The sequence below is a fragment of the Vicia villosa genome, linkage group LG3, assembly GCF_029867415.1.
Source record: "Vicia villosa cultivar HV-30 ecotype Madison, WI linkage group LG3, Vvil1.0, whole genome shotgun sequence".
Classification (NCBI taxonomy): Eukaryota; Viridiplantae; Streptophyta; class Magnoliopsida; order Fabales; family Fabaceae; genus Vicia; species Vicia villosa.
The window spans coordinates 67432005-67576183 of NC_081182.1; the positions used below are offsets into that span (position 1 = coordinate 67432005).

Below are 144179 nucleotides of genomic sequence, written 5' to 3' on the forward strand. Positions count from 1 at the left end.
AAGATAATCAACAATATCAAGCCTATTAAATAAATGATATCTAATTTTAAATGAGTGTTATACTTAGAAATAATTATGTACATTCCAACTTATTTTATTTATTATAATCTCAAGCATTAGTTAAGTCTAACGATTGATATTAATAGTTCTCATTTCTCATATAAGATATCAGTTCTCACCGGATATATATATATATATATATATATATATATATATATATATATATATATATATATATATGTTGAAGATTAGCACATATCAAATCATAATCATTTGATTCTGATTTGTCAAGCTGTTACAAAACAGTGGTGTAAATAGATTTATTATATTATTGTCATTTCCTTATTTAGGTAGCAGCAATTATAGGAAATTATTTCTCTGTTTAATAGCATATTAGTGTACTGTATTCTATATATACCTCACAATGTAACAATTCCAAAATCAATGAAATATACAACATATTTCTATATGGTATCAGAGCACAAGATCTGAACCATCTCTAAGCCTTGAGCACCACCCATGGCAGATACTAAAGCAGAAAATTCAGCCAACAGTTTGGCTGAAGGACATGCTCTTCCTATCACTGGTCACAAATTGGATGGCCAGAATTATAATCAATGGGTGCGCTCAGTCAAAATCTACCTTCAAGGAAAAGGGAAGGAAGGTTATATCACAGGAGACTCCAAGTGTCCAAAAAAGGGGGATTCCAACCTTGAAAAATGGCAACTAGAAAACAGTCTAGTAATGTCATGGCTGCTAAACACCATGACAAATGAAATTGGAGAAAATTTCTTGTACTATGACACTGCCAAAGAGATGTGGGATGCCGTAAAGGAAACCTACTCTAATGTCGACAATACATCTGCAATTTTTGAAATCAAGAGCATACTCCATGACTTGCGCCAAGATGACCGCTCAGTCACAGAGTATTTTAATACTCTCAATCGTCACTGGCAGCAACTGGATGTATATGATGAAGTTGAATGGAGCTGCACAGAGGATAAAAAGAAGTACAAAGAATTGGTGGAGAAAGATAGAGTCTACAAATTTCTATTAGGTTTGAACACAGAACTTGATGAAGTTCGTGGGAGAATCCTTGGAACCAAACCTCTTCCAAAAATTCGAGAAGCATTCTCGGAAATACGAAGAGAGGAGAGCAGGAGAAAAGTGATGCTTGGAAAATCCAATGCAGCCCCATCTATAGAAGGATCTGCAATGGCAGCAAGGGGAGATCAACGATCTTTCCAAAAGAAAACTCGCCCTTGGTGTGACCACTGCAAGAAACCGGGTCATACCAAGGACACATGCTGGATCATTCATGGAAAGCCATCAGAGCTAAAATGGACCAAAAACCGGGACAGCAGAGGGAACACAGCTGAGGTAAATTCTCACTCATCACCATTCAACAAGGAGCAAATGGAAGCCTTACAAAAAATGCTTCAACAAACAATTGGTACAGCTACTGTGGCACAAAAAGGTAATTTTTTGCATGCTCTAAACACTAGCAGAGGAAAACAAAAATCATGGATTATTGACTCAGGAGCATCTGATCACATGACTGGAGATTTGACTGTCTTTGATAGCTATTCTCCATGTCAAAATAATTCGACTGTTCGAATTGCTGATGGTACCCTTTCTAAGGTCATGGGTAAAGGTTCAGTCATTATTTCGCAAAATATTACTCTTAGTTCAGTACTGTATGTGCCTAAACTTGATTGTAACTTGCTGTCCATCAGTAAACTTACAAAGGATTTGAAGTGTATCACTAAATTCTTTCCTAACCTGTGTGAATTTCAGATTTTGGAGTCGGGGAGGACGATTGGCAATGCTAAAGAATGTGCTGGACTCTATATCCTTCAGGCTGAAGCATCTAAACCAGAATCCGAGGCAACCTCTTGCGCTGTAGTTTCTGCATGTAGTGAAAATTCTGCAATGTTGTGGCACTATAGACTAGGCCACCCAAATTTTATGTACTTGGAAAAAATGTTTCCTAAACTATTCAATAAAAATCAGAAGTTGTTTCAATGTGAAATTTGTCAATTGTCCAAACATACACGCAACCCCCACCCTCCTCAACCCTATAAACCTTCCCAACCTTTTTATGTTATTCATAGTGATGTATGGGGACCATCGCGGGTCAGAAATGTAACTGGATCAAGATGGTTTGTAACCTTTATTGATGACCACACACGGATCACTTGGGTCTACCTTATGAAAGACAAATCGGAAGTTGGTAGGATATTTGAATGTTTCCATACCATGGTGCAAACACAATTTCAAAGCAAAATTAGAGTGCTTAGGAGTGATAATGGTCGTGAGTACTATAATTCTACACTAAGCTCATACTTTACGCAACATGGAATAATACACCAAACCTCATGTGTGGATACACCTCAGCAGAACGGGGTTGCCGAGAGAAAGAATAGACACCTCCTAGAAGTAACCCGATCTCTCATGCTAGCTACAAATGTACCTAACCAGTTTTGGGGAGAAGCTGTCCTCTCTGCAACTTATCTAATAAACAGAATGCCTTCCCGGATCCTTAACTTTCATACGCCCTACTCCACTCTCCAAACCTTATACCCAACCAATCGTATCCTTACATCTATTCCTTTGAAAATATTTGGATGCACAACCTTTGTCCATAATCTTGATCCCCAACGCAGTAAACTTGACCCGAAATCCATTAAATGCATATTCCTCGGCTACTCTCCTCACCAAAAGGGATACAAATGTTATTCACCTCAAAACAAAAAATTCTACCACACCATGGATGTAACCTTTTTTGAGAATCAGCCATATTACCCCAAAGTTGGCATTCAGGGGGAGAACACCTATCCAATTGAAGTGGTAGAATCCCAACTTTTGGAACTTGAGCTAACTGAACCCAAACTCACTGCAGAAGCATCAAAACCTACACCTGAACAAAATAAAAATGCAACAGAAACTGCAGAACCTACATGTGAACCACAAGAAACTACGTCAGAAAATATAGAGGAAATTGCAGTAGAAACTGCAGCCCCTACAACAGAAACAGCACTAGGAAACAATGTGAAAGTGTACTCTAGGAAGAGCAAGAAGGGAATAGAGTCCGGCACAGCTCCAAGGCAGAACCAAGAAACCTCTAAGACTCTAGAAAATGGCGTTCCCTCAGGTAATACTGCTCCTAACTCTGTGAATGTTGATGATATTGATATTCCTATTGCTTTGAGAAAAAATGTAAGATCCTGTACCAAACATCCCATTGAAAGATTTGTATCTTATGGAAAATTGTCCCAAAGTTACAAGACTTTTGTAACAGCTCTTGACAATACACATATTCCAAGCAACATCCACGAGGCACTCCAAAATTCTGAATGGGCAGCAGCCGTAACGGAAGAAGTTCAGGCCTTAATTAAGAATGGCACTTGGGAGATCACAAGCCTACCTGCAGGGAAGAAGCCGGTAGGATGCAAATGGATATTCTCCATGAAGTATAATGCAGATGGGAGTGTAAATCGGTACAAAGCTCGACTTGTAGCAAAGGGATTTACTCAATCATATGGAGTAGATTATGAAGAGACGTTTGCACCGGTGGCAAAACTAAACTCCGTTAGAGTTATTCTCTCTTTGGCTGCAAATTTAGATTGGCCACTTCATCAACTAGACATCAAGAATGCCTTCTTAAATGGTGACCTAGAAGAGGAAGTTTATATGCATATTCCTCCTGGACTTGAATCATCCAGCACCGCAAATATGGTGTGCAGGCTCCGAAAATCCCTTTATGGCCTCAAGCAGTCTCCAAGGGCGTGGTTTGATAGATTGACTCAAGTTGTCAAGAAAGACGGGTTCAACCAATGCCAATCAGATCACACTATGTTTGTTAAACACTCCATGGAAGGAAAGGTAGCTTTGTTTATTGTTTATGTTGATGATATTGTTATTACAGGAAATGATTATGATCAAATTGATCATTTAAAGGGACTCTTGGCAAAGGAATTTGAAGTTAAGGACTTGGGACAACTTAAGTATTTTTTAGGGATGGAAGTTGCTCGAACAAAGGATGGTATCTATGTATCACAAAGGAAATACACCCTTGACTTACTTCGAGAAACTGGAATGCTTGGGTGCAAGGCAGCTAATACACCAATAGAACAAATAAAAGGAAGAGAAGATGAAAGTCCACCAGCCGACAAAGATAGATATCAAAGTCTAGTTGGGAAACTAATCTACCTATCTCACACTAGGCCCGACATTGGGTTCGCTGTAAGCTTGGCTAGTCGCTACATGTCAAATCCAACCGAGTCTAACATGAAAATGGCGAATAGAATCCTCCAATACCTCAAAGGCACACCAGGCCGAGGCCTCCACTTCAAGAAGAATTTAAACAGGGACGTTGAAGTTTATACAGATTCAGATTGGGCAGGATGCTCCACAGACAGAAAATCAACTACAGGTTATTGTTCATTTGTGTGGGGGAACTTAGTAACTTGGCGAAGCAAGAAACAATCTGTAGTGGCGAGGAGTAGTGCAGAAGCTGAATTTAGAGCTATGGCCCTAGGTATCTGTGAAGGAATGTGGCTTAAGAGCATGCTAGATGAAATCAAAATTCAAGTGAACCATACTGTGAGGTTACTATGTGATAACAAAGCTGCTATAAGCATTGCAAAGAACCCAGTCCAACATGATAGAACAAAACATGTGGAAATTGACCGACACTTCATTAAAGAAAAAATTGATAATAAGATTATAAGTATTGATCATGTCCCATCATGCAAGCAAACTGCAGATATCTTAACCAAGGCTCTTCCAAGGAATACTTATGAAAATATCAAATCCAATCTGGGTATGATAGACATCTACCACCCAGATTGAGGGGGAGTGTTGAAGATTAGCACATATCAAATCATAATCATTTGATTCTGATTTGTCAAGCTGTTACAAAACAGTGGTGTAAATAGATTTATTATATTATTGTCATTTCCTTATATAGGTAGCAGCAATTATAGGAAATTATTTCTCTGTTTAATAGCATATTAGTGTACTGTATTCTATATATACCTCATAATGTAACAGTTCCAAAATCAATGAAATATACAACATATTTCTATATATATATATATATATATATATATATATATATATATATATATATATATATATATATATATATATATATATATATATATATATATATATATAGGGCATATCATATGAGAATGACATATTTATATGAGAATGTGAGAATGAATCTGAACCATTGAATTTTAAAATAAATGGTGGAGATTATGGGTGAATCTTTTTTTCTCTCTCCTACTTCATTTATTTCAAGATGCAGGTGAGAGAAAAAAAAGATTCACCCATAATCTCCACCATTCATTTTAAAATCCAATGGTTCAGATTCATTCTCACATTCTCATATAAAAAAGGCATTCTCATATGATATGCCCTATATATATATATATATATATATATATATATATATATATATATATATATATATATATATATAGGGAGCATATCAAGTGAGTGCATTTTAAAATTAGAGATAAGAGGAATAAATATCAACCATTGGATTCATCAAGTGAGAGAAATTAATTGCCACATTAATGCATTAACCTTCTCTCTTGATGAATCCAATGTTTGATATTTATTCCTTTCATCTCTCATTTTAAAATGCTCTAACTTGATATGCTATATATATATATATATATATATATATATATATATATATATATATATATATATATATATATATATATATATATATATATATATGATAAACAACTAAAATAAATAATATATAAAAAAAAGGGTGAATTCTAGGGTGAGGGACCAACTAAATCCTTCACCCATGTACCATTATTAGCCACAATAGAATTAAATAATTGTATTAAATTTTATTATAGAGCTTCTACCCCCAATAACTTTTTTTTAAGCTTCATTTATCTTTCCTGCATCTACTCCGTTTCAATCTTTCTATGTCAGCCATTTGTCAAAAACAAAACAAATCAAATAATTTGAAATTAAAAGGATAAACATAAGTGAATAAAAATAAACATCCATAATAATAACCATTATTCTTCTTCCATTTCTCTCCGTCTTTGTGGCGATCCATCGACCTGAATAATGTTTTTACTGTATTAATAAGGCGGCTAAGATGAAAACCGGTTGCCTGTAATTACAATTATGTTTATTAGTTTATGTATTCAATTATTCTTTTGATTGATGTTTTCAAAAATAAAAAATCCTAATTTTTGATTAAATGAAGAAATAGAATTTTTAATACTTTGTATTTGATGTTGAATATAAATGGGAGGAAGAAATTTTGTTTTAAACATATTTTGCTTTAAACAGTTTCTAGTTTGAAATTTTTAATGCAAAAGAGAATTGCTAGAATGCTGATTACAGAGCCATAACTATAAGGTTCAACTATGACAGCAGGATTTCTAAGTTGAGAAAATAGATATTTTTTAGCGACGGTAACCGAAGGTGGTGACATTAAATAAAAATAGAGGTTTTTGTTTTTTATTCACTTAAATGTATCCTTTCAAAAGATTAATGAAATTTAAAAAAAAAATTATTGGGTATGAAAGCTCTATAATAAGTTTTAATAAAAGTTATTTAATCTATGGCAGATAATAATGGTACATGGGTGAAGTATTTAGTTGGACCTTCACCCTAGAATTCACCATAAAAAAAGTAAAATAGTATAAAATAAATTTAGCAAGAAAAATTATAATCACTTGTTATCTTAAAAAATATGGCATAACATTATTTCAATGCCCAAATATTTGTTTGCATAAATACATAAGGACATGTGTTTTTAAAGAAAGAAATTATAAAAGGGTAATTTTGTATTTATGGTGGTAATTGATTCTCGTAAGTTTATATAGTGATATAGTGATAATATGGTTAATACATTGCATACAAGGTTAATCTTACATACATCGTATGATGACTTTTACAATTCACACAAACTAAACTACATGTTAGTAGTTTCGTTTCATTTCTCTTTGCATTATTAACAAGAAAGAAAACTAAAGGGAATACTAAGAAAGAAAACTGTCAATTATTTATGCAACAAATTCAATTTTAGCATATAATTTCCTCTTCCATTGATGAAGGCAACAGATGGCTCGGAGACATTGATAAGGGAGTAAACTAGGTATTTAGGGCTGAGCGTGAAGGGTTAAAGAATGGATGAGACGGAACCACCAAAAATACACAATAAAGAGGAAAATACTAAAATAAAATTAAAATAAATTAAACTTTGATATCTTAGTCCTAAATGCAACTATATTATAGTTAGTAATAATTTCACAAATGCAGGGCTTTTCTGGAAAAGCCAACTGTACAAACTGATGACCAGCGCATAATACATCTATGTATACCTACAAATGTGACATACTATTACTTTCACATCCTTTAACATCGCCGTATAATCGATTAACAATAAAAACACAAGAAACAATTGAAGATTAGAAAGAGAAGCTGATTTTACAATTCAAGGGGAAAAAAAAATACCAATGAGAGTATATACAAGCCGCCTGTACAAGATCACTCAAGGTGTGACGGAAAAAAGGGCTTTTCATAACCAAGCTCCCCAACCAGGAAACATTTGGCACAATCGCTCAGAATCTATTGCATCTTGGATGAGTTGCTGTACCTGCAAATGGAATACCACAGTTAGATTTTTCATGAGATATTTGAACACGTTAAATTATATTTCATTTTATCGCTTAGTTAACACCCATGGTATAGGATGGTTATTATAAATTTGTGACAATTGATCAAACTTTATTCCCCAGTGCGATGGGAATACGTCGTCTAGCCATACATACAAGCTTATGTTTCCAATTTTTAATTTACCTGTTACATGATAGGGAAATGCTAATGCATAATATCTGAATTTCTGACCTACTTTATCAGCTTATCAACGGTATAGATGATAAAGGAAAAGAAAACAAAATGCATAATCATACACTAATTTGGCAGGGATGTATTGATAAAATACCTGCCCATGGATACTTCGCATTTCACCATCTTCATACCCATCCAGCTTTTGCTTTACACGCAAAAGTGCACGTGCAGCATCTTTATTTCCTTCATACTCGTTTTGAGGTTCCTCCAAACTCGTATCCAAATCAACATCCATTTCCTGTGGAGAAAAATGGAAAAAAGCCACTGCAGATAAATCAAATCATGCAAGATGAACAAACTTCACGGAATGGGGTTGCCAACAATTTCCATAAGATATGCCGGACACAGGATTCTTTTTGTTCCAAAGGTTAAATAAAGAATAATATTTGATATTCAGAATACCTTTTGACGCTGCAAAGCTTTCAGAGGAGATAGAGCCCACTTATAAAGAGGATCATGGATAAACACCTACAGAAGACACATTTGTTATGAAAATAAAAAGAATAAGCTCAATTCATTCAATACAAGTTTGAGTGAAATATGATTACCTCCACAATTGTAAGTAATGCCTCTTTGTTTGTCCGCATAACAGAAAGTGTTTTCTCACAACATCTTCTGAAAACCCCCTCTACACCAGTTACACCCATTCCATCAATTACATCTCTTGTGAGCCTATATGGAACCTGCCGGCAGTTAATGAAGACAACAAAAATCCAGATTAAGAATGCAAGTGAGATCACGATGAAGGATGCAAGGGAAGTTCAAATTGTCGCATCCATGTTGGATGAGTGTTCAAGTTACACATTGGATACTCCTAGCTTCATCTTAGAACTTCTATACCAAACAAACGTACCTTTTCATGCTTGGGTCTAAACCAAACCAATCAAAGCCAACCTTTATTGGTTAAGGTATCAATTTCATTAATGAAGAGCTCAGTCGAACCAAGTTTAATTCATTAAATGTACACTCAAAATCATATGCTTCAATGGTTTTAAATTTAAACAATTGACTTGGTGTTTTGGAGGATTGTAATGGTAACTTAAAAAGTACTAAGAGTTACCAAGTAGTATTTTGTTGATATTGGATAGTTGACATCCTAGTTGTGATTGAGGCTGCAAAGTCCTCCATGGTCACAACTTAGTCTACTGCAATTGAGCAGAGGCACAAGCCCAGATCAGACTTGAGGGAACTTAGGGTTTTATCTCTAGCTACATCTATTTCCCTTATCAGTGTCCCATCTCAAGGTTGTTTATTATTCTATCAATGCTGACAATTGAAGGTTTATGGTGAAACATATCCTATCCTGTCTTAATTCTATGACAATTTTATGAGTTGTTTGTAGCTGTTGTGTTCTCAAATTTTAAAGTTCTGTAATCTCATATATATGTATTCACACTTGCATGCTTTCAAGATCATTAATGAAGGTTTATCAACGACATACCCGTTCTGGGGTCTTAAGCATCAAGCCTTGTTCGAAAGCAACACCGAGATCAATGTGAACAACCTCTGCAGTAGTCTGATCAATTAAAATGTTCATTGAATGCCGATCTCCAAGGCCAACAATATAACCAACCTGAATGTCAATAAGCTAATAAATATACCAAGGTTGTGAATGACAGATATATTGAGTGACGCAGATCATATATTTCTGACGTTTCTTCAAATAATCATATTTCAGACAGAAAATCAATCAAAACTATTTTGAGATAAAATAGTACTAATAATGTATGTGATAGATTTGGATCACAAAATGGGCAATATGGTCAAAGCTGTATTCATTGCAACACAGAAGGCTAGATTCTGTGTAGCTGCAAAATTCGGAAAACAAAAAAGAATATAAAAACTTCAAACGAGTGCACTGGAAAATAACTTAAATTGAATTATGTTAGAATTGTTGAATGGTCCATCTATACTGGACAAACACCCCACTTTAATTTGATACTGAGTGGATCCAGTTATTGAAAAAACAAGTCTGCATGGAAAAGTAGAAGGCACTTGCCATAGAACTGGTAGCAACACTTCGGGTATATGCCAGTCTCTTTTCAAACCACTCAGCTGGGTGTAAAAACCTCTCCAAGAAAAAGAAATGCATGACAGGCCTGCAGAAAACAATATGATCAAACTAAGTTGACTATGACTTCAAAGTCCTTTAAAAGAGAGTGATGGAAGAAGGAGAGACATCAGAAGATTGCAAGACATGTTGGCCAATCCCATATACTCCATAAAAAATTCAAATGACTAATTATAATAACTCTTCACGGGAAATAAACCTGAAATTCCTGCAAACTTCCTGAAATGCTTTGCGCTTGTCCCTTTCCTATAAAAATATCATCACTGTATTACTAATCTATTTGGTATATCAGAAAATGAACGATAATATAAGCTGTGCCTGTCTTTTCAATTTGTTTTGTAATCTCTTTCTAAGGCATAGTGTAAGAGTTGAATAAGTAAAAAAATTGTACAATGTACAGTACTTAATAGTGAATTTTATATAAGGGTTTCCCAGCAATTATCTCCCAACATTAATGATCCTGTTATAGGAACTAAGAACAGTAAGAATGGAAATATAGAGTAATCTAATTATAGCCACCCAGATCCACTAGGTTTCTCATGGATCATGACAGATTTCAACATGAGTTTACTAATGCTTTTCTGATAAATATGATAGATTAGGAGATTCAAATTCTTCATATGTTGCCTTTATTAGCTTTCGCTGGAGAAAGTCTTATCCACACCTCTAAAGATTTTGTTTTGAAAAAAATACTAAAAAAAACTCAAACCATGAACATACATTTTGGCCATTTTTAGATTAATATTGCAGAGTTTCTAGGTCTTAGTTTTCTTTTTCTCTATTCTTATTGTATAAAAACTGAAACAAACTACCAAATAAGCAATATACTAAGATAAAACACGCGAGATATTTTTTGATATCATGTTGACACAAATACTTAAACATTATTTGCTTACATTTGCCATGTGCTCTCGACATTTAAAGAATGGCCAATCCCCTACTCCATAGCGACCATGTGCACCACCATTTCTCATGCTGAAGTTCAAGAAGATTTGTTAGATATAGGACTGTACAGGTGCTTTACTCAACAACGTAAGCTGGTGGGTATTTGGTTCATGAGATCGTTTCTAAAGCTCAATAATCATGGGTTCTTGAGTTCAACATTATTGCACTCATTATTCTAAGAAGTTAAATTTGAGCACAAGATAAGGACAGTAAGTGAATTGTTCAAGTATAAAGGCCAAAGAGATCTTGCTTGACTGGGCAATTTAAATATAAAACCAATCATGTATTAGACAGGGCAAATTAACTATAAAACCATTCAGGTGCCTTCACCCAACAGCTTAAGTTACAATTGAATCATGACATGGACCAGTCATTTTGAAGTTGAACAAAACATTAAATTTTATAGTAAAATAGGTCTCTTTTTGACTAACCTCCCTATAAGATATTCACCGAGAGGAAGAGTTCCATTAACCCATTCAAGAACACCAGCACTTGGAGTAAAAGGAACAACCTGAACCATAAAAAAACTAGTCTCAATCAATTTGATAATTCAAGTTTTTTCGGCCAGTACTTTAATAATCAATACACAATCTAAGGCAAACAACAAGGGCATTTTCAGCCACATTACATATAAGATGTTTTGGGGTGCTGAGAGTATACAACAAAGAAATGCATGGATTAAGGTTCAAGATGAACAATTTGTACCATAAATCAGAAAGCAAAAGTAAGACAAGAAAGGAGAGAATATGTACTAAAAAAAATGTACAATTCAAAATAAACAAATGATATATAACCCTCGAGTATATCCCTCTTATGCAAATAAATTTTATAAATGCTTCCAACCAGCAAAGAAAAAAAAAAAGTCTTTGTGCAGACTGTATCATTTTTCAGGAATTAAATTCCCTTATATCCTACGTATTCTAAAGCTTATCACGGACTATCATGAAGCAAATTTCTAGTCCGAGGAGAAAGAGATAAGATGAAGCAACCCTGGGAACAGGACCCAGTTGCAAAAGCATATTCTATGGCAAGTTAACATTTCTTAGCCCCACTTTATTAGAGTAAGAAAAACAGAGAAAAGGTAAAAGAAAAATTTGATATGAATTTTTTATTTGAGAGATCAATATACAAGAGGTTATCTACTTGCTTAACATGCACTCCCAGCGGTGCCGACCTACACCGACTGATAACTAACACTGAGGCAGTTCCAAAAAGTTAATGCTGATGTGGCATACTCCCCTAACTAACCTTTGAACCTTGTGAAATGTGTTACAGCTAAGCCAAACTTTTGACACAAACTTTACAAGCTGATTAACAGCTAAGCTAGAACTAAAACTAGTATACTCACATTTCCATTTTCCCTTATTTAGACACTCCTTAGCTGGAAATTCCCTAAATCTATTTACTTATAGCTTCTTCTCTACAAGACAGTGTAACAACATACCAGTTAATCACCAACACTAGAGGCAAAGAACAATAAAAAGCAAAAGATACCTTGTAAGTCCGAACACCTAGCCTTCTTCTCCATGTATCTTGATGGTTCCTTAGGAATGTGTTAACTAAACCAAAGAATTGTTCCATTACCTATACAGAATTCAGAAGGTTATCCATCAAAGTAAATAACAAATTCAGGGGCATCTTTCTTAAGCTAAATTTTTTGTGACGGCACCAATATTTAGCACAAGGAATGCCAAATATTAGAAAACAGAGAATCAAATTGTGAAATAGAACAAAACCTGTAACCCAGCAAAAGATAAAAAAAAAAACAGCACCCACACAACCAAAGCAGACCCAGGAAACAGAATCATTAACAAAATCAGCTCATATGATGAACCAACATGCTAGACAAATCAGCAACCCCCACACATCCTATGGGGTTAACAAACTGAGATGATACCGGGTAAATAAACCCAATCAATTTGTGCTTATCCATTAATCATGTTAAGATCCCATTAATCACTTAAGTGTACGGTTTCCCTGATCCGTCAAAAACACACTGGACATCTAAAAGGATGAGAAAATCTGTTTTGCTATGCCTAATCTATACTAAAAGATTTCCGTGGACTAATCAGGCCGACTAGATGGAAGGTGTCATTTTTCTAAAACAGGCCGACTACTCAAACCAGAAGGCAAAAAATACAAATAGTAAAATTAAATGATAGTTTGATTGAAATAGAAAAGTAGGTTTGAAAAACATATTTGTAATAAATGCTTGCTTGGGGACTTAGTTTTTCTAAAATATGGATATTTAATATAACGTCAAAGGATGCCAAAACGATTAGAAAACATAAGCTGTTAGAATTCATACAGCATCCTGTCTTAAGTCATCATTTCCAGATTTTGCAAGTTGCCGATATCTGCAGCCATCAGAACCCAAGCATTCAACCACTTTAGGAGCATTTATACCATTCATTATCCTGAATGTTAAACCAACATAAAGCAGATTTAAGAGTTAATATTGAATGCTAGAAGAAAATTATCTCTGAATCTATAAATGATCAATACATACATAACAGAATCTGCTAATCCTTTGAAGTAAGGAAAAGAGCCTTCGTGATATTGACAACTACGATCAACTGAAATGGTAGCTGTCACTACAGGTACCTGAATGGCCAAAAGAAATATCTTAGCACGTAAATAGCTTGAAAAAGATTTAACATAGGCATAGCAGACCTAATCTTGACAATATACAAATAATGCTGTCATAAATGTTTCTTTTAGAGTTTATCACATTACATGTTACCTTTAATTCATCACATGTTTATATTCTTAGCTGTACAAAATCAGTGATTAGGAGTAGATTTAGCAATCACATCAATTTAGCATTCTTTTTATTTATTGTAATTACATTATTATAAACAATGTAGTCAAGCACAAGATTTTAAGTAGGATATGTCGGCTTGTGAAAGATCGTAAAACTTGGATCGTTAGCACGCCAGATAAACAGACTGATTTGGTGTGAAAGGCATAGGGCACTAAAGACCCCGTTGATTCTATGGTGAAACAAAATTTGGTGAAAGTGGAAGCAAAGGCCTACTGCGCTATTTACCCACACAGGTCTATAGTAAACTAGAATTCTGAATGAAAGGCCAAGGGCACTATAGACTTAACCCCCGTGTTCTTTGCCTTCTCAACTTCCACATTTTAAGTTCATTTCTTCACTTTCGTTTTGCCAACACCAAGCAACTTGTTATTAGACTTTATCATCTTATATATTTTTAAACCAATCACTTGTGAACTTCTTTTTCCTCAATTCTTGGATATGATCTCTTGCACTTGCTTCTGCCATCTTTTTAGTTCTTGCATCTATGGTGCTATTCCGTTGATGAAAGGGTCTCTACTAATTCTCTGCAAGTATATGCCCTTTCATCGGTGTGTCTATATGAAGCTACTAAATCTCTAAGCAAACTCCAATGACCGAGATAGCCGAGCTGCCGACTTCAAAACAGATATCGGGATAGCAGAGTACATGATGGTCGCTTTATAAAGTAATTAATGCCATATAATCCTTGCAGTGGGAGATTAATTAAACATAAAATAATTGCCTCATCCTGAAAGCTTCATCATCATAAATAAATTTAGCAATTGACTTACAAGTTCTAGCACTGGGAGATTACGTAAATCCCTTGGTAGTGTCACTCTTTTATTGGTATCCTACATAAAGAACTCAATTAGAAGTTTGTTTAAAATAAATAATTTCACTCTCCTTGCAAGCCACTAATAGAAACTAATCTTCAAATAAATTCACGGTCACAAAAAAGAATGGTCACCTCTCTCTTTGTCTCCATCTCAGCAAGTTTGATATAAATATCCACCATTTGCTTCATCTACATATAATCAGAGTTTAGTGATAATTCTTTGATTATTAAAATTAAGAGAGGAAAATATATAGAAAAACTGATGTTACTTGTCGTATGATTGCTCCATGATAAGATGACAACTCATTTAGCAGGTTTTCTGCCGCATGTTTCTTGTCCATATCAACCACAAATGAACTTCTACTACGCTGTTTATCCTTGATACGGTCACCATTTGCCAGGGCCAAAAGCTAAGTAAACATATAATGACTTTTTAAAAATATTTGATAAATAATAGACACAAATATATAAAATTAATTCAACTATTGAAAAGAAAAAGAAAACAAGCGAAAATATCATTTCAAATTGGAAAATCAATATATGGTTAAAAAAGAAAAAGTTTGGTTTACGTTTCCCTTAATCATACATGTGTTAGAAATTTCACTTCTGGAAAAAATATATTTGTAAAGGCATTCAAAATATTTGCTTGATGTTAGATAACATGCACGTACTTGAAGTACTGTATGGTACGGATGATCAATAGCCATTTTCTTCACAAGAGAAACCAAAGCAAACTGCATGGTACAAGTTCATGTTACATTACATAAAGGAAAAAAAATATGAAAAACATTTGAAGTGTACAGTACAGGGGAAACCATAACCTGGAAATTAAGAGGTCCTTGACCATCCTTGGAGCTACCCATTCTAGAAGCAATTTGGTATACTAACGGTATAAATTTGAAGGATTGAACCTACAAACAGACTCAATGCAGTGAACATATGAAACCCTTAAATACAAGTTTTGAAAAGGGGGGATTGCCAATGTTTTATACTACAAACCTCATCAATTGTGCTAAGCATGCTATTTACAACATGTTTTCTAGAAGAAAGACTGAACCACAAGGAAACAATTCGAAACACCTGAAAGCAAATAAACTTGATAAATGAAACTATAATCCCTTGCAACACATGCAATATTTAAATGAAGTGTATGTGCATTGTGCATGAATCTATCAATAGCAAAACAAAGTAAGAGCAACTTCATACCACTCGCACATCATACTTGTCACCTATGACTAAACAATGTTTATATCCCTCCAATGCCAGATTAAGAAAATTGTCTCGATCATCCTGGGATGTTAAAAGACAGGGGAAATGGTACATATTATAAACTAGGAATTAAAGAATATACTCATTCGATTTTGAGATTTTGCTGCAGACAGAATTATAAAAAATTCTTCCTAACAGCTGAAACAAAATAGATACCTGTAATTTTTGTTCTTCTTCCTTATCCATGGCTACTTGCTTTTGTAGTTCTTGGATTTTCATGGTGTAGTCAGTTTTCTCCCCCTATGTTATGTACTACACGTGTTAGAGCACCAAAGAATATAAGCACGAAAGAAAATTTAGAAACTACCTTTGTTGAACTCCTTAACCTTTTAATGAGTGCTTCCAACTCTACAGTCTGTAAAATACATGGTTATAATAAGCAACATCAATAAAACTCGCTTATAATTTCACTATCTTTCAATCAACCCCAGTCTTTTTATTTCAATCAGTAAATGTACCTTATGCTTTCTTAAGCGCATTGCTGATTGCCATTCATTAGAGTTAAGTCTTTCTTCATGGCTCCTAAATAGAGCATCCGTATAATGTGCAAGATGAAAATGAGTCTGACATCTCCGCCCCATGGCCTTTTTATCCGCAGTTTTCACATCCTCGGTAATAGAGACTGCCGGTTTCAAATACTTCTCCAAAATTGTTCTTGAGCTACACGTTTAAATAAAAACAAGAGAATACAATAATTCATAGCCAAGCATAAAAACAGAGTATATATTATTTAAACATTGAACACAATTAAGCTTGTCCACTAACTTGCTAGATCTGGTCTCTGCCAGCCACTTCCCAATCAACCGATATACATCTGAAGCCACTTCATTACTTTGATAATTTTGGGATATGTACATTCCAAGGTTGATAGCCATCTCATTTTGACCTTGAGCGCGAAAAAGCTTTGCTTCTTCAATCTGCCATTCAGAAGCAGAGAAAACAATAATATTAGCAACAATTCCTAATAAGAAATAATACTGCTGATTTCTTTTTAAGCAATGTCTCAGCAAGATAAAGCTTGGATAAACCCACATTGGTTAGTCTAGGAATTTGGATTGGGCCTAACCCATCTCTACAAAAGCGACTTGTAGGGTGAGGATTGTCTCCGCTTATAAACACAACACAGGCTATATATTTTAGCAATGTGGGACTAAATCCACCTCTTCAAACCCAACACAATGAAGGTGTTGGAGGCTGCAATGAAGACAAGTCAAATGCCGCAACTTAGGCGACTATGGGTGTACCGCAATGAAGACAGAAATTCCAACAGTTAGAGATAGAGCTTGGAAAGACTTTATATAGAGTGACAACCCTCCTCTTAAAAGCCGGTTTTGTAAGATTGAGTTAGGTCAAACTCTAATTCTCTTAGGCCAAGCTTTATAAACACTGCACATGTCATATCAATGTGAGACTAAATCTACCCTTTCCAACCCAACACAATGATTGTGCTAGGGGCTGCAATGAAGGCAAGCCGAATACAGCAATTAGGCAACTAGGGGAGGACCACAATAAAGGCAGAATTTCCAACAAATATTTTTTACACCAACTTGACTAGGGTGTTGAAATATTTTATTATTATTAGCCTCGATACTATTTGATTTTATACTTATTGTAATTCCTTTGGAAAAAATATGATCATATTTCAAACTTGTCTTCATTTCAATGTGTTCTGCTATAAACATGAGTTATTGTCTATCACCAGACACACACACAATCGTGTCAGCTCTCTTACCCTTCCAAGCCAATATAAAGATGAGTGCTGCTCTTTGGTTCCAACGCAAAGGGTCTTAAACTCATGCAAAGCACCAGCTGCTTGAGAAAACCTAGATCCCTGCAAAAATGGTGAATAGAAAATAAGAAAAATAATTTGGGACTGAATGACATCATGATAGTACCATGGACCAGTTCACGTAAAAGCTTGAGTTGTTAGCTACAGACCCACCAATCCAATAATGATATTAAATCTATAACTCCCCCGCTTGATGAAGCCCTTAAGCAGGAACAATGGACAAACAATACAAAGGCCTACCTTATGAGTATAAATTTCATTTTAATCCGAATGAAAAAGGCATGCATAGAATTCTTCACCAATTGGTCAAACTGGTTCTAATAAAACCATGTTAAAGCTCAAGTAGCTTAATCAGAGGCTCAAAAATGATTTTTTTTTTTTTTTTAATTCCAACAATGATTATAAACCTAAGGAGGTATGGTGCAGACTACGTAAGATATTGCAAAACACAATCCCCATAACAAAGCTAAACAATGATTTTATACCTTCCGGAGTGTGGTAGCAGACTGTAGAAGATGTTGCAACATATTATCTCTACAACTCAAAGTTTGAAGTAGAACTCGTCGAAATGGTATAAATGGTTCTAGCAAATTCATATGCAGCTGCGTCCGTTGCAAAATTGAGCACCAATCCATATCCAGCCATGATAACTACTTGACAACATAAACAGTGCAAGGCATCAAAATCTATGATAAGTAGTCTGAAAATTGATTGTCTAATTCTTGCCTGAATACCATAGCAACAATAACCAAGTATTTTCTAAATAGGTGGGGTTAGTTACATGGATCAAATTTAGGTATATAATCCATCCATATACTTTACATATTAGAAAAAGAAAAAAAATGATATTGCCACGAAATGCTCAGATACAAAAATACCTGTTCAATGGAAGGAATCACAAGCTCAAGAGACACATTTCGCTTCTGAACAGAGAACTTTCTACTATCATCTTGGCAAGTTCTCCAGCGCAAATCCCAAGCCATGCCAAGATGATAAAGCATCTGTCAAATGATCATATGGAAGACAGAAGGAAAATAGCCTCATCTATTTTATTTGTTTTAATAAGTGTAAGGATCAAATATGCTTTTTTAAAATTAAAATGTTTTTTTTAGATTAAAATTCTACACATTTCTAGTACTTATGAAGTTAATCATCAATTTAAGTTACTTCACGTTCTCGAGCAATTCTACCAATCATTTTGTTAGGTTATAAAATAAAAAAGAAACAAGAAATACATTTCCATATGAAGAAAGCTGCTGCAAATAGGAGGGGTAAAATGATGGGATAAGGGAGAAATGCAGGACGTAAATGTGCTTTCACAAAGCATGAAGGTTTACGAAAGAAGAAAGAAACATGTTGCAAGTGAGGGGAAAATGAGAAGGGAGTGGGAAGAGGAATGAGAAGAATCGCGACATGGCAGTTGGAGAGTGGAGGAAAGGGATGCAGGAATCATACCGGGAAAGAGAAAGAATGGTGACATAGAGGAAGGATGTGATATATTTTCAAAAGCTATTCTAGAGGTTTAGCTGAGCAGGGGAGCTGTTTGTCTATCAGCAGGATTAGTGTCCATAAAATATTTGCTTCCGTCTTGTAAGAAGTTGTGCTCCATTCCAATCCCCTAATACTTTCTCTTTTAAGCATTCATACTATAATGTAGTTTTTAACTGAGGAATTCACTACTTCTCTGTCCTTAAAATCTGTCTTGTTTATACCTGGTACTCCTTTCAATTTGAATTCTCTCAAGTAACTTACTCGTTCTCACAATTGTTCACTAACCTTTGATGCTGACTTGTTTGTTATACAAGAGTGTGGTACAAGTTGGACGATTGGCGTAGGACATGAATCTCATGGTCTTTACTATCTCTAGTCTGATTCTTCTTGGATTTGCAGTGTCGCGCCTCACCGAAACTTATTCATGAACGACTAGGACATCCTTACTTGTCCAAATTGAAAATTATGGTTCCAAGTCTTAAAAAAGTAAAAACCTTGTCATGCAAGTCAAGTCAATTAGAAAACATGTTCAATCCCTTTTTGTTAGACAAGTTGAAAGCCGTGTGATTCACTGTTTCAGTTATTCATGCAGATATATGGAGCCCTATTCAGATATATGGGGCCCTAGTCGTTTGTACCTGCTACGGGTTATATATATGTTGTTACTTATATTGATGAATTTTATAGATGTACTTGGGTTTTCTTAATGAAAGAATGAACTGAAATTCTCCCCATCTTCACTTCTTTTGTTTATGAAATTAAGGCCTAATTTGGTTAGACAATTTTTATTCTTAGAAGTGACAATGCAAAGGAATACTTCTCTTTAACTATTACTTCCTTTTTGACATCACAGGGAATTCTCATTCTCCATCAATCTTCCAGCCTTCATCTCCCTCAACAAAATGGCATAGTTGAAAAGAAAAACAGACACCTTGTTAAGAATGCTCGAACATTGTTGCATCATAGAAACTTACATGTCCGTCATTGGGGTAAGGCAATTTTAAAAGCTTGTATTTTGATTAATCAGATGCCCACTTCCTCTCTATATAACAAAAGTATCTCACTCCATCTTATTTCTAAAAGAACCTTTGTTTCATGCCGCTCACGTGTTTTCTGAAAGTTTAGATAAGTTGTCTACCCGAGCCATTTAATGGGTTTTTCTTGGATACTCTAAATTGCATAAAGGATGTCTTTGTTACTCTCCAATTCACAGTTGTTATTATGAAAAACCATATTTTCTACCATCCTCAATTGAATCCAATACCATTCAAAAAGTTTTTCTTATTCCCTACTTTGGTCCATCATTCTCTCCTCTGCAGGAATTAATTTCAACTATAGATTCCACTCCAAATAATCCTTCGCCCACGCCATCTCAAAGATCACTCATTACATACTAGTGGCGCCCACATGTTCCTAATAGTGGACTGGAAGGCACTGAAAGACAAAGTGAATCATGTCCAAATCAGAAATTTCTACCCAACCGGTGAGAGCGTTAATCTGGTCATAAAAGATCCGAAGATTGGTTAGAAAACTCATCTACCTTACTGTTGGAATTTCCTTACCTTACAAATCAGTTTTGTAAAGATGAGTTAGGTCCAACCCACGCATTCTGAAATGGTATCATAACTATTATTGTAGTTAGTAAATAGCTCAGCTTTCTTATGTACTGTAACTGACACCTGTCAATCTCTAGAGAAATACTACCTACATTAGCAAGTCACCATGTTACCACTATAAGTAACAAGGTGCCACCTCACATGTAACTACTTTCTATAGTAACAGAATTGAGATTTCAGTTAGAGAAATGAAGATCTCATCACCTACTCTAGCTTCTAACAATAATAACCTATCCAAGATCATTTGTTGGGCTTCCCACATCGTCTACACTTCGACCTCATTGAGGTCCAAGCGTGAGGAGGGTGTTGGAATTTCCGCCTTCATTGCAGTCCGCCCCTAGTCGACTAAATTGTGGCATTTGGATTGTCTTCGTTGCAGCCTCTAACACTTTCATTGTGTTGGATTTGAATGGGAGGATTTAGTCTCACATTGTTTAGAAATATGGTTTGTGTTGTTTTTAGAAGTGGGGGCAATCCTCACCAAACAAGCTAGTTTTGTAGGGATGAGTTAGGCCCAATCCAAATTCTAAGACTTACTATTACAAGGCCGGATATTTTGTTTGCAGTTGGAGTGGTAATTCAATTTATGCAATCTCCTCGTAAGAATCACTAGGATGGAGTAACTTGAATTCAGAGAGGTACATTAAAAGAAACCCGAGACAAGGATGGTTTTATGAAGATAACAGAAGCAGAAGCACTCATATAGTCGGATTTTGCAATGCAGATGGGCAAGTTCACCTACTGATAGGCGTTCTACTTCAAGGTATTGTGTTTATGGGAGGAAATCTCATATCATGGAAGAGAAAGAAGCCAAATATGGTTGCAACTTGCAAGGTCTAGGGCAGAGGCGGGCTGAATATAAAGCTATGGATTTAGCCACATGTAAACATTTGGATTAAACAACTTCATGACTTGAAACTTCGAGATACTCAGCAAATGAAACTTTGTTGATAACAAGGCAGCACTACACATAACCTCAAATTCAGTGTTTTATAAGTGAACTAACATATTGAGATTGATTGTCATTTCATTCGGGAGAAAGTCATTTCTAAAGAAGTTGTCACTGAATTTGTTAGTTCCAACGATCAACTGGCAAACATCTTCCCAAAATACTTAAAAGGGGGTCGCGGATTCAAAAGGTTGGATAGGAATAAGGATGTACATTCAAGGTTGTCGTCTTTTCCGTTCCATTGTGTTTTTGGTGCTTAGCCTATCGTTGTATCAAGATTCAAAAGTTTTTTATTACTGACAAACATAGAGGTTGAACAATTGAGTTGCATTTTGTCAGCCACTTTGAGATCAATTACACAGATTATTGCTTTAAGGATAACACAACATAAATCCACTTGATACAGGAAATTAATTAAAATCAGTCGTGCTTAGAACATCTCTTGAAAGTTGGCTAATCTTATCTTAAAGTATATTAGATCATCGCAGGAGTTAGTTATGATCATAATTGACCCTTTGTTAATTAGGATTAAAAGTCAGGTTTTGGTATAAATAAAGGTGTGTGATTACTGTTTAGTCTTTCTAGAACATCAAAATAAAACCAAAACCAATTCAAAGTTCACTCCTTTCTTATGTAAACCCGATAACTTCAATTAACACTCGTGTTAAGGACTTACAATTTGGATAAACAGTGGTTAAAGATATCATGTTAAGGATCTACAATTAGAATAAACGGTGGAAAAAGATATCATGTTAAGGATCTACAATTAGGATAAATGGGTACCTGGAGTCTGATGATAGTCAAATAAATGTACTCAGTGCTCTCTTCACTTGCATGAGAAACAGACCACACAAGCTCCTAGAACACACAACATCTTCAATTGCCTGAAGTCCTCAAGCACATCAACACAACAGAAAAAACAAATATTACCTGCTTTGAATCTCTCAGTTTTCTCTGGAAATCACTTAAATCACCTTCCTGGAGTGCCCTTAAACAACTGAATATTAAAATAATTAGACAATGCACATTCATGGCCAACAACCGACATAATCAAATGCTAGTGCCATTATGTATTAGTTTGGGAATGCAATCTGAGGTTTGTGTTCAAATAAAAACAAAGGGGTTTGAGTTCACACAAAAACAGTATTTGGTCTCCCGACCCAAGGCTCCACTACAGCATAATTAACAGATAATTAATTACTTAGTAAATTAACGGAATCATATTTACCCTACGAATGAGGGAATTATTCACACTTTTTTCAAGGTTTAACAAAACAAAAAACACCATGCCTTGTTAATGGATTTGAATAAATACCAGTTATCATGGTACTGTATAAATTAATTAATGAGCAAGAATTTTCAACTTCAACTCAATAAAAGAAAAAAGCTAACCATAATACCTGTGCAAATTTTCATTGAATTGGTGACGTTTAATATTTTGAGTTGGAGGAAAACTAGTTCCTACACATGGTAAAGAGAACTCCCAGTTCCCAGCACGCCAGGCTGACTCATACTGCAATTCAGCAAATTCTTTGTCATGCTGAAGCTCTTCTTTGCTTGATGTCAACCCTTGACAATACATGTCAAGCACATGTGTGCAACCAATTTGTTGCAATGATCTAATCAACCCTTTGTAAGCTCTTCCCTGCTTCATCTCAACCTCTGAGGCAAAATATGAAGATTTTTCTGTTCCAGCTTGCTCCAGTGATAAACTTATTGAACTGCTGTCCTTTGGTAATAAGACACCTGATTGAACTTGCAAATCATAATACTCAAGAGCCTTTCCCCAGTTTCCTTCATGCTCGAACGTGATTACTTGAGAAGTCAACTATTATTGGCAATATAAAATAAATTAAAAAACATATAAGGCTAAAACCAAAACAAATAGCATTGAAATATGAAGAAAAAAACTGCCTAAATCTACAAAGAAGCAAAAACAAATAGCATTGAAATATGAAGAAAAAAAAACTGCCTAAATCTACAAAAAAGCTAGGAAAATTATACTCATTGTAAAATTGAGTACACCAATTAGTCAAACTATCTCCTCACATTGAACGTTAATGGGTCTGCACCTAAAAATGAGCTTAAGCTTTTAGGTTGACTTGGCTCCGGTCAACATTTTACTCCACCATTTAGTTATGAGATGATAAAACAAGGAGAGATCATGCTCACTAACCTTGTGGCACTGAAGAATTCCATATAAGCTATCAGGTTCGTTGATTCTAGTGACGGCTGAAACAAGTATTTCAATATGAGCAGGCAACTGGTATAATAGAAGCCAACAAAGAGAAAAGATGTCATTAGTTACAGACATGAACATGAACCAAGGCAATCTTCAATAACAGTTTACAAATGTATATCTATCCCAAGCACCTAGTTACCTATATAAAACAAAACAGCTAAATAAATTATAGTCTAAGTCAATAAAAGGAAAAACATCACATCAAAATATTTAGTACAGCTTACCATTTCGTTGTGAGAGAAATCTGGACCTCCAACAGTCAAAGCTTTGAATTCCTCTTCGCACCAGTGTTCCACATACATCACTGATGTAAAATATGACCCACAGCTCTAATAGGACAAGAGGCACGTGTAGTGAAAATTTTATAACAAATTTATAGAATAAGAAAGGATAATATACGAAACTAAAGTGAAAAGGAGAGAAAAAGAGTGCAGACAATCTGACACTTACAACTGCTGCCTTGGCAACAAGTAGATAATCAATTGAAAGCCAATAAACCTTGAAAAAATAAGAAAAAATAATGTGTTAAATTAAATTAGAAACAAATATATTGCACTCTCTATATTCAAATTCTTCATGAAACAATGAACTCTTAGAAAGCAAACTGCAAAGATGACAATACTTTCTCCCATGAAGATGGTGATTCTGCCAAGCCACTAGAAACAACAGCAGATTGTCTCTGTCTCGCCTTTGCAGGAGTGGACCGAGATTTTGAGCTATAATTTGGAGCTCTTGAATTCTGCAAAACCAAACCACAGTTACCAACAAAGCGACAGTAAAAAAAGTGAACACAACAATTACTTCATGAGGTTAAGTTTTGGGAAGATTAGAGTGATAATCGTGTTGTATTGGACATGTCTCAAATCAACTTTTTTTAAGAAACAAACAAACAAACACATCAAGACAGATTGTAAAAATTCACTAGAGCAGACTTATCTATAGATATCATATCACCACTCGTTTTCTTAATTCCAATGACCAGTACATATATGTTTTAACTAAGATCTTAAAAAGTTCTTGAATAACTTATACATATGTACCAAAAATGCTTCTGGTGGGACCTTGCTATTAATAATTGTCACAGTATAATTCAGTCTCCACTATGTTTTAACACATAGATTTCATCATATGTCTCTCACTTTCTTTTACTTTAAAATACTTTGGACGAAATGAATTTCAATAAATAATTATGAATACTCTCAGAATTTGGGTTGAACTTAAGGTGAGTACTACCCTCCATTTATAAACACGTGTTTAGGTCATATCTCATGCACTGCAGGATTGTATTGAGTAATACTTACATAGTGCATAAAACACCTAAGACCCTCAGCTATCAGAACAAAGGTATTGGGCCTCTCGGGTCACGCTATAGTGTTAATAACTGGGAATAACCTGACATTTTGACAATGTGATTATAAGTGGGAGATAATCTTCACCTTATAAGTCGGTTTTGTAAGATTGAATTAAGTCCAACACAAATCCTAATAAGCACAAACCTGAAAAAGTTCTACACTGTAGAAATAATAACAATCAATCAAAAATATCTACATGTTTACGTAATTCTAAAGATTATTGTAGAAATTTAATTTAAAATGATCTCGGTGCAAGGTGAGTGTGGGTTTTAATGTTTATAACTTTATGTTATATGTAGGGTGTAGGTTTATCTGTTCGAGTTTGAGCCACAGTTCGGTAAAGCTAATCCACCTCTACCCACCTGAATGCCAACCTATATAACACCATCAGACTGCTCAGATATAGTGTCCTAGAAACCCTTAATTACTAAATAATTGGCATCTAACTATAGATGACAAAATTATCACAACATAATTTAAAGATAAGAAAATCTTATTAGGTTTTTGACCTGAGTTTACAACTCCATTACCTTTGGAAACAATCAATAGCACTTATATTTTTTATGTGAATTTAGCCTTTTGAAAAGAAAAAAAAAATGGATTAATGAAGTATATTAGGCTCAGAAAAAATAAAAAAAGCCAAGCAACTTTAAGAACTACTCAAGAAAAATAAAATAGTACTATTTCTAGCATTGTAAAATTCTCAAACTTACCAACAAAAAGGATAAAATATCATAAGATTAAAATAGGGCATGCAAATTATATTCACCTTGGACACTTCATGCCTTGATGGCACAAGTGAAGATCGCTCCATGACATAACAAACACGAAGTTCATTAAGGCAATTCAAAATCACTTGAATTGATTTGATCATCTTATTTGACTTAACAAATATATGCTCCTTCAACTGCAAAGTTCAACAACAAACACATCATGTCAACTAGCAGAAAACAAAATAAACTTGAATTTATTTTTAAAGTACATGTTGAAGTTGGCTTAAGATAAGGAGGAAGAGAAAGAACAGTTACTTTGAGGCATGATTCTAGTTTTATTATTATGAAACAAAAGACTAAGCTTTGACCCTTATCTAAATTAAATAAAGAAACTAATCATTTTTTTTTCTTTTTGATGCAGTAAGGAAACTAATCATGATAATAGCTCCAAAGATATATGCTTTGAAGGGACACACCTATCAATGCCTCTAATTGTCATGGCTGAATTACCCAACCCTGTTTTTCGCAATTAGATTGTTATAGCTTGCTCTGCAGTCTCTTTCTCAGCCACTATTCCCACACCAGTAAATCTATAGTTGGTATTTCTCATACTACATATGTAGGATCTTGGACTTTGGATTCTATTACATGATATCACATAAATGGCAATCCCTGTCAATTATTGACATCTTCACCAAATCCTTTCAAGGTCCTACAGTATTCAATATGTGCAACAAACCGGATACATATAACTTATATGCTCTGGCTTTAAGAAAGCGTTGATTGTATTGATTTCTTTCCTCGTGTTTTCATTGATATGATTATTTTCCTCATAGTAGATTCATAGCTACGTACGACTTATCTCTATCCCTGTATTTTGGCGACTTAGTATCAAGATATATTTATATTGTATTTTCACACCATCTAGAAAGAAATGCATTTGCAGAGGCAAAAACAATAAACTTAATAACTTTGTCCCACAATTCAGGCAGTAGACCGGTGGTGCCAGATTTATATCATCGTCATTTTCAAAATTACTAAAAGACAGAATCAATAGCTCTATAAAAATAATTAAAACAAATAAAGGAGAAGGAGCAGAGTTTCCATCTATAGAATATGACCTGCAAAGAAATTAATTTGTGAAGATCAATCTCCATATCCTTCCTCGCAGCAATGTTGACAAATATACTAGGCAAAAGAAGCTCGGCAGCTTCAGCTTTCAACAGTACCATATCTTGGCATAATCTGGAAGCAGTGTCCTAAGAAGATGAGTGATGAAAAGGGGAGAGAGCAAGATAAAGGCCAGCTACTTGCTAAAAGCTAGTGGATCTTAACATTCAACATTTATTTAGTAATGTCCCACCATAATACCTTAGTACCACGTCATTGCAGTAGACAATAAGTGAATACACCAAAGGGCAAACCCACGTCTCAAAAGATTTACCATCTGTCGACCAAACAGTAGACTTCTCCAATGAAGTTTTTTCAACTGAAAAATAAAGGATAATTGTTGCAAATGTTAAATTTTAATCCCACATTGAAAAGACGTAAAGCTTAAATATAATTTAGAAAGAGTAGCATCTCTCACTTTACAAGTCGGTTTTGTAAAGATGAGTTAGGCCCAATAAAAAAATCTATTACAAGCCTATCCGTTTGGGCCACCCACAAAATTATCCACACACCAAGCCCATTAGTATTGAGTGTAAATGGTTGTATTAGGAAAACAACTACATATTTAAAAGAGATAAAGTTTGTAAAGTGTTTATAAAGTATGTCACCACTCATCTTACAAGGCAGTTTTGTAAGAGTGAGTTAGGCCCAATATAAAAATATAAAGAACCCCTTATTACTTGTCAAGTTTCTGTGGTATAGATTTTAGCTAAATGAGTTCTAAACTCATCAAAATTGTAGTCATAAAGTTTACATAACAAAATGGAGAGGTAGTTTGTGATTTCGCTCTACTTATTTGATTGGGGTCACCTTTGTCCTTCGGACATGTAGGTTAGACTTAGTTGTTAATTAAACATAGCTTCAGATTTATAATTTGGCAAACTATTACTTCAATTAAATATAACTATTGATGATCTGAATAGTCCAATTGGATTTTTCTTCTGAAATAGCAAAGTAATAGATGGTGAAATAAATGAACTGAGGCCTGTAGCAGTTCAGAAAATTCATATAAAATACATGCATGTTTTATTTTTTAATGCATTTTGAGTAGATAATAAATCTGCACCTAATTGCTATTTTATGTTTCTGTTTTTATTGTTAATAGATTTGTGGCTTGAAGACTTCAGCAATAGTACATAAGTTGTGATTGTTGTTGGGTTATGTGAGCTACAATTCTGTAAGGACAAGATAGATCAAGGTTGAGGGTTGAAACAAGAGAAAGGTTATTGGAAGATGTGTAAGTTGATCAGTTTGCATTGTGAAGCTGTGAAAAGACTCAGAAGGTTGCATCGGTTTCATCCTGTACCCCCTAAATAGGAATTGAAGAAAAGTCTAAGTAATGGAAATAATAATTAAATGAAATCCATTGATTCCATCTTGTTGCATTCAATTCCATCCTACTTTAAACATTCCAAGCAATGAAATCTAGTATCATGCCACTCCATTCCATCCCTTTTCATCAATCCCGGCATAACACTGAAGTTATTAATAGCACCTTGAACTCTTAGGATTGATTCCGAAGTTTCTTTATGTTTCATGATTTGTATTAGTGTATGAGAATTAGTACTACTAATTTTGTATAACAACATATTACTGGGGAGAATTAGTACCATAAAAATTGTCATGCAAGTGATTGCTTACAGTTCATGGAACTGCCGAACTTGCAGCCAGAATTTAGGTAAAACTAACTGGCCTTCACTTCAGTTCACCCTCCTATGAGCCTAAAGCTACATCGTCAAAATGCAAAATATGTCATTTCCAGCCATTTGTTGTGCTAAAGATTACATTAAGGTTGGAAAAGAAACACGACGGGGATGATAAGTGTTGATATAGTGTAAAGAATATTTGTATATAGAATAGTCCCACATCAACTATATCATGTACTTAGTTGTAATCTCTCTATATATAATAAAGTTTCTGTGGTGCTTTAAAAAACACACGGTTTATTCAAATGTCTCTCGTATTTCAACATGGTATCAGAGCCTTGTTTAAGATCCGGTGGGCCACCTATTATGGTTTCCGCTATCGGGCCACCCACCATTTATTTCCACGCTCCAGTTGTCTAGTCCTGGGCGTGATGGGGTGTGTTAAGAGTCTCACTTCGAACAATATATGGCCTGAACATGTGCTTATAAGTGGAGGCAATCCTCACCCTACAAGCCGGTTTTGTAGGGTTGAGTTAGGCTCAACCACATTTCTTAACATGGTATTTCAACCAAAACAAATGTCTACTTAAACCATAAGATTACAAGCGTAATGTCATTCCAAGCCAGTTCTACAAGCATTCCTAAAACATATTAAGATTCATGTAATAGATGAACAGAAACAGGTTATTTTACCTTTTGACTTCCTATCCAAATCCAAAAGGAAATTTTCCACAAGTTCGATATTAACGCCTTTGGAATGTATCTGCAATAATAAAAATTATCATATGATAGGTACTGAAAGCAAAACAGAAATGGTACGAGAATTCAAAAAACCAAGCCTGATAACAAGGAATAAGTGCAGAAAATATGGATGCAGAAATGTGAACACCAAAAAGAGACGCAGTGCCTTCTCTGGCTGGTGAAATCAGCCACTCCCAATAATTTCAAAACGAGAAGCTTATTTTAAAATAATATTAGGTGTTGAGCAGTTTGGTTTTGGGTGCCAACTTCAGTTGGGATGTCCGTGCCTTCAAGTTTTGTTTCACTTTAACTTTTTGCTTGAAGAAAAAAAACTCCTTCTAAAGGTTAAGTTTAGGAAAGTGGTATAATGAGAAGGTAATCCTCCTTTCATGGTCGGTAACTTTTAAGAAAAGGTTGTGATTTCTGCAAATTCCAAATCTCCTACCCACTTCCATGTCCCAACTTGCGCCCCACCACAATCATAGACACTTTCAACTTATTCAAGTCTTGAAAATTCAAAAAGAAAATAAAAATAAAGTTGATGAGTTTTTTGTGTGAACTAAAATATTACCTCGACGAGAGACTTTTGGTAAGAATCAAATGACTGTAAAGCTTTTTGGCCTCTTTCAGTCGAAAGAATTCCCTGTAAATCCAAACACATGATGCAATTAATCATTATAGAAGCAATAAATCATGTGCAATTAATTCATCACACGTACAAAGCACATAAAATAATAAACATTTAATATATTATCAGAAGTAGTTTACAAATAAGACACAACAAATTACAAATGAATTACAACACTGAAGTTATACAAATAAGACACAAAATGTAAAAATACTTCGTAAACAGTTTGCCAAAAATCACAGCTATAACCAACATATATTGGTTATAACCAACATATGTTGGTCCAGGGGACAAAACGCTTGATTCTTGTTGCCCAAATTATTAGGTTTGCGTCTTGGGAATTGAAAAATTAAGCACCGAAAGAGCTTTGTTTTCTTAAGTGGTTCCAACTATCACAACTTTGCCTTGTCGGGGGTCTGATGCAGCTTCCAAATAATACCAAAGGTCTCGAAATAAACAAGCATACAGCCATATCCATAACTATATCTCGTTTAATTTTACGTTCAAGTACAAAAATAGAATCAAGAAAATAGATGAGTTTCTTCAAAGGTTAATTACTAGTGAAATACACTTACACGGAGAGTTTGTGATGCCATATCAACAATTTTCACTGAATCATCCATCAGATACTTCATTAGTAATTTCATAAGGACAACTAGAAGTTCTTCAGATATGCACACATCTACGTTGTAACCGGTTTCCCCTACACTGCAGTTATCAATTGACTTGCTTGGATGTATATGAGTACTCTTTCCTGGAAGATGGAAAACAACAGAGTGTGGGTCTCCACCACCAACCTGCAGCAGTGCAGCCTCAATGAAATTTCTTTACGAGAAGGGATATAATCAATTTGACAAGCACACAGTTTAACATGATAATTTAGTTACTCAAAGTAAATTAATCAATGATAGCTTCATTACATTTATTTTAAAATATAAGCAGTATTTAATATATTGTTATTTCTCTTCATCTAATAATTATGTGGAAACTAGAACTATAAAAGTTAAATGATAACTTGATTCCAAATAAGGAGTGATGCTAGTCAGCAAGCTACGAGATAAATAGCTGTCTTTCAAATCATAGCCACCAAAAAGGGAGTGGAACTTTCGTAGATCCTACGAGAATTTCTACCAGTAGTAAAGAATGCATTAGACAATCCCAGCATTTGTCAAAAGTTAATTATTGAGGAACCCAAATAGAATGCTGCAAGTGGTAGCGGCCTCCGTCTCCTAGGGAAAGGAGGGAAAGGTTCCCTGCTCAATCGCTGGTATAAAATATTTCGGGAGGAAGGGATGTACCCATTGAGCTATGGGAGCCCCGGGGTAGGCCATGCTCACCCATGACTTGCCATTTACCACCCCAAAGTCCCATACACCATTTCGTTGCGAGACATATATACATAAAAAATAATTGAGGAAATAAAAGACACAAAGAGTAAACATGTGAAACGCAAGTGTGATGTATAAGTGAAAAGACAAGGAGAGCATGAAGGTCCTATTAAAGCCTCGCTCTGTCATACCCTAGAAATGAAATCTGAAACCAATTCTCTGACACCATTTGCATCATCCGAGCCACACATGTGAACAAGTGTCCAAACTGCATGCACTATTTCATGGTCACCATACCAATACTTGTCCTTAAAGTGACCTTCTGATCCCCCTCTTTTTTGAAAGGTTTCTTCAACCAGTAACTTCTTATGCAATGCCTGGAGACTGAAGATAAGCCGTATTCAAAAATCACAAATCACAAATCACGGAAACTTCAACACAACATAACCAAAATGCAAGTCATACTGTCTTTCATCTAATATTTATTATGTAAATACTTGTCCTCCTATTCTCTGTCTCTCTCTAGAAAAACTCATTTACACAGTATAACTTTCACGAGATCAAGACTAATTTAGTTATATTTGAATATCAGAAAGCAATTTCAGGCTATAGTCATAGAAAAAACGAAAAATAAAAAATAGAAAAGACTATTGAGAAAGGAAATTACCTTGACAAAAGTAACCTTGGTGGAAGGTAGCAAGACCTCTTTACAAACTGAAAATGAACAGTGTGACAGATAATAAGTTAAAAGAGAATAAGCAAACCTCATGCTCAAGATTTTTTTCTTTAAAAAACATAACATTAAAATATCCTTTTAATGTTTTAAAAATCTTTCTTAAGGCTTTAAAAAAAATCAGACTTTGAAAACAAAGACATATTTCTAATTAATTTAAAAAGCTACTTTGGGTAGCTTCTAAAAAATCTATATTGCTTGTATTTGTTAAATGTCTGATTGTTGTGTCTAGATCATACCATACTCACTTCTATTTATCCTAGCAAGTACAAGAAATATAATGAATGTAAATGAATATGATTTGCTAATTCAAAACTTAATAAATATATGGATTTGATTTTTTTTTTTATTCTAACACTCCCTCAAAGGGTGTAACTTCGGTACAGCCATATAAGATTGTAGAAAAGGAAATTAAGAAAAGCACCAACAGGAAAAAGTATCAGTAGCTGGATGAAGAACAAACCATGAGCACAATAGGACAGAACATCAACCAACTAAGAGCTAATAATAGATTACATTGAAACCAAACGAGCACAAATCCTTGTCGGGCAGAGAGAAAATGTAAAGGAGAAAAGCTGTTTGCACAAGAAACAGTGGTGTCACTGTTACAAAACAAGAAAATAAGGCTGGATTACGAACCAAACTGTAGAAGCTAGGTGCACAAGTACAAAAAAGGGTGCCAGAAAGCTTACTTTAGGTGCTCGCTCGCATAACTAAAGGGAGCAGTGGGAAATGGGAAGTTAAATCATTAGAATTTATATAGAAAAGGTTGCCAGATAGACCGCCACACGTGGGGGAGGTATCAAAACTTGAGAATCTCTCGAAGCTCCGAAGAGACGAATGTTGAGACGACATAGATGGCACATCACGGTTTGAATAGTGGTAGTTTTGTTGGTTAACGTTGGCAGAATGTGCTCCAGCACTGTAGAGGACAGTGATGGAAGCCAAAAATGGTGAAGTGTGGTTGGGCCTAACTCAACCCTACAAAACCGACTTATAGGGTGAGGATTGCCCCCACTTATAAGGACATGTTCAGGCCATATATTGTCCGATGTGGGACTCTTAACACACTCCCTCACGCCCAGGACTAGACAACTGGAGCGTGGAAATAAATGGTGGGTGGCCCGATAGCGGAAACCATAGAAGGTGGCCCACCGGATCTTAAACCAGGCTCTAATACCATGTTAAAGTTTGACCTAACTCATCCTTACAAGCCGGTTTTGTAGGATTGAGTTAGGTCCAAGCCACATTTCTTAACATGGTATCAAGAGCCTCGTTTAAGATCCGGTGGGCCACCTTCTATGGTTTCCGCTATCGGGCCACCCACCGTTTATTTCCATGCTCCAGTTGTCTAGTCCTGGGCGTGAGGGGGTGTGTTAAGAGTCCCACATCGGACAATATATGGCCTGAACATGTCCTTATAAGTGGGGGCAATCTTCACCCTACAAACCGGTTTTGTAAGGATAAGTTAGGTCAAACTTTAACACAAACTATAGGTTGTTTCGCTGGCTCCCAGGGAGATGCAGAAGCACTTGAAAAGTATAGAAACTTGCAGGAAAACTTAGCTGGCAGGATCAAATGGAAAACAGTTTTAGCTTTGCATAAAATTGTGAATAGGAATTAGTTTAAATGTAATTATTTAGTGTAATTACCGATATAGCCCTGTAACCTTTATATATACGAGAAATAATAATGAGAAAAATATCAAGCCAAGAATTATTGACATGGTATCAGTAGGTTTTCGATCAAACCTGTGAGTTTTAGGTTAATCTTGGCTTTATTCAGCGTCACCCCACTGGGTCGCTCTTGAAATCGTCTCGGTAGATCTCGTTTCTCGGTAATTGAAATCATCTCGGTTCTCGGTAATCTCTTCCAGGATTGCGATTCTAATCTCGGGTGCTTACAAATCGTGTTTGCTTTGATCGTGTTATCGTATCGGTGTCGGCAAGTATTCTGAATTAGGGTTTTGACTCGGTGTCGGCAAGTATTCTGAATTAGGGTTTTGACTTGGTGTCGGTGAGTATCCTGAATTGGGGTGTTGATTTGGTGTCGGCAAGTATTTTCTTCAGTGTTCCGTTGGTGTTTCTTGTTTCACGTTAACAAAATTGTTACGTTAACAAAATTGTTCTTAAGTCATCTCTGATATTATGGCTTCCGAAGAAGAGATAGATCATATTTGTGTTCGTTTTACCGGAAAGAATTATCTTGTTTGGGAATTTCAGTTTCGGATGTATGTCAAAGGGAAAGGATTATGGAGTCACTTGGACGATGTCTCTTTGGCACCGTTAGAGACAACTGACTTAGATGCATGGGAAATAGAAGATGCTCAGATTATCACTTGGATTCTCGGTACTATTGATCCTCACATGATTAATAATTTGCGATCTTTTTCCACTGCCCAAGAAATGTGGAACTACTTGAAGCGTATCTATAACCTAGACAACGCGGCCAAACATTTTCAGTTGGAGCTAGACATTGCCAATTACAAACAAGGCAATTTGTCTGTTCAAGAATATTATTCTGGTTTTTTGAATTTGTGGACAGAACACTCTGCGATTATACATGTTGATGTTCCCAAGAGTTCTCTCGCGGATGCCCAAGAGGTCTACAATACTAGTAGGCGAGATCAATTTCTCATGAAGCTTCGTGCAGAATTTGAGGTTGTCAAAGGTGCTTTGCTGAATAGGAATCCTGTTCCTTCTTTAGATACATGTGTTGGTGAACTTCTCAGAGAGGAACAACGTCTTGCTACTCAAGGATCCATGTCTCACGATGTTGTCATTTCTGAGTCTGCTATGTTTGCATATGCTCCTCAGAGTAGAGGTAAAGGTCGTGATATTCGACATGTCCAATGTTTCTCTTGCAAACAATTTGGACATTTTGCTCAGAGTTGCAGTAAGAAGTTTTGTAATTATTGCAAGCAGCGGGGCCATATTATCTCTGATTGTCCCACCCGTCCTCCACGATCAGCACAACGCTCGGTGCAAGCATTTCCTGCTAGTACAAGCTCTGCAGTTGGTTCTTCCATCACCAATCCATCTAATGGTGGTGCTCTCCAACCTGAAATAATCCAACAGATGGTACTTTCCGCTCTTTCAACCTTGGGAATTCAGGGTAAGTCTTCGAATGTTTCCTGCCCGTGGTTTCTTGATTCTGGTGCATCCAATCACATGACAGCCTCTTCTGAATACTTGCACAATTTACATTCTTACCATGGTAATCAGAAAATTCAAATTGCGGATGGTAATGCTCTCTCTATCACGAATGTTGGTGACCTCAACTCTGATTTTCGAGATGTGTTTGTAGCACCTGGACTTGCTTCCAATTTATTATCTGTTGGTCAATTGGTTGATAATAATTGTAATGTAAATTTTTCTCGTGATGGTTGCCTTGTGCAGGAACAGGTGTCGGGGAAGGTGGTTGCGAAGGGGCCTAAAGTGGGAAGACTGTTTCCACTTCAGTTTATTTCTAGTCATTTATCTCTTGTTTGTAATAATGTCTTGAATTCTTATGAGGATTGGCATAGAAAACTGGGTCATCCTAACTCTGCTGTTTTATCTCATTTATTTAAAACTGGTTTATTGGGAAATAAAAATGTTGTTTCTAATGCCTCTCTTTCATGTTCTGTTTGCAAATTAGCTAAAAGTAAAACACTTCCTTTTCCGTCTGGTGCTTCTCGGGCTTCCTCTTGTTTTGAAATGATTCATAGTGATGTATGGGGTATGTCTCCTGTAGTTTCTCATGCTCGCTATAAATATTTTGTCACATTTATTGATGATTATAGTCGTTTTACTTGGATATATTTTCTTCGGTCTAAATCTGAAGTGTTTTCTATGTTTAAGAAATTTCTGACATATGTTGAAACTCAATTTCATGAAAATGTTAAAAAATTTCGCTCTGATTCTGGTGGTGAGTACATGTCTCGCGAGTTTCAAGAATTTCTTCAACAAAAAGGCATTTTGTCTCAACGATCTTGTCCCAATACCCCCCAACAAAATGGGATGGCAGAACGCAAGAATCGTCATTTGCTTGATGTGACCCGCACTTTACTTCTTCAAGCTTCTGTACCACCCCGATTTTGGGTGGAGGCTCTTTCCACAACTGTCTTCTTGATCAATCGTCTTCCTTCTACGGTTATTGATCTCGATTCTCCTTTTTTTCGTCTTTTTAAAATTCAGCCTAATTATAATGATTTACATACTTTTGGATGTGTTTGTTTTGTTCACTTACCTCCATTTGAAAGGCATAAGCTTGGAGCGCAGTCTGTTCAATGTGCGTTTATGGGGTATAGTCACTCTCATAAGGGATTTGTGTGTTATGATATCACTAACCATCGTTTTCGCATTTCTAGGAATGTGACATTTTTTGATAATCAGTTTATGTTTCCATGTGTTTCTCCTGTCATGAATGATATTGTTACTCTTCCTAAGTTTTCTATTATGCCTCAATCTATAGAACGCTATAAACCAGGTCATGTATATGTCAGAAAACACAAACAGCAGGTTCCCACACCCCTTCCCGACGCTGAACCGCCACCTGCTCCTGTAACGGTTGAACCACGACGTTCTGGTCGAATATCTCGAGCACCAGATAGATATTCACCAGACAGGTATGATTCCTCACATACTTCTCTGACTGCCACACTCTCTAGCATATCTATTCCTACTTGCTATTCACAGGCTGTTAAAGATGTACGTTGGATAAAAGCAATGAATGAGGAACTTCAAGCTCTTCAAGAGAATTTCACATGGGATATTGTCTCTTGTCCTCCTAATGTTAAACCCATTGGCTGCAAATGGGTGTATTCTGTGAAATTGAATTCTGATGGGTCCCTCAACCGTTTCAAGGCTCGCTTGGTTGCCTTAGGAAACAAGCAGGAATATGGAATTGATTATGATGAGACATTTGCACCGGTTGCCAAAATGACATCTGTTCGTACGGTACTCTCTATAGCTGCTTCTAACGGGTGGGCTCTTCATCAATTAGATGTGAAAAATGCTTTTCTTCATGGTGACCTGACGGAAGATATTTATATGACTCCTCCTCAAGGTTTATTTCCGTCATCTAAGGGTGTGTGCAAGCTCAAACGCTCCTTATATGGTTTGAAACAAGCACCTAGAGCATGGTATGAAAAATTTCGCTCCACTCTACTTGGGTTTTCCTTTACTCAGAGTCAGTACGATTCTTCTCTATTTATTCATAGAACATCTACTGGAATTGTCCTACTTCTTCTGTATGTTGATGATATGATTATTACTGGTTCTGATCATGCTTCCATTCATAGCCTCAAACAGCAGTTACAAGCAGCGTTTCATATGAAAGATCTTGGTAATTTGCATTATTTTCTTGGTCTTGAGGTTCATTCTACATCCAAGGGCATATTCCTCCATCAACACAAGTATGCCACAGATTTAATTTCTATGGCTGGTCTGCAATCGGCTAATCCAGTGGATACTCCTCTTGAGGTTAATGTTAAATATCATCGTGATGATGGTGATCTGTTGCATGATCCCTTATTGTATCGTCAACTCGTGGGTAGCCTTAATTACCTGACTATTACTCGCCCTGACATATCATTTGCTGTTCAACAAGTAAGTCAATTCATGCACTCTCCTCGCCACCTTCACTTGGCAGCAGTTCGTCGTATAATTCGTTACTTGAAGGGAAGCTCTCATCGTGGTTTATTCTTTCCTACTGGAGTTCCTCCTAAATTGAGTGCTTATAGTGATGCCGATTGGGCAGGGTGCCCTGATACTCGACGATCTGTCACTGGTTGGTGCATGTTTCTTGGCTCTTCATTGATCTCATGGAAAAGTAAGAAACAAGCGAGAGTCTCTAAATCTTCTACTGAATCTGAGTATCGTGTCATGTCTGCTGCTTGTTCTGAAATAATTTGGCTTCGTGGTCTTTTGGCTGAACTTGGATTTCCTCAAATAGAGCCAACTTCACTTTATGCTGACAATACAAGTGCCATCCAAATTGTTGCGAATCCTGTTTTTCATGAACGCACCAAACATATTGAAGTTGATTGTCACTCAATCCGTGACGCTTATGATGACAGAATAATATCACTTCCTCATGTCAGTACTCAGTTGCAGATTGCAGATATTCTTACCAAGGCTGTTCCGCGTCCACGTCATCAGTTTCTTGTTAGCAAATTGATGCTCATTGACAAGCAGCATCAATTTGAGGGGGGATGTGAATAGGAATTAGTTTAAATGTAATTATTTAGTGTAATTACCGATGTAGCCCTGTAACCTTTATATATACGAGAAATAATAATGAGAAAAATATCAAGCCAACAATTATTGACAAAAATATGTAAAAAAATAGATGATAGGGACTTGGGTATTATGAGGTGCCCAAGTCCCACAAGGAGTAGTATTGGATGGTGGAATATTTAAGTGGCTTGGTTCTTCCCCTTGATAGCTAGCTTTTAAGGGAGGATTCTCCAAGTGTCAGGATACTTATCAATTTGTATCAGGGCATGGTTGTCGGTAGCTCAGAAAGGGCTGACAGGAAAGACCAAGTGTCGTAGAGTGCAGCCACTAGAACATCAACTCTCATGGGAGTGTCCAAACCAAGTCTTATATTAAGTGGTATAGGATGCTCGATAGAGTATTTAAGTGGCTTGGTTCTTTCCCTAGATAGCATGCTATTAAATGAGGTTTCTCCTAGTGCTTGAGTAGATTAGAAGAATGGCTTGTAAGCATGTGCCTTTGCAAGTTCATAAATATGCAAGTATATTATAATTCTTTACCTTTAATATATGGTCACGAATAGAGTAAGTTTGGCATAATTCTTCGTGAAACTTCCGTATCTCATCAAATATTTTTAATTCAGGAAATGGCTCCAATTCCTGCAAGAAATTTTTTTTATGCATCCATAAAGCATAACAAGACCAGATCCTAAAAACAACAGAGAGAAGTCGAATAGAAGAAACTAACTTTGACATAATCATGCAAAGTTGGATCAGAATCCAAAGTAAGCATATGGAGCAGAGATAAAGCACTTGATACAGAGTTATCAAGTGATTCTTTCCTTTCGGCAGGAACGCAACATGCCACTAACTTTGAAACAAGGAACTGAACAGAACAAAAATTGTAATTAATGGAATAAAATAAAAAATCAAATGAATTGAAAACATTGTAAATATGAAACAATATAAACCTGGAGCTGTTCCCCAAGCATACTAGTGATATCTGCTGATAAATTCTTCTTTAAAGATAGCAACAATGCAGAAAGTATACGACAGCATTGGTCTTGTAAAGCAGGACATTCAACCAATGGTCCAATCAAGTTGAAAAGATAACTGCATTCATTCAAAATTTAAGAAAAAGTGAACGAAATATAAACAGATCAAAACTTAACTTCAAATTTGATACTGAAGCATGTGAGAAATGATCAAATGGAAATTGGACGGATTCGTAAATAGCATATATGCATACATAAAGGTGTATATATAGACACGCACACACACAGGATTAGGTTAAAACAACCAATCTGCCACAACTAAGGAATGTACAAAGAAATAAATTAACGGGAGGATCTTGTCCCAATTCAAACTAGTTAATCATTTAGACCTTATTCTACTCCATCTATACTACGATAAATCTGATATGATAGAGGATCCCAACAAAGTCTATAGGATGGGTCCAATAATGCTCATGGGCCAAAGCCTAATTAAAAGCTTAACTTTACTCAGGAGGGAAACGTGTAGAAGGAGGTGGAGAAGTTAATTATAGATTATAAATATGACAATATTGTTTGCTGTAGGCAAGTAATGATAATGTTTCTTAAATAGTCTTAGGAATAGTGACAAAGGATATATCAAAAACAAAGGCATAAAAGGGAAGTAAATAGTCAATGATAACTCAAGATTATAAATATGATACAGATTAGAAGTTCTGGAAAGGAGAAAGCCAACATCTGTGGTAGAATCTAGTGATGCAGAGGGGTAGCCTTAGAGAAAGTGACATCAGTAAAAACATGAAAAGGACGTGTGTGTGTGTGTGTGTATAGAGAATAACAATACCCCTTTTGGACTTTGGAATACCCAAAAAAGATATAATAAACAACCCGAGTAGGCAATTAGTAACTACTAGGAGAAATATCATGAGCAAAAAAGTGAAACCAAACATTCGAGGGAGAACTATTAGGGGTCCTTCAGAAATAATAAAGTGATGAAGCTTATTCCCCAATATTCAGGATGACACGAGAAAGAGAAATGAAAGAGAGATATGTCAAAGATGTAGAGAGACGAGACAAAGAGAGAGGGAGAGAGAGAATAAGAGACAGAAAATTGCTGGACAGTGCGAGAGACTTGGGGAAATATGGGAGAGAAACACAAAAACAAGCCCTAAAATATGCAAAGTTTTTACGGCGGGTTTTAAGAAGGAAACCCCTCAAACACCCCGATAAAAATTCCCATAGCGTTTAATTTCTCAGGGCTTTTTCAGTTATTCAGCTGGCAACCATGCAGTTGCGGGATAGTGCGACAATTCCTGCTATTTTTGCCACAAAAGCAGCTGCATCGCTTGTTACACTGAAACATGATGCAACAGAGGGTGCTATAGCAGTCACCTCTGGCTCCTCTGCTATAGCATGCTATTCATTACACTGACTAAAGGCAATTGTATCAAAGAAAATCTAGCACAAACATAAGCTGACACTTCTTAGACTGTTTTAACAAATGCGCTACAATTGAATTGATCTACTCAAGGATGCACATTAGACTTCTAGTTTACAATATCTTAAAAAATGAGAAACATGCTCTGTCCAACAAACTTACTTGGATGTGCTTAAAGCGGTAACTCTTTGACCAAGAACACTAATAAGCACTTCAATTCCAGATAATCGGTGGCACTTATGCCTGAAATGAGACGCTGCTGTAATTTTATAATGAGTTTCTACCAAAAACTGGCAGTTACAAAACAATTGAGTTCATTAGAATCACCAAAGAAGGAATCAAAGAAAAAGGGAAAAGGATATCAGAATGGGTTCATCAAGTTATATAAAATATAAAGTACCATAAAAACTCTATCAGGGCGAAAAATGTTGATCTTGTCAGCAACAGCAGCGGTTGTGTGACTTCCATCCCTACATCTCAATAAATATTATATATAAAGATTCAAGATACAACTAGTAATTGGATTAAATATAAGCACAAAGGTAGAGAAGATAACTCACAAGTCCAGAAATCCATCAACAATTGTTTGAATTTCAAGTGACACTATATCCTTGGAAAAGAAAGGGACTACAGGGTCGGAAGAACAAGAGCACAGAGATAAAATACAGCTGACAATAGAGACCTAAGTGTACACATGATAAAAATAATATGTTAAAACTTACGACAAAAATATCTCCACAAGAAACTCCAGTAATTAATGATAAAGAATATTATTATTGCATATGTCAACGGGTGCTATAAAACTATAAGCAGTATAACTTTATATTAATTTCAAACAAATATGATTAAAATGGATCCACCTCACAAGATATTGGGAATAATAATGCTTAATAGATACCAGCCCCCACACTTAAAGCCACAGCATATGAAAAACATATATATAAATGCAAAAGATACGAGTGTGAACTGGACAAAAACCATCAAATTTACAGTCCACTTGTTTTCACAGAAAACAACTAAGCAAAAATGTTGAGGTGTGAGCAATTGTTATGAAAATATGTTTTGAGCAGAAAATAACAAAAAATTGTAAGTAGATATTATTATCAGAGATTCTACCTTGACTAGTGATATAGCCAAAATAGCGATTATAACTTATAAGTGGGGGGCTATCCTCTCTCCCTGAGGTAGTTTTAAGGACTGAATTAAGCGCGGGCTAAAACTCTAAGAACATATTATCGAGCCACCCTCACATATACACTCCCCGCATAGAGAAAGAGTTATAAGTTTGGGACAGCCCTCACCATCATGAGTTAGCTTTTGGGATAGATTTAGGCCCAAAAGTAGAAATTATATCTCAATATTTTCAAGAACAAACATTTTCCTGAAAAATATTTTGATCTAAACACTATTTATATAAAATGATGAATTTTCTAAAAATATTTTATCATTCAAGAAGTTAAGGAAGAAAAGTTATTTTCTCCTCATTTAATGAATTCATATAAAAACGATAATTGTCAGCTTAAAATGTTACAATAAACAGAGAAGACTGTCATCCATAAATATTATTTTATGTAAAACAAGCCAGCCCTAAATAGCAGAGATGCAGACCATATGTCTCTTTATGAGTTTGTCCCGTTCATTCTCAGATATCTGACCAAACTGAAGAATAGAACTCTGAAGCACAAGAGTTCCCCTCTCTGCTCCTGGTTTCTTACTGCAATGCAAAGCCATAGAAATTGAAAATATTGAAGCAAAGTGGTGTTTTATAAGAACTGTCATAGGTTGACAAGTGACCTGCAAAAAGGAACTTAGTTAGAGAAAAAAACATACAGACACTGCACATAAAAATCTGTGATCCAGGAAGGGCAATGAAAGAGATGGTGCAAAGTTTTAAATCAATGGCTATTTTGAGAGCATAACATCATCTAATTGAAGCCTTTATAAGTTTTATTTCCTACAGAATGAAATCCAAAAGCTTCCATTTTATATATTAATATGAAATATAGCATCAGCTATGGAAACTGCTCACACCTTGGTAACCCAATCAAGATCAGAACTATTTTGATGAAGAAGCAGAGCAGGAAGAAGCCATGGACAACAATACTGAAGGAAATGACCCGGTTCTGCATCTGGTACAAAAAGATGCCTAGTCTGTAGAGCAAGAAATAAATTATTAATTACCAATGAAAATTTTCATCAGAATACAGCAAATGAAAGCCGTTATCAAAATAAAAATTTCACCATGGAAAATGTTTTACATATTATCATACTAATCAAGAAAAAGACTACCGTGGTGAATGTATAAGGAAGTCTTGAAAAAATATGCTTTCTATGAGATGAAATAGCACAAAAACAGTATTAAATTAAACGTAGTGGAATCAAATGATGAAATAGCACAAGAACCGTATTAAATCAAATGTAGTTGGACAAAACATACTGTTAGAATTAAGTAAGCCTGTAGACAGTCTATGTTGTTACTATTCCTAGAATATACAACTTCCTAGGTGAGTGCTTCTTCATTAACATTCAATGTATTTATCATAACACCATTATAATTACAAATACTATGATAAGAGTATACAAAAAATTTACAGATTTCTATATCAGTAGTAATTCATCCTAGTGCTGCTCGGCATTTTTCTTCTTTTATGTATCATCTGTCTAGCCACTGCTTTATACACTTTCAAGCTTGCTATAGCTAGTTGGGCCCTTATCCACTGCGACCCACCACCATGAAATCTCCCGGCAAGCATGCCGATCATTTTTCTGCAGCCGTGGTCCTAGCCACGCGCTGCTGCAGCCACCAGCTTCCAGCACCGACCACCGCAGGGCCCCCCCTCTGCCACAGTCTGAGGAGTTTTTCATTTTTGGTGACTTTTTAGCAATCTTTCGTCTCTAACCGCGCGTAGATCGTCATGTATGGATCCGAATCTGTTGCTGCCTCTTCTTCCACTTTCAATTTCACTACGCTCCCTCTGATTCCTTGCGAAAATTGGTAGGCGGTGTCAATAATGCAGGTTGGGCAACCACCACGATTCACTGTTAGTGGTGGTGCTTCTCACCTTGTATGTCAACTTCGTTGATCTATTTATGACTTGAAACAACCTCCATGTGTTTGGTTTGGCGGGTGTAGCATTATGCTCTAAGAGTATGGCATGACTAGATGTGAAGTCCATTCATGTTTTCTTTTTGCATTCTTCACCAACCACTTGCTTCTACCTGCTAGTTTGTGTCAATGACATCATCATCACTGCTAATGATAAGGCTTGCATTCGGAGGTTGAAAAAACATTTCTCTCTACACTTCCATACTAAAGATTTGGGGTCACTAAAATATTTTTTGGATATTAAAGTTGCTCAATCCAAGACAGGAGTGGCTATTAGTCAGCAAAAATATGCTCTTGATATACTAGAAGAAATTGGTTTGCTTGATTACCGACCTAGTGACACACCTATGCAACATTGTGATTTGCATTCTTAAGCATATAAAGAGTGCATCGGGTAAAGGATTACTTTATGAAAACAAGGATAATACCCAAGTCATTGGCTATTCTGGTGATGATTGGGCAGGATCACCAGTAGATAGAAGGTCCACTTCAGAGTATTGTATCCTCATTGGAGAAATTTTGATCTAATGGTGAAGCTATTGAAAGGAATGGTAAAAAAGCTGTTATATTTTATTCCTCAGCTCTAGGCTGGTATATATAATGGTGGCTGATATATATAATGGTAATACAATAATGACATTAATTCTTTCCTTAATGGAAAATGATAGAAACCCAAGAAATTGATATAATAAATGGGATAGTTTTTGATTGAATTGAAGAAATGGAAAAAGAAATACAATTGTAACCACCAGAGCAAACTGCTCCTACCAGAGTAATAACTCCTAATTGAAATAAAACACTTCTCTGCCCCTCAATACCACTACCCATGTGCATATATATAGCACTCCCTAAGTAACTGCTTGTCCCCACTAACCTTTCTCCTAGACTAAACTTCCCAATTAGTGGGCCTACATGGACCCAGCCCAACATCAATATTATGGATTCTATCACTATCCTCTCCTACAAAATGAGCCTTGTCCTCAAGGCTATCATAAGGACAATGATTCAGCAACTGATTTTCACTTCCCCAGCTGATAATTTCTTTGCTTCCCTCCCACCTTGTGACTTTTCTTGGCTGCACAATACTCATGGTGGCTATGTTAAGTTGTGGCTGCATAATAAGGCTTTCCTCCAGTCTTTTTCCTGCATATTCTTTTGTTTGCATACTGTTGTACAGAGGGTTGATAATAGCCTTGTCCATTTGCATCTCCCTTTCAAGTTGCTTATTTTTAAATGCAGTTTCCTGCAATTTTTTTACTTCATTTTTCCAAGAAAAGCTAATGGCTCTTTCTTTCCAATCAAAGTTCACCTTACCTAATCCTTGCAGCCAATTCACTCCCAAAACAATATCAATGTCTTCTAATTCTAAGACATAAGCTTCCACCTTAGTAGAAAATTTCTCAAACTGAATTTCCATTCCTTCACTTTTTCCCACAGCAGTAGTACGATTACCATTCCCCAATTTAACACACGCTCCCTTACTTTTATCTACATATAGTTGTAACAATGTTGTCATTTGAGGAGAGATGAAATTATGACTAGCTCCGGTATCAATCATAACCGTTACAACCACCCCCTTCACCATTCCGACAAGTTGCAATGGAGCAGAAAAAGGAACTTGAACTCTACCTCCCAGTTCGGGATTGCACACTGCCATCATCTTACAGTCCACTGCTGCTTGCACTTCTCCTTCTTGCAGTTCGATTGCCATAACTTCGCCGTTGTCGTTTACAGCTTCATCATCACCCATGATCACCAACCTCAATTGTTTTTCCGCACATTGATGGAGAGGAGTATAGCGCTCTCCACAACGGAAACAAAGTCCTTTTGCCTTGCGATCCATTAATTCAGAATATGGTAGATGCTTGACACCTCTGTTCCGATCACCATGGTTGTCTCGTCGTGTACCCTCTCTGCTCGTTCGCATTGCAGAATTCTGATTAAGATTCAAATTGGATTGACCCGTTTGCAATTGGGTTCTCAGCAATGGATCATATCCAAATTTATCTTTTGTAGGGCCTGCGTCATCATTTGACCCCTGTTGAGTTTTAAACTTAAGCCCATTATCCATTTCTCTTCCTGCTTTCGCAAAACGACCTTTGCTGTTTCGAGGCAGCAACTTCCCACGTAATTCATCTTCCACATCACGCGCTAATTTCATCGCCTGCAACCGTGAATGGGGGTTGAAAGTTCTTACCTTCAATCGAAGCTCTGGTTTGAGTCCTCCAAGAAAATACCCCAGGTATTGCTCCTCCGGCAACCTTCTCACTTGAGAAGAAATATACTCGAATGCACTGATGTAGTCCTCGACGCTTCCTTCTTGCTGCAAATCCTTTAGTTCCTCAAATGGATTATCACTCTGTCTCCCTCCGTACCTATCAATCAATGCTTGTTTCAGTTTCTCCCATGTCAGATTTTCCTCTGTTTCTCGCAAGAGATTGTACCAGTGGATTGTTGCTCCTTCCATGCTTATCTTAGCCAATCGAACCTTCACTTCCTCCGCCGTTCCTTGTACATCGAAATACGTTTCTGCACGCGTTATCCATCCAACAGGATCCTCACCGTCAAATGAAGGTAACTCCACCTTCTTCACCGCCATCCGATACTCCGACACCGTTTCCCCCACAACAGGTTGTGGTTTTTCAGGCTCCCGTCGAATCTTCGCGAATTCTTCCACCAAAGTGAGACGAAAATCAGCAAGCGTTTGGCGAAACGTTTCCTCCAATGTCGACACTCTCGCGTCAAACGCTTCTTCCATTGACGCAACTCGATCCTCCAATTCATCCACTCTCTCAGACATTTTTGGTGGCATTAATCACAAATTCACTGGCTCCTCTCGATGAATCCGGTAGGTCGGACCAATGATAGAAACCCAAGAAATTGATATAATAAATGGGATAGTTTTTGATTGAATTGAAGAAATGGAAAAAGAAATACAATTGTAACCACCAGAGCAAACTGCTCCTACCAGAGTAATAACTCCTAATTGAAATAAAACACTTCTCTGCCCCTCAATACCACTACCCATGTGCATATATATAGCACTCCCTAAGTAACTGCTTGTCCCCACTAACCTTTCTCCTAGACTAAACTTCCCAATTAGTGGGCCTACATGGACCCAGCCCAACATCAATATTATGGATTCTATCAGAAAATAAAGAGAAATAATACAAATAGAAATAATATATTCCAACACCCCCCCCCCCCCCCCCCCCCCCCCCTCAAGTTGGTGCATAGATATCTATCATGCCCAACTTGTCAATCAAATGCTCAAAGGTTGGTCTTGCCAAACTTTTGGTAAGGATATCTGCAGTTTGCTGATTTGAAGTCACAAAAGGGAGACATATGATTCCAGCATCTAACTTCTCTTTTATGAAGTGTCGATCAATCTCAATATGTTTGGTTCTGTCATGTTGAACTGGGTTATAAGCTATGCTAATGGCAGCTTTACTGTCAGAGTATAATTTTAATGGAAGCTAAATTTTCATCTTAAGTTCTTCTAGGACTCTAAGGATCTATAACCCTTCACAAATACCTTGAGACATAGCTCTAAACTCAGCTTCTGCACTACTTCTTGCTACAACTCCTTGTTTCTTGCTCCTCCATGTCACAAGATTACCCCAAACATAAGTACAATATCCAGAGGTTGATCTTCTATCAGTGACTGAGCCTGCCCAATCAGCATCCGTGAAGATAGACACATTTCTTTCACTAGTTTTCTTAAAATGTAAGCGTTTACCAGGCTTTCCCTTCAAATATCTCAGTATCCGGTAGACTGCCTCAAGATGTTCCTCGTAAGGAGAATGCATAAATTGACTTACTACACTAACTGAGAAAGCAATATCAGGTCGGGTGTGTGACAAATAAATCAGTTTTCCAACCAACCTCTGATATCTTCCAGTGTCAACAGGAACACTACCTTCTCCCCAAAATTTAGCATTAGGATCCATAGGGGTATCTGCAGGACGACATCCACTCATTCATGTTTCTTTCAATAAGTCTAGAATGTATTTCTGCTGTGAAACCACAATACCCTTCTTTGACCGAGCAACCTCCATACCAAGAAAATATCGCATGGATCCTAAGTCCTTGATTTCAAAGTCTACTGCTAATTTCTCTTTTACTCTTGCCATTTCAACTGTATCGTCTCCAGTAAGGACAATATCATCAACATATACAATCAGGGCAGCCAATTTCCCATCATGGGAGAACTTTGTGAATAAGGTGTGATCAGCCTGTCCTTGAATGTACCCTTGTTTCTTCATGGACTGAGTGAATTTTTCAAACCAAGCTCTAGGAGACTGTTTTAATCCATACAAAGACTTATTTAATTTGCATACATTTGATCCAAATTTGTCTTCAAAGCCAGGAGGACTGTCCATGTATACTTCTTCTTCTAGATCGCCATTAAGAAAGGCATTTTTAACATCTAACTGATGTAGGGGCCAATCCAGGTTAGCAGCAAGAGATAAAAGAATTCTTACAGTGTTCAGTTTTGCAACAGGAGCAAATGTCTCTGAGTAGTCTATACCATAGGTCTGAGTAAATCCTTTAGCCACCAAGCGAGCCTTGTACCTTTCAATGGACCCATCTGAATTATACTTCACAGTAAACACCCATTTGCATCCAACTGTCTTCTTGTCATTCGGTAGTGTCATAACACTCCAAGTTTTGTTCTTTTCTAGAGCTTTCATCTCCTCAAGTACAGCTTCCCTCCACTTTGGAATTTCTAGAGCAACCTGTACATTTTTTGGAATTTCTACACTAGACAATTTTGAGGTGAAGGCAGACAGAGATGAAGACAAATTTGAATATGATATAAAATTGGACATGGGGTGTTTAGTACACGATCTAACAGGTTTTCTAATGGCAACAGGATCATCTATATCAGGATACAAAATACGACTTTCAGAAACAGATATGGACTTACCTTTCCTATTCTTAGGAGGTTGATCATTCCCCGGTTCAGATTCCTGACAGTGTGGAGATGTGGACTCATTCATTCCTTTGTGGTTCTTTTTTACAAATACCTTCCCTTTTCAAATCCCGTTTCCTAATTCAAATCTGTTTTCCTGAAGTGACTCATTATTCTGTGGCATTTCAATTAGATCATCACTATCATCGTTTTCAGGAATTTCATTGTTTTCTACATGAGAAAATGTAGGCTTATATTCGCAAGGATCGTTACTCATAACAGGAGTAGGATTAAATAAAGAATCATGGCCATTTTCTGTTGGTGCAGAAGTATAAGTCTTAGAACTTTGTGATACAGGCAAAGATAAATTATTTAAAAAACTCATGTTCTCAATTTGAAACAAGTCTTCCTTTATATCCCCCCCTTGATGAGTGTCATCAAAAAAAGGTTTATTTTCAAAAAATGTAAATCCATAGTGACAAACATTTTTTTGGTTTTTGGATCAAAACATTTATATCCTTTTTGGGTTGGGGAGTATCCAACAAAAACACACTTTATAGCACGTGGTTCAAGTTTTCCAACATTCTTATGTTCATGAACAAAAGCTGTGCAACCAAAGATTTTTAATGTCAGATCAGTTAAAACACGAGAACTAGGAAAACATTCTTTGAAAGTATTAATCGGAGTTTGAAAATTAAGAACTTTGGAGGGCATTCTATTAATTAAATATGCAGCTGTTAAAACGGCTTCGCCCCACAAATATTTTGGTACTTTATTTGTGAAAAGTAAAGCTCTAGCAACCTCCAATAAATGTCTATTTTTCCTTTCGGCAACTCCATTTTGTTGAGGAGTATTAGGACATGAACTTTGATGTACAATCCCATTTTTTTGAAAAAAATCATCCAGGATAGTGTTAAAATATTCTTTGCCATTATCACTTCTAAAGACTTGGATATTTGTTTGAAATTGATTCTGCACCATTGTAAAAAAATTCTTTACAGCCTGACAAACATCTGATTTCCCCTTTAACAAGTACACCCAACATACTCTTGTATGGTCATCTATAAATGTGATAAACCATTTTTTGAGAGAGAGTGTACTTGTACGGTTAGGGCCCCAAACATCACAGTGAATAATAGAAAAAGGTTTTGATGGTTTATAAGGCTGTATTGAAAATTGGGAACGATGATGTTTTGCAAACTCACATGCTTCACATTTAAACGAAGAAAAGTTCTTATTATGAAATAACTTAGGAAACAAGTGTTTTAAGTAACGAAAACTAGGATGACCTAATCTTAAATGCCATGTCATAATGTTTTCATCTTTATTATTCAAAACAGAAAAAGACTCAAAACAGGAACTTATTGTTTTTGAAGGTAGTTGTGATGCAGATCCAATGTCAAGGTAGTAGAGTCCTCCACTCTCCTTAGCACTGCCAATCATCTTCCCCGAGTTCAAATCCTGAAAGACACTGTGAGATCGGAAAAAATTAGTTTGACAATTTATATCTTGGGCTAATTTACTGACGGACATTAAATTACATGATAAATTTGGAACATGAAGGACATTTTTCAGAGTTAACATTGGAGACAAGACAACTGACCCTTTACCTGCAATGGCTGAAAAAGAGCCATCTGCAATTTTTATTTTTTGGTTACCTGCACATGGACTATATGAAGAGAAAAAAATAGATTCACCTGTCATGTGATCAGAGGCACCTGAATCTACTATCCAAGTATGACTGGGACTGACACTAATAAATGCAGAATTACCTTTTGTTGTTATAGAGCAAGAAGGAGTTGGAGACTCGAGAAGTTTGTACAGTCTGTCTAGTTGTTCTGTAGTGAGTGGAAGCTGCGTTGAAGAAATTTGCTGCTCTTGATCAGAATTACTAGCCTGAAATGCACGACCACCTTTCTTCTTCCAGTTAGGAGGTTTCCCTTTGAGCTTCCAACAGGTTTCACGCGTATGCCATTCACGCTTACAGTGGTCACACCAAGGAACTTTGTCTACCCTTTTTTCCTCGTCAAGGTTCCTAGTAGCCAAGGTTGAGCCTTCAGATTCAGAGCTTCGTGGTGTTTTGCCCATCATAATACCTTGTCGTGCCTCCTCCCTTCTTATTTCTGCAAAAGTTTCACGAAGAGTTGGCAATGGTATTTTTCCTAAAACTCTACCTCTTACCTCATCAAGGTCTTTATTGAGCCCAGCGAGAAACATGAAGACACGATCATTTTCTTGTCTTTTGAGAAACAAAACACTATCTTCTGTACACATCTAATTGTCATCATAACATAGATCCAACTCTTGCCAAAGGGTCAACAACTCATTGTAATAAGCAGTAACATTCATGTCCCCTTGTTTCGCATGCCATAACTTTGATTTTAAACCAAAAATTTGAGAAGAGTTTTGAATATCAGAGTATGTTTCCTTAACAGCTTCCCATACATCCTTTGCAGAAGGCAAAAACATATAAGGCTTACCTATTCCAGTTTCCATAGAGCTTACCAACCACGCAATAATCAAGGAGTTTTCAGATTTCCATTGTTGGTAAAGAGGGTCTCCTACTGTCGGTTCAGCTACTGCTCCAGTTAAAAAACCCAACTTCCCTTTGCTATCCAATACCAAGCGAACTGTCTGGACCCATTCATTATAGTTATTCACATTCATCTTAGGAATATTGACCTTGAGGGAGTATGAGGAACCCTCTTGGTCATTGCCGCCTATATTGAAATAACTGCCATTGTTTGTGACACCCGATGTTTCGTCGCCGTTTCTGCCACCATTGCCATTTCCGCGGCCACCACCGTTACCGCGGCCGCCGCCATCACCGCGGCCACCAACGTTACCACGGCCGCCGCCATCACCGCGGCCACCGCCATCACCGCGGCCACCGCCACCGCCATTATTGGATCCGGTGTAGGCAAAACCTAGAGCGGGCCAATTCGTGCCGTGATTCGCCATAGGGGATTAAACGGGTATGTCAATCAGAAGCTGTTGTGGAAGTTTTACAGTAAACCCTAACCCAGAGCTCTGATACCATATTGAAAGGAATGGTAAAAAAGCTGTTATATTTTATTCCTCAGCTCTAGGCTGGTATATATAATGGTGGTTGATATATATAATGGTAATACAATAATGACATTAATTATTTCCTTAATGGAGAATAAAGGGAAATAATACAAATAGGGAAATAATACAAATAGAAATAATATATTCCAACATAAGCAAAAATCAGAACATAGTTGCAAGGTCTAGTGCAGTAGCGGAATATCGTGCTATGGCAGCAACAGTTTGTGAACTCATGTGGATAAAACAATTACTTCAACAATTCAAACTAGGAGACTTCAAGACAAAAAAAAATAATTTGTGACAATCAAACTGCACAACATATTGCCTCCAACCTGATTTTTCATGAAAGAACTTAAGTACATAGAGATCGATTGTCACTTTGTAAGAAATAAGGTTCTTTTAGAAAATATCATAACTGATTTTCTGGATTTCAAATTATCAATTAGCTGACATATTTACTAAATTGGAATGAATCTATTTGTAACAAAATTGGTGCATATGACATATATGTTCCAGCTTCCGGAGGAGTGTTAGAATACAATAAACCTATATGTATTGGGAGAAACCCAAATTCCACAATGGTTAAAGATAGAGTCTAAAAAGAGTTTATATATAGAGGCACCCCTCACCTTACAAACCAATTTTATAGGGATGAGTTACGCCAAACTCTAAATTTAACATGGTATCAAGAGCCTATCGATTCGAGCAATGCACCGTTTATATATGCGCATCAATCCCAATCTTGTTGGGCGTAAGCGGGTGTATGGAAAATCCAAATCTCATATATTGACTATTTGGGTCACCTACAGTTTAATTCCACAGCACCCATGTCCACCAACCGCCGCTATGCGAGGACATGGCCCCTATCTACGCGACCACCAACCGCCGCTATGTGAGGACATGACCCCTATCTAAGCGACCACCATTCTCCTTACTGTCTTAACACACGTACAAGGCACTATACCCCGTGACCAAATGATCAAACGCCCTGGAGTGTGTTTCACCCTTCGATGGTAGCATGGCATTTCTCTTTTTCCAACTGCGTCCCCACACTGGCAGACACTCAAATGGCCTTTATGGTACACTAAAGACATTTTCGATTGCCTTCACCCTCACAAAATCATTTCTCCCTTTCCAACTGCAGTCGCCAACTCACATCCACGTAAATAGCTTTTGTTATACACCAAAGTCATTTCCGGTCGCCCTAATATCACTATTTCCTCAATCGCTGGTTTGAAAAGGGTGTTTAGAATATACGAAACATATTTGTCCCCTGCTTCCGTAGATGCACATCCGGAAGCACCCTTATTATGCAAAAAAAATTGTCTCCTTCTATAGATAAACTACGGAAGCGTTAAAAACATAGTGAAACTTGAGATTTTCCCAATTAGTTAAAAACATAGTGAAACTTGAGATTTTCCCATTTAATTGGGAAAATCCCAAGTTTCATAGATGCATCTACAGAAGGGTTTGAAAATAGAGTGTTATGTAGATGCACCTACGGAATATTCTGTTATCTTATGGATTTTCCCAATTAATTGGAAAATTAATTTGGGATTTTACCAATTAATTTGGGACTTTTCCAACTTAATTGGGAAATTAATTTGGGATTTTACCAATTAATTGGAAAAATACAAGTTTCACTATGTTTTAACGCTTCTGTTGCATCTAGTTAATTAATTTGGAATTTTTCCAGTTAATTGAGAAATTAATTTGGGATTTTCCCCATTAATTGGGAAAATTCTAAGTTTTTCACTATGTTTTAACGCTTCTGTTGCATATAGTTAATTAATTTGGGATTTTTCCAATCAATTGAGAAATTAATTTGAGATTTTCCCAATTAATATGGAAAATCCCATGTTTTAACGCTTCCGTAGATGCATCTACGGAACAAAACAACGTTAAACAAAAAAATGGATGATTTTGGAGATGCATCTACGGAAGCACGACGACATAAAACCATTGCGTGAGAGACCATGGGGTCTAATGAGAAATCTTCAAGAAATAAAACCACTGCTCAACTTGTCAATTAGGAAACATAGAATTTGTTATCAAATTTCAAATGGAATTTAAAATATCACCCGATGTCCTATATATAAGAAACATGTATTGCATTCACAACTGACAGGCTATGTAGAGCGGTACCAAAGGCAAAACTATGTGGGAAAAATTTGCAATATCGGCCGATATTTACCATTATGGCGAAGCCACTATTTGATAACACTGCTCAATACTTTGTAAAATATATAATGAACAAATTACCTCAACAAGTGCAGCCAAGCTTACACCACAAGCTACCCAACAAAAGAGAAGTGATCCCAAAAGTTCCTCTAAATACTGCATAAAAGAAAGTTGAAGTCAAAAGAAACCATTGAGTATTCATAAGCTTTTTGAAGCTCCAATGAAATAATTTTTGTAAGCCCCAATCTAAGGTCTAGAATGCAGATGCAGCTTAAAAGCAAAATGGGTTCTATAAAAAAATAAATTACATTTGCATCTAACTAAAAAAAATTCTTTTCAGAAAAGTAAAAAGTCAAACTTTTAAATCAAGTTTAAACATTTTTCAACCTAATGCCACAAACATAAATTTGGTAACACCAAACTACAGAAACAGGAAAGGCAATTACAATCAAATAGTCATTGCACATGGTCAAACTAAAACAAAAACATCAAAAACAACTACCTTCATTCTACTCAAATATTGAAGCTCGTTAGAAAGATTGTCAAGTACAGCGCTGACCAATTCCCTGGAACAAATAACGGAAGATAAGAAAAAGTGAAGGTTTTAAAATGACGGGGAAATATTTTGTGTACCTTTGACAAGGATCAACAGCAGAAACCACACATATCATAAAAACAGCCTGAAAAAAGTAATCAAGGATCAGAAAGGAAACAAATAGCACTGCTAAATAAAAAAGAAAAGTTAACTAGTTTGTATCATACACTAGAATAACATTAGACAGCAGCACAAGAATGGATCAAAAAACTTTAAAAGTAAGCAAAAAAGAAATGTGACATCAATATGATTACCTCTAACTCCACCTTCTCACTATGCAGTGCAACATGCATCAGAGTAATCAAAACTGTTTCTATTATAGGTTGAGGCTGAGGACCAGCAGCTAGCACTTCCTTCGCACTGATAGTTTTTCCTTTGGAAAAGACCACCAAAGGAACACCAAAATTGGAACTGGGAAAACAACCAAAGCCAAAGAATGATCATGGATATCCTTATATGAATATTTTCTTGGGGAATTGGGAACTAATTGATGATTCACTGAGTGGCCACTAGAACCTAAGGATACCTGGTTTTAGAATTCTGAATTCATTGAATTTAGAAAACCTAAGGAGAATAAATTTGAATATTTTTCATTTAGAATCTAAAGAGATTCAAGAGCGGCATTTACACAAATGTCTTCGAAAGTGTGGATTGGGCTCCATCCCAACAAAACCGACTTGTAAGGTGAGGAGTGTCACTTTGTATAAACTCTTATTAAGCTCTATCTTTAACCAATGTGGGACATGGGTTTCACCCAATACACCCTCTCACGCCCAAAACTATTAGTTAAAGATAGAGCCTAATATGGGCTTATATAAAGTGGTACCCCTCAACTTACAAGTCAGTTTTGTAGGGATGAGTTAGGTCCAACCCACACATTCTAAGATAGTATGGGAGCCCGATTTAAGACCCGTTCGGTCACCTGCTATTGGTTTTCTGCTATCGAATCACCCACCCTTTATATCCACACACCTCGACGTGAGGGAGTGTGTTAAGAGTTTCAACGGACAATATGTGACCAGAGCATATTTTATAAGTGGGGGAAATTCTCACTTTACAAGCCAGTTTTGCATGATTGAGTTAGACCCAAATCACAATTCTTAAGAAATATGATCGATAATTGTAATTGTAACCGTAACTGCATAAAGAAGATACAGCTAGCACTAACAGAAAACTGCCTGAGGCAGTTGCAGTCGTACTAATAGAGCTAAGCTAGAAGCCTATGGCTCAGATACAACAAATACTACAATAACATTAGTATCCTAACACATGGAAATGCAAATAAATGTTTACTATTGTAGGATAATAATAAATAAAACAAAAATTACAACCCTAAACTCCAAAAACTTACTCAAATAAGGTCTACTCGTAAAACAATAAATATGAGCATCATGTTGTGAAAAACTCAGTTCAATTGAAGGATAGTAATAAATAAAACAAAAATTACAACCCTAAATTCCAAAAACTTCCCCAAATAAGGTCTAATTGTAAAACAATAAATATGAACATCATGTTGTGAAAAACTCATTTCAATTGAAGTATTGCGGTGTCGTGATCATTTGAAGTGAAACTTACCACAAGTCCTGAAAAAGCTCTTCATGACCATCCCATGTTTGGAAAAGAACACCAGCCTTTCTTGCAAATGATAAACGAACTCGATAATCCATATCATTGAGCATCATAAGTAATCTTTCTATCATTGTCTGTCAAAACAGAAAAAACAAAGGATAACCAGATAAGTATTAAAGTTACAACTAATACAAAGTGTCACTATGTAGTGATTAGCGAGTAAATCAGTGCTGTTATTTTTCTATTACCAACACTTGCTATAGTAAGATTATGATTAGGCAGTAGCATCTGAAATTGTAACTTTTAATAGGTTCGGGTAAGTCTAATGAAATCTTGATAGATACTGATATAATAACTGAAATAAGACAGCAAAAAACATTTTCACCATAAACATATCAAAATTCTCTCTCATCTCTAGGACATTCTCACGGTATCTAGAAAATCAAAAAAAAAAACAGGCCATGAAAATTATAAAAATCACCTGACCAAATTGAGGATGGAGTGAAATAAGATGACAGATGCAATCAATAAGCTTAACCCGCCCAAACCAATCAAGATCAACTTTTGAAAGGCTATGCACCAAGTTTCGCAGTGACTGAAAGCACTGCATGATTAAATCAATAAATTCTTAAATCGATAATAATAACCTCACCATATAACAACAAACCACCTTTGTTCCAAAATAATGTCTGAACAGAAGCTTCATGCTAAGATATGAAACAGAGTACAAAGATAGAATTACGGCATAATGAAAATATGTACTATTATAAAAAAAAAAATCGCCATTAAGTATGTACAAGTTGATAACCAGGTGAAAAAGATTGTTTGTGTTGTAAATAACATGTGATATTTATAATAATTGTATTTGGTCCATTAAACAGGCCCATTAGGTTTAGAATAGCCTATTTTAACAAATTAGTGCATGTACGCTATTCATAACTTCGAAATATATCAGATATATTTTCTGCATGGCAATACGACCTCCCGATATTAAGGGCCTTGCTTCAGCTAAGACTCTAACCATCGCCTTTGTGGTTTCTTTTATTTTTTTCCTCCATTGCAGCAATGCAGCTTTCTACGCAGCTTCTTTGAACTTTTTGCTCGTGTTTTTGTCGATGGATGTCACCCACTGCCTTCGCCTTGTTTGGGTCTTGGGACTTTCCTATTTTTACCCACATCAACACTGTTCCGTACAGATCACTTTCTTTCACGGATCAAGCATCACCACCCCTGTCATCAAGACTGTCGGACAAAAATCAGCTATACCCTCAAAACGCTTCACCGAAGACACACTCGTGTACCACCGCACGCATCTCCTCTCCAGTGAATTCACTGGCCCGTGAAGGACACGTGCCGCCCTGCCCGGTAATGTTTGTCTCCAATCTTCAGTCACAGGTAGAACAGACGTACCTCTTTTTATTGTGGCGATTCATTCTCAAATTTGAGCATTTTGGTTTGTGGTTCATTTAAAACCAGTGTATTTTGTTTTCTTGCTCGTTTTTATTGTTTTTTCAGACTTTCAGCATTGTTAATGCGATTCAGACTATTTTTTATTCTCTTGAGCAAGACACAGTCGCATTCCCTTCCCTAACGTAAATCAATAAGTCAGAAGAAGATCTAGAGGTTTCAAGTTCAACGTTGAATGTTGTATACACTAGCTCATGGAGAACTTGGATTCTTGATTTTGGTGCCACTCATCATATGATATTTGATTCTCAATCTTTTTAACTAATAACTCTCCTTCCAGAATTACTTATTTTATCATTGCAGATGGTTCGCATACTCGTGCTGATGATTGTAGAGACGTTGACCTTCAATACGTCAGAAGAAGATCTAGAGAACATCATTAACTCGGAGTTTGAGTCTAAGTTTCTGGTTCTTGGCCCTAGCATCGTTGATACACTCAGTCCATGTTCCTGCTTTTGTTCTTTCTCCTAGTCGTGTTTCTTAATATGAGTCGCCAGTTTTGAGTCATGATTCGGACTCAACTTCTAAACCTGAGTTTATATCTGTTACGGTTCCTCCTTTTTCTTTAGTTTTGCAGAAATCAACACCTTCAACACCAGCAAAGAATAAGGCTAGTGAGCCAACACAAGTGTATCAAAGAATATGTTAAGTCGACATGCTCCAAAAACAACTTCAATCACCTGAGCCGTACGTAAGTACTAAAATGATTCCTCTATTGGTGATTCTCTGATTCTGATACTTGTGATACCGATTCAAATGATTTACCCATGGCTTTGAGAGATGATAAAATGTCATGCAAAATATAAATATCTTATTACTCAATCTGTCTCTTCTAAACATCTTTTTCCGCACTATAAGAGTTTTATTGCAGTTGTGGACTATGAAAATCCCATCATTTGTTCAAAAAGCATTAAAATATAAAAATTGGGTTCAAACTATGAATGAGAAAATGAAAGCATTTGAAGAAAAAATAATGAAACTTGGGAGATTGTTAAAAGGATGCAAGGAGGCAAGAAACCCGTTGGATGCAAGTAAACCATCTATACATTCAAACACATACTAGATGCACCCTTGATTGATTTAGGGTCATACTAATGGCAAGAGGATACTCTCAAACATATGGCATCGATTATAATGAGACATTTGTCGGGGGTGGCTATTATTGGTAAAAAGGTAATCAATCATGAGAATGAACTAACCGACTAATAAAGAGTAAATTAAAGGGAAATCTAGGTACATCATAACATAATCAACTGATAGTCTACAGAGGGGATAAGTAATCTCAACCCTAGGGGATTGGGTTGGAGACCATTTGCAAGCATAATGATGGGTTCCCACGTCCTAAAACAAGAAAGTAAGGTCAGAACTAGGACTAGTATGGTCTGACAGAGGAAGAATCTAATAGAGTAGTTTACTAATATGCCCTTCATTTTATCTTTCTATTCTGTTATGCTGAGCTGTCAGGTTTGTTAGTGGTGTGCTGTTAGCTTGTTATGCGCCTCACACCTTTTCTGTTTTGTATCACATGGCTATATATAGTAGCCTCTTGTATTACTGTTCATCACATAATACAATGAGAGTTTCTTTTCATTCTCTCTCTTTACCTAATTCTATCATGGTATACAGAGCTTAAATTTTTTTTCCGATCCATGGAACCTTTATTCCCTTCCTCTCAGGTGAAACTTTCTCACCTAATTTCTGTTAAGCTTGACGACAAGAACTTCAAACAGTGGAAGCAGCAGATTGATGGCGTCGTCCGTGGTCATCGTCTTCAACGCTTTGTCACTGTTCCGGTGATTCCGCCACCGTCTCCCTCAGATCCTGCATCTCACAGTGCGTTTCTTGAGTGGGAACAGCAGGATGCTCTCATCTGCACCTGGCTTCTCTCTACCATCTCCGATGCTCTCCTTCCTAAGCTCGTTGACTGCAAGCATGCGTGGCAGGTGTGGACAGAAGTTCATCGCTACTTTGATGTTCTTCTCTCCACCAAGGCTCGTCAACTTCGTTCAGAACTCCGGCGTCTTACGAAGGGTTCACTAACGATTACTGAGCTTATGACGCGTTCACGTGACATCAGTGAGTCGCTAACCTCCATCGGTGATCCCGTTCCTCTTCGTAACCTAATTGAGATTGTTCTCGATTCGTTACCTGAGGATTATGATTCTATTGTCGCCGCCGTTAACAGCAAAGATGACGTTAGCTCCTTGGAAGAGTTGGAGTCTTCCTTGCTTGCTCATGAGTCGCGATTGGAGAAGCATCGCAAAGCTGCGATTACAGAACCGGCGACGGCGACGGTCAATCTCACTCAAGCAACACCTTCTCCTACTCCAGTCGCTTCTGATCAAGTCGTCTCCGAGGCGTTTCCTCAAGGAACGAGTCACGTCACCGCTAATGCTGAAAATCATTCCTATGGTGCACGTGGTGGTCGTTCTGGTCGCGGTGGTGGTCGTTTTGGTCGTGGAGGAGGTCGTTTTGGGAAATCACCGTGTCAGATTTGTCACAAACCTGGTCATGATGCTTCAGTATGCTACTATCGTTATGCCTATTCCAGTGGTGCTAGTTATCCACATCATCGAGCTCCCTTCAATCCTTTTCACGTGGCTCCTCGTGCTGTTTATCCTGTGCAGCTTGCTTATGCTTCTCCCAGAGCTGCACCTCCCAGATCTTCTGCACCACAAGCCTTTTATGCAGGTACTGAAGCTAGCAGTGCAAACCAGTGGTGGTATCCTGACTCAGGAGCTTCTCATCATGTTACTCCTGATGCCTCTAATGTGTCTGACTCTGCCTCCGTGCCTGGAACTGAACAAGTTTTCATAGGTAACGGCCAAGGTTTGTCCATCAACTCTGTAGGTTCTATGTCTTTTCCCTTACCTCACAAACCTCATCTATCTCTCACTCTTAACAATCTCTTACATGTCCCTCACATCACCAAAAACCTTATGAGTGTGAGCAAATTTGCTCAAGATAATTCTGTATTTTTTGAATTTCATCCTAAGTTTTGTGTTGTCAAATCTCAGGCTACTTCTGAAGTCTTACTCAGTGGTCTTGTTGGTGCTGATGGCCTCTATAAATTCTCCAATCCAGCTGCTCCTCCGTTGTCCAAGTCTTCTTCCTCTTATAGTTCTAGTCATAGTTATCCTGCAGCATACAATTGTAATACTTCCTATAGGACAGATGTTATAGATTCTATATCTCAGTGTACTGAATCTGTTGCAAATCATACTATAAATCCTTTGTCTTCTTGTAATGAATCTTGCAATTATAATGTTACAAGTACCTTTTTCAATCCTTCTCTAAACTCTGTCAGTACTGTTTTACCTTCCTCACACTTTAATGCTGCAAATTCTATTGCATCCAATAAATATGTGCTTTGGCATACTAGGCTGGGACACCCCAATCATCATGCCCTCACTGAAATCTTCAAACTGTGTAATCAGTCCTTTCCATCTAAACCCCCTGCTGAGTTATGTCATGCTTGCTGCATTGGCAAGTCTCATAGACTTCCTTCTTCTTTATCTACCACAGTTTACTCTCATCCTTTTGAGCTGGTTGTATGTGATCTCTGGGGTCCTGCCCCTATGCAATCTTCCAGTGGTTATACCTATTTCCTAACCTGTATTGATGCCTTCTCTAGGTTTGTTTGGGTTTTTCCTCTCAAACTTAAGTCTGACACCATGGTTCAGTTTCTTCAGTTTAAGAAAATGGTTGAACTTCAGTTCAACTGTCCCATTAAATGTGTCCAAACTGATGGGGGAGGTGAGTTTAGGCCTCTTACCAAATATCTCACAGATTTAGGGATTGTTCACAGATTCACTTGTCCCCATACACATCACCAAAATGGCCTTGTTGAACGTAAGCACAGGCACATTGTTGAGACTGGTCTCACACTCCTTGCTCAGTCCACCCTTCCCTTAAAATTCTGGGATCATGCCTTTGTCACAGCTGCATATCTCATTAACAGACTTCCTACACCTATACTTGACAATGTCTCACCTTATTTTAAATTACTTCACAAAAACCCTGACTATACTACCCTTAAAGTCTTTGGCTGTGCATGTTATCCTTTTCTTCGTCCCTATAATTCTCATAAACTTGATTTTAGATCTCAACTGTGCATTTTCCTTGGATACTCTACCTCTCACAAAGGCTATAAATGCCTTGCTTCAGATGGTCGCATTTTTATTTCCAAGGATGTTGTTTTTAATGAAGCAAATTTTCCTTATTCCACCTTGGTTTCTTCTTCAAAATCTGTCTCTCTTCCTAACACTCCATCCTCTTCCTCTCCCTCTCTCAGTTTTCCTCCTGTTCCCTCTGCTCCCTCTACTTCTAATCTGTCTTCTATGCCTTCTTCTTCCTCAAATTCTGCTTTTCCTCAACTTAGCAGTCCCACTATTCCTAATTTTTCTCCAATCTCTTCTTCCTCTTCCTCTGCTGCTCCCTCTAACAACTCTTATTCTTCTGGTCAGCAACCTATTCCTCAACCTCTCACTGCCATTCCCATTACCTCTTCTCCTTCTTCCTCTCCTGCCCTCATTCTCTCTGATCCAGCTGAAGCTAGCACTCTTTCTCCCTCCTCTTCATATTCCTCTCCTTCAGTTGGTCCCTCCCCTGGCCCTAGTCTTATTTCCCACCCTGCTGCCACAGCTTTACCTTCCATTCACCCTCAAAACATCCACCCTATGCAAACTAGAGCCAAAAGAGGAATCACCCTTCCTAGACTTCACCCTACTCTATTAATAGCCCACCTTGAACCTACATCTGTTGAGCAAGCCTTGGCTGCTCCTAACTGGTTTCAGGCCATGAAGGAAGAACATCAGGCACAGCTGAGAAATCAGACCTGGACTTTGGTGAAAGCTCCTGCTGGAAGGAAGCCTATTGGATGTAAGTGGGTGTTCAGGACTAAGGAGAATCCTGATGGTTCCATAAACAGGTATAAAGCCAGATTAGTGGCTAAAGGGTTCCATCAAAAGGCTCGTAATGATTTTCAAGAGACTTTTTCTCCTGTCATTAAACCTGTCACTGTGAGAATTGTTCTTTCTATTGCTGTTACAAACAGGTGGCCATTGCAGCAGATTGATGTTAACAATGCCTTCCTCAATGGCACTCTTGAAGAAGAAGTCTTTATGCAACAGCCCCCTGGCTTTGAAGTTGCTGACAGAACTCTTGTTTGCAAGTTAAATAAGGCTATTTATGGTTTAAAACAGGCTCCTAGGGCCTGGTTTGATAAGCTAAAGTGTGCCATGGTTCAATTCGGGTTTAAGGCTAGTAGATGTGATCCTAGCTTGTTTTTGTTGCATCAAGGTAAACTTCAGATTCTAATTCTGGTCTATGTTGATGATATAATCATCACGGGTAGTTCTGCTCCTTTTATAGCTTCCTTGATCAAGCATCTCAATAATTCATTCTCTCTCAAACAGCTGGGACAACTTGATTATTTTCTAGGGATTCAAGTGACTCATCTCCCTAATGGTTCTCTTCTCTTATCTCAGACTAAGTACATCACAGATTTGCTTTCAAGGCTTAATATGTTGAATGCCAATGGCATGCCTACTCCCATGATCTCTAGCAGCAAATTGTCCAAGGTTGGGTCTGCTGCGGTTGATGACCCTACTCAGTTTCGGTCTGTGGTTGGTGCCCTTCAATATGCTACCTTAACTAGGCCAGAGATCTCTTTTTCAGTCAACAAAGTCTGTCAGTTTTTGTCCAATCCTTTAGAGGATCATTGGAAGGCTGTTAAAAGAATCTTAAGGTACCTAAGTGGTACTCTGCACCATGGTCTTCTCCTTCAGCCTGCTCCTATTCAGCAACCAATGCAGTTGCTAGGGTTCTGTGATGCAGACTGGGCATCAGACCCTGATGACCGGAGATCTACTTCAGGGGCCTGCATATATCTTGGGCCTAATGTTGTTTCCTGGTGGTCCAAGAAGCAACAGCTTGTTGCAAGGTCCAGTGCTGAAGCGGAATATCGCAGTATGGCTCAGCTAGCTGCTGAACTCATTTGGATTCAGTCCTTGCTTAAGGAACTCCATTATTCCTCTCAAGTTCCTAAGATCTTGTGTGATAACTTGAGCACTGTTACTTTGGCTCACAATCCTATTCTTCACAGCAGGACTAAGCATATGGAGCTTGATATTTTCTTTCTGCGAGAGAAAGTACTCAGCAAAAGTCTGACTGTTGTTCATGTACCAGCTCAAGATCAATGGGCTGACATTCTCACTAAGCCCCTCTCTGCTGCCAAGTTTGTTCCTCTTCGTTCCAAGTTGCGTGTGTATGATAAGGCTGCTTTGACAAGTCTGCCATCAGCTTCTAAGGGGGACTAATAGAGTAGTTTACTAATATGCCCTTCATTTTATCTTTCTATTCTGTTATGCTGAGCTGTCAGGTTTGTTAGTGGTCTGCTGTTAGCTTGTTATGCGCCTCACACCTTTTCTGTTTTGTATCACATGGCTATATATAGTAGCCTCTTGTATTACTGTTCATCACATAATACAATGAGAGTTTCTTTTCATTCTCTCTCTTTACCTAATTCTATCAGAATCCGTTGGCAAACTCTCAAGGTGCGCCGTCATGCGTGGCAGAGGCAAAGACTGAGCTTTAAAACATGCAAGTGAGTTTCAGCATGTAAATGGGCTTGTATACTTTCAACTTCAGGGTTACATAGACCAGCAGAATATTACTCTCTTGATTGTGGTGCTCACACAGAAAATCCTCTAGCGCCATTGGACAGCATAGGGAACACGCAAGAAAGGTGTAACATGGCAGCAAGAGGCTAAAATCAAAAAGGAAACATGGTTGCCGGAAGCATTTGTCCCCAGAGGACAGTGAGTATATAGATATACATCGGATGTTGAAACGAAACTTTGTTTCAACTACACAATAGAGTTTGTTTTATATGGACTTAAGGTAATAAATACAAAATAAATAAAAAAACGAGATTATATTCCTATTTAGACGAAGATAGGCTTATAGTAAATTTTGTAGATTTCGTTTAACAAATTTGGTACTTCGGATTTTGATTTACTTACTCTCTTTCATTTTTTTTCATTTTCTCCCATTTTCTACCTAAGTTGCAGCCTTATGTAATTTTTTTAGAAAGCTCTAATTATCTATAGAGCAGTCTTATCCAAAAATCCAAATATATTGAAATTAAAAGATACCTGTTCAGTTTCCACTTCACTGGAATACAGGCCACAGTTCTCCTTACCAACAGCATCGAGGGAAGATAAGTTAGATAGTAAAGCATGGGTAGAAGTTAAAACATTTCCGCAAGCAAGCTTAAGTCCAATTTGCTCAGTAATGATATTGCTCATTACATTAACCTATAAAACACATGGCAAACTGTGATAGATGTTCACATACAAATAGTTTATTGAAATCTAAACCCGGTTATTTTCATACCAAATCTATTAATCTTGAGGAAGAGGACCAATGAGGATGTTCACAAAGATGATGCAATATTTTTCCACGCACCTGAATTTAGAAAGAATGAAAATCACATAAATGTTAGGTGCAAAAAATATATAGAAATGTCTTATAACAAATTAATCATGTCTTAAGAGTAATTGAGAATATGTTTGTTTGATTCTTAGGACTGATTTCCTTATATCTGCACTTTTTGATTACAATAAAGAATTTTGTAATTGTTATTAGTAGAGAGTTAGATTTGGAAGAATAGTGTATATTTCATTGTGATGATCCTAATAGTACAATAAAGTATTTATAGACAGTTAGATGTAACTAACTCCTAACAGAATTCTGACATAGAGAAATAGGAGAAGATTGGGTCAAAGCCCAATTTCTCGGTACAAGATAGCAGCCCACTATGTATCTCTAGTACTCCCCCTTCAACTCTAGGGTGGTTGACCAAGTGAACTTGTCAACGATCCTTAGCTTGTCTACTACTGGATTTCCTAAAATTTTGAGTTTTATAAATCAATGTTATCATCGCCATTATTCATTTGTTCGCATTGGCCATGCACAAATTCAGGTTACTCTTTCTCTGAGGCTCTCTTTATCAGTGAATTTTTCCCTTCTCTTAACAATTTCCACAACCTGTCAAGAGCTTAAGATTAGTCCGTTGAACTATCGTGTCCTTCTTCTTGTTACCTCCAGCTATACCAAATGCAGTTTGAACCCAGCTATTCAAGATGAACTCCAGCCCCAGCTATCCCATACTAAGTTTGTCTCAGTCTATCGTAACAACATTCTAACCCTCAACATCCTAGATTCAATTTGTCCCCTACCATCCCAAACACAATTGAGCATGGTGGCGAAATTGTGATGTATTAGTGTTGTAAATAAGTTATTTTTATTATTAGTAGTAGTTTTTATTCAGGCTTTTAGTCCATTAGTTAGGCCCATTAAATTTGAATAGTCTGATATTAAGAGATTAGTGCTTGTATTTTAAGATACTTGAAATATATTTTCAATTACAAACATGGTATCACGAGCTCTCGTTCGAGAGGGTTTCGTTTCCGCATAAAAAAATCCTAACCGCCTTAATTGCGGTTCTTTTTCAAAAGCCTTGCCGCCTTATTTGCGGGTTTAAGGTTTAGGATCACTGTTCACCACATGGTCACTGTTCATCTGTGGTACTGTTCATTTGTCTGCAGTACTGTTCCATACACAAATAATGTTCATCCGTGGTACTGTTCACCGACACAAACACTGTTTATTTGTGTCACTGTTCATCATGGAGGCACTATTCACTTTTAAAAAAATAAGCAATTGAAGGTTGCAGGACTCTTTACAACTAGTTTGCTGATTCTTTTTTTTCTATTGAGTGAGACACATTCGCATGACATTCATCAATATGTCAGAAAGAGAATTGATTCAACTCAACAAAGACGAAGAAGAGAGGTTGAGATCCCTACTTAGTAAGTTAGAGAAACCAATAGATACTTCTATGTTGGTACATTCAGGTATGTTTCTTTTTTCACTTCTTCTTTTTAAGTCTCAATTTTCTTTTGAATTTAATGCCTCAGATAAACCCTTTAACCAACATTGGATACTGGATTCGGGAACCACTGACCACATGACACCTTTACCCACACACTTTTCTACTTATTCACCATGTCCTAGCAACAAAAAAATATCCACTGCAAATGTTAACCTTATAACTGTAGCTGGGCAAAGAGATATCCAAATAAACACGTCTATAATCCTTTGAAACGTTCTTCGTATTCTCAAATTGTCCACTAGCCTAATTTTCATACAAAAACTCACAACTGATCTATCATGTAATGTTTTTCATAACAATGCTTGTGTTTTCCAAGACAAGAATTTAGGGAGGACAATTGGAAATGCTAGAGAATGGAATAGCCTGTATTACTTGGATAACCAAAATATCCCTCTAAATCTATTCAGCAACAACAAAGCATTTTATTCATAATCAATTAAAATCAACAGAGAAGGTCTATTTGTATCATTGTCGCCTTGGTCATCCATCATTTAGAGTCATAAAACAATTATTTTCTTCACTATTTAAAAGTTTGGATGTGGAGAGTCTTTGTTGTGAGGTGTGTCGACTTGCTAAACACAAGTGTGTCTCTTTTCAAGTCAGTAGTAAAATGAGTACTTTTCTGTTTTATTTAACTCATACTGATGTTTGGGGTCCGTCTAATGTTTCAAATATATCAGGTGCTCGTTTGTTTGTAACACTTATTGATGATTGCCCTCGGAAAACTTGGGTCTACTTGTTAAAACAAAAACCTTAAGTTTGTTTTGTGTTTCTTCACTTCTTCTCTAAGGTTAAAAATCAGTTTGTTGTGAGTATTAAGAGAATTAGGTCCGATAATGCCAAATATTACTTTAACCACGGTCTTAATTCTTTGTGTCAAAAAGAAGGTATTATTCATTAGTCTTCTTGTGTTAAAACCCCTCAACAAAAATGGGATTGCTGAGAGAAAGAACGGTCACTTGTTAGACCAAACACGTGCTATGATACTCCAAAATAAAGTCCCTAAGAAGTATTGGGACAAGGCTGTCTTAACTGCATCGTATCTCATTAATCGTTTACCCTCTATTGTCTTTTCCTCCAAAACTCCTATGGAAGTCTTATCCTCATTCTATTCTGATGTGTCTACTTCAAATAATCTGACCCCTAGAATATTTGGGTGTACGTCGTTTGTCCAAATCCATAGTGATGGTAGAGGGAACTTGATCCTAGAGCGTTAAAATGTGTCTTTATAGGATACTCGTTTGTCCAATTCCTATTTATTTGGAGAATAAAAACTAACTAACTGAGCTACTCCTAATTATTTGGGGAATAAAAACTAACTAATTGAGCCAACTCCTATTTATTTGGTTTGGACTAAGGCCCAAACCAATATCCTAACAATACCGACAACCTGAAATACAACCTTGTCCTCAAGGTTGAAATGAGAAAATGTCCTTCAACATATAACAATGACATGCCAACACTTCCCTTGCAAGGTAATGGTGGGTCTAAAACAAGACCAAATTTGCACTTCAGCAAACCACAAAACCATACTTGGAGTTCATTTTCTTGAAACACAACAACACTACTATAGCTTTTGCATCTCCCTGGATCCCATTGTTGAGAACTTGATAGACCGACTTCAAACAATCGAACCTGTCGCACATCTTCATTCTTACTATCTCTAGATGATGGTCTGCAACTTTTCTCTTTAAAACCCCTTTGAAATTGTCGCTTTTGCCTCAACCTTTTTGGATCCTTCCCTCCTTCAGCAACCATGATGCACGCTAAACTGATATTGTAACCTGCATATGGCGGATCTGGCGGCGGCAGCCGCATGCACATGCGACGCCTCATCTTTTTCATCTTTCCTCTCTTCTCTACTCTCTCTTTGACCACGGATTCGCTGAGATCTGGCGGCTTGGCCGACGGTTTTTGCTTTAGAAGGTGCTTCACGAATGAACCAATGTCTGGTGGTTTCGGCGGCAGTGTGAGAGCCACCGATATATGATTTTCGTGCTTCTCCTTGGCTTGCGTCAGATGTAGAAACTCCATCCATGATTTCCACGAATATGATGATTTGGAATGGGGAGGGACCCTCTTCCAACAATATCTAACCGGTGACGACGCGGTCAAAGTCTTCTGAGATGGAGGTGATATTAGTGACTCTAAACTCTCTGACTTCATCGGTCCCTTCTCTGGCTTCTCAGCCACAAGGATCACATCTTTGCTCACCCCATTGGTTTCCTTCTTCTCCATTGCATCTCCCTTTTCCGACTTTGCATCTGTATGAAACTCTGTTCCACAGTTCTCTTTCATAACATTTGGTATCGGCAACACACTCCAATCAGAGCTAAGATTCTCTGAGGGAATATGCCCCACATGCTTAGCCAGCTCTGTCCTTAGCAATTGACGAAACTCCAACTTAAAGGATTTAATCGATTCTTCCAATCTTCCCATTCTCAATTCAATTGCGTCAATTCTCTCAACCATTCCTTCTTCTAACACTTCTTCTTCTGCAATCATCTTTGAATGACACAAATGCTGGCACCTCGACGATCCGGTAGGTCGGACCAATTGATAGAGCAGAGGAAAGGTAGAATATAATGGAGAAAATTATTTTATTACTAAATATGAAAATAAAAAAGAATTCCAGAGCTGCTGCTCCTCAGTCAGAGAAACAATTCTCTCACTGCCTAAACCCTAATAAGGAAAACAGAAAATAATAATCCTACTAGCTACTGCCCCATACACTCCTATTTATATGGGGAATACTAACTAAGCCAATTCCTATTTATTTGGAGAATAAAAACTAACTAACTGAGCTACTCCTAATTATTTGGGGAATAAAAACTAACTAATTGAGCCAACTCCTATTTATTTGGTTTGGACTAAGGCCCAAACCAATATCCTAACAATACTCTTCTACCCAAGAGGGTGACAAATGTTATTATTAGAGTTTGACCTAACTCATCCTTACAAAACCGGTTGGTAAGGTGAGGAGTGTCCCTCTATATATACTCTTTCAATGCTCTATCTCCAACCAATGTAGGACTTTAGGATCCTCCTAATACACCCCCTCACGCTCAGCACTCTTTTTGGGCTTGGTGCGTGGATATTAATGGTGGGCGGCCCATGGTCCGATCGATAGGCTCTGATACCATATTAGAGTTTGACCTAACTCATCCTTACAAAACCGGTTGGTAAGGTGAGGAGTGTCCCTCTATATATACTCTTTCAATGCTCTATCTCTAACCAATGTGGGACTTTAGGATCTTCCTAATAGTTATCATCCATCATCTCATAAATATTGTCTCACAAAATGTCATCTTTCATGCATAAGAAAGTTACTTTCTTCAAACTCATCTTCAGGGGGAGAATATAAATAAGGAAGATGAGTCTTCTCTACTTCCTGACCTTACTTTCGAACCGGAAGTTGAGACTGAAACTAGTGATGACAATGTTGAGACTGAACTTGATTTTGGATAAAATGGAAATGTTGAAACTGATGTGAGATTTGGAAAGAATTTAGTATATACAAGAAAGAAGAACATTCCTGAATCTACTCATATCCAAGAATCCAATCCGACATTACATGAGGTAACTTCTCCCGACCCTTCAAGCACTAGCGATTCAATTTTTGAATTTTCTCATAAACAAGAAACAGAATCCAACTCAGTACTACCACCACACTACAAAGATTTAGATCTTCCAATTGCCCTTAGAAAAGATACCAGAAATGTACTAAAAAGTCACTTTACCCTATATCTAATTACTTAAGTTTTGAACATTTTTTCATCCACCCATAAGGCCTTCCTCACAAGTTTAAACACTATAACGATACCTAACTTTTTATCTGAGGCATTGTCTGATAAGAAATAGAAACAACACATGGACTTGGAGATGGAGGCACTGAATAAAAGCAATACTTGAGAAACCTGTGGAAAGAGATGGGTATACAGTATAAAATACAAGGCTGGTGGATCTATTAAGAGGTACAAGGCAAGATTGGTGGCCAAAGGATTCACCCAAACTTATGGAGTAGATTACTTAGAGACAGTTGCTTCAGTTGCTAAAATGAATACCGTAAGGGTGATATTATCTTTAGCAGCTAGCTAATTACAATTGGAATTTACATCAATTTGATGTGAAAAAAGTTTTCCTTCATGGAGAATTTGATGAAGAGATCTAAATGGATGTACCCCTTGGATACTGTGAACTTACTACCACCAACATTGTGTGCAAATTAAAAAAGGTTTTATATGGGTTAAAGCAATCACCACGAGCATGGTTTGGAAGATTCACCAAAGTTATGATAAGTTTGGGCTTTAAACAAAGTCAAAGAAATCATACTCTATTTATCAAACATTCCGAGACAAGGGGAGTAACTGTTTTATTAGTGTATGTGGATGACATTATAGTAACAGGTGATGATGAGAAGAGCAACAATTGTTAGGCGAACATTTGGCCAAAGAGTTTGAGATTAAGACCTTGGAAAAATTGAAGTACTTTCTGGGAATTGAAGTTGCCCACTCTAAGAAAGAAATCTTCATATCTCAACAAAAATACATTACTGATCTTCTAAAAGAGACGGGTAAGACAGCATACAAGCCTGCAAGTCTAAGAAAGAAATCTTCATATCTCAACAAAAATACATTACTGATCTTCTAAAAGAGACGGGTAAGACAGCATACAAGCCTGCAAGTACACCAATTGATCCAAGTGTAAAGTTGGGGAATGCAGAAGAAAATATTTCAGTTGATAAGGGAAGGTATCAAAGATTAGTCGAAAAACTTATATACCTATCACATACTAGACCAGGTGTTGCTTTTGTTGTAAGCTTAGTTAGCCAATTTATGCACCAACCAAAGGAGATTCATTTACAAGCTACGCTCCAAATTGTGCAATATTTAAAAGAAACTTCAGGTAGAGGAATTTTGTTTGAATGAAATGGAAGTGAGAGTCTTGAAGCATATAGTGATGTTGACTATGCAGAGTCAGTTGTAGATACAAGATCAACTAGAGGATATTGTACTTTTTTAGGTGGGAATCTTGTGACCTTTAAGAGTAAAAAACAAAGAGTTGTATCTAGATCTAGTGCTAAAGCAGAATTCAGAGCAATGGCACAAAGGATATGTGAATTACTTTGGCTGAAAATGATATTAGAGGACTTGAAGATAAAGAGTGATGAACCAACGAGACTTTATTGTGATAATAAATCTGCTATTAGCATAGCCCAAAATCCAGTGCAGCATGATAGAACCAAACATATTGGGTATCCTAAATATTTGTTTGGTATAAAGCTTCTGATAATGGTTCGTGGAGGATTTGAAGAAATTTAAGTTCTTGTTGTGTATGACTAGTTGCCAAGAAATTTAAGCTGATGATTCCAATAAGACTGGTTTCAATTTGGAATGTCTTGCATTATTTCTTAGGACTGGTTTCAATATTTTTTATATTACATTATTTGTTTCCTTATTTAACTAGGACTAGGATTGAGGAGTTGAACAATTATACAAATTAGTTTTGCTTTAAGTAGAATTAGGAATCAAGTATGTACCTAAACAATTCTCTTTGTTAAATCACTCTTTTATCTTATATCACAATTAGAAAGCCGTAATTATCTCTCTTCACCTGTCCATGAGATGTCAACTTAGTGATAAGACATTGTCTTGTAACCTCGAGAGACGAAGTTCAAACTCCCTTGGGGACAGTTGTAAAATAGCTATAGTGTCACTTAAGTAAATAATAATTTCAATTTCAACAATATAAAATAATTTTAAAAAATCCCTCCATCCATATCTAAGAACTTTGTAAATAGATAGAAACTGTTCAATAACAAAGAAAATGTTAGCATTGAAACAAGAAATTTGCAAATGTTAAGCAAATATGACTGTGTCAAGAGTATACCTTGGGGTCATACTCTTTTTCCATTAGTTTAAAGAGTGCATCCCACGTCAGAACAGGTGAAGCAGAGAAAAAACAGGAAATAAGTGATATCATGCCAACTTTCCACTTCTCTGCAGAAGATGACACACCACTGCCAATTTGTTTGACAAGTAAACTATCCGCGTCTCTTGAATCGTCATTAACATCCAACTCCATATCTACAATCCTGCTTTTACTTATGTCATGTGAGCAAGAGCTTTGCATGCTGTCAGTAGAAGCTGTATCTTGCATAATCATATCAGATCGAAGACTTGCCAAGTGCTGAGAATAACCATCATATAGATTAACAAATGCTTTCAAAAGTCTCTCCACAGATTGGATGACCTCGTTAAATGGAACAAAATCCAGATTTTGATCCCTCCATTCACAAAATATAGGTGATGAAAGAAAACAATGAACCATAGCGGCGAGAGAACCCGTATCCTCACATGTAGGAACATAACTTAAGCCACTGGCCAGGTGACCACTGTCTTCTTGAATGATTCTGACAGCATTATTAAGCATCACTTGCAAGTATTGGCTTAACTTCGAACAGAATGGAACATTTATTTTCCTGAAAGAACATAAAAGCATCTATAGAAACTAAATACAAACATGCAAATAATGGTGAAAATTAGGTGACAGGAGTCTCACGACTAAAAGCTATTAAACAGGAGATTTTAACTATGGAATTGAAAATATTAGAATAAATAGGCTGGTTTGAGAGAGACCTGTTAATTATAAGACAAGTTACCACTAAAAGTTCTCCCATTTCAAATGTGATAACATTACTTGTAATAAATTAATGTAAAAACAACACTTGTTCAGCAGTGAAACTAAAAGTCCTAGATCAATTAAATATATTTCTTGGAATTAAGGTTACCGCAATAAAAGCTAGTTTTGTGATCTCCTAGGGAGAATGCTATAGACATATTTGAAGAAAGAAACAAAAATGCTTGACTGAAACCAAACAGCCATGTTGACTAAATGACGAACCCTGTTGACTAAATCCCGTGAATTAACAAAGGTGAATGTTGAGAATGATATTGATTGTATTTTATTTTGAATAAAAGTGATCCTTTTATAGGAGAAAGTACAACCAATCAACTCCTAATTTCAAGAGATATAAGGCAAAATAAACACAAACTTAAAAATAGAATATTAAGAAAAGAAAATAATATATTATATTTCAACATTCCTCTGAAATTGGTGCATAGATATCAATCATGTCCAACTTACTCATCAAATATTCAAATGTTGTCCTTGTCAAACTCTTAGTTAAGATATCAGTTGTGTGTTGATAAGAGGGAACAAATGGTAAGCAGAGAGTGTCAGAATCTATCTTATCTTTGATGAAATGACGATCAGTCTCAATATGCTTTGTTCGATTATGTTGAACAAAATTGTGAATTATGCTTATAACAGCTTTATTGTCACAATACAACTTCAATGGGAGTTTTACCACTATCTTGAGTTCCTTTAAAGCTCTAAGATATGTTAACAAATTGTATTGTTTTGCAGTGGAAAATCAGCTGAGATTTGTTAACAAATTGTATTGTTTTGCAGTGGAAAATCAGCTGAGATTTGTTAACAAATTGTATTGATTTTCCAAATTTACCCTTCATAATATTTATTTCTAAGTCATTAGTTACAAAAAAGATGTAGAGAAATTAGAGATTTTTTAGTAAGCAAATAATTAATGCAATGGAAAACTTGAATGTAATCTTATTAAAAGGAACTATAAAAACTTCCAAAAGGGTTCAATATTAGGGGCGTCACGAAGGTATCAAAGAATTGTGGGAAGACTTAATTCTCCCAAAGTCACTGGACTAGAAATATCTTTTCGATATGTAATATGAGATGCTTTCCCACTTCTCCCTGTGACAACCATTGGGATGCATTAGTTTGGATTTTGCTTGATATCAAGGACCCTAAAAGGTCTGCTATACATAGATAGGAACCATGCTGATATTGTTCCTAATAAGGAGGCTATTTATGAAAAATCATGGTGTCCTTATTGGAAGGCGAAAGAGTGTGTTACTCAAATTAAAAGGTATTACCATTGGAAGGCGAAGAGTGTGTTATTCAAATTAAAAGGTATTATCACGAACTCGTAACGGCCTTCATGTGTACAAATTGTAGTCTTATCAATGTCTTTCTATCAATGCACTTTCTTAGGTGAAAATCTTGCGACACGACTGAGTGAAAAACAAAGTGTAGAATCAAGATTTAGAGTTGAATCAGAGTTCAGGATAATGGCACAAGGTATATGTGAATTACTATAGTTAAAATTGATCTTAGAAGTTTAAGGATAAAGTGTGATGAACCAATGAAACTTCATTGTGATAATAACTTTGCTATTAGCATAGCACATAACCTAGCGCAACATGACGGAACCAAACAGATTGACGTTCACAGACACTTCATTAAAGAAAAATTAGATAGTGGTCTTATTTGCACTCCATATGTATCCTCCCAAGGCAACCTGGCAAATCTTCTAACGAAAGGGCTGAACAAAAATAACTTTGAAAGAGTTGTTTCCAAGCTGAGAATGATAGATATGCGTCCACCAGACTGAGAAGGAGTGTTGTAAATAATTTATTTTACTATTTTTATTCTTAGTATTTCTTAAAATTTGGGTTGGACCTAACTCATCCCTACAAAATTGACTTGTAAGGTGAGAATTTCCCCTACTTATAAACACAACATAGGCCATATCCCTATACAATGTAGGACTAAATCCACCCCTTTAAACCCAACACAATGAAGGTGTTGGGGGCTGCAATGAAGGCAAGGCATAGTGCCGCAATTAAGGCCACTAGGAGCGGACCGCAATTAAGGCAGAAATTACAACGCACCGGACCACCCGGGATAGCGGTGAAAGCGGCCGCTATTGATAACTCTGACCGCAATTAAGGCGGAAATTCCAATAGTATTATTAGTAGTAATTTATGTTTAGATCTTTAGTAAGGCCTATTAGTTTAAAATATTATACATGTAAGATTAGTGGTTGTATGTCTCAATATATATATTGAGACTGGTTTATGAACTCAACTAGTCAAACTATACATAACTCAAGCTCGACTCGTTTGACTCGTGAATCAAATTTAACAAGTTAATTATTGAATAGAGTCTCGAATTATTTTCAAATTGGTTTGGTTTATTGTCAACCTAGTTGCCCAACCTAGTTCTTCCAACTGTCATTGACGGGAGAGAAAATCTATTCAATAATGTGACTTTATTTAGTATCCAATAGTCCATACAAAATCTCCAACTCCCATCAGTTTTATTTACTAAGATTGGACTTGTGATTGGACTTATGACATTTTCTTACAGCATATCATTCACCATTCTCTCAATCTAAGAATTATGGTGATGTGAATTGACAATATGATCATATATTTGGAATCATCGCATGTTCCTTCGAGTCAATTGTAGTCACAAGATATTAGAAGCACTGATATTAGTGTTTGAACTGGTTCTTAGAATTAAAAAAGGTAGAGAAATTGGCAAAAGAAAAGTAGTAGAGTGAAAAGTGTGGTGCTTTATTGAAGAAAACATGCCTCCTCCTCAATATAGGGAGGTGCGATAGAATAGAAGGATTCTTAGATACTGCAAGCCTCATGACGATACTTAACAATAGTTCCCATTTTCTACTTAGTCACCGGTAATAATAATTTAAAGCCCTACATAATATTCCATTGCATTGCTTTCTTCAATCCCCTTTATTGCTCTAGGGTGTGTTTGGATTGGCGGTGAACAGAATTGATTCTAGCAGAATTAAGTTTGGTAAAATTGATTTTAACAGAATTGAGTTTAGCATAATTGATTCTGGGTCTTCCAAAAGCCAATCCAAACATGCTACTAATATACAAGCCTAATTGGATTTGCAAAACTAAACACCATAACTTCAGTACCATAGTTATAACTTATAAACAGATAGATAGAGCATTACTGTAAAGTGACAAACCTTGTGAAGAAATAACCATAAAGTAGGTTAGACAAGAGAGAACATTTTAAGAAAATATCAGGTAAATGTGTCCTGCTGTTTTCCTCTTCTGCCAACATTTCAAGAATAGAGGTCTCCATTTCGAGCAAAAGTTGATCACTTATTTCTTGGGGAACCCGTATGCCCGGAAATATTTGTAGCTCAGAAACCTGAAAAATTACAGCTCCCTTTATGAAACCGTGGAAGTTAACACAAACAAACTTTTAGCAAAGGATCACACCTCAACATTGGAAACTTTGTGAATTTCTGTGAGAGCTTCCACAGAGCAATCCAAAAACTCATGCAAACATTGGTGTTTAGGGTCTTCAAACTACAATAAACATCATAATGAATTTCTTAGTAACATTTCAACTAAATCTATATAATCAAATATCAGTTTGTGGAAGAATGATAGGCTGTACCTTATGATTATTATTATCAAGAGATTCAGTGACATCGAAAGAGCTGTAAACTAGAGGAGTTTCTTTAAAGCATTCATTGAACGCAGCACAACCTACACAAAGTGCAAATATAGCACTGGGCATGTACAAACCCATCCGCTCACTCAATGTTGAATAACCCTGCACATAAGGAACAGAAAACTGAAACAAATGCCTATATATTATTGTAAGTTATAGTGTGTCTGTAACATATTGTTACATATTAGTAGTATAAGTGTATAATATCAGAACCCTAGAGTGAATCGTGGTGGAGCCCTTTTACCATTGTTATTGTTGATTTTTGTTAAGATATCTATAGATTTAAGTTATATTCAGTTGACAAAAATTTCTCAAAAAGATTAGGATTTAGGAATGTTAGTTCATATATCCGTATAATCAAGGGATATGACGATTGATTTGAATGTATTCTCTAAGTTATAAATAACAAAGGCTGAGAGTATTTTTCTCAAGCAATTCAAACCATCAAATTAACTTTGTATCGGAGTTCACGATTAGGGGGCCTAGAAAAAATAATAATAAAAATCTGAAAGCCCTTTACACGTATTTCGATCTTTTCCTTTCCCTTTTTTTCCAGCCTCGGATCTGTTTCATAGCTTCTCATGGTGTCATATTTCAATGCCAAGGAATATGTATGTATCTGTAACATTCAACTATTGCATAGCTACTCATGGCGTCATATTTCAATCTAATTGCTTTCACACACCACAACATAATGGTCTTGCTAAACAAAAAAACTTAGACTTTGTAGATCAAAGCTCCTGCACCTTTAAAATTTAGGAGTGGCCTTAATCTCATTGCATGTCATTTGATAAATTGCATGTCATTGTTTGTATTGGAAACTGAGACTCCTCTCTCACTCTAGTTTCCTAAGGACCCTTCTATGTTGTCCTTCCTCAAGTTCCACTTATTTTGATATGACCTTTCTTCCAGCTGTGACAAATTGTATGTCCTAGCAATTATGTGTGTTTCTTGGGTATTCCGGAGTTCAAAAGGGGTATCGGGGTTATTCTCTATCTACACATCATTTTTATGTCTCTGATATGTTACTTTCTTAACAAACGTTTCAAGTCTTGTTCCAACCCCTTCTCCAGTTGCGATCCCACCTGAGTCTTATGTTTACTTACCTTTAGCTATTAATAAAAGTAAACAGTCTACTTCTAATTATCATTCTATTCATAATCTTGAGATATAATCCCATCCAGAACGGCAGCAAGCAATGATTGATGAAATGATTTGTTTGGAGTCTAGTGGCATTGTGGCATATGGAAACTTGTTCCACTTCCTCCTCAAAAATCATTAGTTGGTTGTCGTTGGGTTTTTGCTATTAAAGTAGGCCTTGATTCAAATGGATCATTTGAAAGCCAGACTAGTAGCAGGCTACAAAAATCCTTGTATGGCCTAAAGCAATTACTTTGAGCTTGGGTTGGAAAATTCAGCAAAGTAACTTAGTAAGTTGACAAGATTCATTCTGAGGTGGATCATTTTGTATTCTTTAGACATTCATCTTTGACAAACATATATGATACTTTCAGTACAAGTAAGGACTAAGAATGTATTGTAGACCTAAAGCAACATTGAAGACCAAAGATTTAGGTTGGTTGCATTATTTTCTTGAGATTGAAGTAGCTCACGGGAAGGCATTGCTATTTCATAAAGAATATATGTTTTGAAAAAATCAGTTGATAGTCCTATGGACCCCAATGTGAAACCTCTAGCAAATAAAGGGGAATCATATCCCGACACAGGTAGATATACGAAATTAGTGGGAAAAATGAATTATCTCAATCTGGATTATGTCAAATTTAATAACCAGTCAGTGTTGCATCATTCTTAAATCCCTTTCTTTCATGAGAGGACTAAACATGTAATAGTTGATTGCCACTTTATCTGAGATAAGATCATTCGGTCATAGTTAAAATATCATCAGTGATAAACCTCAGATTGATCATATATGTAATGTAACAAGCTAGATACATGTGATATATGCTCCAGCTTGTGGGGGAGTTTTAATTATTGTCATAATTGGGATTATGTATATATATAGTTTATGATTCTTTTCATTAATTTGAGAGATTCTCTCTGGTTTATATATGTATAAAATCTCATTGAGTAATACAAGTTGTCTATTCTACATTATATATTTTCCTAATTGTATAAGTATAAACTTAAAGAAGAATAAAATACTTTGTTAATCACAATTTAAAGAAAAGCATACCTTCCAATCAAGATGATTCAAAACTGCCTTTAAAAGGTTCTTTCTAAGATGTAAAATATCCCGAAGATCAGTCTGCATGATACGAAGACGCCAAATTTAAAACAAATGGGGCTCAGCAAAGAAATACTTCAGTTCTACCTAAAAAAAAGCTTGAAATTAACCCTCATATTCTTAGATTTTGGGTATAGCTCAATCTTACAAAATTGGCTTGCAAGGTAGGATTTCCCAATCAAGGCAGTGTGGAACCTGGGCTTTTCTCCAAAAAAAATAAACCGTCTCACACAAGCCTATCGGGTCTAGTGCATCAAAAATATGGGTGACCCAACAACATATCAAGGATAGTTCATAATACTATTATAGACTTTGGGCTTAACTCAACTCCACAAAATCAGCTTATAAGGATTATCAAAGCATTATGTGTTCTCCTTTACATTTTCAAAACTTGCACTTATTGAGCAACAAGAAATAGAAAATGTAAGCTCAATTAGAATACTATAAGAAGAGATGTGCAATGGATCATCAGAAGAGATATGCAGATGGACCATATGAAGGCTCAAAGCTTGCTCCATTTTTATTTTGCAAAAAAAAAAATGTGAGTTACACTAAAGGGGACAGACTTACTGCCATAATGATCCAATTCAACATGGTATTATTGTAATCATTGTAAATTTCTACTATCTTACTAGGGTTGATTATCACTGATACTTTATTTTTATTCGATGAAAGAAATTAATAAGCAATTATTTAGTTTGTATTGCATTCTACTTGATGATCTATGGAAGGACAAACTAGACCCACGACAAGAGGTCTGTCAAAACAGAAAACAAAGTAAAAGCCAGATGGCTTCTTGGTAATTAAAATAAAAACATTTTCTTAATCCTTTTAGAATTTGGGCTTGGATCTAACTCAACCCTAAAAGCTAGCTCGTGGGATGAGGGTTTCCTTCCACTTATAACCATTGTTCAGGCCATATTATGGAACTCGCAGCAAATTCAAATTGGCCCTAAGATTTGCAAGTTTAAGAAGGCTATGTATGGATAGATGCAGTCTCCCCCAGTGTGTGCTGCAAATAATTCTTCAAATCTTCTTTTATCAAAGACTAGGTTATCCCAATTTGTCAAAATTCCAACACATGCTCTCAAGTCTTGCAAAATTAAAGCCTTAAAATTGAATTATGTCAACATGGGAACATGCCAACACTCCCTTTCCAAGGTCAAGAATCAAATAAATGGGAGGGTTGTGTTAGACAGGCAAACATAAAGCTTTGCTGAATTTCTATGACATGGTTTTTTAAGGGTCACTTTGACTTATTTTCCACATTTAGAACTTTTTATACAGAAATTTGAAATCAATTTAATAACACAATTCTATATAAATTTAAGCTTATTAGTCAATTACTAATCTAACATCAAGTAAATATATCACGTGAAAAATATGAGGCTCCCTTGGCAACTTACATGAGAACTTTTCCTTGAAAAGAAACATGAGAAAAAATGCAAGATAGGTCTGCATAAAAAGACAATCATGAGCTGCATAAGAATGTAGAAACAAAAGCAAGCATGTCGAGAAATTTCATATTGAGAAAAGAAACAAAAAAAAATACAAAAGGGGAAAAATTATAAATAATTAATTGGCATAAATAACTTTTTAGTCCCTACAAAAAAAATGTTACTTTAAATCTCTCAATCGATAATTTTGTTTTTGAAAGGGTGAATTTATTCCCATATTGCTTAAAGATATGGCATGTATAGTGTTTATAAAGTTTGGGCGACCTTCTCCTTACAAGCTGGTTCGGTTTTGTAGACATGAGTTTTAAAGGAACGATGACAGAAGTACGTTTTAACTATTTATTTGAGCCTAATTAATTTGGAAAATGTGATTGATGTCTTTCCTCAACAATGTTTACCGTCTTTTTCTGAAATACAACATCTCCCTGTGTCCTGTTTTCTCTGTTCCTTTTATTTTCATAATAAGTATCAAACATAAAATAAATATTACAATAGTTTTTACTTTAACTTTAATTTGAAGTATAACATCTCCCTTTCTTTGTCCTATTTTCTCTCAGTCACCCCTTAGATTTTCGTGTTCTTAATCATATAAAAAATAAAAACTAGTACAATAATAATGCAATTCTCCAACGTAAATAAGTAAGAAACTTCTTGCTAGAATTTTATATATTATTCTAAAAATTTGTTAGGCCTAACTTAATCCCCGAAAGCTAGCTCAAGATGTGAGGATTGTCCAAGCCTTGTAAAAACTAATAGCAATGTGACCATATCTCCAATGAGTGTGGGATCTCAACATGCCCCCCCTCACACTCACGGTTGGACATTTTAAGCATGGGCAAATGTGGATGGCTCAATATCAGAGTTATTAACACATCCTCACACTAACGACTAGACATTTGGACTCCGGAGCATGGACAAATATGGGTGCCTAATAACTTATTTAGAATAGGCTGATACCACCTTAGATTTTGGGTCAAGATTAACTCATTCCCAAACGTTAGCTCAAAAGATGAAGATTGCTCAAACCTTGTAAGGAATAACATAGTTAGGGTTGGAACCTACGAAGCACAGACTCTGACCGGACAATGCGACACGACACGGACACTCTGACACTGATAATATAAAAAACAAAAGACACCGACACCGCTACATATACGATAGTAGTTAAGTTTCATTTATCTATCTATTATTAAAAGAGTTAAAAATATTCTAATGAAAATTTATGTCTTTAATTTTTCATTGATAATATTGTTTCAATACATGTCCAAAAGTTGTGTAAGGTATGTTGAAAACTATTTTTTTTTTTTTGAAACACTTGTGTGGATTGTTCTACAAGTGTTGTATGAGTATAATATGAGTGTTCGACACCGATTTAAAGAGTGTCGAAACAATGAAAAAATCTATTTTTTAGATGACACTTCTTTGACTTTTCCGACACGTGTCGTACGGGTGTCATACAAGTGTCGGACACCGCGACACGTCTACTCTTAGAGGTGTCCGTGCTTCATAGGTTGGAACTCTAATTGTTATACGCATTAGTTACTGTTAAGAAATGTGGTTGGGTCTAACTCAACCCTACAAAACCGGCTTGTAGGGTGAGGATTGTCCCCACTTATAAGCACATGTTCAGGTTATATATTGTCCGATGTGGGACTCTTAACACACCCTCTCACGCCCAAGACTGGACATCTAGAGCGTGGAAATAAATGGTTGGTGGCCCGATAGCGGAAACCTGATAGCAGGTGGCCCACCGGATCTTAAACGATGCTCTGATACCATGTTAAGAAATGTGGTTGGGCCTAACTCAACCCTACAAAACCGACTTGTAGGGTAATGATTGCCCGCACTTATAAACACATGTTTAAACTATATATTGTCAGATGTGGGACTCTTAACAGTTACCACTAACCATTTAAAGTAAAATGTTTTTAATTTTGGAAAGATTTTATCATCTGTATTGAGGTCCCATGTTTTACCTCCCAATCCTAGGAAGAATCTCGATTTTGACTACCGAACGTCACAAATAACTCCTACTTCCCCTTCCCCATACTACAACATATAAGTAGATAGAAACATAACTAACTCTCCACTCACACTACTCACACTATTAAAGGAATTGGTATTAACTAGTCCACCCTATAATTATTGTGCACTATCTACATAGTACTATAGCCTATTTAAATGTCCCTAACTGCCCCTAATTAACTCCTAAAACATAGGAAACTAATCCCTAAATTTAAGGAGAATTGTAACTAACTCAGGAACTAATCCCTAAATTTAAGGAGAATTGTAACTAACTCAGGTGAGACGTATGGTTCTATAAATAGATCACAATACTTCGTAATCAATATTAAGAAATGCAAAAACAGAAACTAAGAGAATTCAATTGAGATTTCTCTCATTAGCACCCGTGTATATCTTATCAAGAGACTTCCTACTTAATAACAATAACAACTAACAACTAAACTTCATTCCTAAGTGGAGCTAGCTACATGATCAACTTCAGCCATAATGTTTTATATAGTACCATACATCTATCCAAATCGCTAATCTCGAGATCTTTCTTAATAACTACTCTTATAGTATTAATAGGTCTTCCTCTACCTCTAATTATTTGACTCCTCTCCATCTGATCTACTCCTTACCACTGAATTTACAAGTCTTCCCTCTAAATGGCAAAACCACCTAAGTCTATTTTCCATCATCTTTTCTAATCTAGATGTTACCCCGACACTCTCTAATATTGTCATTTCTAATCTCATCATGTTTAGTCTTACCACACATCCAACGCAGCATCCTCATCCATGTTACACTTAATTTATTTTCGTTTTGATTCTTAATCGCCTAACATTATGTCTCATACAGTACGATAAAATTTCCCCTTAAGCTTGAATGGTACCTTTATGTCACATAAAATAATTTCCCCTTAAGCTTGAATGGTACCTTTATGTCACATAAAATTTCGGAATCCTCTCTAAATTTTGAAGTACCCTACACTAAGTTATTTGGTACTCCATCGGACAACAAGTTTCTCAAGTGCTTTGGTTGCTCTTGTTTTCCCCTACTTAGACCTTGCAACAAGCACAAATTAAGTATAGGTCCTAAAAGTGTCATTTTTTAGGCTACTCTACATCACACAAAAGTTATATGTGTCTTGCACCTTCGGTCCCAAAAGTGTCATTTTTAGGCTACTCTACATCACACAAAGGTTATAAGTGTCTTGCACCTACTCGCAAACTATACATCTCCAAGGATGTGGTCTTCAATGAGTCGTCCTTCCCTTATCCTCGGTCATTCTCTCATTACATTCATGAGAAAAAAAGAATTCTAACACACACTCACAGTATATGCCCTACAATGTATAAGATAGAAACATAACATACACTCCCTTCTAAAAGTTTCCTAACTCTTCCCTCTCTTAATAATAGCCCTATATAGCAATTCATTAGATCTAGTGGTTCTTTTCAGCCCTGCAAAAGCATGTGGTCTCCGATGTATGTTTAAAATTAGACTAACCCTATGAAAGAAATGATAATAGTTAAAATGAATAAAATGGCTTGCTGATGATTTTTCTTTTTATTGAATCAGAATTTGTCTATAAACTTTATAAAGTAAAAAGCATCAAAATAAATTAACTCGTTAGAAATATCTATGATGCAACAGCCAAATTGGTTTAAGTAGTGTTGCAGTAAGCATGAAACACTGACATGGTATTTTGTACATCCATTGAAACAGTACTTGATCTCTAAGTAGTTGACAAGAGTGTTAATATGTGATTGAATTTATTTACTGGCTTAAATGATAAGCTTTCATTAAAAATACTAGCAATCTTTAAAACATATTTTATTGCAATCAAGTTAAAACAGTAAAAGGCACTTACAATGAGGTTGGTCTTTTGAAAAATTGAAGATCCCAAACATCTTGTGGTATAAGACATGTATCTACTAAATCCTGGATACAAACATGTGGCGTTAGAGATATAGACTATTATTAACAGTATGCCCAACTGTGTGAAGCCCGCAACTCACATTTGAGGTTATATTACTCAGAAGTGCCAAAGCAGCATCCACCTGCATCAATGCATCATTACCGAAATTAAAATCTTAGCAGAAACTAACCAGTAGAGAAAACTTTTAGTTTAATACAAATAATAATAATAACACCAAGATACATTAAAATATCTTGGGTATTGAGGCAGCCTGATAGAACACTGTTGCAGCAATGAGCATACTGCAGCCAAAAAAGATTGTAAAAGTAGAGGGGAACAAGGTAACTATGAGCTGGGATCCAGAAGCCTTGTTAGAAGATCAATTATTCCATGCTATCCTTGAGGACAAGGTTGTTCCTAAAGGAAGTGGTAGTGATAGAACACGGTTCTCGTGTGTGACACCCAATCATTGGGCTCAATCCACGTCAACACAGCTTCTAGAATAACTCATTGAAGACCGAGGATAAGGGAAGGACAACTCATTCATGAGAGACTGTTATAAAAGAGACTGTAGGGGAGTGGGAAATGCATTCAGAAAGTTGTTAGTAAACAGTTCGGAGAGATTTCTCTCTGGTTTAGAAGTTCATAGAACTTTGGTTTACATTTTCTTTTTTTATTTTCACCGTTGTAATATAACAATCAGTTTACCAAATTTTCTGGGTTCTATTTTAGTCCAATCCAATGATGGTCTTGTAATTTCACAGAGGAAATATGTTACTGATATTCTTGAAAAAATATGTCTATTGAATGCCAAGTTGATACTTCTATCGATACAAACGTTCTACCTAATCAAGGGAAATTAACTATCTCACATTAACTCGTCCAAACATTTCCTTTGCAGCCAGTGTGGTACGTCAGCTCTTAAGTTCTCCTTTCCAAAAACACGCGGATGTTGCAATTCAAATTTTGAAATACAACAAAGGTGCTCTAGTAAAAGGTCTCGTTTATGAAGATAAAGGACAAACTCAATTGGGTCGGTTCACTTTTGTGTATTGTTTACTTCTTAGAGGAAATTTGGTATATTAGGAAAAATAAAAAACAATATGTAGTTGCAAAATCTAGCGTTGAGGGACAGCTTATTTGGTTGAAACGGTTACTTAAACAACTTCAATTTGAGGAGGCAAAGTTGACGACACTATTCTAAAATAATCAACTTGCATTGCATATTGCCTCAGATCCGATTTTTCATGTGAGGAGCAAGCGTATTGAGATAGATTGTCATTTTGTCAAAAGAGAAGATCGAATCAGACAACATCGCCCCAAGCTTTGTCGATTCCAATGATCAATTTGAGGATGTTTTTTTAAAATCCCTGAGAGGGCTTAGAATCAGTTATATGTAGCGAGCTTTGGTGCATTTGATATAAAAGATTCAGCTTGAGAGAAAGTGTAGGTATTTAAATTAATAGTATATTATGTATATATATATATATATATTCTAGCATATTCTATTGTAATTAATGTTATTGATTGCATATTGATTTGTTTGTAAGCCTGTATAATAGAATCTTTGTGGTGTAGTTTACACACACTTTCACCATATGTCACTCGTTTAATTTAACACTGGTCAGAGTTGTTATTGATTACGTTTTTATGACTTAGTTACTATCATTACTAGTTTCCCTATTCAACTAGGATCCGGAGTCATATATCCCTATAACAGGGGTTAGGGCTTAACCTTTTTTAATCATCCGATCATCATCGAATCACCAATCATAATCATATTTCAAAAGCCTTAGTTCTATTTGGGATTGGGCCAAGTTTTGGGCCACAGCTTGTCATTCTATTTGGGATTGGCGGAATACAAATAGGCATGACGATAAGCTTGAAAGGCTGTATGCCATGCATGAAGCGATTGCAGTAAAAGTGCATCAGTATAATGTTGTTGCGTGTAATAATAAAGTTATGGCAAGAAACAAGGTTGAGAGGCTGATCAATTGGAGTTTACCGAGTAAGGATTTTGTCAAAGTTAATATGGATGGAGCTCATTCTTCAAATGGAGTTTCAGGTTGTGGGGGGATTATCTGAGATCAGTATAATGTTGTTGCGTGTAATAATAAAGTTATGGCAAGAAACAAGGTTGAGAGGCTGATCAATTGGAGTTTACCGAGTAAGGATTTTGTCAAAGTTAATATGGATGGAGCTCATTCTTCAAATGGAGTTTCAGGTTGTGGGGGGATTATCTGAGATGATGCTGGCAAGTGGTGTGGCGGTTTTGCTAAGGGTGTGGGCAGTAGCAGTCCTCTTGTTGAGGAGTTATGGGGTATCCATGATGGGCTGAAGTTAGTGGTGGAGCATGGTTATAAGAGAGTGATAATCGAGTCGGATTCTAAGGAAGCAGTGGATACTAGTAACAAGGTTAGCAGAAAAAAGTTGCTTAATTGCAATTTGGTTCGTCAAATTCATAATTGGATGCGTAAATTGGAGAGTGGAGATTCGTCATATCTATCGAGAAATCAATGATTGTGCTAATCTTCTGGCTTTACATGGAAAGGAGCTAAGGGTTGGTTGCGAATTTTTTTTGGATTTGCCTAGCAGGCTTTTTGAGAATTTTGATAGGGATAATAAGGGTGTTATGTACCCTAGGGTTGTGTTTGTGTAGCTTCTTTGTTTCTCGGGCTTAGGCCCTCCTTATTATCAAAAATAAATAAAACTCTCTAATTTCAACACTACTTAATATTAATTATATCTGCAAGGAATATATTGATACCCTAAAAACTACAACTAAAAAGAGAGAATGGATTTGTAAACAAACTTACAACAGTGCCTATATTGCTGAAAATCGGCAGCCCGTGAACAATAGTACTCCATAGTACTTTCCAACCATTGATGAACTGCAAAAATTCACTTGATCAAATCAATGCATACTTGAGCAAAAAAACATGATACCAGAGAAGCAAAAAGGATAATGACAAACTTCCAGAACAACCCAAAAGAAAGTAGTCAGCTTCAATGACACAACTCTTAAAATTCAGAGACAGATAGGGAATATGTGCTGTTTAAATTAAACATTGAATTTCGTTGAAAATTTGTTCAAAAATTTCAATTGCCATTTAGCATAAATAAGACATGTGGGGAAAACTCTTGTATGTACTCTATTCCGTTCTCCTCTTAGTCACTAATACTAAAAAGCCTTTTCTTTGCATTGCTTTCACAAAAGTCTGTCCCCGAATCATAATAGTCAGCTAAAATACAGATCATCCGAATCAATTTCTCATTTGAGAACTTAATACGTAAAAGAAGAAGAAAAAAAGTGACACAAGTAGGAGGATAAGTTATTCTCTGTCAAATAAAGGAAAACACAGATTGGTAAGTGAAAAGGCGCATTAATTCAAAACAAACTGCCCAAAAGCAATTTCCCAAGTCATTGTCAAGTCTTCCATTGCCAACCCTAACTACTATATGTTTTTATTAGAATTCATAAAAATAAGTGTGTCGTGCATCAGAGAAGAACTGGTCAAAACATGTGAGAGAGTCAGAAAGACCTCATTCAAGGAGGAAGGTGGCATCGACGATATCTTCATCATTGAATTTGGAAGCAATAAAGCAGAGGAAAGTTCCTGCAAACTCCTTTTGAAGCAATTGAACAGACATAAATTCACAATATTCAACGGGATGCCAGGGTCTATAATATAAGTTTCTCGAACAAATCTAAAATGCATAAAAGAAAAACATAGAGTAAAAAGAACCCTTATGCCGATTCACAGTAGCATACCGCAGAGTCCATAACAAACCATCGTAGGCCCGATCAACATTTGCAGAATTAAGGGTTCTGCAATATCATCACAGCTTTGTAAAACAGTGGAGGTGATCATCAACATTCTTTATAATAAATATGTATTACACATGCATAGAGAAATATTCAATTCAAACAATGAGAATACTAATTAAGTGTTTCAAGAAAGTGGGCGTTGGAACCAGCAAATTATCAATCCAACAGATAATATTTCCTTTTTGTAATAGAAAATAAAAAAATAAAATAATTTGAGAATAAGAGAAAGGGAAAAAAAGTGAAGACATAAAACATGAAAGAAAAAAAATAGTAAAGAGAGGGCGAGAGAGATATGTGTCAAGATATTATAATCCAACATTATTCAGATTTTAACATCATAAAATTAATAGAGGGAAAGAGAGTCAGGAGTTATAAGATCCGCTAATTCCTAAGTAGTATTTTATGCAAAAAAAACTGCCTGTAATTTGAACCAGTGTTGAAAAAAATGGCCACAGTAACAGTTTTTTTGTTTACCCTACCAGTGCCAAATTACCTGTCAAAGCTCATCCATATGCCTTCAAACCAGTAGAGGAACAGATCTTTGGAAATGCGAGTATGGAAGTTTCGGGTTAGATAACAAAATGCAGCATTCCTGTAGCATAGATCCTTCATCAGATTTTGTCATGATGATATTAAATTTAAATAATGTAAATTAATATACACAGCAATATTAATTTTTGCATTATGATATCAGAAGATGCATTTGAGGACTTCACTTCAGATTCTAGCATAAGACCAACTGTTACTAAAATGAGAAGTTAAGATAAAACGGTAACAAAAATCACAATAAACTCAAAATTATGCCCAGATAAAAATTGTTTTTAAAACCTAATAAGTGGGAAAATGATAAAAGGTTATGTGAACAAAGAGAAACAATTTCTATTTAAAGTTAAGGGCGTGTTCGATTTGAGAAAACATTTTCAAATGTTTAGTTTATGTTTTAATTACAGAACTGCCACTTGTTTTCACTTTTTCTTGTTATCACATATTTTTACATGGAAAAAAAATAACTTTTGACTGAAGCTGATCGCTTTACTGGTACTCTCAATCCACAGTATTCCTCTTGGGAGCAACAAGGCCAGCTCTTGTGTTTGCTTCAATCTACTCTTTTGAGTCAGATCTTGCCAAGAATAATTGAATAAGTAAACCTGTGGAAGCTTTGAAAAAGCTATAACATACTTGCTGATAAGAATCAGCAACTTAAGAAAGTAAAGGATAGGAACTGTATTGATATTTGTTATTAACAGAGGCTAAATTTCCCTTCTTACAAATCTGTGAAGTTTCTGACAAAAGATGAAAAACAAAGCTATGGTATGGAGCCTGGCTCCTTGCAAGATAGCAAGGAAAAGATAAAACAGCAGAAGATAAACTTAGAGAGAATAGTCTCCCTACTCAGCTTCGAACCTCCCTCCATCACTTGGAAATTCTCTCTACCCCTTTATGGCTACTACCCTCCCATAATTAATCATTCCCTCTCCCTTCGTACCTGATTCCAAAATCTCCTCCCTCAATCCCCTTGGATCACATGCCCATTTTGTTACGTGTGTTCTGTCTCTCTTCTTTTTCCTGACTTAGCGGGCCACCTCTTTCCTTTCTTCTACTACCCATTTAATCGTGAACCTCAGGCCCAATAATTACCTTCTTCTCTCCCTCTCCCCTTTTTCCCCTTTTCTCTTATACAATTGTAAGTTGGATCCATCAATGGGCCTATATATGCACTCAAACAAAAGCTAAAGGTTTTCAACTCCGCATTGAGCTTTGCAATACCAGGAAAGGCTCACATTCAGTCTCTCAACATCTTTTTTGCATTAAGGCATTGATTGAATCCTTTCAGCATTGGTGATCCAGTTCACCTCTAGAGCATTTGGGTTGCTTTGAGCCTTAGAGATTTAAACTTATTTGTTCCCTATGCTTTTGTTCCCTACAACTTTTTATAATTACTCATTAATACGCCGTGAACTAAGTGATTTTTTAAAGTTGTGAGCTTTAATCACAATTATCATGTTATTCGGGATTTATAACTATAGTTCAAACAAATGAATATAGTTTGAAAGTCAATTCCAGAGTCTACGGCTTCCAAGAAATCTGAGAAGTGTATAAATTAGTTCAATGTATCAAGTAGATGTTCGCGTGTCGAAGGCCTCCGTGAAAATGGAGGCAGTGGCGAACTTCTAATCACATAAATATGTGAAGGGAAAAGCATGGTTGCTTGCATTTAAGCAAAAAAAACATCTTCTGCACGTTATGAAAGCAATAATGATATGAATGCATAATATTGTTCACTAGTTCTCCTACTGTGATGCAACATGTAACTTTAAGCAACTAGCAGAAGATTCTATTGAGAGAAATCCCAAGCAAAAACCCGAGATAAAACTTTGGTGGTATAAATACTAATATAGAAAGTAGTTCAAGAGGGAAATGTCTGTAATAATAGGAGAGGAAAAAAATCATACACAGAATCTGGAAAGATAAAAACTAGCACTTCACATAGGAATAAAATTAGTAGTTGGTCCTAGTATGAAATAGAAAACGTTTTACAGTACAACCCTCAAATTAGTTTATAAATTACCATAGCCATTTTCCTTTCATGAGTGCCTCCCTCAAGACCACAGCAGCAGGTTCTCTCTTAGCCCGTTTTTCACTTAATGAGGCTCGGGTTGTATTAATGCACGCCTGAGGAGTAAAACTGATTAGACAACAATATTGAAATACTTGTACAGCAAAAAAATAACTCCATATGTGTCACAGTAAGTGTTGTTTGGATTTTTTTTTATATCACATTATTTGTCATTTTAGAATGCCATGAAAGCATTTATTATTTTTTTCCATGTTGCCCTTATTTATTAAAATTTAAAATAATTAAAGTGAGACGTGGATAAATGGGAGTAGCTGCGAACTTGCGACGATAGGGTGGATTGATCATGAATGAAAGTACAAGAATATTCGGGATATTTAATCTTAACACGTTATTTTGCAATGAGAATTTATATAATTAATAATTTTTTAAAGATGTGTGCGTCGCCGTAAATGACAGTAAATATAAGAGGGAGGGAGTGTACATAGTGTAAATTAGTACAGACAGTAATAATACTTGAAAATTCCATACTTAAAGACTCTAGAGTTGACAGAAATAGTCATATTCTAATAAATGAAATAATAATAATAATAATAATAATAATAATAATAATAATAATAATAATAATAATAATAATATTAATAATAATAATAATAATAATAATAATAATAATAATAATAGCTAAAATTCACTAGTCTGCAAAACCAAATAGATCAACCCAACAATAGAAAGAAATGTAACTAGAGATAAAGAGAGACTAGTAAAACAAGGGGGGTTAACCTCCAAAACAGAAATATAAAAACAAGAAAAACAAAAAAAAAAAATAACAAGTAGGCAGCCCAGCTTCTCTGCAACTCAGAAATGGAAACTTCCTTTAAAATATAGAAGGAGAGGAGAGCACCTGAGAAAACAATGACAACACTTCCCAATTCAAATTTGAGTTTTGTTTCAAGGTATAATAAAATCATAACCCTAATAATTAGATTTCTAAGAAAACAATTTCCAAGAATATTATTCTCAGGTATAATTCATGGGTTTGGTAAGTAATGAGGTGAGAGTGGGAAGTTATAGTTGGTCGAATTACAAAATAATTTCTGAGAAAACAATTTCCAAGAATATTATTCTCATTATAACTCATGGGTTTGGTAAGTACTACTGAGGTAAGAGTGGGAAGTTATAGTTGAACGAATTACAAAATATATGCTGTATTCCCATTAGAATCTAAGATTCTCACCATTTAATACCGGAATAAAAAGTGAGGAAAGCATAGGTAAACAACATTCCGAATCAATAATACCTAAAAATATTTTTTAAAAGATTGATTCAAACACTGGAACGTTACATTCCCTACCTCACTTTCCAAGGAATAAATTTTATGCCTTGAAACAAACACACTCTAAACCTAAGGATAAAGAGAAGCCCAAAGTTAACTGGGCATCCCTGCTCCAAACAAATATACAAGAGCTCTGAGAAAAATTATACAATAACGTAACATTTTCTGCTGAGTGCTTTTATTGAAACCTTTAAAGACAAAGCAAGAGAAACTGCTCCATAGTATACCAGCTGACCCATATTCATCACCATACAAAAACGATGAAAGTAAAAAAGGAAGCATAACGAAAATTGTGGAGATTCTTATGCAACTAACTAACTAATATCAAAATTAATCAACATAATTGCAGAAAATATATATATATTATCAAAAATTGAGCCCAGAAACTTGAATATTAAGTCTAGGAGTTGGTGGTTGAGTTTCTAGTAACTACCCTATAAAATAGAACTGCTGCAAGTTCCACTAAGCCACATTGCGAGCTACTCAAAGTTCCAAGTTTATCATCCTTATTTCCATCACCCCTGGGTAGAATGTTCATTAGGATCGTCATAAACTACCAAAAAGATTCATCAGTAAAATTATAAAATGGATAAAATTAGAAACACTCACTGCGGTATTGAAATACTAGACAAGCTACCCTGATCAAGATCCTTATAAATCACATCCAAAAGCTGTTCTACCAATAAATACCTATCAGCAGCCCCTCTCATTAAATTTAACTGTGTCCTTGCATAGAACATCAGTGAATCCTGCAACAGATATATTGATAGAGAAATTTGAAAAATGTAATAAAAATTATAAGTTTATTTGTTATAAATGCATCCATGAAAAGACCTTAAGCACGCGATCATGTGTTGTAAGCCAACAGTGAAACAGAAATTGCTGCATAGCATTATGAATCTCTAACAACTCAGAGCCCAGATTTGGACCATCATTTAACAAATATGTATTGATACACTCAACAAGTTTGCGTGATATCTTTCCTTCTTCCCTGAAGAAAGTAACAAAACAAAAGTCATATTGTACTCTAGGAGATCATGATAATAGTAAAAAAGAAAAACATTTAATCGCCCTAAGGAATACCTGATGAATGAGCAGATCCTGACAAACCCCTTAACAATGTCTTCTCTTAGATTAACAGGGTAGTCTCCAGGAGGGTAATCCAAAAGTGAATGAAGAGTTAAAATATTGCGGAAGACCTCTTCTTTGGAAGTACAGTTACTAATATTTTTCCCATTCAAGCTTGCTTCAACTTTCTCAATGTACAGCATCACCAGGCCTATTTATAAAGAATTTGATTAGAAGAACAAAACAGGAACATTAAAACAGACGGTCGCGGTGGGATGTCACAACGGTATGCTTCATGTTTGCAAAAACTTACTGCAGTAAATGCGCTTCCTCATCTGAAAACTGTAATCCTTTACTGCCAATAGATGCCGAAGGATAATCCCATACTCTGACTGAAAGCTTGGAACATTGCTCAGGACATCCCAAACATGATTAAAAAGGGGTTTAACCAAAGATGACAAAGGCCGAATTTGACCTAAAATAAAAAGGAAACAGGTTATTAAGATGAGAGGAAATTAACAACATAAACTTCATAAGATAAATTTCTTATATTTTTTAGTAGAATACAAAGTTTCATAGTGATAAAGAATTACATTATTCTCACAACTGTAATAGAAAATGCATGCTAACCTTACCGAGTGCCACGACAGTGGCAGATGTAATTCAAAAAAAGGAATTGTTTCTAAAGAGGTATTTATCATTTCTTCAAAAAAAAAAAAAAGATTTTATCATGGAAGAAATAACAATTCATAGCGGATATTTAAGCCAACATATTATATGCAATAACCATTGCATGTGGTTATTTTTCATTCTGCGTAAATATTTAGTAGTTCCATTTGAAATTTTCCCGAAAATTCACGGGCAATTCGGTAGTAGAATATGTATTGTTCAAAGATACTGTAATCACCAATAATTCTAAATGCATTCAGTTTTATTTTGTTTTCATAAATCGTGAATCACGTTGTCGTTGCACATTATGTATTGAGTATTGTAAACTACTAAAGAGGGAATATAAGAGAGAGATCTCCTCCAAGGGTTTCCCCTTCTACAATAGAGACAATGCTCTATTCACTAAAGATTAGAATACTCAATGGTTTCCTCTATCCATTTATCCTTCTATTTATACATGTTATTTCCCTAACTATCCAACTAACTTCTGTAATGAATCTTAACTACTTTAACTAATCTAATAACAGTTTATTCTAACAAAACGAAAAATAAATACACTTTTAAGCACTCACGTGACCAATCATTCCTGTAAGAGGAATATCAAACTTTTATGAGAACAATGATATTCAAATGAATGAAACAATAAACATACCCATGTGTTTAACTGCTCTAAAATCCATTAAAATACCGTTCACATATTATATGATAACCAGAGTGAACAAAAAAATTTCTTGCATCTTTGAAATTTCATATAGCATTGAGTTTGAAGGACTAGATACACTCTTTGAAATGCGTGGACAATGTCAACTAAGGACAGTTTGAGATCTTTCTCTTTGCAATAAGTGATGCCATAAAGCTGTGGCTAACTTTGAAGTCCTATAATCGTTAATTGTTCTTCTCTCATTGTCACCCATCTATTGGATACAGTTTAATTTAAGAATTTAGCCTCATATGCTATTACTTGTTTCTGATCTAAAGGAAAGAAAGAATAAACATATTACAAACTAAACTACCTCAAACTGACCTGAATACTTAGCATCTTCTGCTCGTTGCACAATAAGTCTAAGAGTCTTCGCATATATCATTTTTGGATTTCTCCGCTTACTTGAGGATATTTCCGATGATGCAGATTGAATAAGCAAAGAAACAAGAAAAGGCCATGTTTCAGCTGCCACCAAAAACAATTTAAAATAGATGAATTAAGCATGGGTAAAATTGACACCTTGGCTACATAAGTGTATATTATTGCATCCAGCAATGCATGTAAACTTGATCTTAAAAATGATCTTACCGTGAGGTATTTCATCTGGCCTAAGCTTCGATGTATTCAGTCCAATAAAATTGCAGAAGTTATATGATTTTTCTCCTTCTAACCAACTATTTAACAACTTGATCCCTTCCTGGTAAGTTGCGAGAAAGTACAACTAATTAGAATCAAACACTCAACCTCAAGCATGCACACACAAAAATCAATAATAAATAAAGATTATCCAACTCAATTGAAAGTTCATAACACAGCTTTTGTTAGCAAATCAAAATAGCGATATTCATGCAATTGAAGCTTCATGAGCAACTGAAAACTGATAGAACAGAATAACGGAATTCGAAACTAAATTGAACGCAGTACTGTGCATGAAATTGAAATGAATAGTGAAGGTGTTCTAGCATCAATCGAGTAATTGAAGATAAACAGTGAGTTTTGGAAGGGATTGAATTTTACTTCGCGAGCTTTGACTTTATCTGATGAGAGTTTCTCTACAATCTCTCGAACGTCTCTGGAACTGACTTTCGCCATTGTCACTGCGGAATCAGCAGTTACACATTGAATGTACAGAATGGAGGTAGTTGGGGTATTCAGAATGAATATTCTAGAGGTTAGGGTTTGGGCCGTTGAGATATCTGGCGGGAAAACGAAGTGAGTTAGACTCCGGAAAATCCGTGTTACTTAGTGCTAATGTGGAGTAGTAACATAAGAGAAAATGAGTTATGAGAATAAATGAGCAGCTGCTGCCCAACTTCACCTTTGGCAATCACACCTCCTCTCATGTGGTTTTCCAAACACATCCTCTTAAAATTTGGCAATTTATTTTCTTATTTTTAAGGTGCTAGTAGGCGAGAGAATAGGCTGAGTAGAGTTAGACTTTGTAAAGTCTGAATCTGGTCGGTTAAAATTATAAAGTTTAAGTCTGGTTTGTGGTCTGTTATAGGTTGATTTTTATGCCTGAGTTTGATCTTTTCGAAGGCATGTTTGGCCTATTAGCCTACATAAAAGTCTATTTTATTTAAGCATTTATGAATAAGTAATTCATCTAATGTTTAAATCGAGTAACAAATTAAAATATCAAAGAGACTAAATGTTTATTTATATTTACTTATTAAAGTTCACTTATTAACATAAGTTTTGCCAGAGCCGTCTCAAACTTTTGAGAGGCCCTATGTAAGAAGTTGAAGTTATCTTCTATTGAATCGTATAAATTAGCAGTGGAATATATAATCGGAGGCCCTTTTTGCCATAGCTTAAACATGAAAAAATGTGAGGTCCTGTGTTGTAGGTCGCCTTGCACGCCCTAAAAGACGGCCCTGAGTTTTGCAATACTATTTGTTTAAGAGAACTTATGAAAATAACTAATTTGCTCATAAGTTTTTTTTCACCTTATCTTCATAAGTTCTTCAAGATAACTAAGATTTATTTTTGTATTTTATTTCAAAGTACAAATAAAATACAATAATGATAATAATAAATGTACACTTATTTAATTAAATGGGCTGATATGATAGGTCTAAAAGGCTTTTTTTTATGACATGTGGCCTAGCTTTTTTAACTAAATAGACTTATAAAAAAGTTTAGGCTTTTTCTACTTAAAAAAAAGTTTTTCCTAGCTTGAGCCTATGAGGTTAGGCCGTAGGCCCCTGTTAATCGATTTGACATATTCCCACCCCTAGGTGTGAGTCACACGTCATGAAAATTTAAAATTATCCTAAAAACTATTCTGACGCACCATAAATCCTTTTCGCCAAAATTCAGTTAGGAGATGCATCTTCGAATATTTCTAAGGTGAATTCGAAATGCATCTTCGAAAACTCTTATTTCGGATATAAATCTCTGAAAACTTTCATGTATGTATTGTGGGCTGAAACATTGTCTAAGCTTTTTTTTTTAATCCGAGGTCATTTTAATCTGAGTAACATTGCCATAATCAATAATTCTATTCAAACATTAACATCTCAAAATAAGGTAATGTATTAATTAAAAAAACATCTCGAAATATTACAAACATAATTCTCAAAATGTGAAAAATACTAGTAAAACATCTGAAAATACAAAAAAAAATGAACAATCTACTGTGTATGCTTAATTATAACACCCTGACTCCTCGTCTATCGTTAGTAATCCAAGTTATTTCGTGCCTCGATAAGAATGAAACGTGCTAAAGCAACTGCATCATCTTCGCCTCTCTCAAACAGCCCAGACTTTATGCCCTCATATGTAATCCATGTGATATTCTGACTGATCGACAACACATCAACGACATGGTCATCTCTGGCTTGCTCATTCTCCATGATCTTCTCATGAGAAGCCCTATGTGGACGTCCAAAAGCGTCTGATGTCGTGACAGGGTGTGACACAGAATAGAACCAAGTCATGTAACCATCAGCATATTGCCATTGACTTGTGGCTGACATACTCTGATACTCCTCTGATACCAGATGACTATCGTAATCCGCTAGTATGTCATCGAGATGTCCACGAACGATGCTGATAAGAGCAGCCACGAATGAGGGGGTCTCGAAATGATCTACATAAATCTAAATTGACGCATGCATCGCTCCGACAAATACATGTACATCAAATTACTCCCACATGCTAGTCATCCGGATTAATATGAAAAATGGTCAAAGGCAATTATCTTTCTATGAGTGACGTATGGTGTCCAATCAATGTCATCGTGTTGAGTCATGTTAATATACACACGGAATGAGCGCACAACATCATTTCCTCTACGCATGAAATAAAGAAAAGCACGTAGGTAACCTCAATATACCCTAGGACACGATAAAAACATGTGTATGTGGTGAAAGCGTGATAGGATCATGTGTAGAAGGAGCTTCCTTCTGGTGGATGTGACTAGGAGAGATGTGCCCCTAGGATGAGGCCTTTGTGACAGTCGGCTCCTAGAATTCGAGGCTTCCTCATCGTGATGCCTAGGGACGAATTTTGGCCTAGCTCTGGCCAAATTATTTTGAAGTCGAGTCCAGTCGCGGCAAACGAACGCGTGTTGGGATTCATGTCCGAGTCTCATTCTGTCATTGTTGTTTGCAGCCATTTTCGTGAAAAAAACGAGAAAAAGACATCAGTTTGCAATTTTGTAACCGAAATGTCCAAATTCGGAGATGCATCTCTAAAAACCAATAAAGACCCAATTCAGAGATGCATCTCCGAAAAATCTCGTGTTTTGCTTCAATGACAGAAACAGTTTCTACATTTTCTCTAATAACTCATCATAGTGCACGTTTGTAACATTACCTATTTTGAATTCTAATAATACCTAATGCATCAAAAATAACTTATTTTACTTTTACCTAATACATCAATCAAAATTAAAAAAAAAATAAATGACAAACTTACGCAAAAAAATGTTGATGAGGATGAACAATGTTGAATGTAGTTTGTGGAGTGAATTGATATTGAAAAGATTGAAGTAGAGGTACTTTTGTTGCTTGAAAAATAGACTTGCACAATGTTGCTCCCAAGCTCCAATGGAGGATTAAAATTATTCAAAAAATGAAGAAGGATGAGAGGGAGGGTATGGCGCGCATTAAATATTTATTGAACGCATATGGATATGCATTTTCGAAAACTTCCCTTAATTTGAAAACAAGGGTTAATTCGCATATGCATGTGCGAACAAACCCTAAAACACATTCGGAGATGCATCTTTGAATTAAATTTTGGCATAGTGAAAGGAACTCAATAATTTACGCTTATTTTCTGTGAAAATGGTGCGTCCGGAGATGCATCTCCAAAATCAGGGGGCATTTTTTTACTTTTCACTAAGGGTTTGGGAGAACATGTAAGGGTGAGAAAAGTAATTGCCTTAAATTTGAACTCAAACTCTCTGTTTTACAAATCAATTTGGATTGGCCGATCTAACCGATTTAAAGGGAGATGATCGATCTAAACTTATTATTGAACAAGACAAATAGTTAAACCCATAAGAACCAGTATAAATTAGTTAAAATCGGACAAAATTGTGATTTGTAAGTTTTTACAAACCAGAAGAGTTAATATTTACTTTTTATTGAAAACAATGGTGTTTGATTAAATCATAATTCATTTTTATAAAAAAAAAACTAATAGACTTTCAAGTTAGAAATATAATTTTAAAATAATAGAAAATATAAAATAGAAAGCTCGATTATTTAAATTTCAAAGTTTTGTTTGGCGTACACTATAAGAAAAATAATAGGATGTGTCTATTATTAATTTCCCTAATATTATGGTAGATCAATTAAATTTGGATGAGGGTGATGCACAACTCAATTGTGAAGAAAACATAGACAAAAGTAATATAATGTTTAACATCGTTTTTTGTCATTTATCTATGACTCAGGTCTATTTTGGTCTCTTAACTTTTAAAAATAGCGTTTTGATTTCTTATTTATTCAAATTGTGTCACGTATGTCCTTTTCGTCTAATTCCCACAAAAATATTTTATTTTGACCTACAGGGCATCCTAGTGTGTGGATGTGTCATCACCATCATCATTTTCACTAGCTTTTTTCATGCATATGAACCAAAATCGAATTAGGGAAACAACTTCTATCTATAAGATCATCATAGCCTCAAAACCTAAAACACTTTTGTTGAATCCAAGATAAGAAAGAATTCTAGGCGTTATTCTTCTATTACGAAAGGGAAAAGTTATAGGAGTTCTTATTTGAAGGTTCATTCAAGTTCAAAGTTGCGATGGAGACTAAGTTATTAGTGTGGGGACATTGTCGTTCTTCGTAGAAGTGTTCTAAAATCCTTCTTCGTTTTGGAAACTTCAAAAATATAAATTATTTTGTAATAGTACAATGTGGTTTCTGAATGCATACAAGGTTATACTCAAATTATGTGGGGGTTCTTTAATTGGTTCCAAGAAGAAGTGGAATATGAGAATAATCATTTTATAATGAAGCAAAACAAAAGGTTGGAAATTTTAACAGAATCCAGTGAAAAGCAAATGCACAATCTTAAAAAATAAAGACGCGATTTAAGCACAAAAATAGTTTTTTTATAACTTGAAGTGAGTATGAAGAACATCATGAAGTGAATTAAAATTTAGAGGACTTTGTTTTTTATTGTTTTGACCGTTTTAATGTACAATTTGTTTTGACTGGTTTAGGTTGATTTATGGAATTGAATGCAGTGTAATGTAGCCTTGTATCAATACAATGTTAGTTTATACCAATTAAATGCAGTGTAATGTTACCTTGTACTTGTTGAATGCAACATTGAACGAATAGTAAGTTTGTACTAGTTAAATACAATGTAATGTTACCTTGTATCAGTTGAATGTCATGTTGAATGCAAAGTAATATTAAGTTGTACGAGTATACCAGTTTAATGTTAATTTGTAGCAATTTAAACACAGTTTTGTTAAATCAATCTCATACATACTTGCTGAATGCATAATAATGTTATGTTGTGCTGTTATGCCGCCTGTTTAATGTTAGCTTAAACATTACATAATTGTTTTTTTAGTTTGTACCAAATTATTGACATTATTTTGTCAAACTAGTCTCAACCATACTTTTAGTCTGTACTAGTTTAAATACAATTTTGCGTCACTAACCTATTTCATTTACTTTTAGTTTGTATCAGTTTATTGACACGAAAGTTAAATGAAATGAGGAAAAAACTCCATTATATGTTTTTTGGCTCAAAATGGAAATAATCAATGGATCTTTTTAACGACTTAATCGATTAACCCTAGTTGTTAATATATTAAGAGCTTTCAAAATTTGACAACTTTAATCCAAAAAAGGAAATCCTAAAACGCCTAGATAGTTTGATTGATTAAAAGCTTTTCTAATAGATTAAGAGGTCACCCACGCCTTGATAGGTTCTTGAGAAGTTTTAAGAAATAAGAGATGGTTTTGAAAACTTTCGGGTTTGTGCGTGTGATTGTCATATTACATCAAGACTTTTGACCTTTTACATTATAAATAATTACTTTAAGACGTTGAGCATAGGATCATGCAAGCTTGTACATTTAAGATCTTTAGGTTCCCTTGCTAACAATCACTTAACACTTAAACTAGAAATTGAATATTCTAACCAGTGATGCTCGAGATATCTTTTTTATCAGGTCCCTTCATCAGAAGCTTTTCTTTACAATTGAAATTAAACTATCCCTGTCACAGAGAACTTTCAACTTTCATATGTCGTTTCACCAATGGAGTTTCTTTTCAAAGTTAATGCTTCATCATTTGTCATCATCAAAATCAATTGATGGTCATACCTGCAAGCACATATATCCATATTCTCACTTTTTTGATGATGATAATGCATTTCTTATGTATGTTGTAAATAGAAAATGATGAGAAGAGATTTAAAGTGATTAAAATCCATATATAGATAAATAAAGTATACTATACTCCCCCCTGAGAATATACTTCTTCCCCTTTAGCATAATAAAAGGACGAAAAAAATCATGCACATATAGATCATAAAAAGCAGGAAGCAAATAACGCAAGCACTTGTACCACCATAAAAAGGCGGGACACATTATAAGAGTAAGCAAGGAAATAATGAAAAAGCATTTAATTCAAAAGACCTAATCGTTTCATAATTAAGAGAGTTAAAAAAATAAAAATTCATACTAGAAACAGGGAAAACAAAATAGGAAAACAATTAAAACATGAAAAGAAGCAAAGCACGCAAAAACTACCCAGTATCCTCATCATCATCACTATAAAACTCAAATGATAGAGGCATTCTAGCTTTAGCAAGCTTGTAAGTCAGATAATCAAATTTGACATTTTTCCAATTTTGAGATTTGGTGAGCCTGTTTGTGCTAGATGATGGTGTTGAGATAGTTTCAGTAGGTGGAATCCCATCTACCATTAGTCATAATACTACTGACAGATTGATCCACGAGATTATAATTGACCTTGACATCAAGGTGTAACGGCTCCCCGCACCAACTATCAAACCAAAGACTTATAGAAGCTTCATTGCCAACAATCCAAGAAGTGTTATCCTCAACAATAGATAATTTAGATTTAATGTTGGTCCAAAGGGAAGAGTAAATATGATGCTTAATGAATTTACCTTTTCTTAAAACCCTTTGACTTAGTAAAGTTGCCCGAGACTCAGTATAATTATGCAAATCCCAAGCCAACTTAAGATTGAACAATTCGTTAACCTTAATTATCGACCAGATGCCAATACCCCCTTCCTATAAAGGATAACACATATCCTTCCAAATCCACCATAATCACTTTACTCTTTGATGTTTTCCCCCTCCAAAGATGAATGACTTGATGCAATTAATATTCTGCCCAAAGACAAGTGCATATTCTTCAATGTGGAGATAAGAGTTTTGATATTGGAAATTTAACCATTCAAAAGATGAGAATGTCGTCGACATACAAAATATGAGAAGATACCGAAAGATGGTTGGGACATTGAATAGGAACAAGCTTCTTACTAGCAGAGAGAAGAGAAAGCTTCTGACTATGGACTTTTTCGGCGAGACAAAAAAGCAATGGCGAGAGAGGATCTCCTTGTCGGACACCATGCTCACAAGAGAAATAACCATGGAGGGAGCCATTGATATTGATGGACAGAAGCGTAGACTGAAGGAGAATGTTAATCCACAAACATAATTTTTCATTAAACCCAAAAATCTGCAACACTTTCAATAAGAAGTCCCAGCGGAGTGTATCGAATTTTTTTGAAATATCCACTTTAAGGGCCACGTTACCACAACACTTCTTTGAATCCAGAAGATTGAAACCCTCCGACTCTAATCCTATACAGTTGTGGGCGTGCCAGCCGCGAATAAACATGTGTTGCTATTTAGAAACAATAAAAGCCATGATGGTTGCCAACCGGTCAGCAATAATCTTGGAAATAACCTAAAATTTGAAGTTAGAGACGACAATCGGTCGAAACAAATCCAAAGAAACCGCACCTTTGATTTTAGGGATAAGAATGATGGTATTAGCATTAAAACTCGAAAGCATCCAACCGGACGTGAAGAACTGAATTACCGCATTTGAGACGTCAATCTTGATAATATCCCAAAACTTTTGGTAGAACGCCGCTCCAAAACCATCCGACCCCGGAGCACTGCTATTATTCAATTTGAAAACCGCAACCGTAATCTCGTCAAAAGAAGGAATTCCCGTCAGAGTAAAATTGGTAGCACCATCCACTGTAGGAGTTATCATGTCATCAATCAAGCTAAAATCTTGCAAAACATTCGGGTTAGAGGAAAATTGCGATTTGAAGTAATTAATCGTGTGATCAACAATATCCTTAGGATCAGTGAGCGAAATATCTCTATCCCTGATGTCATACCCCAAAATTTGCCCATACAATTTCTCTTACACAAATACAAATCAATACACAAAGCTCCAAGACGCACTCTCCTATACAAGGCTCTGAAACTAGGGTTTGACTTATTCAAGGGAAAATCAGTGAATCAATAGCTCCAAAGCATCTCACATGGCTAAAAACATTTCACACTACCTCTAAGACAAATATCAAATCTCATCTCAAAGAATTGGTCACTCAATTGTTCAGAAGGTTAACAATCGACTGGTTGACCTACAAAGTCAACTGTGGTCAAAGTAAAGTCAATACTCCTGATTTTTTGTCAAGATCTTCATATTGAAGTTTAATTCATCATTTGGTCAAGTATTGATCATGATTCATCAAGGAAAACTCAGAAATCAACAATTCTAGAAGTTTCTAAATTAGGGTTTTTTAAGGAGAAAGTCAACCCAACTTTGACCAGCCATAACTTCCACATGGAACATCAGAAATTTTCCATCCAAAGCTCAGTTTGAAGGAAATTGAATTCTCTACAACTTTGTCTCTCACATGCCAGGTCCAAAATTTCTTCGTTTGAAAGATATAAGCCATTACATTACAGGTCCCTCTAAAGGATCGCGAAAAAGCCATTTTTTCTCAAAGCTCATAACTTGGACATGGTAGACTCAATTGAGATGAAACCAAAAGGAGCCTTTATAGGACCCTTTGATCTTTCTAAAAAGTCCAAGAACACTTCCATACAAAAAAAAATGAAGGAGTTATGACTTGCACAAGTTGGGCGATTTTGAGAGAATATACAAAAGGCAAAAAGGAGAATTTTGAGTTTTAACTACATGGGCCCAAATATTTGACTCCAAACTTGTCCACGACCTAAATAAGGACTTTTAAACTCATGTTCACATTTTTGTCACCTTTATTTATATTTATTTGGAATTTTATTTAATTAAAGGACAAATAAATTAAATAAAATGTGAGATAAATAAATTAAATCACATGGTTTTGGTTCTAATCACTCAAAGGCCCATACAATGCCATAAAAGGATCCAAATCTCGTTTGCATGACCTATGGGGAATATTTGGCGAAAATGGAAGGATTTAGGTGATATTTTCTAAAATTTAAGTGATCCAAAAGATTACATATACAAGCCCATGTTTTGCCCTAATCTCAAGGGATATATATACTTAACATGATTCAGAATAGGGGGACGAGATTGGAGGTGGAGCATAAGGGTTTCCAAGTTGTAAAAAACAATAAGAAATAGGGCAAACGGGAATTCTTTGTTTCAGACCAATCCAAGGACCAACAACCATCCAATCCTGTTCTGGAGGTAAGTAAAGGTAGGAAACATCTCTCAAACAGCCCCCATGCTCATCATATAGCTACATATACCTTCATACCTCTTAACACATTATTCATTATCGTTTTAATTTTATGGCCTGTTTCGGTTAAAACTAACGTCGCTAACATGTTCATATGGTGTTTTAGAATCAATTTGATTATTCATTCGCAACTTTTGACGCACGGAAGAGAAATCACCATGGCTAGGGCTTTTAGCTCGTGAAGTTTCGTTTGGGTGACACAGGCAGTTTCAGGCCGCGAAAAGCATATCATTGAATTCTAAATACGGTGAATATACGATCTGGGCACAGCTCTTTAATCGATTGGTTGATTTTTGCAGGTTTTGATTGTCTCCAGAATTTGCTACGAAAGAAGTAGCAGAAGTCGCAGCAGCATTGAAGCAAATCGGTAGCAAAACTTTTGTGAAGATGATGAACATGCACTTTGAATTGTTGACCGCTGCGTGGCTAAGCTTCATTCGTGGGTAAAATCTGGTCTATTCTCTCTCCACGCGTGGCGCGTTCCAATCAGCCAGTCAAACCAGATGCGTTCTCTCTCTCCATCTCATTGGCGCGTGCGAGATCCAGTGGGGCCGGTTTGACCATTCTCAGCATTAACTTTTGTTTTATTATATTATGTTTTGTGATAATATTAATGTCAAACATAGAATACAACGCAGGTGGCAAGGGAATGAGGGTTTAATGTACAATGTCCTGGGATCGAGTCCGACCCAGGGTGTTTTATTTTAATATTTCTTCATTCTTGATCAAGTGCAGGCAATCCAATAAAGACCATGATACGACCACTGGTGTCAACCATCAGATCACTAGCGTCCTGAATCCAACGCACCAGATTGAAGGATCACACCATGCACCCTCAGAAGCTGACCACACTGGAACGAAGCTAAGTCTCTTTTTCTAAATTTTATTTTATTTTATTATTTCTATTCATAATTATTTTTAGCTATTTCTTTATTCTTTTTTTTGTTTAGTTTATTTATTTATTACAAATAATAAAGTTCTTTTATAACTACAAAAATTATTTTGATATTATTTAATCGAAATTTCGATTTTTTTATATAACATTAAAAATAGTTATTTATTTGTTTTTTTTTAAAATAAACTAAAATGTTTATGTTAGAGTTATAATTTAGGATAACAATTTTAATCTCGCCTCAAACCCTGATTTTGGCATGATAACTAATCATTGTCCCTTTTGGGTTGCCTTGCCATTTTTGCCTAAATGATTACTGTTGGGATCATTCGTACACTAAAATAAATTCACTTCTTTGCGCAAATTTTCAGGGTTATTTTTAAATCCTTCAGCCACGCGCCTCGCCCGACCAAAAGCTAAGTTTCTAACTCTCTCTCTATTAATTATCAGTTTAATTTTATTTTGCCTCAGGGAATTAAATAGGGTTTGTTTCAATATCGATGAATTCCACATACACTCACTCCCCTATTACTTTCATTTTAATTTTTAGATAATCAATCAAGGGTGTGAGGGCGATCAAGGTATTCAAGAAGTGCATATTAATTATTTATGTTTTTTATTGTTTGTTTTAATTCTCCATCCCCGCATGTGTTTATTGTAATAGCGTAGGGCTTTTATGTTCCTGCCTCTAATTTCCGTAATATTAACTGCGTGACTAGTAAAGTAGGGAGTGACAAGATTAATCAACTGAATGATAGCTCACTTAAATCAAGATAACATAACTGAATTTGAACCACGTGATTGATGCACATACGCACCTCTAGGGTAACGCCTCTTGTTGCCTGTTGCCTTCGATTTCGATCAAATAGTCAAGTCCCTTCGAATATAGGGATACCTTAGCTTGCTGCATTCGATTCAAATCATCATAGTCCCTCGGAATAAAAGATCATAGTCCCTTCGAGTTGCCTACGATAGAATGATCTCGTCCCTCGATGTTGCCTCGATAAATGATGATAGTCCCTTTGATTGCTAAGGTATCCTTACTGTTGCCTAAATGACTATTATATCCTTCCTTTAGACTACCTGCCCTCTTTATGGCAAGGGACAGTCTTATAGCGAACGATACTTCTCTCGATGACCCGTACATCCAATTGAAAGACTTCCTGCCCTCTCATGGTATGGATAGACCCTTTCAAACGAAAGACTTAAAGAACAAGAAAGACAAACTTAGGGTAGGTAGTTCTTAATTGCTTGCTCACACATTCAAAATCAAAATACTTTTCACGCCTCCTTTTTAAATACTTTCAAAACAAGGCTACGCTTATTTACGAGCTAAAGTCCTTAACGAAATATTTTTACTATTCACACACGACACTTTTCAAACAAACAAACAAGTGAGCTGAGCAATTAAGAGCCCATGGATAACCATGGATGCAAAGGGTGCCTTACACCTTCCCTTTGCATAATTACCCCCCTGAACTCAAAATCTTTTCAAAGGTCTTTCCTGTTCTTTTTGCCTTTCCAATTGGATAAAATAAAAGTCGGTGGCGACTCTTGCTATCCGCGACATGTCGATATAAAAGTCAGTTCACCGTATTACAGAACTGGCGACTCTGATGGGGACACTTAAAAAGAGGGGTTACCTTAGAGTTTAGTTCACTTTAATAATTGTTTGTTTTGATTGCTTTACCTTTCAAGGTTGTTTGGGCATTTGAATGGAAGATGAATCCTACACCCGGATTCGGGTGCACCTTAAGATAGGAGTGGCATAGTCATGGCGACCTCCTTCATGTATGTGGAGGATTGGTCAAAATGAGAGTTCACGCTTAAGTTAGGCCTCTATGGATGTTTGCATGCTTCTCTTGTATGAGGGAGGTTCGTGCGGATGTCTGTGGGTGAGTCGGAGCTTAAGGACCTTTAGTTACCTTTAACCCATCTTGACTTTTAGGAACGTAGTGGGGGGACTACTCTTGATGTATGTTAAGGGCATAGTCGCTACCCGATACTACAACTCAGATAGGTTCTTTCTCAAAGTATCATTGCATGGTATGTATGTATCATGTTCGAGGGTGCTTTAGAAGGGCTGACAATTCTGGGTCACTTGGTAGAACCCGTTGCTGATATCATCCTTATCCTTAGAAGTACCTTTGGGGAAGGGTAGTCACCTGGTCATACTTCATGCAAGCCTTTAAACTTAAGGACTCTTGTGTGACTTGCTTGTTATCTAACCTTTTTGTTTCCTTGCAGGATTTGCTTGTAGGACATTTCGTCCTTATTACCATATGCTTTACCTTTCCATTTCCTTGCAAGATTTGCTTGTAGGACACCTCGTCCTCATTACCTTATGCTCTAACCTTTTATTTCCTTGTAGGGTCTTCCTATAGGACATCTCGTCCTTATGACCTTATGCTTTACTTAATGCATTGCATCTGCATGACATCATAACATCATAACATCACATGTAAACTAACCCTTTCAAGGATCTTAGGGATTTAAAGCGCACAATCTCAGGTTCTCTTATCAAGGATGGAATTCCTATCTAGGGGCAAGAGGATTTACTTTCCTCTGGCTATTTGTCTTCCAAATCAAAGACACCGTACCTATCAAGGGGCAAAAGGATTTATTTTCCCCTGGCCATGTACCTTCCAATTCAGAGACTCAGTACCTAATCAAGGGACAAGAGGATTTATTTTCCTCTAACCATGTACCTTCGAATTTTCATAGGTATCTTGAATCAGAGGCGATGACCCACTCGATATGGTGAGCATGATTCTCAAAGAAGGAGGATCAAAGACAAAAATCAGAATTCTTCAGACAAAGACGCGACCAATTTAATTTCTATATGCCGTGAACTAAATTTCCTAAAGAACCTTGAAAGCATTGCATTTGCATTCATAACATCGCATAACAGGTTTCTCACAACAGGTTTCTCACCTCCTCGCTGTTTATTTTAGCACAAATGGATCTCGAGCAATCAGTCAAAAAACTTCAGGCTCGGAACAACCAATTCCGAGAGATGATCTTTAACTTGGCCAAGGGGCAAGAAGAATTAAAGGCACTCCTATTCTTGGGGTACAATTACAATGCGAGATGCACTTATTATTCAAACAATCCTGGTTATAGTGTAAAGGATGGTAGACCGTTGAAGCGTGCTATTAAAGATTTAATCATGACACTCAAATCAGAAAAGACCACGACAATGGAGTCACGACAACAAAGTCACGACAACTGAGTCACGATAATGGAATCACGACAATTGAGTCATGATAATGGAATCACGACAACTGAGTCACGATAATAGAATCACGACAACTGAGTCACGACAATAGAATCACGACAACTGAGTCACAACATATGATCCAGACACTCAGGGAAATCGAGCCAACAAATTCTAAACACCTACTATAAATCTCAATACAAGGTGCGCCTACCATTCCAACGTTCCTGGACATTACACAAATAATTCCTGGACATTACAAAAACAAGTGCTGGACATTATTCAAGATCTGATCGATGCTGGAGAAACTGAATTCAACCCTCCTGAAACTCCTGTGGTGATCACCGCTCCTATGCCTAGTCATGACAAGACTGATTGACGTCTACACGGACAAACTTTTGGATCATTAGATCTACTTTCATTTGCAAGTTCCTTTTCTGTTTGTTTAACATTTGAATCATGATAGACATTATCTGTTTTAATAATCATCATTAGTGCATTGCATATGTTTGTCTTGAACAATTTACTTCGCTATCACTCATTTTAAATTGCGTCTTTACTTTGCATAGGTTTTGTGATATTCAGCTCCTGCTAAGCTGTAAGCCTTTTCAAGGAGGATGACGAAAACGATACCACAACCTCATACAGTATGCTTTTGAACGGACTATGTTGATGATGTACAGGCATTGTTTCAATTCCTAAACAGTGGAGATATAAGGATGTTAATCCCTCGTCAACTCCTCTGAGCCTAAGAAGTAGAAGTTTCTTTCTGGTACTAATTAAAACCCTTGATCATAACCTGGGGCAGAGTAGTTCTCAGTTAATTTGGCTGTGCATCCTATTTTGAGAGAACCATTCAGTACACCTTTCAACAAAGGTTTCAATTACAAGCGTTCATCCGCACACATCAAAGAAGTGTCAGAGATGTCAATCAAAAGCCAATGATGGTTCATCAGTCATTAAGCGAGGCAGTCGATATCTTTCAAAAAGAAAAAAAAATGAAAAAACATATATACAAAGAAAAGCCTTCTAAGTCAAAAAATCAAAAAGATGACTTAGGCAAAAATCAAGGCATCCCGCTGACTGTAAGCTCAAAATAGACAGTACAGGCAAAAGTTAGGGATATCAAAAAAATGAAAAAAGAGAAGTCAATAAATTCTTGAACAACACAATGTTGTGACTACCAAAAGGAAGAAGTGACTGCCATCTCAAAAGTTTTCTTTGCTTGTGAACCACCATCATTATCAAAGGTGCAAAGCCAAAGGTCCCTTGAAACCTGAATGCATAAGTTGAATTAACTGAGCTTAGGACGGAAGATCATCATGAAGAGGGGTGGGTACAATCAAAATTTTGAGCCATTATCCTTTGTTTCTTAAACCATGAACCAAGCCACGTTACAACCCTTAAAAGTCCTAACTGAAGCATGGTTAGTTCGAAAGCATATTATCGCCAAAAAGGTATCCTGACTCCTTAAGGTTTACCAAAAATGCTGAGTTGATATTTCATTTTTACAAACATCACGTTGTTACAAATATCATGTCTTCACAAATATCACGCTTCCACATCTCATGTTTTAATATTTTTTCAAAAAACTCAAGATAAACGTATGCATTGCATCTCATGAATTCTTTATTAAACAAATTCTGCTACATAATTTCAAATGTTAGCAACAGAAAGAACTTGCACAGGGTATGACTAATGACTAGAAGTTATCCCGATAGACAAGATTAGTCCAAGAAGTAATGTCTCCTAAAGTATACAAGGGGCATGTCATGCTTTGCCCAATCAATCTGTGGCAATCAAGTCAAGATTCCAAGAATCTCTCAAGGATGCCAAAACAATCAGGGGCATCATTCTAAGTACTAGGGACATGTCGCCCGTAGTACACATGTCATAAGGTCCTCGCAAGGCGAATCTCTTCAAATTCCCTAATAGATGGGGCAAAGCAACGCAAATCCAGTTCAACATCTTGATCAATACTCAGTGGCGTGTCCTGAATCGTGTAATAAGTTGATACTGGGGGCAACTCTCAAGACACCCACATCTCCCCACAGAGCCAGGTTCATAAGATCATATCCCCACAAAGTAATCATTAAGAAGATATCTTCAAAAGTTCTCGTCCCGACACAGATATGGATCCCCAACAGGGTTTACATCTTCAACGCTGTCGTTTCTCCAACACTTTGCTCTTCGCCAACATGGTTTATCAATGTCTTTATTCCCAATCAGGGTACATCAAATTACTGATCATCCCCAAGCAGAAATTATAAATCCCCAGCTAAGCATCTTCAAGATAAGATCAAACATCGAAATTACAATGACATGGAGATCCACCTTCTCAATCAAGATGTGTCAAATAGCATAAATCATAGTCATATGTCATAAATCATAAACATATTCATACAATTGCATACATGTTCATACATAGTACATAATGCATTGCAACAAATACGTACATAGCATGCAAGATTCTCATTTATTTTGAGAACTCCTGCACATAAATACATTACATGCATCATGACATGACATAAAAAAAAAAACTAACTCTTATTTTTCAGGACATTGCTACATTCAAGTAAACAATTTCAACATTTCAGATCTAAGTCGATACCTTTGACGGTTCCTTAATGATCAACATTTCAGATCTAAGTCGATACCTTTGACGGTTCCTTAATGATCAACATTTCAGAGTTAAGTCGATACCTTTGACGGTTCCTTAATGATCAACATTTCAGAGTTAAGTCGATACCTTTGACGGTTCCTTAATGATCAACATTTCAGAGTTAAGTCGATACCTTGGACGGTTCCTTAATGATCAACATTTCAGAGTTAAGTCGATACCTTGGACGGTTCCTTAATGATCAACATTTCAGAGTTAAGTCGATACCTTTGACGGTTCCTTAATGATCAACATTTCAGAGTTAAGTCGATACCTTGGACGGTTCCTTAACGATCACCATTTCAGAGTTAAGTCGATACCTTTGACGGTTCCTTAATGATCAACATTTCAGAGTTAAGTCGATACCTTGGACGGTTCCTTAACAATCTACCTTCAGATTTAAGTCGATACCTTGGACGGTTCCTTAATGATCCACCTTCAGAGTTAAGTCGATACCTTGGACGGTTCCTTAATGATCTACCCTCAAAACTAAGTCGATACCTCAGACGGTTCCTTAAAACAATCAATTAGCCTCCTCAGTCTATTTATACATCTTCTAGATATAGTGCAGATATAATCAATTCAACGATTTAATTCTGATACTCATTCAAGACAGAGATTTCGTTCTGACACCTAATTTTGGATATCTTCCAAAGATGGTTCAGATATAATCAAAACGAAGATTTAATTCTGATACTTAATTCCGGGTATTCTCCAGAGATAGTTCAAAGATAATCAAAACGAAGATTTAATTCTGATACTTAATTTTGGATATCCTCCAGAGATAGTTCAGAGATAATCAAAACGAAGATTTAATTCTGATACTTAGTTTTGGGTTTCCTCCAGAGATAGTTCAGAGATAATCAAGACGAAGATTTAGTTCTGACACTTAATTTTGGATATCTTCCAGAGATAGTTCAGAAATGGTCAAGACAGTTATTTAATTCTGACACTTAATTTTGGGTATCCTCCAAAGATAGTTCAGAGATAATAAAGATAGAGATTTAATTGTGACAATTATTTCGAAAATAGTTCAGAGATAATCAAGACAACGATTTAGTTCTGATACTTAGTTTCGAGCATCCTCCATGAATAGTTCAAAATATTTAGATCTAATTCAGTTACTACGAATGGTGCTGACATGATCAATCTCCAATAAATTTTCTCTCAAGGCCTGGATGGCATCTTTAAGCCCATCTCCGACAAAAGTCCCTACTTCAGCTAGGGCAAATTTCTTGGTATTCTAGTGTTCAATCATCTTCCACCTTCAGATACCGATTGGCATACAAACCACTCTACATCTTCAGGTTTAAGATAATTGAACAGGGGCAGCTGTCATACCCCAAAATTTGCCCATACAATTTCTCTTACACAAATACAAATCAATACACAAAGCTCCAAGACGCACTCTCCTATACAAGGCTCTGAAACTAGGGTTTGACTTATTCAAGGGAAAATCAGTGAATCAATAGCTCCAAAGCATCTCACATGGCTAAAAACATTTCACACTACCTCTAAGACAAATATCAAATCTCATCTCAAAGAATTGGTCACTCAATTGTTCAGAAGGTTAACAATCGACTGGTTGACCTACAAAGTCAACTGTGGTCAAAGTAAAGTCAATACTCCTGATTTTTTGTCAAGATCTTCATATTGAAGTTTAATTCATCATTTGGTCAAGTATTGATCATGATTCATCAAGGAAAACTCAGAAATCAACAATTCTAGAAGTTTCTAAATTAGGGTTTTTTAAGGAGAAAGTCAACCCAACTTTGACCAGCCATAACTTCCACATGGAACATCAGAAATTTTCCATCCAAAGCTCAGTTTGAAGGAAATTGAATTCTCTACAACTTTGTCTCTCACATGCCAGGTCCAAAATTTCTTCGTTTGAAAGATATAAGCCATTACATTACAGGTCCCTCTAAAGGATCGCGAAAAAGCCATTTTTTCTCAAAGCTCATAACTTGGACATGGTAGACTCAATTGAGATGAAACCAAAAGGAGCCTTTATAGGACCCTTTGATCTTTCTAAAAAGTCCAAGAACACTTCCATACAAAAAAAAATGAAGGAGTTATGACTTGCACAAGTTGGGCGATTTTGAGAGAATATACAAAAGGCAAAAAGGAGAATTTTGAGTTTTAACTACATGGGCCCAAATATTTGACTCCAAACTTGTCCACGACCTAAATAAGGACTTTTAAACTCATGTTCACATTTTTGTCACCTTTATTTATATTTATTTGGAATTTTATTTAATTAAAGGACAAATAAATTAAATAAAATGTGAGATAAATAAATTAAATCACATGGTTTTGGTTCTAATCACTCAAAGGCCCATACAATGCCATAAAAGGATCCAAATCTCGTTTGCATGACCTATGGGGAATATTTGGCGAAAATGGAAGGATTTAGGTGATATTTTCTAAAATTTAAGTGATCCAAAAGATTACATATACAAGCCCATGTTTTGCCCTAATCTCAAGGGATATATATACTTAACATGATTCAGAATAGGGGGACGAGATTGGAGGTGGAGCATAAGGGTTTCCAAGTTGTAAAAAACAATAAGAACTAGGGCAAACGGGAATTCTTTGTTTCAGACCAATCCAAGGACCAACAACCATCCAATCCTGTTCTGGAGGTAAGTAAAGGTAGGAAACATCTCTCAAACAGCCCCCATGCTCATCATATAGCTACATATACCTTCATACCTCTTAACACATTATTCATTATCGTTTTAATTTTATGGCCTGTTTCGGTTAAAACTAACGTCGCTAACATGTTCATATGGTGTTTTAGAATCAATTTGATTATTCATTCGCAACTTTTGACGCACGGAAGAGAAATCACCATGGCTAGGGCTTTTAGCTCGTGAAGTTTCGTTTGGGTGACACAGGCAGTTTCAGGCCGCGAAAAGCATATCATTGAATTCTAAATACGGTGAATATACGATCTGGGCACAGCTCTTTAATCGATTGGTTGATTTTTGCAGGTTTTGATTGTCTCCAGAATTTGCTACGAAAGAAGTAGCAGAAGTCGCAGCAGCATTGAAGCAAATCGGTAGCAAAACTTTTGTGAAGATGATGAACATGCACTTTGAATTGTTGACCGCTGCGTGGCTAAGCTTCATTCGTGGGTAAAATCTGGTCTATTCTCTCTCCACGCGTGGCGCGTTCCAATCAGCCAGTCAAACCAGATGCGTTCTCTCTCTCCATCTCATTGGCGCGTGCGAGATCCAGTGGGGCCGGTTTGACCATTCTCAGCATTAACTTTTGTTTTATTATATTATGTTTTGTGATAATATTAATGTCAAACATAGAATACAACGCAGGTGGCAAGGGAATGAGGGTTTAATGTACAATGTCCTGGGATCGAGTCCGACCCAGGGTGTTTTATTTTAATATTTCTTCATTCTTGATCAAGTGCAGGCAATCCAATAAAGACCATGATACGACCACTGGTGTCAACCATCAGATCACTAGCGTCCTGAATCCAACGCACCAGATTGAAGGATCACACCATGCACCCTCAGAAGCTGACCACACTGGAACGAAGCTAAGTCTCTTTTTCTAAATTTTATTTTATTTTATTATTTCTATTCATAATTCTTTTTAGCTATTTCTTTATTCTTTTTTTTGTTTAGTTTATTTATTTATTACAAATAATAAAGTTCTTTTATAACTACAAAAATTATTTTGATATTATTTAATCGAAATTTCGATTTTTTTATATAACATTAAAAATAGTTATTTATTTGTTTTTTTTTTTTAAATAAACTAAAATGTTTATGTTAGAGTTATAATTTAGGATAACAATTTTAATCTCGCCTCAAACCCTGATTTTGGCATGATAACTAATCATTGTCCCTTTTGGGTTGCCTTGCCATTTTTGCCTAAATGATTACTGTTGGGATCATTCGTACACTAAAATAAATTCACTTCTTTGCGCAAATTTTCAGGGTTATTTTTAAATCCTTCAGCCACGCGCCTCGCCCGACCAAAAGCTAAGTTTCTAACTCTCTATTAATTATCAGTTTAATTTTATTTTGCCTCAGGGAATTAAATAGGGTTTGTTTCAATATCGATGAATTCCACATACACTCACTCCCCTATTACTTTCATTTTAATTTTCAGATAACCAATCAAGGGTGTGAGGGCGATCAAGGTATTCAAGAAGTGCATATTAATTATTTATGTTTTTTATTGTTTGTTTTAATTCCCCATCCCCGCAGGTGTTTATTGTAATAGCGCAGGGCTTTTATGTTCCTGCCTCTAATTTCCGTAATATTAACTGCGTGACTAGTAAAGTAGGGAGTGACAAGATTAATCAACTGAATGATAGCTCACTTAAATCAAGATAACATAACTGAATTTGAACCACGTGATTGATGCACATACGCACCTCTAGGGTAACGCCTCTTGTTGCCTGTTGCCTTCGATTTCGATCAAATAGTCAAGTCCCTTCGAATATAGGGATACCTTAGCTTGCTGCATTCGATTCAAATCATCATAGTCCCTCGGAATAAAAGATCATAGTCCCTTCGAGTTGCCTACGATAGAATGATCTCGTCCCTCGATGTTGCCTCGATAAATGATGATAGTCCCTTCGATTGCTAAGGTATCCTTACTGTTGCCTAAATGACTATTATATCCTTCCTTTAGACTACCTGCCCTCTTTATGGCAAGGGACAGTCTTATAGCGAACGATACTTCTCTCGATGACCCGTACATCCAATTGAAAGACTTCCTGCCCTCTCATGGTATGGATAGACCCTTTCAAACGAAAGACTTAAAGAACAAGAAAGACAAACTTAGGGTAGGTAGTTCTTAATTGCTTGCTCACACATTCAAAATCAAAATACTTTTCACGCCTCCTTTTTAAATACTTTCAAAACAAGGCTACGCTTATTTACGAGCTAAAGTCCTTAACGAAATATTTTTACTATTCACACACGACACTTTTCAAACAAACAAACAAGTGAGCTGAGCAATTAAGAGCCCATGGATAACCATGGATGCAAAGGGTGCCTTACACCTTCCCTTTGCATAATTACCCCCCTGAACTCAAAATCTTTTCAAAGGTCTTTCCTGTTCTTTTTGCCTTTCCAATTGGATAAAATAAAAGTCGGTGGCGACTCTTGCTATCCGCGACATGTCGATATAAAAGTCAGTTCACCGTATTACACCTGAGCACTAAAATCAGTCTAAATTTGTTCATAATTTTCGTAACATGATGGAAAAATGCAGTGTTGCGGTCACCCTTTAGATGCCAATTAATCCTGGATTTTTCCTTCCAGAATTTCTCCTTCATGGCAAGATCAGTGGGAAGATTATTTTAGGCTTCAACCTCCTGAAGCTTAAACGAATCATCACTGCCAACATGGTGAATGCAGTTCTGAAAACTAACAAGATTTCCTTCTGCAACCCGGACATTCTCCATAACATTCTCGGATATGGTCTTATTCCAAATTATGAGCTCTCTCTTAAGAAGTTGAAGCTTCTTAGTAAGGATGACAATAGGGCATCCATAGATGTTTTGAGACCAAATCGTACGAATTAAATCACCGTAACCTTTATGTAAAGTCCAGGTGCTAAGGAATTTAAATTGGGAGGCCACCCTAGAATTAACGACATGGAATTCAAAAATCAGAGGGTACTGATCCAAGCAGATTTTGGGAAGAGTATATATTGAGATGTTGCAACAAGAGTCGACCCATAGCGAATTCCCGATACAACGATTAAGCCTTCTCTCAACTAAAAACGAATAGTCTCGCTTATTGGACCAAGTGAACTTAGTGCATGCAGTGGGAACATGAATAAGTTAATTATTGTCAGTCCAATTCTGGAAATCTGCCATCAGACGCTTCGAAGGGGGATATACTGCCCCTATGCTCATACGCACCCAAGATCACGTTAAGTCACCATAGAAAGCCTAATGCAATGGGTTACAAGCTTGAAGGTCATCCAATTTCAACCAAAGATCCCTTTTTTATACAAATTAATGGAAGCATAAACCACTGCAATAGCCAATAGACAATTATCCACCATTATTTTAAACGCAATAAACTAATATGACACCGAAATAAGAGTAGTGTCATACCCCAAAATTTGCCCATAATATCTTTGATCCATTCGGCTTTCAAATGCCTAAAGATCTCCAATTACTCAAAGCTACCCATCTCCTAAACAAGTGCCTCTGAACTAGGGTTTTGCTTTTGCTCACTCAATGGCCCGAACGACCAATAATCGACTAGTTGACCTAAAAGTCAAACTATGGTCAAACCACAGTCAAAACTCCTGATTTTTGTCAACATCCTCATTTTGAAGTATCATTCACCATTTGATCAAGAATTGATCATGAAGCATCAAAGAAAGCTCCAAAATCATCGAAAAACCTAAGTCTCTAAATTAGGGTTTTTAAAGAGAAAGTCATCCCAAATTTGGCCAGCCATAACTTTCACATGGAACATCAGAAATTTCCCATCCAAAGCTCATTTTGAAGGAAATTGAATTCTCTACAACTTTGTCTCTCACATGCCAAGTCCAAAAATGATTCATTTGGATGATATAAGCCAAAACATTACAGGTCCTTCTAGAAGATCGCAAAAAAGTCATCTTTTTGCAACGAAGTGTACATGAAAATGGAAACTTCAATGAAGATGAAACCAAAAGTAGTGTTTAAAGGACTCTTTGAGCTTTCTAAAAAGTATGAGAACACCTTCATATGATTAAAAATGAGGGAGGTACGCGTTGCACAAGTTGGGCGATTTTCAAGAAAATGTGAAAACCTAAATTGGCAAAATGCATGCTTTTAAGTAATGGGCCTATGATATTGCACCTCCCAGGTGATTTTCAGTTTAAGATAAGCCCATTAGTCATATAAATTTTATTTCATGACTTTATATTATTTATATTTGATTTTATTCATTTAAATTCAAATTAAATCATATAAAATCACACTTAAATGAGATAATTTTTATATTCCAATTATTCAATCAAATCAAATCTCATCCAATGGTCATGATTAAAGAAGAAATATGCATGGAATAGCATAAGGTTCAAAAATAGAAAGATTTCATATAAAAATCTCTTTCAATTTCCATGTCACTAATTTGCTTGATTATTCCACAAGATTCAACCCTAATTTATCCCAATATATATTCACAACAACACTTAGCAATAGGGGACGAAAAACCTAGTTTAAAGGAGGAGCTCTCAACTTCCAAAATTTCAAAAAAAAAGAATCAGACCTTCATCTTCATGTTTGTAGCCTCTCCCACTTGGTTATAAGCGTGGCATTAAATCCCTGAAGGTTCCAGGAACGATTTCATACCATCCCCGAGGCCCAGAACACGTAGGGAAAGCTCACACGAAATCACGGTTTGCATGATTATCTTTGAATTTCAAACTCCTTATTAGATGCAATTTAAATAAGTTTGGTGCGTATATTCATGATCCTACTAATGACTGGAACGTTTTTGAGCCATTGTTTCGAAGCTTGGACGTGCAAATCATGAGAAGCCATTGTTAGGGCTTCGGAGGTCATGAACGTGTATGGCACGATATGAACCGTTTCAAGCCAAACCGGGGTCACCATTGAACTTGTGGCGTCCTGTTTAGGTAATCTGGACATCTTTCGTTTACACTTAACATCGTTTTGGTGAGTTTTATAGTTTGCAGGAAATTGAAGAAAATTCCGCAGGAAATATCATAGGAGATTGCGCATGTAATTCCGCAGGTGTCAAGGAGGAAGAAGGTGAACAGTAGTCCTTGACTACTTGACCACACGCGTGGCGCGTCCCAATGTTCTGATTGGTGGATTCCAAAGCCTGTTCCTCTCTCTCCACGCGTGTACGATGATCACTGGCTGGTCAAAATTCCCATCACCTCTCTCCATACACAATTGGTTGCTGCCTCCAACGCTGGGACCCACTCTGGCTCGGTTTGACTTTCCACCACTATCATTTACTTTTATATTTATATATTTTAGTCTGTTTTCATGACATGAAACAAAAGTGATTCAATTGGCAAAGGGAAGTGAAAGGTATTCATATGGTCCTGGGTTCGAGTCTGACCCAGACCGTTTATTTTTAACAAATATTCACGACGAGATCCCATGCCCACGCCTTCATGAAACTACAGTACACCCTCGCGCGCTGACCACTGGATTCACACTGGAGTTAAATCTGAGGGATCATAAGACGCAGTCCCACCATACGCCCTCAATGGAACACCACACAGAATCCCCATCACCAGGTTTTTTTATCTTTTTATTTTTTTCTTTTCTTTTCTCTTTTAAGTAAATTAATTTAGTTTTTGACATAGTTCTTTTTTTTTTTAGTTTTTTATATAAACTCTTGAAAAATATTTCATAACTTTTTTTAATTTAGATTAATAATATAATTATAATTTAATTTAGTTTTTTAGATAATAATTAATTTTTAACTTAGGTTTAATAATTTAAATTAGTTTTAATTTTAGGTTTCTTAAATAATAATTAATTTATAATTTTAGGTTAATTAATTTAGGTTAATTAGACAATTAGTTTAAATAGGTTTAGGTTAGCCTTTAATCAAGGACCTTAGGAAAGTATCAACAATGTTAGAGTTGTCTATTCAAACTGTAGGCTAAGGTTTTACCCTTAGGGTTTTTTAGCCATAAAGCTTTTTAACCATGATTTTTCTAAATTGCATCCGCGAATTCTCTTCTCATCTCCCACTCAAGTGTATGTCGCATGCCTTTAATTTTTGTTTATTTAATTTCCGCCTTTATTTAATTTTTTAATTTTTTAATTTATTCGCCTTCATTATTTTTAATTTTGTCTTTATTTAATCATGCCATTTATTTTAATTATTTTACGTAATTTCCGTCATTTAAATTCTAGAAGGTGTATAGGTCGCAATTATTCATTTTTTTTGATGTAATAGTAATTAGGACCTTTTATTTTCTGCACTTTATTTTTCGCATCCTCCGATTTTTGGTTATGTACCCCCCAATCCCTAAGCTCTGTAATAGTGTAGGATTTAATTTCCGCAATTTACTTTCTGTCAATATATTAACTGCGTGGTTAGTAAAATAGTGAGTGATAACAAGTAATTGAACTTAGCTCACCAACGCAAGATAAATACTCGAATCTAACTCACGTGATTGCTACACACACCCACCTTTAAGGTAACCACTCTTATGCTGCCTTCTCGATAAAAAATAGTCAAGTCCCTTCGAATATAGGGATACCTTAGCTTGCTGCCTTCGAGTCAAAATCACCACGTCCCTCCGATAAAAGATCATGGTCCCTACGAGTTGCCTACGATAAATATGATCTCGTCCCTCGATTAAATGGTGATAGTCCCTTTGATTGCTAAGGTATCCTTACTGTTGCCTAATGACTATTATATCCTTCCCCGAGACTACCTACCCTCTTTATGGTAAGGACAGTCTTGTGGTGAACGATTATTCTCGATGACCCTTTGATGACCCGCACATCCAATTGAAAGACTTCCTGCCCTCTTATGGTATGGATAGATCCTTTCGTCCGAAAGACTTAAAGAACATGAAAGACGAACTTAGGGTAGGTAGTTCTTAATTGCTTGCTCATAATCAAATCAAAAATCAAATACCTTTCACACCTCCTATTTCAAAACGATTCCAAACACAAGGCTACGCTTATTTACAAGCTAAAGTCCTTAACGAAATCTTTTTACTATTCACACACGACACTTTTCAAACAATTCAAACAAATAAGTGAGCTAAGCAATTAAGAGCCCATGGATAACCATGGATGCAAAGGGTTCTTTACACCTTCCCTTTGTATAACCTACCCCCCGAACTCAAAATCTTTCAAGGTCTTTCCTGTTCTTTTTGCCTTTCCAATTGGATAAAATAAAAGTCGGTGGCGACTCTTGCTTACCGTACATTTTGATATAAAAGTCAGTTCACTGTATTACAGAACTGGCGACTCTGCTGGGGAATTTTTCGATTAAAAGAGGGGTTACGTTAAAGTTTAGGATCACTTAAATGTTTGCTTTGCTTGCTTTATTTTAAAGGTTGCTTGGGAATTAATTGAAGGACGAATCCTACACCTGGATTCAAGTACACTTAAGATTAGGAGTGGCATAGTCATGGCGACCTCTTTCACATATGTGGGAGATGAGTCAATATGAAGTTCACACTTGAGTTAGGACTCCATAGCATATGCACACCTTTCTCAAATGAGGGGGGGTCTATGTATGTGTCTGTGGGTGCGCCGGAGCTCAAGGACCTTTAGTTACCCTTAACCCATCCTGGCCTTTAGGAACATAGTGGGGGGACTACTTTTGACAAATGTTGAGAACTAGTCGCTACCCGATGCTACAATTCAGATAGGTCCTTTCTCAAAGTATCATTGCATGATGCGAATGTATCATGTTCGAGGGTGCTTTAGAAGGGCTGACAATTCTGGATAACTTGTAGAACCCGTTGCTGAAATCTCCTTATCCATAGAAATACCCTTGGGGAGGACACCTGATCAGACCCCATGCAAGCCTTAAGCCAAAAATTGTGTGACTTGTGTGACTTGTCTGTGCTTGCTACTAACCCTTTGGTTTTCTTGCAGGTTTTTCTTGTGGGACTCACTCATCCTTACTATCTTACGCTTTGCCTGATGCATTGCATAACATCATGACATCATAAGCATAATATGATTTAACTAACCCTTTCGAGGATCTTAGGAATTTAGGGCGCACAATTTCAGGTACTCTTATCAAGGAACGAATTCCTAATCAAGGGGCAAGAGGATTTATTTTCCTCTGGCCACATACCTTCCTATTCAAAGACTCTACACCTATCAAGGGGCAAGAGGATTTATTTTCCTCTAGCCATATACCTTCAAATTCAGAGTAGCTCGAATCAGAGGCTATGACCCACTGGATATGGTGAGCTTGATTCCCATAGAAGAACATCCAAAAATCAGAGTTCTTCAAACAAAGAGGCGACCAAATCATTTTCTAATGTTGCTAACTAAATTCTTAAAGATCCTTGAAAAGATTGCATTTGAATTCACAACATCATATAGAACTAACTTTGCCTTTCAGATTGACCAACTGGTCAGGCAAATACCATCAACAAATCAATCTCTATCAGATGAACATTTTGGAAGCTTGACCCCCAGACTTCTGAAACATTCCAATTAGATATACATTCCAGAAGCTCGAACCCCGAACATTCTGAAAGTTCCAATCAGATGAACATTCTGGAAGCTTAACCCCCAGACTTTTGAAACATTCCAATCAGATATATATTCCGGAAGCTCGAACCCCGGACATTCTGAAAGTTCCAATCAGATGAACATTCTGGAAGCTTGACCCCCAGACTTCTGAAACATTCCAATCAGATATACATTCCGGAAGCTCGAACCCCGGACATTCTGAAAGTTCCAATCAGATGAACATTCTGGAAGCTTGACCCCCAGACTTCTGAAACATTCCAATCAGATATACATTCCGGAAGCTCGAACCCCGGACATTCTGAAAGTTCCAATCAGATGAACATTCTGGAAGCTTGACCCCCAGACTTCTGAAACATTCCAATCAGATATACATTCCGGAAGCTCGAACCCCGGACATTCTGAAAGTTCCAATCAGATGAACATTCTGGAAGCTTGACCCCCAGACTTCTGAAATATTACAATCAGATATACATTCCGGAAACTCGAACCCTGGACATTCTGAAAGTTCCAATCAGATGAACATTCTGGAAGCTTGACCCCCAGACTTCTGAATCTCTACACCAGTTCCACAACAATGACGCAAGCCAGATGCACCTAAGCGTCAATTCACCAAAATCAATATGTCGTCGGCTCAAACGTTACAACATCAGTTGAAGATCAGATTGATTACTTTGAGGGATGCTCCTAAGAATTCTAACACCTCTGGCTATAAACTCAATGCGAGGTGCGCGTACCATTCCAACATTCCTGGACATTACAAAAAAAAATTGCTGGACATTGAGGAATAAGATTCAAGATCTAATCGATAACGGGGAAATCAAATTCATCCCTCCCGAAACTCGTGTGGTGATCACCGCTCCTATGCCTAGTCATGACAAGACTGATTTACGTCTAGACGGACCAACTTTTGGATCATTAGATCTACCTTCATTTGCAAGTTTCTTTTCTATTTGTTTAAACATTTGACTCATGATAGACATTATTTGCTTTAATAATCATCATTAGTGCATTGCATATGTTTGTCTTGAATAAATTATTTCGCTATCACTCATTTTATATATGTCTTTACTTTGCATGTGTTTTGTGATATTCAACTCCTGCTAAGCTGTAAGCCTTTAAAGGGAGGATGACGAAAATGATACCGCAACCTCATACAGTATGCTTTTGAGCGGACTATGCTGATGATGTACAAGCATTGTTTCAATTCCTAAACAGTGGAGATATAAGGATGTTAATCCCTCGTCAACCCCTTTGAGCCTAAGAAGTAGAAGTTTCTTTCTTGTACTAATTAAAACCATTGATCATAACCTGGGGCAGGGTAGTCCTCAGTTAATTTGGCTGTGTATTCTATTTTAAAAGAATCCTTCCGTACATCTTTCAACAAAGGTTTCAATCACAAGCGTTCATCCGCACACATCAAAGAAGTGTTGGAGATGTCAATCAAAAGCCAATGATGGTTCATCAGCCATTAAGCAAGGCAGTCAATATCTTTCAAAAAAATGAAAAAACATATATACAAAGAAAAGCCTGCTAAGTCAAAAATCAAAAAAGGGACTTAGGCAAAAATCAAGGCATCCCGCTGACTGTAAGCTCAAAATAGACAGTTCAGGCAAAATTTAGGGATATCAAAAAGATGAAAGAAGAGAAGTCAATAAATTCCTGAACAACACAATGTTGTGACTACCAAAAGGAAAAGGTGACTGCCATCTCAAAAATTCTCTTTGTTTGTGAACCATCATCATTATCAAAGGTGCAAATCCAAAAGTCTCATGGAACCTGAATGCATAAGTTGAATTAACTGAGCTTAGGACTGAAGATCATCACGAAGAGGGGTGGGTACAATCAAATTTTGAGCCTTTATCCTTTGTTTCTTAAACCGTGAACCAAGCCACGTTACAACCCTTGAAAGTCCTAATTGAAGCATGGTTAGTTCGAAAGCATACTGTCACCAAAAAGGTATCCTGACTCCTTAAGGTTTACTACAAATGTTGAGTTGATATCCAGTTTTTACAAACATCACGTTTTTATAAACATCATGCTTTTACATATCCAGTTTTAATGTTTTTCAACAAAATCAAGACAGACATATACATTACATCTCATGAATTCATTATTAAACATATTTTGCTACATAATTTCAGATGTTAAGCATCAGAAAGAATTTGCACAGGGTACGACTAATGACTAAAAGTCATCCCGACAGACGAAACTATTTCAGCAGCAACATCCCTTATAACTGACTCAGTTGACTAGAAGTCAATGTATACAAGGGGCATGACATGCTTTGTCCAAGCAATCTGGGGCAATCAAGTCAAGATTCGAAGAATCTCTCAAATGCCAAAAAGTCAAAGGCATATATCCCAAGTGGATTTCAAACTATGGCCCGATCAATCCGGGGCAACCAAGTAAAGATTCCGAGAATCTCTCAAAGATGCCAAAAACAATCAGGGGCATGCATCCAAGTAAATCTGAATCTATTTCCAATCAACATGGGGCATTGTCCTGGGCCTATGATTACAAGAGGCATGACGCCCATAGTGCACATCTCATAAAGTCCTCGCGAGGCGAATCTTTCCAAAGTCCCTACTAGCAGGGGCAAATCTATGCAAGTCCAGTTTGACATCTTGATCAATACTTAATGGTGTGTCCTAATCAAATCCAAGAATGGTAGTTACTATAATACTGGGGGCAACTTTCAAGACACCCATGTCTCCCCACAGAGACGGGTTCACAAGATCATATCCCCACAGAGTAATCATTAAGAAGATATCTTCAAATGCTCTCGTCTCAACAAAAGACATGGCTCCCCAACAGAGTTTACATCTTCAACACCACCGGTTCTCCAAAACTTTGCTCTTCTCCAACATGGTGTATTAATATCTCTAATCCCCAATCAAGGTACATCAAGTTACTGATCTTCCCCAAGCAGAAATCATAAATCTCCAGCTGAGCATCTTCAAGATAAGATCAAACATCAAAATTACAATGACATGGAGATCCACCTTCTCAATTAGGATGTGTCAAATAGCATAAATCACAGTCATACGTCATAAATCATAAACATATTCATACAATTGCATACATGTTCATACATAATACATAATGCATCGCGACAAATGCGTACATAACATGCAAGGTTTTCATTTATTTTGAGAATCTCGTCACATAAACGCATTACATGCATCATGACATGGCATAAAAAATTAACTTTGTTTTTTTTTTCATGTTACTGCTGCAGTCAAATAAACAACTTCAAAACCTTTCGGATCTAAGTCGATACCTTGGACGGTTCCTTAATGATCTACCTTTGGATCTAAGTCGATACCTTGGACGGTTCCTTAATGATCTACCTTCGGATCTAAGTCGATACCTTGGACGGTTCCTTAATTATCTACCTTTGGATCTAAGTCGATACCTTGGACGGTTCCTTAATGATCTACCTTTGGATCTAAGTCGATACTTTGGACGGTTCCTTAATGATCTACCTTCAGATTTAAGTCGATACCTCATACGGTTCCTTAAACAATTTACTCTCAGATTTAAGTCGATACCTCGGACGGTTCCTTAAACAATCTACCTTCGGATCTAAGTCGATACCTCAGACGGTTCCTTAAATGATCTACCCTCAGATTTAAGTCGATACCTCAGACGATTCCTTAAACAATCTACTCTCAGATTTAAGTCGATACCTCAGACGGTTCCTTAAACAATCTACCCTCAGATCTAAGTCGATACCTCAGACGGTTCCTTCAACAATCTACTCTCAGATTTAAGTCGATACCCCAGACGGTTCCTTAAACAATCTACCTTCAAATTTAAGTCGATACCTCAGACGGTTCCTTAAACAATCAACTATTTCCTAAGATCTAATTCAGTTACTACGAACGGTACTGACACGGTCAGAGATCTAATTCCATCATCACGAAGGGTGTGGACACGATCAATTACCCTCCTCAGTCTAATTCAGTTACTACGAACGGTGCTGACACGACAAGAGAATCTAATTCTATCATCACGAACGATGTAGACACGATCATATCTCTGATCTAATTCAGTTACTACGAACGGTGCTGACACGATCAACATTCCAAGATCTAATTCTATCATCACGAACGGTGTAGACACGATCATCCTTCAAAGATCTAATTCGGTCACCACGAACGGTACTGACACGGTCAAAGAAAGAGACAAAAAGATTTAATCATGACACTCAATTCAAAAAAAATCACGATAACTGAGTCACGATAATGGAATCACGACAACTAAGTCACGATAATGGAATCACGACAACTGAGTCACGATAATGGAATCACGACAACTGAGTCACGATAATGGAATCACGACAACTGAGTCACGATAATGGAATCACGACAACTGAGTCACGATAATAAAGTCACGACAATTGAGTCACCACAATAGAGTCACATATCTAATCCCGGTATTCAGTTCAGAAACAATCATGGCAATGAAGTCACGACGATGAAGTCACGGCAATCGAGTCACAACAATACGACAATGGAGTCATGACAATAGAGTCACTACCATTAATTCACTTCACACTCCCAACATCCGGATGGCATCTCTAAGCCCATCTCCAACAAACACTTCTCAATACTACAAGCTCGGATATAGTCTAACGTACGACTTATTCTGACTTTCGTATTTATCCAGATCAGATGGCATCTTTAAGCCCGTCTCATACATCTTTTCCAACGCCTGGATGGCATCTTTAAGACCATCTCCGAAAAGTCCCTTCATCATTAGCAAGGGCAAATTTCTTGGTATTCTAGTGTTCAATCCTCTTCTACCTTCAGATTACGATAGGCACACAAGCCAATCTACATCCTCAGGTATAAGAAGATTGAACAGGGGCAGCTGTCATACCCCAAAATTCGCCCATAATATCTTTGATCCATTCGGCTTTCAAATGCCTAAAGATCTCCAATTACTCAAAGCTACCCATCTCCTAAACAAGTGCCTCTGAACTAGGGTTTTGCTTTTGCTCACTCAATGGCCCGAACGACCAATAATCGACTAGTTGACCTAAAAGTCAAACTATGGTCAAACCACAGTCAAAACTCCTGATTTTTGTCAACATCCTCATTTTGAAGTATCATTCACCATTTGATCAAGGATTGATCATGAAGCATCAAAGAAAACTCCAAAATCATTGAAAAACCTAAGTCTCTAAATTAGGGTTTTTAAAGAGAAAGTCAACCCAACTTTGACCAGCCATAACTTTCACATGGAACATCAGAAATTTCTCATCCAAAGCTCATTTTGAAGGAAATTGAATTCTCTACAACTTTGTCTCTCACATGCCAAGTCCAAAAATGCTTCATTTGGAAGATATAAGTCAAAACATTACAGGTCCTTCTAGAAGATCGCAAAAAAGTCATCTTTTTGCAAAGAAGTGTACATGAACATGGAAACTTCAATGAAGATGAAACCAAAAGTAGTGTTTAAAGGACTCTTTGAGCTTTCTAAAAAGTATGAGAACACCTTCATATGATTAAAAATGAGAGAGGTACGCGTTGCACAAGTTGGGCAATTTTCAAGAAAATGTGAAAACCTAAATTGACAAAATGCATGCTTTTAAGTAATGGGCCTATGATATTGCACCTCCCACGTGATTTTCAGTTTAAGATAAGCCCATTAGTCATATAAATTTTATTTCATGACTTTATATTATTTATATTTGATTTTATTCATTTAAATTCAAATTAAATCATATAAAATCACACTTAAATGAGATAATTTTTATATTCCAATTATTCAATCAAATCTCATCCAATGGTCATGATTAAAGAAGAAATATGCATGGAATAGCATAAGGTTCAAAAATAGAAAGATTTCATATAAAAATCTCTTTCAATTTCCATGTCACTAATTTGCTTGATTATTCCACAAGATTCAACCCTAATTTATCCCAATATATATTCACAACAACACTCAGCAATAGGGGACGAAAAACCTAGTTTAAAGGAGGAGCTCTCAACTTCCAAAATTTCAAAAAAAAGAATCGGACCTTCATCTTCATGTTTGCAGCCTCTCCCACTTGGTTATAAGCGTGGCATTAAATCCCTGAAGGTTCCAGGAACGATTTCATACCATCCCCTAGGCCCAGAACACGTAGGGAAAGCTCACACGAAATCACGGTTTGCATGATTATCTTTGAATTTCAAATTCCTTATTAGATGCAATTTAAATAAGTTTGGTGCGTATATTCATGATCCTACTAATGACTGGAACGTTTTTGAGCCGTTGTTTTGAAGCCTGGACGTGCGAATCATGAGAAGCCATTGTTAGGGCTTCGGAGGTCATGAACGTGTATGGCACGATATGAACCGTTTCAAGCCAAATTGGGGTCACCATTGAACTTGTGGCATCCTGTTTAGGTAAACTGGACATCTTTCGTTTACACTTAACATCGTTTTGGTGAGTTTTATAGTTTGCAGGAAATTGATGAAAATTCCGCAGGAAATATCATAGGAGATTGCGCATGTAATTCCGCAGGTGTCAAGGAGGAAGAAGGTGAACAGTAGTCCTTGACTACTTGACCACACGCGTGGTGCGTCCCAATGTTCTGATTGGTGGATTCCAAAGGTTGTTCCTCTCTCTCCACGCGTGTACGATGATCACTGGCTGGTCAAAATTCCCATCACCTCTCTCCATACACAATTTGTTGCTGCCTCCAACGCTGGGACCCACTCTGGCTCGGTTTGACTTTCCATCACTATCATTTACTTTTATATTTATATATTTTAGTCTGTTTTCATGACATGAAACAAAAGTGATTCAATTGGCAAAGGGAAGTGAAAGGTATTCATATGGTCCTGGGTTCGAGTCTGACCCAGACCGTTTATTTTTAACAAATATTCACGACGAGATCCCATGCCCACGCCTTCATGAAACTATAGTACACCCTCGCGCGCTGACCACTGGATTCACACTGGAGTTAAATCTGAGGGATCATAAGACGCAGTCCCACCATACGCCCTCAATGGAACACCACACATAATCCCCATCACCAGGTTTTTTTTATCTTTTTATTCTTTTCTTTTCTTTTCTCTTTTAAGTAAATTAATTTAGTTTTTGACATAGTTCTTTTTTTTAGTTTTTTATAAAAACTCTTGAAAAATATTTCATAACTTTTTTAATTTAGATTAATAATATAATTATAATTTAATTTAGTTTTTTAGATAATAATTAACTTTTAACTTAGGTTTAATAATTTAAATTAGTTTTAATTTTAGGTTTCTTAAATAATAATTAATTTATAATTTTAGGTTAATTAGACAATTAGTTTAAATAGGTTTAGGTTAGCCTTTAATCAAGGACCTTAGGAACGTATCAACAATGTAAGAGTTGTCTATTCAAACTGTAGGCTAAGGTTTTACCCTTAGGGTTTTTTAGCCATAAAGCTTTTTAACCATGATTTTTCTAAATTGCATCCGCGAATTCTCTTCTCATCTCCCACTCCAGTGTATGTCGCATGCCTTTAATTTTTGTTTATTTAATTTCCGCCTTTATTTAATTTTTTTATTTATTTAATTTATTCGCCTTCATTATTTTTAATTTTGTCTTTATTTAATCATGCCATTTATTTTAATTATTTTACGTAATTTCTGTCATTTAAATTCTAGAAGGTGTATAGGTCGCAATTATTCATTTTTTTGATGTAATAGTAATTAGGACCTTTTATTTTCTGCACTTTATTTTTCGCATCCTCCAATTTTTAGTTATGTACCCCCCAATCCCGAAGCTCTGTAATAGTGTAGGATTTAATTTCCGCAATTTACTTTCTGTCAATATATTAACTGCGTGGTTAGTAAAATAGGGAGTGATAACAAATAATTGAACTTAGCTCACTAACGCAAGATAAATACTCGAATCTAACTCACGTGATTGCTACACACACCCACCTTTAAGGTAACCACTCTTATGCTGCCTTCTCGATCAAAAATAGTCAAGTCCCTTCGAATATAGGGATACCTTAGCTTGCTGCCTTCGATTCAAAATCACCACGTCCCTCCGATAAAAGATCATGGTCCCTACGAGTTGCCTACGATAAATATGATCTCGTCCCTCGATTAAATGGTGATAGTCCCTTCGATTGCTAAGGTATCCTTACTGTTGCCTAATGACTATTATATCCTTCCCCGAGACTACCTACCCTCTTTATGGTAAGGACAGTCTTGTGGTGAACGATTATTCTCGATGACCCTTCGATGACCCGCACATCCAATTGAAAGACTTCCTGCCCTCTTATGGTATGGATAGATCCTTTCGTCCGAAAGACTTAAAGAACATGAAAGACGAACTTAGGGTAGGTAGTTCTTAATTGCTTGCTCATAATCAAATCAAAAATCAAATACCTTTCACACCTCCTATTTCAAAATGATTCCAAAACAAGGCTACGCTTATTTACAAGCTAAAGTGCTTGACGAAATCTTTTTACTATTCACACACGAAACTTTTCAAACAATTCAAACAAATAAGTGAGCTAAGCAATTAAGAGCCCATGGATGCAAAGGGTGCCTTACACCTTCCCTTTGTATAACCTACCCCCCGAACTCAAAATCTTTCAAGGTCTTTCCTGTTCTTTTTGCCTTTCCAATTGGATAAAATAAAAGTCGACGGCGACTCTTGCTTACCGTACATTTCGATATAAAAGTCAGTTCACCGTATTACAAGTAGGATTGTAGACATTATTACACAAACACCAAAGAGAAGGATGCACTGTGGTATTGAAAGTTACTCGTTTAAGGCCAAGCCGAGAAAACCAATTGTGAGGAAAATTGACAAAATCCATTTTAGGTTCCGCAATCATAAGAAAATTCAGATTATGTAAAGTGACGAGTCTCTTCAAGGATAACTTGGAGGAAGCATTAGCCGCACCTCGAATATTCCAAAATAAGCACTTCATTGAGACATGAATTTTGGTCCTGCTTGTAACCTTGAAACGTTTTTTCCTGATTCTTGCTAAATGTTTCTTCTTGATGATGGAGACTACATTAGTAAAATTTCCATCGACAATATCAGGCTCATCCTCAAGATCCGCCCAGGAGTTATGAAGAGGAATTGAACCTTCCTGAGAATTATCAACCAAAACTTGAGTGGCCTCCACAAGTTGATATTGCAAAAAGAATCTGATGCCTCTAGTATTCTTGTGAGAGCCCAAAAAATCGGACTCAAACTTGAGCAGAGGTAATGTTTTGCAATGTCGGATTGAAGTCTTTAGACCAGGAAAAAATCTTTAAAGAACTTGGGTTAAGGTTGATGGACCCTGAAGCTCTATCTCTGCGCATATCCTCCGTACAAGAAAACGTGAATTCGTAATACCCCTTTCCTAAAGATAACAAACCCCGATTTTTCACCTCTGTCCAAAGCAAGGCAAGTTTCTCCTTAAGACCTGATACCGTAAGCGGTTTGAATCCCTTTTGCCACAACACTCTCCCATGGACGTTGTTCTTACATTCATCAAGACCGGCTTTATAATCTTCTTCAGGTATAGTGATTGAAGGCTTATCACCTTTAATGATGGGTTGAGGTAGCTGAGATGAGGGAATATCACATACCCCCTTCAAAACTTGAGTGCACGATTTCACAGACTAAGGAAATGGTGTAGCGGAGGAGGAAGGAATCGCTATATCAGAAGGCCGAATAACAACAGCCAAAGACTTAGTAGAAGAGATTGTTTCAGGAAAAAGATCAATGTACTCCATGAGAAACGGGAAGAACGAATTGGAATTAGGGTTTAATTCTGCAAATCAAAATGGGATTAAGGTTCATAACAACAACTTATTAGGATTAGGATTCATTAGCTCTTTCTCTCGAAACACTTCCTTAGAACACTCTATTCATATTTAATATTGTTTAGAAAAATTAACCAAATTCAAAACCAAAAACACTCATTGTAATTGTTTAAAGAAGAAAAAAAATCACTAATTACTATTATTAATATTGGGTTCTCCCATAATGTTGTTGAGAATCAAGTATGAGTGTGGATAATAGTCCCACATTGGAAATGTGTGTGGTGACTTGAGCATATATAAGTGGGAGAACCCACTCACCTATCACCTTAAGGTTTTAGGTGGAGAAGTGGTGTCTCTCCCACAAAGGTGTGTTGCTCAAAGGAATGTTCCGAAATTAACAATGCTCCCGACTTGACTCTCCCCCGATGTTGCGCTATCAATGGTATCACGAGCCTTTGGTTCAAGAAAAAGGGACCGGCAAAAAAAAACTTGTAGTTGAAAGTCAACGGATACATGTAGTTGAAGAGAATCAACAGATACATGTAGTTGAAGTCAACGGATACAAGTGTATGTGGAAGAGAGAGCTTCCACATGAGGGGGAGCATTGTGTAAGACTCACACTTGAGGGGGAGTGTTGAGAATCAAGTATGAGTGTGGATAATAGTCCCACATTGGAAATGTGTGTGGTGACTTGAGCATATATATAAGTAGGAGAACCCACTCACCTATCACCTTAAGGTTTTAGGTGGAGAAGTGGTGTCTCTCCTACAAAGGTGTTTTGCTCAAAGGAATATCCCGAAATAAACAATGCTCCCGACTTGACCCTCCCTGATGTTGCGCCAACAATTGCTACTTGTGCACACCTGAATCTCAATTATATTGGCCTATATCATATGTACATAGGGGTGGCAAACGGGCATGCCCGCGCCCGTTTAGCCCGCCCCGCAAAAGCCCGCAAATAAACGGGGCGGGGCGGGGCGGGCATAGTTGAATATGCGGGCCTAAAACCTAGCCCCGCCCCGCAAAAAAGTGAGGGCGGGGCGGGCAAAGCCCGCGGGCATTGCACCTTTTAAGCCTAAAAACATAAAAATTTATAAAAATGCACATGCCCGCAAAAGCCCGCGTTGAAAACGGTGCGGGGCGGGGCGGTCACATTAGAGGGTGAGGGCCTAAAACCTTGGCCCGCACCGCACTAAAGTGCGGGTAAAACGGGCATGCCCAACGGGCCGGGCCCGTTTTGCCACCCCTATATGTACATAGATCTTGCTTTCGTCGCTGTAGTCTTTCACTTTGGTATTCACACTAGTCCCGAGAAATGTACTAGTCCGTAATAATGCTTGAAATCGGCAGTGGGGTCTGTAATTACGTAGTGCTATAATTCAAAACTTTTTATGCCAATATCATGATTTTGATTTATATAATATTGGTCCCCTAAGATTATTTGTGAGCTACTTATAATTTGGTTTTCTTGGATACGTATTATTGCTGTACATGTGAATGGAAAACTTTGGAATAGATAGAATAGAGTTATTGGGGTGGGACCTAAAGAACCAATTACTGACTGCACTAAGAACGAGGTATATAGGTTCCAATTTTTTGACCATCATATTCAGCGGACCACATCTATTCATACATATTTTTACATTTAGTATTAATTATAAAAAGTGTGTATTTGATTAAATTATTTTGAGATAATTTGTTTAATTTTTTAGATCAAATACAACTACCTTTCCTAATTTATTTTCTCTTTACAAATGAGATGACTAAATTAATATTATAGCCCATTTTAGGTGGAAAAATATATAATCAAAATGTAAACTATATGCATTTTATTTATGATGGTAGTTGGATTTAGAAAAATGTTTGTAAGAAATTTATTTTTAAAATGATTTTTTATATATTATTTGTTTTTGTTACAAAATATTAAAATAATTTTTATATAAATTACTTCAAACAAAATAAATGATTAAAATATCTTTTCCTATATTATCATTTTAAATTTGCTACAAATAAAATTTTAGAAAATAAAACAAGAACTAATTTTAAAAAGATTCTCATAAAAATCAGTTTAAGATATAAAATTTTGATTAATATTTTATTTTTATTATGTGAGTTTTTTAAACTATAGATATTTAAATTATTAAGGGTCTGTTTGGTAAAAATAGCAGTTGACTGATAAGTTAGCTGATAGCTTATAATTTATAGCTGATGGCTGATGACTGTTGACTGATAGCTTATAGCTTCTGGCTGATGGTTGAGACTGATGATAACTGATAAGCTAATTGAAGTATTTAGTAAAATTAACGGTTCAAATACCTTATAAGTGTGAAATGACATAAAAGATATTTAACACATAATTATTTAATTTGAAATTAAAATAAATTATAAAGAATAAAAATGAGTTTATGTTAAAATAATAAGGATAAAAAAGGAAGAAAAAATGATAAACTATAAGTTATAAGTTAAAACGCTATTTGAAATAGCGTCTGGAAAATAAGCTATAAGCTAGTAAAATAAATTATAAGTTAGTGATGAAAAGGCGGTTACCAAACATATCTAAATTGTCTGAACTTATAAGCTCTAAGCTATAAGACAGAAGCTCAAAATTATGTCTTACCAAATAGAGCATAAATATCCATTATTATTTTAATTTATAATAAATAATTTTGGAACATCTTCTATTTTTTTCGAATAAATTCTTATTAAAAGTCATATGTAATAATATTTTAAAAAATGATAAAATTTATTGAGAAATATTTTTACACGTAGTCCATATAATGTAATATTAAAATAATGTAATATTAAACGTTTAAATATCAGTCTTAAAAAGAAAATACTTATTCAAGATTTTTTGTTTTTTGAAATAGCATTAATTGTAATAAAAATCTCCACTCCTAATAATAACCAATACTGTAATACCAGTTGATATTATGATAGTAGAATGCAGAAAATCCATAATATATGTATATAAATATCACCGTTAAATTTATTTTAAAAACAGTAATTATTTTCTCAGTATTAACACAAAGTTCATACGCATAAAATAATATATAATTGGTATTATATTATATCCATTGAAGGAAGCTTAAGACAATTTAGAAATTCAAGAAAGTAAAAAGTGCGTTAACGTTGTAACTTGTCCGTGTATATAATAATACACTTAATTGATCACCCAGACAATAAAAAAAAAAGTATATACATATGAGTATCTAATTCTAAGGCAAAAAATTACAAATTTTCTCATTAAAAAAAACCCAAAAAAATTCCCGCTTTAAATATTTTTGAGAAAAACTCGGGCTTTTAAATTTTTGTGGTGTTTCTTGGCTTTTAGTGAACTTTAAATATTTATGATTTCTTTAAGTAAAAGAAAAAAAAGAAGAAAAAGAAGATCAAAAAAAGCAAGTGGAGTAAAAAACATGTAGCTTGAGAGTGAAGTATGTGTTGGGAGTTTAAAGTTTTTCCATCTTAAAAGATGATACTCATTGTTAATTTACAAGATACCTACAAAGATATGTACAAAGGCATATACATATAGCAAAAAGCAAATAACGTACGTACACTACACAGTATTATTGAGTTTGTGATAATCTTTAGTAGTTCACATGTCATATGATGTTAATTTAATTATATGAATTTTTATGGAAAAAAGATTATTTTTCTGTCAGTGACAAAGTGTTTATAACTTTAATTTCATAGATTTATAGTATAAGCATTTGTTAATTAATTGTGCTCCTTAAGCCAATCTGAATGAATTGGCTACGAAGTGAGTGAGATGAATGGAGGAACGTGGTCACATACAGAGTGAGTCACTTTATTCACCCGACACATTTGCATGTACTTTAGAATATATAGATCGGGGTGTGTTGTTCACGCCAACCATATCCTATAATAATAATGTTATTATTCTTCTACTTATTATGGATATAAAGTTAACATCCCTCTCGTTTCTCTTTCAGGTGTCACCCTTGTTATGAAAGCTTTTCTCATATCAGTTTATTCTCTTACATCCACCAACCCGCCTTGTTGAGGAATATTTGTTCAAACTTTGAATATAACACTTGCAACCTAATTCCAAACAAGAATATATTGATATATATTATTGTTATTATATAAGGACAAACCTATAAGAAGAACAAAAACTGCAATGCAAAAAATGACATAAAAGGTTTCTTTTCTTGTTTTAATTTTCCCGCCGGGGTAAACAAAACTTGAGCATTTCACATCTCATCTCAAATAATGTAACTTGATTTTGATTGGCCTAGATTCACAATGTGTAGTTTTTAGATTTTTTTAACATGAATCGTCAAAGTTAAGATCTAAAAATTTATGTCAATATAAATTATAACTATTTTGGACGTTTGTAAGATCCACAAAAAAGTCCAACAACAAACGTTAAGGGGAAATGTGCGTGAATTAGATAGACCTCATCCCCACTGAGGACAACAATCATATCCCACATCTTATTTGTCACCGATAAATCTAATCGAACCGTACTTTACTCGCATAAGGCTCCGAAACACACATGAACTATTTAAATTTCCCTACTATATAAAGATTAATTAGATTGCTCCATTTCAGGTATTCAATTCATTTCCACTCTCATAATACTTTGTACCGAATTTATGACTTGTGCGTTAGAGTATTAACTTTGTAAGACTATCTCCTCTTAGTCGTACCGAAAGCTTGCTCCACAACTAGCACCAAAAATTTATTTCACCACTTCACTACACATTCAGGTTCTTGAACAAAACAATGACATTGTATGTGGGGATAAACTTTTGATTCCTACCACTATTGTATGAAGATCACCGTCTCTTCACCGAAGACACAAATAGTTAATCTTATTCTCACGAAACACCAATTTATTTCTCAAATATATCAGATAAAAAGCCCATAAAGTCATGGTGACATCTAAGATTACCAGATCTGCCGGTCAACTCACGTCGTTGTAGTGGCCACTGAAGCTAACAAAGCTTCACATCTTCCTCAAAAAGAGAACGATCCATTTATAGTGACATCTGAAGGATAGAAAAACACTTAGAAAGGGGGGGTTTGAATAAGTGTGACTTTAAAAACTTGTAAGATAAAAACAATGAACACAATTATTTTTATCCCGGTTCGTTGTTAACGAAACTACTCCAGTCCATCCCCTTAGAGTGATTTACCTCAACTGAGGATTTAATCCACTAATCTGACTGATTACAATGGTTATCCACTTAGATACCCTTTAAGTCTTCTAGAGTATACAGATCACAACTTGATCACTCTAGGAAATCACCACTTAGAAAACCTCTAAGTCTTCTAGAGTCTACTGATCTAACTGATCACTCTAGGAACTTTTTACAATCATGTAAAATAAAGTTTACAAGAGTATGAATTGCTTCTTATAAAGCTATAATCACAATAGTGATATTTCTCTTAAGTTCTAAGCTTAACACTCACTAAATATTACAAGAGTTTGTGAGGTTGAAGATGAAGTTCGTGAGCTTTGAATTTGACAGCGTTTTGGTATTTTTCACAAGAGTTCGTTAGTTGCTTCTGATCAGAACTTCCATATTTATAGGCGTTTGAGAAGATGACCGTTGGGTTGCATTTAATGCATTGCGTGAATAGTACAGCTTTGCATTTAATGTTTCACACTTTTGTCAACTACCTCGACCCATGCTTTTGCTGCTTTTATTGACTTTGCCTTTTGTAGCTTCTAACGTTCCTTTTGTCAGTCAGAGATTAGACTTAATAGCCTGTCATCTTGTACTTGCTTCTGGACTCATGATTGTGAATAACAACGTTTGAATATCAGAGTCAACAGCTTGGTGCAGAGCATCTTCTTGTCTTCTGACTTTGAAGAGCTTGAGCGTGATACCATAAGAACTTCAGGGCTTCTGCTTCTGACTTCATGTTCTTCTGATGCTTCATAGTCCATGTTCTGATTCTGCTTGACCATCTTCTGATGTCTTGCCAGAGCATGTTCTGATGCAGCCATCCTGAACCTTCTGAGTCAGTGCTTCTGAGTACTGAATTGTGCATACTCTTTATATATTTCCTGAAATGGAAAATGCAAAGGATTAGAGTACCACATTTTCTTATACAAAATTCATATATAATGTTATCATCAAAACATAGAATATTGATCAGAACAAATCTTGTTCTAACAACATCTTCGTCCATTCTTACGCAAGAAGATCTTGCTCCTCCAAGAATTGATTGAGGAATGTTCCAAGCCTTTTTGTTCTTCCAACCTATGCAACAACTTTGCTAAGACCAACCTTCATAGAAACTTTCCTCACAACTGTCGATACTTGTTGAGGCGGTAAAGCGGCAAGCAACAAAAGTTTGGAAGTATTTACTCCGGGAAAAATTATCGTCTCCACAGGGACTAGTGCATTGAACTGCCGTTCAACAGTTTCCATAGTTATGAGTTTGGATTGAATTCGTTAAAGATAAAAAAATGGAAAAGTAAATATTAACACAAAAATAATTCATTCTTTAGAGAGAAGAAACTATCAAGTATTGCATATAATCTACTCTTCACAAACTTAAACTTATTGACCAAATATACTCAACTTGTAACCTATCAATATTACCACATGTCAACAACACAACCCACAACATTATCTAAGTGACGATCTCTCAGACACCTAAACAACACATGAGAAATCCGAGCTTCCCGTAAATGTCGATCTCTCAGACAAACACGACCACTCAGACGCATTAAGCACTGACACTAAGTGATTATCAACCTAATCCATCTCTGCAATTAAGTTAATAGAAAATCATCCTAGATAAGCATTAGAGCCCTACATCTCTATAGCAACTCAAACACATAGCCACAAAGCAATAATCTAAGACAATAATCCATAAAAATATGAAAGCAAGCTTTATATAACATAATAGTCAACAAATATACATGAGATCATAGTAGATCTACACAAAACCACAAATGAAACCACAAAGAGAAGAAAAGAAGAAAAACCCAAAAATCTATCGGTTTGTCGGCTCCGATTGATGAAGGATTCAACCCCGGATCATCCATTTGACAGCTCCAATGTGTTTTCTAGCATCTTTCCATTCAAAAAATGCTATTGGATGGATTGGAGCTCTAAAATATCCAACCATAACCTAAAAAATGTGTTTTTGGCCCTTAAAACGTGTTTCAGTCAATACCGCTTCGCCCGGCGACGCAAACGGTTCGCCCGGCGGCTCCAGGCAGTAGCAAATCACATTTTTGAGTATTTATGCTTCTCCCGGCGAGCCAATTGCTCCGCCCGGCGAAGTACACTAGAACAGCAAAAATTCTGCACTGTTTCGATCATAACTTGAGAACCGTAACTCCGATTTTCGCCCGGTTTGAAGCGTTGGAAAGCTTATCCAATGCTCTATCTAACTATGAATAAATATCAATGCTTGAATACCTACAAAAATAAGATGAAAACAATTAAACTCAATGATATTTACACGATAACGCAATATATACACTATAACGTAAACTATACCAAATATACACTAAAGTTAAGGTTTATTGACGAAAAGCAAATGAATTAAGATGATGAGTGCTAATTATTCACACTCAAATTCACAACAATTTACCACTCATCAATACTTGGACAAGAGACACTCTTGAATATTCAACAACTGCAATCCAACTTAGGCATGGAAGGACTTTTCGATCTACTAAATAATATCTACAAATTTGTACGATAACAAAATTCTCAAGCCTTAGCGAACATAATACTCAGATTCCAAGAGAACCTGTAATGCGCTCATCCGAGAATCAACATTCCACACTAGGTAGTTTCACGTGACGAATACAAATTCATACTACAATCTGCTCCCATAGAAGCAACATCGCCACACGATTCAGTTCTAAGGTCCTGAGTCGTATCTGAAGCACAAGACATCTTACCATCCCACCGAAGTGATAGTCACACTCCACATGAGGTTCATCGTCCTCATAGATCACTAGTGCGTCAGTCTCGAAGAAGGGAAATGTACATAGAAAATGCCCTAACTTTTGAGTGAAAGAGGAACCCACTCTCCGTACGGATTTTGGACACCAGGATCCCATGGTCCCATGAGAAGTCCCCAAAGTTGAAAAGCTACAACAATACGAGATATTCATGTGAGCATGTCGAAGATGTGGATAACATATAAGATTATCACCATGCTCAAGGAGTTATGAAGTGTAAGTTCTATGTGTTATCCCTTAAAGGAACTGTCATGACCTGGTTTAAAGCCTCCCAAAAAGGAGCATAGATTCATGGAAAGAATTGCGTGATTCATTCAGTGCTCAGTTCACCGATCGAAAGTAGGAACCCACTACTATGGCATGGTCATACTCAGCAGGATCATGCAAAAGTATAAAGAGACCATGCGAGAGTACATCAACTGACTCACCAGGGCAATAGTGGAAGTAAGAGGTATTGTCGACGAATTAAAATACTAGATATTTAATAAGAAACTGAGATCAAATTGCCTATTTCAAGAAAACTAGTGGTTGAAGGAGCTTGCAGTCTAAGTGACCTACTAAATAGGGTCCAAAATTATATCAACTATGAAGAAGATCTACTTGAAAAGAAGACTCAAGAGTGATTAACCACATATATGGTCGGGCCTTTAAACACTTTGAGGGAGAAAATATGGTGAGTATGTGTGAACACTAAGTTCAAAGAATTCAAGATCAGGAACCCCTATCCGATTAAAGAGTTATCTAGGACAAATAAGTCGAAGTACTACCACTTTCATAAAAGTCATGACCACGACACTAGTGAATGCATCCACCTAAAGGATGAAATTGATGAGATGATAAAAAAGAGGTTGCACACTAGGTACACCTGAGAAGGAGGCTGAAGAGACAGCCTATACCGGAAGAAAGATCATAAGGGAAATGATGTGTTACCAAAGAAGAAACGATCCTCTCTTTAGAAGAATGCTTCCCGCAAGAAAACTATTGAGGTCATAAATGAATCCAAGGAGGGAAATAATAGCATATAGGAAGATGAAGATCAAAAATGGAAATGATAGTACATCAGTTCAATCACTTGGGGTCTCCCTAGAACAAAAAACCCCTCGGGGTCCAGAATAGTGAAAAGGTGGGTGGAATCCCGAATGAGATTTCCTCTTGGTGATGACGACAATAATGGTCAATTTTGATTTATCCAGCATCCTTATTGATAAGGGGGAGCTCTTGCAATATCATGCACACAATGCTTTTCGAGAAATTTGGAATGAGAAGAGAGAAGTCATGGTCGTACGAGGGATCAAACCTACAGGCCTTTAATGGCTCAATAACTCGTCCATTGGGGTATATTGGGGTTGCTCAGTGACTTGTTCCACTAGGATGGTCGGCCTCCAATTCCTTGTAATTCCCTACAATAACATCTACAACTACATCCTAGAGAGACCATTTAGAGACAATGTGAGACATGGTGTCCTCTCTGATCCACCTCAAATTGAAGTATCACAATATTCACAACGAGCCGGTAACGATTTTCCTGATATGTCTAGAGCAAATAGGATACATAGATCCTTAAAGGAAAATAATAAAGGGAGAAACAAGAGAAGGAAATGGGGATAAATGTGGTCTACCTCCCAGAGAGACTAGAAAAAATGGCAGTCAAACCCTCAAAAGAAAGGACAAGGGATCTTGATAAGTATGATGCGAGTAATATTGAACTGACAAATGCAGGGGATAACTACGAGTAAAAAATAGGGTCGTTCAAGGAATTCCATATCATTACACATGAATAAGAATAAGCAACAATCACATTGCTTGTTTAAATTTTCCTTTATCTCATGTATATGAAATACTCTTTTTTCAAAAATAAATGAATAAAGTTTCTCTAAATTTTATTCTTTATGATTATAGAGGATAACAACAAATCAGGAGTGATGTCGCAAACGCCCCAAGCGTACTACTAAATCTATCAATATCCATGACGAACGAATCATGGTTGTTGTTACAAATGCCATAGGTGTAGGACTAGAGCAATCAAAATCCTGCAACGAAATTCATGTGAATAAAAACAATAAACCACAAGTGGTCATTATGATGCAAAATTTTGGGTAGCTAGCCAATCTAAACCCAAATGTGAGTCCTTACTAAGTCGACCTCGCACTAAGTTCAAACTTAGAGGTAGGGAACGGGTACCGACCCTTGGTCAGGAATGATCCCTAGAGACGTTCAACAAAAATTCCGGGTGCTACCTTGAACATTAGAGAATTCTCAGTGAAATAAACTCGGGGAACTAAAGCAACTCTATTTTAGGTAACACAATGGTAAGTAAAATAAATGAGAAAAATCCACAAAGCAGCAACCATGGAACTCATTTACAACAAATATTATATCGGGTAAATTCTTAGACAAAAAAATATGAGGATGGATGATCCTCAACAAAGACCAATTCCTGTTTCCAATCTTTAGGTTAGGGAGAACTTGCTCTAGAGAAATGTGCAACTTGGGTTGAAAAATTACACTTGTTGCATGGCATTTTCAAAGGAAACATGCAGAATGGAGAAAATATCATCCACTAACATCTCATACTCTTTGGATAGCTCAAGGTTCTCATGACGCATCTCTTAAATACCGTCCTTTGCTTCCTTCCAATCTTTCTGAGCCTCAGATAGAGACAACTCCAAATCCTTCTCCATTTTACGGAAAGATTCCAATTCCTTGTTTGCCTCCACAAGAGCACCCTCAGTTGTGGATAACATTGAACAAGTAGACAATAAAGCTTCATATTTATCCATCATCTTTTGTACAAGAGATCGCATCTTCTCTGTTAATAAGTGAGGGTATCTAAAACTAGTCTTTATCTCTCTTTGTAAACTAGTATTCCAAATGAGCTCTTCTAGATACTGATATCACTCAATCAGAAGAGAAAACATCTTCCCTTTTGGCAGCACCAAAGGCCAAAACAGAGGATGTCCAACAAGTTTAGTACGCTAGTTGAGATAACTCTTCTTGAAGAAAAAACTCATATGTGCTTGAAAAATACGAGTAATCCTCCTCGTGAATAAAAGATCAAAACTCCCTTGCCAATTAATGAGATGTTCTAGGACCTGTACTACCTAGTTAGCCATCTCACTCTTCTTCCAGCCATCTCAGTAATTGGGCTAACTAGGTAGTACAAGTCCTTTAAGTTTTTCACCTTCTTTAAATAAAACTCAAACATTTTGATCATCTACCTAAGGGAGATCAAACCTTAATCCTGTTTTAAATCATAAAAACTTTGCTGGGCTTTAAAATGGTGGAAGAATAGTGAAAAAGAAGGCACACTTTTCTTGTATTTAGACAAGTACTAAAAGTATTTGATATCAACTTAGA

General features: G+C 36.2%; 1 protein-coding gene across 2 annotated transcripts; it reads right to left on the reverse strand.

Annotated features, from left to right (window-relative positions):
* Positions 1 to 6395: 6395 nt before the first annotated feature.
* LOC131661761 (serine/threonine-protein kinase ATM) lies at positions 6396 to 96248 on the reverse strand. 2 transcript variants are annotated; one of them, XM_058931377.1, is made up of 78 exons: positions 95915 to 96248; positions 95486 to 95594; positions 95219 to 95362; positions 93839 to 94000; positions 93541 to 93736; positions 93292 to 93448; positions 93067 to 93206; positions 92891 to 92978; positions 91119 to 91222; positions 89043 to 89141; positions 88493 to 88549; positions 88263 to 88347; positions 87537 to 87611; positions 84821 to 84862; positions 84673 to 84743; positions 80742 to 80790; positions 79285 to 79356; positions 77031 to 77189; positions 76850 to 76939; positions 76591 to 76778; positions 72603 to 73194; positions 65153 to 65224; positions 64912 to 65073; positions 56769 to 56891; positions 56294 to 56421; positions 54973 to 55129; positions 54757 to 54803; positions 54626 to 54689; positions 54205 to 54279; positions 42884 to 43003; positions 42461 to 42646; positions 41413 to 41534; positions 41253 to 41322; positions 41015 to 41142; positions 39394 to 39535; positions 39171 to 39308; positions 38984 to 39082; positions 32158 to 32204; positions 31682 to 31874; positions 30738 to 30959; positions 30106 to 30177; positions 29487 to 29556; positions 27349 to 27466; positions 27099 to 27222; positions 26034 to 26171; positions 24535 to 24651; positions 24363 to 24410; positions 24137 to 24241; positions 23847 to 23933; positions 23071 to 23498; positions 22601 to 22667; positions 22454 to 22528; positions 18493 to 18615; positions 18100 to 18264; positions 17558 to 17656; positions 16591 to 16742; positions 16284 to 16485; positions 16133 to 16180; positions 15982 to 16065; positions 15763 to 15846; positions 15556 to 15636; positions 15378 to 15467; positions 15228 to 15290; positions 14826 to 14966; positions 14689 to 14745; positions 14513 to 14572; positions 13428 to 13522; positions 13227 to 13335; positions 12413 to 12502; positions 11350 to 11429; positions 10870 to 10948; positions 10173 to 10219; positions 9902 to 10001; positions 9344 to 9475; positions 8451 to 8585; positions 8305 to 8370; positions 7997 to 8140; positions 6396 to 7648 (listed from the first exon to the last, which is right to left on the reverse strand). In XM_058931377.1, exons 1-78 carry the CDS (start codon positions 95987 to 95989, stop codon positions 7571 to 7573), a joined length of 9102 nt encoding a protein of 3033 aa, XP_058787360.1. In that variant the 5' UTR covers positions 95990 to 96248; the 3' UTR covers positions 6396 to 7570. The 2 variants fall into 2 exon arrangements, with proteins under 2 accessions (XP_058787360.1, XP_058787359.1); XM_058931376.1 differs by having other exon boundaries at positions 41253 to 41328.
* Between the last annotated feature and the right edge of the window lie 47931 nt (positions 96249 to 144179).

Bases quoted from the DNA above. Each gene is read 5' to 3' on its own strand.
- LOC131661761 (XM_058931376.1), bottom strand. From the start codon at position 95,989: ATGGCGAAAGTCAGTTCCAGAGACGTTCGAGAGATTGTAGAGAAACTC. The intron at 26,172-27,098 runs GTCATATTCTAT...TGAACTTTGCAG, and splicing joins ACAAATTAATTTCTTTGCAG to TTGAAGGAGCATATATTTGT. The intron at 24,652-26,033 runs GTGAATATAATT...TTGGTTTTGCAG, and splicing joins CAAGGCATGAAGTGTCCAAG to AATTCAAGAGCTCCAAATTA.